The 144,179-nt window shown below is 38.8% G+C and overlaps 2 protein-coding genes and 2 long non-coding RNA genes across 9 annotated transcripts; 3 read left to right on the plus strand and 1 right to left on the minus strand.

Moving 5' to 3' along the window:
* Positions 1-8,966: 8,966 nt before the first annotated feature.
* On the plus strand, positions 8,967-62,061 carry LOC111255295 (nose resistant to fluoxetine protein 6-like). Of its 6 annotated transcripts, XM_086990967.1 has the most exons (12): positions 8,967-9,104; positions 9,191-10,378; positions 32,450-32,572; positions 47,285-47,488; positions 47,934-48,030; positions 51,794-51,885; positions 52,936-53,150; positions 56,525-56,911; positions 57,427-57,652; positions 58,097-58,216; positions 59,064-59,314; positions 59,647-62,061. In XM_086990967.1, the coding sequence occupies exons 2-12, from the start codon at positions 9,889-9,891 to the stop codon at positions 59,899-59,901; spliced, it is 2,460 nt and encodes an 819-aa protein (XP_086847093.1). In that variant the 5' UTR covers positions 8,967-9,104; positions 9,191-9,888; the 3' UTR covers positions 59,902-62,061. The 6 variants fall into 6 exon arrangements, with proteins under 6 accessions (XP_086847093.1, XP_022672833.1, XP_022672835.1 ...); XM_022817098.2 differs by lacking the exon at positions 8,967-9,104 and having other exon boundaries at positions 9,153-10,378; XM_022817100.2 differs by lacking the exons at positions 8,967-9,104; positions 9,191-10,378 and adding an exon at positions 13,289-13,376.
* A 7,501-nt stretch (positions 62,062-69,562) lies between these two features.
* On the plus strand, positions 69,563-75,991 carry LOC147758257 (uncharacterized). Its single transcript, XR_015318970.1, has 3 exons — positions 69,563-69,911; positions 70,486-70,796; positions 71,955-75,991. It is a non-coding gene; the product is annotated as an uncharacterized LOC147758257 (long non-coding RNA).
* A 23,004-nt stretch (positions 75,992-98,995) lies between these two features.
* On the minus strand, positions 98,996-100,806 carry LOC111255267 (uncharacterized). The gene is made up of 3 exons (XR_002675395.2): positions 100,671-100,806; positions 100,048-100,555; positions 98,996-99,771 (listed from the first exon to the last, which is right to left on the minus strand). It is a non-coding gene; the product is annotated as an uncharacterized LOC111255267 (long non-coding RNA).
* A 3,017-nt stretch (positions 100,807-103,823) lies between these two features.
* On the plus strand, positions 103,824-105,802 carry LOC111253223 (uncharacterized). Its single transcript, XM_022812343.2, has 3 exons — positions 103,824-104,248; positions 104,839-105,140; positions 105,511-105,802. The coding sequence occupies exons 1-3, from the start codon at positions 104,043-104,045 to the stop codon at positions 105,690-105,692; spliced, it is 690 nt and encodes a 229-aa protein (XP_022668078.1). The 5' UTR covers positions 103,824-104,042; the 3' UTR covers positions 105,693-105,802.
* Positions 105,803-144,179: the final 38,377 nt, after the last annotated feature.

The raw sequence follows: 144,179 nt of genomic DNA on the forward strand, positions 1-144,179 counted from the left end.
CGTTTCTAATAAAACCTTAATAAACAGCCAAATATACACATTTTTTCCCTACATGGATCATATTATATGCTTATTATATAGCGTAGCAACTGAAAAATAAAATTGAAAACCAACTGAAAAAAATAAAAGAAAATAAAAAAAATAGATAAAGGCAGCATGTTCTACCCAAAAAAGTTGCACAAGCAGGACAAAAGCTGATCCAGCAGCTTCTTCAGGTTCTAAGTTACGTGGGCTCGGTTACATCGTCGAATAGAGTCGCTGGATATTACTCTGTAAATGTAGACCATATGGGCAAAACAGTGCAGTAAACTATTGCTCCGACTGGCGATTTTTAAAAAAACTCGATATTCCTACGATCTCTACTGATCGCATACGCTCCCTCTCCCTCTGAAACAGAAGTAATCTATCAATAGAGGCAATAGCCCGTTTACAGGGGTCGGACATCTGCTCGCACTTCTTATAAATAGAGCGGCTGAAATGTCATTTTTCAATGGCTATATCCGTGCGTATTATAACTGAATCTGTGTCAATTCCGTTATAGTCATGATGCTTTACATCGGGCTCTACGGACCACAGTTTGTATAATAGAACGTATTTATTTGCACACGAACTTGAATTTATCGTATAATTAAGATAATTTCTCACCGACAAAATACACAGTCCATATTTTATGTTATGTACAGTTGCGTTACTAAGCATGCAAATAATTTGTATGTAATATATCTGTAAGTCATACAGTATTTACTAACGATGCGCTTGAAATAAAAAAAAAAACGTCTTAATATAATATCTATGAATTTTTTATTTGTCTGCTTGATCTTAATTTGTTGATTCCAAAAATGTCTAATATCGCACCACATAATGCTGTCAGACGTGCATAGGAACCTTAACTGCGACGATACCGGTCAAGCAATACCGCTATTATACTAATTTGATCCGCTAATTCATACAATTAAAGCTATAACCACGTGAAACATTGGATATATCGGATGGAATGTGCCGCAAGTGAACTTCTATACAGCGCATAGGCGGATAGAATGGGAATCCGGCAAAATCTCTATTCTTGTGTGCTTTTTATCACCTGCAAATAAAGTTTGCTTAACTGAAAAACTGATCTGGATTTTGATTTTCCTAAAGGCAAACCTTAGTCGACTAAAAACCAATATAGTTAAAACGAAATTAAAAACGTATTGATTCTATGGAAAACCTTATATTGAAAGAAAAATAGTATAATTACTGTTTTCTATTAAGCTAGGATTCTACTAGCGAACGGCTAAATCGCTGCGTGAAATTAATTTTTTTCCAAAGATGAAATGACCCACGTTACTGCAAGATAAATCCTGATCCACCATTCTATACAAAAGCATCGTTGGTAAGGCGTCCGAACAGTTGTATACGAGTACCATGCAAAAGAAAACTGCAGTCCACCGCTTGCGTTCTCTGTGCAACATTTTTGGCTTGGTGGTATCTGATTATCTTACAGATTATCCGAACCTCAACGTAACTTCAGGGCTACTTAATAAGGTCAAACACATCTCACAAAATGTTTAAAGACTTCTGAATCTTCGATTCTTAATTCCGGACCCGAAATAAGCTGATCGTTTTCATCGAATATGGCGTATACTCGACATGCGCGGTACAGCCGACAGTCTACCGTAATCCAAACGTTAGTATTATCGTTCTGCATCCTTGATCTGTCGATAAGCATCCTTGATAATTGCGCGATATTGGCATAGTTTGCCAATTGGACATTGTGGACATATTTAGGTAATGTAAGATTCCTAGAGTATGACATCGAGGACGCCCTTTAAGGAGAAGGATCGAAAAGTGAAGAGCGGAAACATCAGGAGTGTCTATATGCATTCGCAACTCAGCGATCTTCTGCGATATGCGCTTGTGCACAGTTACCGTACAATCTACATAGATTTCGATATAATAACATTACGGTCCCTCGACAAAATGTTCGCGTGGTAAAATTTTGTGGTAAAGGAATCTAGTATTCAGCTATCAAGTGCTTGGCTTTCAAAAGTCTAACGCATTCACGCTTGAGCCGATCATGAAATTTGCTGATCATTGTAACGGGGCAGAATGGCAATAACGGTCCAAACCTTTCAAAGGGACTCTCATTAATCGGGGATGCAATCCAAATCAGTCTGTTCATGATGATAACACTATTGTCGAACCTCTTCGAGTTCGTTGGCGAAATTGAGAACGACTTTTCAATTTCAGTAACCTTACTAACGCATTCCGCTTTTCCCATGTCCAGGAAGTGTATAAAAATTATCTATGGAACAAAATGTTACAACAAAATAGACCCAATTAAAGACAGCAATATTGTTAATGTTTGTTCTGAAAATAACTGCCCGCGAATGTCTGAGCTTGCTCAAAGATCCAACAGAGACTCTTTTTAACAGCCGTGTTGCTAGTCGAGATGCCTGTTCGACAGGTCAATGGCAATGCTACCTTGTTTCTGTTCTAATTAGTTTTGTATCAAAATGAGGTTAAAGTGTTTCTGCCTGCCGATAGGAAATGTTTGGGAAGTCATACATAAGTGTCATGTTGAAAACAGCCGCCTCGGAGGTAGCTTGTGAAATACAGAAAAATTAACGTAACCTTACAGAGTTACTCGTTTTTCCATCATAGGGTTGCATGCCTTCGAGAACGCTCTGCAGTGTATGGCATTGCTCAGTTTGCGTTTTGGACATATATTTTATTTTGCAGTTTAACAGAACTATCGGTGCCAGTTATTTAGAAGAAGTAAATCCTCTGCAGGGCTCATATACCCTGTATATTACATGAAATTTAACTTGATTATATGTTGGAAACGTTTGGAATTTAATGGCAGTCATATACAAGGCACTTATTAGCAAAAACATTTAGTTTAATCGTTTTTATTAACATGCGTTAATTAGCGCTGGGCATACGAATAAGGTCCGTAGATTTATTAGATAGATTATTTCTTCTGAGAAACGTTTTCATCAGAAATGTCTATACTATACAGTTTTTGTCAAGCTTATCATATCTTCAATAACCTGCTAATGTCGCAAAAATACAATTTTCATACAAAATACAGAATAAAAAATTTAAAAAGTTGGTATAATGTCCCTTTACTTGATGTAACTATTTCTTCATATCTTACTACGGAAATATCCTACTGCTTGTAACCAGTGGCGAATATAAATAAAATGATTTATGGTAGTTAAATATAACTCGTTCTAACTACAGAACTTCTACACATGAATATAGATGGCTCTCTAAATTAAACAAAAATAACTAATAAAAACGAATGCTAGGTGAAATACATAACAACTCAGACCTTCCTGGGACCTTTTAGTAGGCTTCATACGGACCCTAATTAGATAAGAGCTTTGCTGAGTCGATTGAGCTTCCGAGTTATTGACATATAGCTCACGTGATATTTTTATTATTCGTTGAAAATAATGCGGTAGGACAGTGTCCAGATATTTGCATTGAGTTGTCGAAATTGTATTCATCATTTTTAGCTTCATGGCTTTAAGGCCACATACCCCGAGTCGGCATCGGGGCGGAGTATAATTTTTGCAGAAATTCACTATTTTTTTTTATAATTTCGTTATGTTAAAGGCACAAAGTCTGCCCAGACCTAAAGAGAATGTGTCCTGTTTATGGTCGAGATGCGTTATCGGTAGAAAATGCCTGAAAATAATTTTGTCACTTTCGTTCTAAAAATTTGGACGTGAAAAAAGCTCTTTGCCAGTTATTAAAAAGTTTACGAAATTGCTGCTAACAGGTGAGAAACCATAATATCGCCAAGGAGCTAAATACACATTAGCAGACAGTTTTAAAGCATTCAAGGGAAGCTCGTTACAAAGAAAAAAAGTTCGATGTTTAAATTGTACATGAATCGATGCAAAATAATTTACTAAACTTAGTAAAGTAGTTAATTACGAATCACATACATAAAGAGTGGATCACATACACTATACAAGGTTTGCAAACAAAAAATAATCTATAATCTATGGCAAAGCCGAGAGTCGCGCCATAAAGGGCGATCGCGCAGCAGCGTTGTTGTCGTCTGGCAAAGCGATTGATTCGGACCTTTGCTGCTAACAACCAACAAGATTACAATGAGTAATTGAGAAAAATCGATCGGTGCGCAGTCATGTTTTCCATCACAATAATCTCGGACCACGTATATCTTTAGCTACCCGATAATAGTTGTCAGACAAAACTCGCATGTCAAGTTGTATTGCACTTGCCGTATAGCCCACCCTCAGATCATCATCTGTTTCGGTCGCTGTAGCACTCCTTCGATGGTGTTAATATAGGATCAAGGCGTTATAATGTTTCGCTCAGAAACCATAGAATTTCTACAGTGACGGATTATGGTGCTACCAGAAAAACGAGAAGAATAAAATGGAACATAACTACTTTAATAGTATCATTTTGAAGTACAAAAAAGTATTTGCATCAATTACGGTTTAAAAACGGTCAGTGCCTTTTCAGCGACTTAATATGCGCTCCGTGTCTCTTAAAAGCAAACAGACAGCCAGAGGGGTCCGTGGCCTTTCACGTTAGAATACCCAATCACGGTTAGGTGTGCCTTGGGCATCGGAGATGCTTTAGGCAAGTAAGTCTACGCGACCTTTTTCAAGCCATACGCAAAAGCTTATATTTGGATACCGACTATCTCCAGTTATCACCGCTTTGATGCTCATATATTCACCACACCACAATAAGCGCCACATTACGAAGCACATGCGAAAAGTTCTAACTCAGCTGTTTCAACATATTCTTCAAAAATTAGTCAGCGTGCCTAGTTAGCGGTATATTATAAATAGCTCGCAGTATTAATACACGCTTGAACACAGAGATTTGTTTATGTCGTATTGGTTGTCATAATATGTCGATATAATAATAACCCTATGGCATTTGTTATGTAAACAAACACAAAAAATTTTAGGCTTTAATTAATCATTGACCTTTCTTTCGACACTTATTCCCGCATACCAGAAAAATTGCCAGTCATTGAAGCTAGGCACTGAAGAAGACAATAAAATAGTGTCATTGAATTTATCGAAAACACCGGATAGAGAAAAAAAAAAAACAAAGATGGATTTTCGTCTAAACATTCAGTTTATAGTTAATCGCATAGCTTCAAAGCATATATATAGCCCATGTTTGAGACTTTTTAATTCGAAAATCTTATATCTAATTTGGATTGTTTTGCTAAACACAGTCAATAGCGCAGTGTCAATATAAAAAATTGCGTGGACGTCTTCTTTCTTAGTAAAGAATTCCAAGTTCCGTTTTAGTTCTCAGATGAGCGTCTCATTTAATTCGTTATGATTACATACGTTACTAAGTAACAGCCGTCCAAAATATAGGGATGTCGCTTCTGTTTAATACACGAGTGTGAAAAATGTAAACCCGTGCACAGAAAGATCCGCTTCCTTTTTTCATAACAGCTCTATGTACTACCTTTTCAGCGAGCACAGCACAAAATATAACAGAAGGTTGTGAAGAGATAAGTAGCTTTTGCTGGGAAATATTCAATATGGTCCGATTTTACTACCTCGTTTATTCTATTCGAGTATTCAACTCTCCTATTAAGATTTTTCGATCGACACTAAATGCCCTTAGACGTTGTATTTTTAAAGTGTGTTCCCATAACAGGCTAGATTCGGCACACAGATAATGAAAACAAATATAAATGTTTATTTAGCTAAATAGGAAGCATTGATTTGGTAGTAAAAAAATACTTTGGTTCTTAAATAGATACGTATTTACCAGGTTCTTGCTTCTCTGGGATTATCTAAATCCGATAAAAATTCTAGTTGAGTCTATGTTCGGTTCATAAAATAACAGTCAGCCAATATCTCTTCTGATATCATTAGTGGGGAAGGTACGAGTCAGTGTACAGGTCCCTGAGAAAGAACCTGGCAAAACTGTGATTTCGACAAAACGCAACTTCCGGCTGACTGGCATCGTTATATAGGTTTGATACCAAAGTAGTCACAAAACAGATTTATTATTAAACAGAAGCTAGAGTCAATAATGAAAAATATATGTTTTTGAAAGTACAATTATTTAATGATAGCGTCGAACCGCATCGATCTTCTGAAATGCTAGGGCACGATTCGGAGATCCTCTTCAAGAAGGGAACAAGCTACTAAAATGCGAGTTTACATTTTATCTAGATCAAGCCTGCAGTTGACAAATCTGACGTTTAAAAAATAGATTATCGTGTTCTTCACAATACCCTTTACTGGAGTAATATGGAAGAATGGCCAGGCATTGCTTGGTCGAACGGTGTCAGCACCGAAAAATAAACTGGTTATAATGAAGAGGTCCGTGGAATGGACTTCCGGTTACTTCTTATGAACGCACGTTGGTGACGGTAGACAAATACAATTGATAATACTCATGTTAGTAAATACTCTGTATCCCCATATTACAGCCAGGGTATTGCATACTACCGTTTTCATAGTCGATAACGTTTCGGCTAATACGGTTCAATAGATCCCTTTCTTCGAGACGTTGAAAGAAGCTCGTCCAGCTAAAAGCTTAGCGAACTAAATAGCCACCTCAACAGGTAGCGTTAAAGATCTAAATCAAAGTACATTAAAAGCGATCGGATTCGTTATAAGGCAAAATTTGTGATAAGTCACTAAGAAAAATATACCGGTAAACGTTTTCAGGTTTCGCGTGTAATGAAATAATAATTTTATGTTGTTTTGCTAACGTTGTATCCCTTGTAACTTCCGGAACACCTACAATGGCGCATAGTAGCGACGATATCACTTAGAAACATCACATGTGTCTATTTATGCGCGACGCTGACCACAAGCTTGATATTCAGGCTCGAAGCGTCAAAATTTTGTTACTCAGTACCAAGTTATCCTTGTGCGGCTTGACGATCATCTCGTATGGTTCACATGCTCGTGTCTTTCGTGTCACATGTCGTACCTTTCGTTGCGATCGTACTCGAAAACACCTTTTTCCAGTCATTGAGAATTAATGGACTCTTTGATATCGTTAACACGACAGAGATCCCTGTGTCGCCACTTGCATGCGGGAGTTCCGTGTTCACATGCAAATACAGAGACGGGCTTCTGCGGTCGATTCAAATATCATTGGATATACGATGGTCCGGGAGGTTGATGTATAGAGGTATTCTACCCGTAAAGTCACACTTGAAGGTTTCGTTAGGTAAAATAGTCATTATATTTATAAAAAAAAAACCTATCCATCAATATTAAAAGGTAAACTATCAGTGCACGAGTGACAACAGGGCGATTTTGTAAGAAGTCCTCGCCTTCGTCATTATTTTTTATTATTCACTATTTAGTACGATCGAACTTGATTCGAAACTTAAAACAATAGCAACCTAGAAGTACATTTTTTCTGTTTAGCCATGTAATCAATGAAGACGCTGAATCCTGAGCCTGACTGAAAAAGCAAGCTTCCATAAATATCTATCAAATATAGAATGAATGTCTTCTAGAATAAACGAAAAATGAGATTATCTTGAAATTTTAAGATATTCATCGACACCATATAAGCATTTATTTCATATGATTATAAGGGATGCTCGATTTAGTTAGACCTTTCTATTTCTTAAACGAATATTACATAGGGGATATATGTTCTATAACCGAATCCGTATCAGTTTAAGTATCGCACATAGTACAGGTTAGGATGAGTCTCGCCATCGAATAAGATTACCAGGGAGCTGTGAACGAGGTCATGTAATGAACAGCCAAATTAATTATATATAAAGCTACATAGGACATTGTTATTTTCACTAAACGAAAAACGACAATATTCCTATTCTCACTAATGGCCTAATGTTTGCTTCTTGTTGTAATGTATTCGGATATTTTTATTATTCAAAATAGCATTTATACAGTATATTAAAAAATCACATTGACGCTGACCTAGTTAAACAGTTATCGATATAATTACCATCCTTTTCGTTGGACGTCCTCAAAAGTCGTACATGGCCATTGTATTACTAACACAGAATGTCCAGTTTGCTAGAATTACAATATGAAGCGAACAAAGCAGTCCAAACGATGTTATTAATATTCTTTTTTTGCGATAAGTTATAGTTGTGATAAGCCCCTCCGGCGGCATTTCGGTCAATGCCTAACCAGTCGTCAATAAATGCGATGCAAATAGCATATTCTTATTTTTTTGCTAAAATTTGCCAACTATGTGTTACTCAATATACAAATATAAGAATAATGAGAAGAGGATAAGATAGATCTAAACAAAGAAAATATAGTGTAGCGTTGACTGGAAAAGCTCATTAAGGGATGAAGTGCGTATAAGTTGTTTTGATAAAGATAAAAATCTTGCTTGCAGCGATTCAATTCGGCCAGTTTTATTTCTGTTGCCGTCATCCTTGAGGTATAGATCAGAGAAAGGGACGTGTCCGAAAATACCACGGATGATTCATTCGAGAATTTTCGCTATATTAACATGGCTTTAGCTTCATATAAGAAGTTATATTTTTTATAGCTTTTTTTTTCCTTTCATAGAGAACAGATCCTCTATTAAGTTACTTCTTTACAGAGTTCTGAGTAACCTAGCTTTTAAATATTCTCTGGAGATTCAAATATTTGAACCTGACTACCTGTGATTATGGGCGGGCGCTCTCGGGTTATATAAGATAATATATATTTATTAATATTACTATAATATAATATTTGTTAAGCTGACGTGATGCATTATTTCAAGTATCTCTTTGTTGAAACAAAACGAGATTCCAGCCTACTTCTAATAAGTGTACTTGTGTTTTTTCGGTTTACGTCTGGCGACCCTTTTTTACATCCTAGACATGCTTGGATTCCCAATATAACATAGCTCCTTCCGTGCTTCGGTCAGGTTTCGTCAGTGTTTTTTATTTGTTAGCTCAGAAACAAGCACAAACACCCGCTTCCAGAATAACTAGGGCAATCGCGCTCACAAAAATCCGATTTCTCTCGCAATTTCTGAGTCTGTTTCATTTTTTACTATTATTTTTACTGTTTGTTCATTTTTGTCATCAGGTTTTATCTTACAGTCCACCTGTAACTCTGTCCTTTCCTCAGAGAAACTCCTCCCCCGACTATCTCCAAGTAAGTCCCTCATTTTTTCGTGTTTAATATTTTGCATTGATGGTTTTCACGATAGCTAGCAACATTCTCCGTTGTCTTTTTCTCAGCCGCTGGATGCTGCTAGATCGCCTTATCAGCTGTTCCCTCACCACTTGGAGCTCGCCTGGCAACCCGCTGTCCGCGCTGTCTGGAGTCAGAACCACTGCTAGAAAGCAGACGTGGGCCAATCGCGATGTGTGCGTAGCACGCCGCAATACATTTACCTTGGGTCTTCTATTATTATTATTCGCCCGTGTCTGTTCAGACGAAGTCTGATTGCTCTTTGCATTGTGATGCTCATATTGTGTGTCCGTGTGTAATTCTTTAATTTTTTTTCTTTGAGCTGCTGTCACTTGTATTACTTTTTCCTGAAACTATCATCTACTTGGTGAAAGCCTATCTGGAATAAATGGATCGTACTTTATTTATCTGTATTAGCAAATTCAACAATTTAGTCTGATTTGTAAGCAGCAGAATTCTGTAAGTCAGTAACTGCAGAGAATGTTTAATAGAGTCTAAAATACTGTGACAACAAGGGTCCGATATCGTAGAAGACCGTATCGTCTACATGGCGTTCTGCCGAAAACCGTTGGCCGAGGATAGTTGAAAAATTGTCTAAACGACACCGCGTATATTAACTGCCTGTGATACCGTAATCGGTTTGTTCAGCCTCCCAGGAGTGCAAGTTCGGTAGAGAGCGCCGAACCGTGTATTGAAGTGCGCTAAAGTGCTTACGTGTGTATCAGTGTACCTTTGTTTATTCGCAATGATGCCGTGGATTCTATGGTGTGTGTTACTTTGTGATCTACTCGTCGGAACCTTTACTCAGAAAGACCATCATCGTGACCAGCATCATCACAACTATGAACGTCACATATACAGCAAAGCGGACCATAACAATGATCAGGGCTATATTGAAAACAAGAATCAGGGTTACGCAGAAGTTCGTGACCTTAAAGTAGGTGATCCTAGGAAACCTAGCGAAGCTCAGGCTGAAAATGAGAGTGCCACTCATGGCGATAACGATGAGGAGGCAGCTGGATTTATTGAGGAAGAAACCACCACACTCGCGCCAGGAGCTACGACCGTTGCAGACATCGAAGCATGGCTAGGAGAACAAGTCGAGACACAGTTCAGGAAAAGCCTACCCGTATTGGCCCGTTTCAACGGAGATCCGAACGTCACCATCGACTGTACCGCAGCTCTCATTAAGTTTATGCTTTCACTGAAGAAATTGCAGCCATGGGCCATACGAAGTAAGTACTTACAAATTTTCACCTTGCTTGCTAAAGGTGCAGGATAAAGCAGGAAAAAATTGTCTGAATAGAATTTCTAATAAGCCATAGTCAATAGATTATATATATATGGATACTTTTAGCATTTTTCAGAGCATTCGCTCTGAATTCCCATTTAATGTATGTATTCTCCCTATAAGATGTATTAGATACCTACGAGTAAAAGAATATATTGAAAAAACCGTTCATCAAATACTGCACATATTTGAATCCGGTGTACTAAATCATTAGAGCTATTTTATAGCTCTGCGAATTAATTCGAGCACTGGTTCAGAACTGTACTCTTACAAAGTTTTTACAGGAGCCTTAATCTATCTAGGTCATAAAATTTGTTTCTATGATAACCTTGAGAGAGCGCTGACTGATAAGAGAAATCTATGAAGATTAAGGATAACAAGACCGTGGTGGGTGATTACTATCACACGAATATCTACCATTTTATATTTTCTAGAGTTCTGTTGAATAGTCGATTCTGGTCAAAATTGCAAATTGTAAAAATTTCTTTATTGTTTGTCTACTGAAATCGGGTCAAGTCCGTTGTTTGCCAGTGAACTTCAGTTCATAAATATAAGTTTAAGGAATGTGACCTTTATAATGATAATTCTCTAGAAGTCCCATCTCCTGCATAATGTTTATACTCCTTCATGGGATAAGAAACTGATTAGTCTCTTTACAATGCGTAACGATCTTGCTGCTCTCATTATCTGCGTTGACTTCATTCAAGCCTTTTTAAAGAGGCCTTTTTATAAAATTAGAAATCAGAAAAGCGATTTTTTTTTTTTTTTTTATATAGGATTGTGTTGATGATGGTCGCATGACGCTCCAGCTGTTTTCGTAGATGGATGCCTTCTCACGGAAAACACTTCTATTAGTCAACGTCTATTGAAATGCAAAATAAACCGTGCTGTAGGCGGCGTTGCCCCTTGCGGGGGTACCGACGCCTGAAGTGTCCAGAAACTTGCATTTTTTTTTATTGTACATAGATTTTATATGATTGCGAAATATATTGATACCTATATAGTTTCCATTATGCTAAAAAAACACGTTTTCCTATGACAGATGTCATGCTACCAAATAAGTCTTGGGCAAAGTTGATCGAGTGCCAATGGTCACTTTCCCATTTGTTCTCACTCAGGACAGACAGGAATGGTCCAGTCGCTACCGATGTGCGCTTCGACATAAAGACTATAGCTGTAGCACGCAGCTGACGTAAATATCGACTATATATTATAATAGACTACATTATACAATAGACCTTAGGTCCCCGTCAAGCCTGTCAAATCAACTGTACCTATTGATCGTCTGTTCTTCCTCACAGGAACAATGTCAATAATTGACTATCCAGCATTAATAATAATATAATAACTAATAATGACATCAACAGACTAGGTGATATGTTTAAGTCTCATACGTTAAGCGCAAGTGCGGCTCATTTGTCTTTATCCTCTTTAAATCGATCTCTACAACGGGGTGGTTTGAATATGAGTTTTTTTTAATATAAAGCTACTACAAATTAAAGTTATTCGGCTCTCGTGTTATTTTCATGGACACAGTTATTTTACTACGAGCAGCTCGTTTTGAGATAATAGAATACTTAAAGTATTGACTTCGTAACGGTTCACTGTTATGATGGCCTCTTATACGAAAGTGGGCGTGTGTTAAATCAACTAATAACATAGTAACTAGATGATTTAGCAGCATACATTCTGACCGCAGTCTCGCAGCCTTTTATTAAAGCTATTATTTATTATTATTTTTTTTGTTCAAATCATTGTAGAGCTAGAATCCCACCTTTCGATGACTGAATATGCTATCCGATAGCACATGACTTTGCCATTCGCATTTCACACTGCCTGTTTCCCGGGGTGTATGGACACCCTCGGGGGTATTGCTAGTCAAAACTGTACAAGCTACCATCCAAGATTCATATATTTATCGGATACTTTACAACATTTTAAGGATTCAAGAAGAATACTGTGTAAATGTAGCGCTTCTGCATAAACATGGGGCTATATGCAGTATTTTTTTTTCTATTATTTGGAAAAAATTTAGTTGCGAAATGTATCTTATCAAACTTTCGACATTTCTGAGGCAAAATCGATCTAGAGATTTGGCTACAAGAAATGGGGCTATTTAGCTCACCTGCGTATTCTTTTGCATTTCGTAGAACGTTTGCTGAACCGTGGAAAAATGAAATATCCAGTGTAGTTCTCTATCAGGCTGTGACTATTTCACAGATACATTTTTAAAATGGGCTAACATAGATGAATTGCATTTCATAAAAGTCACTATGCAAAGTTGTATAACATCACTACTTTAAGAGCTATCTGGGCAGGTGCGAAGTAGACTTCATAGGTAACAGTATTTGCGGCATACATTAAATAGAACCTCCTCAGCGGAGAAACTGGAAAATTTTTCATCTCTTTACAGTGCTGTCGGTTAGCAAATTTACAGAGGTATTCTTCAAAGTAAAAAGGATATGCTTCTTATTAAAAAGTGTATATATAATTATAGGTACTTCTTGACTAAGTTAGAATCTCGACTTTTGAGTGCGTTACTATGACTTTCATACAAGTGTTCCCCCAACTTTGACTTAACAGCAATTTAGCAACGCTTTCATTCAAACATTAAAATATTATGCAAGAAAGCAATTAAATAGTTTTACTAAAGGTTAGCTAGTACACAGATGCTTTGCTAAACTTTTAATTTCGTCATCCGTTTCAAATCGCGCCAAAATTCAAACCTACTTTATGTCAGTAAAGCTAAAGCCAATTTAATATTCCTTTGTTTTTTTGCTGCTGTCAGTGTAGTTTTACTGTCGGTTGTTGCTGCCACGATGACCGCTTGTGCATTTTGTGGGATATACGGCAGCTAGTTTATGGGAGGGAAAGGAAGTTATTGCTAATAATGATTACTTTTATTTCTAAAATCGCCTTTCGTTTGCCCATATCTCCCCAAGGTACGTACACTGTATTTGCGCATCTGTGAGTGTTACTATCATTCGTTAGAAGCTTTTGGTGAAAACTTATGAAGTTAGTGCTGCCGGCGCTGTTGTACAATTTGCATTGTCTTAAATGTTTGGGTTGCGGTTTCCTCGCCGAAATTATATCGTTGCTATTTGCGATTTCCGCAATGACTACGAACATAATAGCGATCTATGGTATTATAGAAAAACCATGTAACGCCAACTTTCTCGGCTGATCTTTAACCTATTCGTGCACATCTACAGACTAAGCAAATGCTTAAATTTTTCTTCTTTTTCATCATTAAAATACTCTCTACGAAAACATCAAGCACACTTAGCGATAAAGAGGAATGTAAACGTCGTATTAGGCTCTTCAGGGCATTGAATTTCTTTTCTGCCGAATAATGCTCGAGGTTCCTTGTTTGCTCTGCAAGGCTGTAATTATCGTTTTTGTTTTGGTAACGATATGTTTCTAAGGGTTTAAATACCAGTATTCAGTATGTCGGGCGCATAAAACTGAATTCGTCATGCCAACTTCCCGGCTATGAGCGGTGGAAGGAAACCAGAAAATTGCTCCCTTTGCTGTCAACGTTCCTAGTTAAGAGATAGATGCATAGACTCACCTAAAATGATCTTACTTCAAAAGTGGCCTCCAAGCATCCTCATCAAGACGGACAGTCGACTGGGTGCGTTTTTTTTTTATAATACCATGTTTAATGACGGATAGCATTTAAGCAGTAATCTTAACTGCAAAATTATCGTCGCACGTGCCACAGCATTTTTCCTGTTATCCTAGATGAACAGAAAATGTCGAGCAGCTTGATTTTTGCTACCCGATATACCGATCCGCAAGATCCGCTTTCGAAGTAGCGTATTCCGATTTGAACAAAACGATGTCAGTGGCCGCGTGTAGCAGTGAAGGATTCTCCAGTGATAACTACAGCTGGATCTTAAGCAAAAGGAAAACCTAAGGAGATGAATTAGTGCAAGAAAAGTGGCTATAACTACCTTCTTAACAATGTACAACAATTCCAATCGGTGAAGGTCTTTCAGTTTACTATGATAACTGCGCAGTAGACTCCTAAATGTATCGAACAAGTCTATATAGTCATGTGCGTTTTTAATCGTCATCACGTGTAACCAAAAGGTTTTACGGGCGGGTGAGTCCCGCGGGCCTTCAGAACCACTATTAAGGTAGAGTACGTTTAATGAATTCACATCTTGTTAAGCTTCTATTACGCAGGGATATACACAATAATATCTAAACAAATTTTTCACTGGCTTTGTGAGGCAATCAACGTTGTAGCACACAAATCTGTATTCAATACATAAACGCGTGTCTCGCTACGTGAGAGAGATACTTATTGTGTGCTATTAAATTACCGTTTCTAAACCCAATTTCATTCAATCATGAATGACTCACATATGTTTATCTTGATATGTGAGCACTTTCCAATGACAAGTTGCATTTCCGAGGGTATAGTATCGAACGAGATATAATGAACGTGAACACAACTTGGTTCTCGCCCATGCGCTGCTGGCTAAACACCTGTATTAAAAACTTTGCTCCCTAGGTAGGGAAACACCAATGTACTTGATCTTTGTGGTAGTTCGTTCGTATTACGATATTCTTCGGCTGGCCCACTCTGGCTTTTCGAGCTACTGACCTATTTAGCTAATTCGCTTAAATAGCATTCTATTGATTAGATAAAGAGAACCAGAGCAGAAAGATACAAATGTATGTATTGTTTATTGTCTTTCTTGTTCCCTTATGTCTAGAATTAATTCATTCATTCGAACAGCACAGGTCATCAGTGGTGTGTTCTTCGGTTGCTGACTGCACGCTTATAGAAAATGATGTGTTCTATGACGAATTTGTGGACGTCAAAGTTATGTTATATTCGTTGTTTATTGTTCGTTCCATTCTACTGGAACTAGGGATTTGCCATGGACCACAATGTAATGACACACCTTATATGGTTTCGATCATTGGATACACTATAACGTGAAGGAAAAAATTAGTGTAATAATAAAAATCCGCCTATATCCGAAATATATTTCAATAGAAAATTGGTTTTCAATGATCGGTCCCATTCACACAATTTTTTTTTTTGGTACCTGACATTTATATGAATAGTCTCTAGTAAAATTGAGGATCTTTTACCAAATGTGTGTTCATATATAACACAGAGGTTATGCCATCTCCTCAGATTATTTGAGGTTATTTTCTTGCGAGGAAGCAAGTTCTTCTATTCAATTAGACATTGGAACTTCGCTCACCAAAGAAAAAGTAGCGAAGCGTTCTATTGAGACATTAGCTACGAAGGAATAATACATATAATGGCATAATAATGAGTAGTAAACATGGTAACGTGAATCCCTAAAAGACTCAGAGATACGCGGTGATCTAGGTCTAAATCATGCGTAGATATATTTTGTCTCGGTCTCACAAAGCTTAATCAGAAGCTATACTTAATAAAAAAAAACTTACAAAATCCTAGGCGCTGTTCTACATTTAGTTGGATGCATACATATAGTCGGTAGTTAACCGTACCCCTCAAATCTGGAGGTGTTCTACATCTGTAAAATCGCATCGTGTCTTTTCCAGCAACCCCATTTTTCATAATCAATTAGATATCGATTGGTAAGTGCTCAAGTTTTCAACAGATGGTTACGCAACGGGCCCACTCTTATTTATATCAAGTTCTACTCCCGTCTTATGAACGAATTTGATTGCCGAAAAAATTCTGAAAGCCTGAGGCATTTTTCAGTTTCTATAAGGTTTGAAATATTGAGGATAAAGCGGCTCAAACACCATACACATCTTTTTTTTCTTAATAGCAAAAACCAAATCAATAAAAGGGCCAGTCGTTTATTGATATGCTATTTTAGATAAACGACTGACAAAAGTGTTTTAAGTATCCGTTCTGTCGAAGTCCCCAACTTTAACTGTGCAATTATTGCTCACTATTAAATTAACTTATTTTCTAATTGGCGTTTTGTGGCTTAACTAGACGAAAACTTCGAGAATTATAGTCCAACGTTTGAGCTCTCCAGGGTACGCAGATTATGCTTGCCTATCGTGATCTAGAGTTATTTAGTGGATTTGAGTCGTCTCGATATTATGAAGTCAAGCAACATACAACTTCAAATCTTTATCCTTCTCTTTAGTGCTATAACTAGAAATAGATTCCTAAATAAATGCACATATTAAAGTATCGCACATGTTATCTACCGGATCGTATCTTGGAAGGAGACTGCTCAACAGTATGAGTCCAACTTGGCCTCTGCCTTAGAAGTGGCCACATTGTTCGGCTGCGGAGTTATGTATTCGAGTTACTGCCGCGTCCAGTGGTATGCTTATACAGAGCTTTTGAAGGGACAAGCATAGGAATATAAAAGGGACTTAAGCATAAAAGTGAACTGGACAGAAATGCTTTCGAGGGTGAAAATCTCTTCGCTTAAGCTATATATTATTATACGGAACCTATGCAACATAGATATTTCGAACACTAGTTAGTCCGATGCATGTGCCAAAGCGCACATAAACAAAGCATTATGCTGTACCTTTTGTATTTATTTATCATATTTTTCTTTTCGTTAAATTCAACTTCTTCTTACATGATTCAGATGGATGGGATATGGCGCAAACGGGTTTAAGCTTTTTTTTTTGTATGAAAAAGCTTCTTCGTCTGAAAAAATTACAAAAAAATACTTCACAGCCATCTGTAGAAGTATAACTACGTCTACACACAGTATAGCTTCTTAGTGCTTATTGATAACCGCTTAGCATGAGCTCTATGCTATTTCTATCTGCGTAGACACAATATCTCGAGACAACAACTCTTCGGATTCGGAAGATAGAAGTCCTCGTGTAATAGGCACGAATTATTACCGGAAAAATTTTAATTTAGAGTTTAACAATAAGTAACTCCACAGTATTTCAAGTAGCTAATTAAACTTGTACAGTTTTGATAGATGTTTCCAAGGAATATATTGTTGTAGATTGCTTCATAACCACTGTCTAATAGGGAAGGTCTAAACTCAAACAAGATACTAACTCAACTAATACAATGGAAAGGTGTGTTTTCTCTAGAACAAAAGCTTGTTGGAATGTGTTGCCAATGAATTTTATCATCGTCTGACCGCTCTTAGGCTCCTCTGTAAATTACTACTACATATTTTTTTATATTTTCATTTGAAGCAATCATTTTTATGCAACCATGTGCATTCCTAAATAATGTCTATTGAAGTTAAGACGACTTAACTTTTGCACAAGTTCCAACTTTACGTGACGGTAACATGAATATCGGTGCTCTATGATTTCATAGCCAAAAAAAGTGCACGTGCTAAGTTGTTCAAGGTCGTCCTCAAGTTTTGAAAAAAGTCTTCATAAAATCGCTTTGATATCGCAACACCTATTAACTTTATTTCTCCAAGCATTATTCTGCCCAGCCGTTCAGCATTTGCAGACGAATTTGCGAAACATATTTGCGAGCCCTGGCCCTTTCATCGCTGAAATCGTCCGCAAGTCAATGACTTCTTCACACTGTCGGTATCACATGCACCTAGCTGGCATGTGCTTGTCTGTTGTTATTTTCACAAGATACAAAAGCTACAAGAGATGCCATATAAGTGGGTCTTGAAACTGCGAACGGCAGCGGAAACCCAATACATCCACGGAAGCATTAAAGCGGCTTTTGCTAGGTGTAGTCGGAGCGAATCATTCGAGTATAACCTTTGTAATAGATACAGATAATACCAACATTGGTATACCGTAGTGAAAATTTGTAAAGCAACAATAATTTAAAAGCAAGTTAGATGACATGTCGTAACATCTGAATCAAACAGTCCTAATATTTGAATTACGTCATAAATGTTTAGTTGTTCTGCAAGAGTCTGTTGGACACGATTGATTTAAACATTTTATACCATAACAGAATATCTACGCTATTGCACGTACGGTCTCCTAGCTCCGATAGAACCATAATATGTAAATCGTTTCTGTTGATCCATGTCATTCTAGGTCAGTGTGGCAATCTTTACCAAAGTATTTGTAATACATAGCCGTCGTTTATACTGATCTACGAGCGTTACAAAGAAACTCATTATATGACTACGCTATTAGGGTTATTGTGATTTACAGAGGCAGAAGGAGTCGCCATAGCGTTGTTAACCTTCTGTGGATTTTGTTGTGTAGCATTAGTTCTTGTACAACGATTAGGCAGGCCGAACACGTTTGCCAAGACGTACGTCTCCTATAGTTTGACACTTATCTTGCTGAAGGGTTATGTATTATCTAAAATCACACTAACTATAATTGGTAGAATAGAATGTAACGCCATTATATAAAAGTGAAACAAAATTAAAACTATACATCAGGATATTCTAACCATAAGCGTATAAACGATATATATTAATTTTATTGTGTCCATCGTACGGAGAGCTCTCATCGAGCATGCCCCACCCCACATAATCCGTCTCACTACCCATGATGTAAAAACTTTGCTTCAATAGCCACTGCGTTTCCGATCGTATAACAGTTGCGAGACGCTTTGCGAAAACACCTTTGCGATCTTTCTGACCGACACTTCGATAGAATCAATGTTATAGATCATAGATCTGGTGAGCTCATTATTAGGGTCGACAAACGACGAACTCCAACTAGAAGATGATCGATCAGCTATCAAACAAAATCAGCTTAAGTGAAAATAGGACATAGTATTTCATAGACGACGATTAACACGCTCCGATACGCCCACTAAGATGACTGTCACGCGTCTAATATGTAATAATATAATTTGTTATTTACTCACGTTTACCAGGCTTCGTAATTAATTACTTCAATTACCGTATTGATGTAGCAGACGACTCTATTCGTCTTACTTCGCTAAAATTGATACGGTGTCTTTTGATCGTTAGTAGTTACTTTGTTTTGCATGGCAAACCATAACCTTATTCGAGGATAAGATACGTTACCTTGAAAAGCCTAAGCTGGGCTAATTTTAGGTCAAATCTTTTCTAGCGACAGATCGTTTAGTAACGTGGGCGACATGCTATAGCAACATGAACGTTTCTTGTTCACTAGAATGGGCTATCTATAAAAACTAACATGGCTAAATCTTGTTTAATCTAGTAGTCAGCGTAAACAATCAAATTTAGGTTCGATTATCGCTCTGCTTATTTACAAAACTTTGAACCTGTATAGCAGCTAAACCTAGAACTTATCGTGGTGATACGAATGATTTTCAAATGGATTTGTGACTAAGGCCATTCGATTCGTATAATCAGACTTCAGAGCAACCCGGCACATCCGTTTGTTAGACAAAAACAAAATCAGAGTCCCTGACGGCGGAAAACCAAGTCATATAGTCGACCAGTTCTGCGTGATACGAAGACAAGAAACTAAAGTAACAACGTTTTTCGTAGTGGCGAGCTGTCAGCTAAGCGAGACATGGGAACAATTAGTCTCGCGATGAGCCGGATTAGAAACAGGAATGAAAGACGAAGCTGTTGTCCGGTACAAGTAACTTGCTTGTTGTCAAAAGGCTTTAGTAAACCCACCACAAAACTAGGGAAATCTATCTAAGATAACACAAGAAGGAAAAATACGTTGGCGGTTAACAATTTATGAAGATTAATGGCCGCATAAAATTGTAGGCGCATATTAGAAATGCTGAATAAGTTATCGATAATAACAGAAGCGGTTTAATTCGAATTGTTGGCAGGACGTTAGTAGACTGTTCTTTCACGGGAGTTTGACGCTCCTTCAGGTGCACGAACAGATTTTCTTAACAGCCCACCTGCAGAACACTTCTGTGGTACGCATTCGAGCTCTACCTAACGGTTTCGGGGCATTTATCAAGTTCTGCTAGCCGAGTTCCGAGTTGTGACGGTTGAAGTTGTGATGGTTGCTTTTAGCGTAAATTCGGCAGTTAATTTGCCATTGTCATACAAGCAAAACCTGTATTATCAGGCCTTTATTTTGCATGATACGTTAACCTCCTTGTTAGAGATAAATATGCATCAGTAGATATTGTTCATATATATAATATTGGCTTCGTAAAAAAACGTCCGTTATTTATACTATAGCTTGATAGATAGTTTATTCCAGTTACTTTTAATATGTCTCCAGCACGTTAGCCTTTCCATCCGTAAAAAAGGTTCTGGATATTGGCGTCCACAATAAATTTAGGATGTGCGTTTTAGAAGTACTAGGTATATTCCTACTATCGGTTAAATGTGCCTTAGTTATGACCTGCAATTGGTTTAGTTGAATCTTATAAACTGAACTTTGGCTTTCATCCAAAATTATTGAATCTTTCAGCTGGTGCTAGTCACGCATAAAATATGTTTTATTTTTATTATCAATAATCAGAAGCAATAATGTTACCATGCAGCATTTTATCGCTAGAAACATTTGTAACCCCTATAACTCCCACTTCGGCACCAATACCACCTGTTTCTATTAATAAATTATTAAATATATAAACTTTACTACGAGCTTCCTCTCTTTTTATCAGAGGAGTCATTTCTAATGATTTTGCCAATAAGATCTTTTTCTTTAAAATACAATGACTTTTTTTTAACCTGGTTAGAATAAGTCAATGGCAGTTGAGATCTGGTCAAGATGAAAAGATCTAGAACCGCCCAGAGTTTTAAATAGAAGCTTTTGAAAACAGTGAGATTTAGTGGGCAACAAGCTAGCCTTACTCGTAAAGAGTAAGAATGCTTACTCTTTCTAGAAGAATAAATAAAAACTATTCTGGACTATAAGCTCTCAATGTTACAGCTACCATATTCCCCCCCCCCCCCCCCGCGTAATAACCGAAGGGGTCAAAGTCAGAATGTCAAGTAGGTATACAAACGACGATCATGAAATTAGCCGGGTCAACCTGTTATAAAACATTCCGTAGCTATATTTGCTTTGTTTCTTAGGATCGCAGCTATAAATAGTACTTATTATTAAAAAAAAAAAGCAACAACTTTGGATTATCAAACTCGTCAGACAACTTCACTTGTGACTTGTGGAAATAGAAATTCATAAACTATAATCACGATGTTATATTTACTTCCTCAATGAGCAAAGAACGTCCGCTCAGATATAGTTCACGTTACTTTCATATGCGCAGTAAAAACAGTCCTTACCGTACTGTACACACTATGTAGGGGGGGGGGTAGGGAGGGGTAGGGGGGGGAGCAGAGGGGGGCTTGCAACGTTTGATTAGCGTCTGGAAGTTCTCCGCATGATTCACCTTTCGTGATTTAGTGGAAATCTTTGAAATATTTTAAATAATTATAGCATTCGAGTTTCTGTTATTATAAAAGCATCCGAATTTTTTATCTGTATATTTTTTTGGATTCATGATGCTTTTCGACGGCAAGGAAATCTGAACTTCTTTCGCGGGCTTTGCATTGCATAGCATACAAAGCGTGTTACATGGAAGTTTATGCTACTTATTTTAGTTAGATTAGAAATGGTGTCTACAGTCATTTACTACGTGTATTCCCTCCAGCAAGATGATAGAGGTAGAGGCGCATGGCGTGCAAAATAACACATATTATCCAATATCAATCTTCCTCAAGAGGTTTTCAATTCTTCAATGAATATTGTGTAGCACAACCAACCGCGCAGAGTTGTTAACGTTTTTTTTTTACCTCATAGCGTCGTTAATCGTTTACGCTAAGTACTTGAATGCTATGCATTTGCTGGCTATATTCCTTGAACAACAATAAGCTCTCGGCAATATTCAGAGAGAAGCAGGGTCGAGGGTTTTAAAGCGGATCTGTAGAGCTAGTCAGAAGATAAAGTTGCAACTAATTATAAACCTGACCGTAACTTCTCCGTGGCTGATGGTCAGGCAAGTCATTAGGAGAGGGTTAGAGAGGCCAAAGGAGTAAGGTTAGTCAAAACTTTCCAATGGTGTTCTATCGCGGGCAGTCGCGCAACTTTTTACATCGTTTCTGCAAATCTACCAGGTACAAAAATACCAAAATAAGAAATATTTGATCAAAGTCTACAAGCACGATTATGCTTCGTCGAGCACTGTTTCTTTTTAACTATGTGCGGATGAAGTAGCGTTCAGAAATGTCTGAACGGCAAAACCGAGCAGTGTTTGTCTGTAAAATAGACAAGTCTTTGAGATATTCCCTACGAATAAAAGTATTTTTATTTTAATTGTTAAGTTTAGTTTAGCGAATGACAAAGATTTCCGAGAAACGATAGGTTAGCTATGTTTGCTTTCTTAAATGATGCTTCAAGGCCTCATTATTGAAGAATAATGTGATTAGTGAAAGGTTATAAACACCTATGATTTTGTAACGGCGCAAAGGCAAGTTTCTCTTCAGCGTACATTTTATGTATTATTTACTCTGCATTTATACCACGTTTGTTTAAGCGCGACATCAAGGACTTGCCCTCATGAGGAAGTAAGCGGGGGTGAATTTAGCTGGGATACTCCCCCAGCCAGCCCATAAAACAACATGGCGCTCAGACAAGCTTTTATTAACTTTAATAAAAATTACTTATTTTCCTTAATTCCCCATTCTGTAATACCTTACTTTCTCTGATTATTAATAGTCTAGCTTTAGTAATCAAAGCTTTGGGTGCTGGCTTGCATCGCTAAAACGATCCTTCTGAGTGGTGCGAGTGGGCTAATTTTTGTGGATCGCTGCAATTTTGTCCCGGAAAGAACTGCGTGAAAGATGGAACCGATTTAGATAGGTGTTTGTTTTTCCATCCCATAGAGCGTAATGTTAATTTGAGCAGTCTGGCCATCTTGGGCGATCTGCTTGATAATCGTTGAAAATTTTTGAAGGTTGAAATGAATTCAAGGTTCATAGTGGAATACTGATGAATTAATTATTAGATGAATTTTTCTCATAGAGATTAGATGAATATTTTCTCCAAGTGGTAGCGGTTATTGAAATAGAAAAACAGGATAGATACAACTGAAAATCAGGATTATGACGCTGATCCAATTGGACAATGGAACTGACTGTACAGGGCCCAGAACTGGGTTAAGTAGGGTTTTAAAGTGACGCTATGTGCACGGCCGAAGATACCTCGTATACGCGCATGTCGTGCGTTCTTAGATGGGAAATCGAGCTTAGTTGTTTCTTCCGTTTAGCAGAACAAATGTGATGCACTTAACGGGCTCGTTAACCTAAACTGAGGAATTGAGTAGATAATGAGATATAATTACTCTAATCAAAGATTTATAGATTCAATGTAACAACGTTTCAGAACTGCAACCTGGCGTTTGTAAAGATGTCGGCCATAATCAGGTTTCGAATCAGGGTTTAGGTTCAGCCCAAATCAAATTAGAAAAAGAAGAAGCTGACCCAGTAAGTCTACGAGAACCGTTCTGTAAAATGACGCATAAAGCAGAGAAACTGCAACGGAATAGATGTCGCTAATATACGGACTGCGTCAGAAAATGGCATTATACTAGTAGGGTAACAGCGCAGGTGCTATAAAGTCTCAAGCGAATTGCAACGGGATAACTGCAAACGTGTAGTACTGTAAGCGAATGATAGTTTGTATAGCGTGTACCAACTCAGCGATGTTGTCCGTCTGACTATGGGGTCGCATTTATAGATCGCCTAGCTGTTCTTTTCTGTTAGCAATTTCTAGAAAATAGATTGTAGGGGTTGCCGTAAACTATATTTTAGCGCGATTTTTAAAGAATTTTTTCTTTCTTTCTTTCTGGCAGTCTAGTATCTATATAGAGGTTTATGTAGAGGAGGTATTTCTTGTTACCAGTCAATTGATCTAGATGAGTTAAGTAGGAATGCTCTACGTTTTCATATATCTGAAATGGATACTTTGGAGTGAAAATGGCAGAAAGCAAATGTAAAATCTGTTTTCCCCGTGCGGCAATGAGCTAAGGATCTGAATAGAAAAAATTTCAAGCGGTTTTTACGCGATATATATAGATCTCATATAGATCAATTGTAAGATTAAGGCTGATATGGCAAACTCTTTAGTGGCACAATAGCCTTCTTTCCAGTATTCATCCGCCGACGTAGCGCAAACGAATAATTGACTGTGTTTATTACATTTGTTGAATGCAGGTGTTTATTTCAAGTATAAATGAATATTTTATATTTTTCATTGCTTGCGTCGATTAGCACTCGTGTAGTAAGTCTATTCTTACGACAAATTTGTACCCTATGGGTCGACAATAAAACCCGTGATGCCTATATGTGATGGCTAGTTAATGCCTCTTATGTCAGGGGGACCAATGCGCACCTCTAATTGTATAGTTTCAGTAGCGAGTTCAAGGTGTGTCCTCCAATGGGGAGTCCATTATCAACTGTATTTTATCATAGCGAACATGGCACGCCGACAGCAAGCGAAGCAAATGTCCCGTATGCAAACCTCTATAAGTCACATAACTAGCCTCGTACCTCGAATCTTCTTGTATGTCAAACTATGGTACGTATGCAATGATATTTCATTTTTGTAAGTACGGAACAGTTTCGTGCATTCACGATCCATGATACGTAACGTTACTATGTAAATGGACGCTACACTAGTTCGAAGCCTAGACTAGTTATTGCCTATGGGGGCAAGAAAGCACATAGAAACCAAATCATGGAAAGTAGGTTTGGTGAAGATGTTATGCAAGTCCTTCACTTAAAAGTATGAGCCATTTACAAAGTTTACCACAACCAGAAATTATTATGCAAATAAAAAAAATTAATACTAAATATAGCTTTATTAAATATACTTTCAACTGATTTAGACATTAATCTACTGCAGATATCCGAGTTACGCCTGTTATCAAGTCAAATTAGGACAGCCATACCAGGCTGCATGACCGATGCCAAAAGGGAGACGAAGTGCAGGACGTAGCATTGTTGTCTGCGATCCCAGTTGCCAGAGTTTCTTTTCCATGCACTAATCGTTACCTCCCTGCCAAAATAGCGCTCTGGCAATTTTAGTTCGTTTTAAGAAATTGAAAAATATACCGCAGTGAGATAATGACACGGTAATTCGTGTCTTAATTTACCGGAGCAACGTAATACTGCTATTGATATGATTCTACTAACATCTTGCTTCATCCGGGTGCTGGCGCCAACTGAATTATCAGTGCCCAGCTTTTACTACAGACTCCGATCCGTGTTGATCTGTACTGCATGATCGCTTTTAGAGACCCTCTTCTCGCTGACCGCTAAAAGCTTAAATAGGACTAAATCATCGAACGAGATATAGCGTTTTAGCAGAGTTGTATTCCGACAAAAATGCTTAAATATACTGCTTTTCGTATACTACGATTACTGACGCGAAATGTACCTAGTTTCCACGATGACCTTTTTTTTTTTTACCTCGGCGACTTGCATACGCTACACGTAGATGTACATCGTCGTAGTAGATGAATTGTTTTGCAATATCGTTGCGAGAAAAGCGATAGTGCCGGCAGTAAATCAGCGCTCCATTATCTCTTACTCCCGATACGAGATCCGTTACCAACGAACATGTTTCCTTCCTTGCCCCTTCCTTGATTTTTCATTCTCCTATAATTTAGTATTGGTTAATCATTATGCTGACACTGCGATAAAGTAAAGTGCCTACTATCATCTACTTATCAGATCTACTTAGGTTTGCTATTGCCATGACAAGCCTATACATGTTGTGTTACACCAAAGGTAAATGGCGCGATTTGGTAGCTTTAACGACGACGTCATGGTATTCAAGGTGCCGCTGACACTGATTGATATTGAGAAACAATAATATCGTGCATTATTTTTCGTTTTGTCTCAAATTGATGCTAAATTCTTCAGCTATACACGATCTACGATTTTTATAAGAATATCTCGATTAGGACGGAAATCGTTCCGAGGTATTTTCATGGAAATGAACTCATAGAGGAGAGTCAGACAGTGGGTTGTCTTCTGAGTAAAAATTCATAACAAAAATTATATCTACCCTTGCAAATTAAGCCGCTGTTGCAACTGATTCAATAACAAGATGAATATTTGTTGTAGATAGTTTTATTACTATTACCAGGTGAATTGGAGGAAAACCAATCAAATTTTAATCGAAATTGCTTATTGACCCCCTGAAGCTATATTCGTAATTGTTAGAGCTTTGTAGCTGTGATCCGATTTACGTGCTGAAGGCGTGCTGAACAAGAGGCCATTTGACGAACGAAGGAAGGCATTTACAATAATTCCCCGTAGTGCTATATATTCCACTAAATAAAAGCTTTCCTCAACTGCGTGCCTTATTTCAATGTACATATAAATCTCCGATGTATACATTTTTTATCGGGTTAGATGATTATTTTAGAGAAAAAAAGGGAACAGAGAATCCATTCTCATGCCGACTAATAATAAATACTTAAACTATATATAAATAAATACTCCTAAGCTGCATGAGATTAAGAAGTATCTAATTTTTATAAATGGAAATTAACCATTTTTGGACACCGCGTATATTTACTCTAATTGGAAGCAAATTGTAGACCACTTCCTTATTCACGTACTAGTTTTTACATGTGCTAGATTTTTATCTCTATTATTTTACCAATATCTTACTTCAATAGTTTGTGATAGGGTTAGCCTGTTAGTTGGAGTTCGATTAATTGTCTAAAGATAAAAACTTTGCAGTTACGGAGAGTAGTTCCTGTGTAGTTATGTACACAGCTGTACCACCTTGTTTTTATACTGTACATACCTTAAATGTAAGCACAGTGTTTATTACCAATACTCAAGCAGCATTGTCAACAAAAAATTGTTTCTTATTAGAGCTCTATTTCTCTAAGAGTCTGACATTACGTCGGAAACCGTTTTTACCGTTTATTGTAAACTGAACACGATGATAACCAAACGTAAACGGAATTCTACATATGGAACTCCCTCGCTTAATGCTTCAGTGCGCTATACATAGAATGCATTACAGCCATTAACTGTATACAATGAGCGTCTTCTTGTCCATCTGTTTATCATTCACACGAATATATTTCGTTAGGATAACATTGGTGCAAATTCGCTGCTGAGCTCCATTTGCTTGCCTTCGAAACTTCATAACCTTGCCAGGAGGGCCACAGCAAGATCTCTACCAAGAGACTTACATTTAGAGGAGATGCACCCTTATCAACAAATGCATCAGGAGAACTTCAGCGCTTTCAAAGAAGAACCGATTTGCTTCAATACATCAGTATAGGTGACAAGACTTCGGTGTCAGGATATGACATGTAAAAAAACAAATAGTCCGAATATCGCTTCAAGGGCTGGATTGGATCGAAGAAAAGTCTACAGAAGATCTTGGTCAGCAACCGAGCATTTGCTTTCCCCTGGGGGTGATGGTATAGTTGTGCATTCTAAATGTATGTCAGAGGGTACTACCTTTGTGAAAAATATAGCTGAAACGTTTTGAAGAGATCACTTCATGCTTTTCGTCAGGACAATCTTGAACTCTTGTTCTGCTCGTATCGAGTTGCTTGCAGAAAAACTAAACGCTTTTGTTACCTCTGTCTTTACTGAGTCTAAAGACAGCTAAAGACAGTGATGAAAGGAATTAAAAGATAGAGCGAGGTTCTATTTTTACGACCGACTTCGAAAAGCGTTTTCTGGACTGGAAAAAGCAGTGATACATATGTACTATGTCCGGCGGAGATTACGTCAAAGGGGATAACAGGGATTTGGATGATTGAGGCACGTGAGGTTTGTATAATTAGAAAATGTATTACTTTTTCCACGGCAGATTTTCGAAGTTTCGGCTTTCTGTCGCGGACTATATCGTTAACTATCTCCATAAGAGAAGTTCATTGGCGCTAAGTCTAGAAAATGGCAAGAATATTCTACGGGGCCGCTTCGTCCAACTTATCTGTTTCGAAAATTCTCATCAAGATACACTTTTACATCATGATGATAGTGTGCAGGTACGTTGCTCTGTCGGAAATGAAATTTATTTTCACCGAAGTTCTAATCATTCCGTTTAATTTGAACGTAGCTTCGTTGTTTTAAATAATTTTCTCCGAAACTGCGCATCCTCTTTATATTTTTCCAAGTACCACTCTAAAAATTGTCCAGACCATCGTATTTTTTTGGCCGCACCAAGGTTTGTTTACAAATATGTGAATAATTTACAAATGCCTCACTTTTATCCAATCAATTACCGCAAGTTACGACAGTGTATATATTTTTTTAAACATATATATATATATATATATATATATATGTGCCGTGGCATAGATCCGGTCAAGCACGAAGCTGAATTCTGCTATTTGCTGTTGTCCAGTTCTAGTGGCTCAAACCGTAGAATGGCCTTAGCTAACCGACATGATCTTGCTTAGCGTATAGCAGCATCTCTACCTATATCCAGCCGTACACGCGTATCTCGTTGGTGTCTTGGAAAGTGTTTCAATTGTGGTAAGTTGCACCGATACCAGGTTCGAACCCGGGCATAGACAGACAGACGTCGTTTCGCCTGTTTTATTGGGTCGCCTCTGTGATCGCTGTTATTGTTGTTGGGTAGCGTGCAGTTTCAAACGTTGCCAGGGAAAACTGTCGCGGACGTTGTTGTCAGTGCAACAACGACAATTAGTTATAAGCGCGTCTTTTTAAATGTCAAGCACGCGCGTGTGGTTCGGAGGGACTAGATTCGATGGCCGAATGCAACACCACATTCTAGCAAAAGTGTCGATGCATAAGAAACTGTTTACGTCGACCCAACCAATATTAACTGCGCTGTGCCTGTTCGGGTTAACCCAACTTCATAAGCCCAAAATTGGTTCGATATGACCAAGTGTATCTCTGGCGCCGACATCTGCGTTTGACTTATGCGTTGAGCTTTCAACAATAATGGCAGCCGACAGATCACAAGCTATGATGGCACTGGCAGTATTATGAAAACTTTTTTAGGTAGCCACTACAAGATATTGCTGATTAATAACTTCTTTAGTTAGTACGAGGATATAGCGATTGTGTGACTTGAAGATTATGGGATGGCCTCTGCAATGGTGACCCTATCAGGGCTGTTTGATTATAAATATATTGTTATAAAAAACAATTCAGTTACTGGTCGGAGGTGGGTTCCACGTTTGTAATTAGCGTATGTTTGAATATGTCCATGTTAAATATATGCATACCTACATAACAACACTACGATTTAACTAAGTTCACCAGGTGTGTAATTCTATTTCAGACTCAATATATTTTTTTTTTTGGATATGATTCAAATAAAAACATGTAGCCAGTAGGACAATAATTTTTCGCAGTCCTCTAACGAGTAGAAACGTTTTCGACTGTTTCATTTGTAGAAAATAGTAGTGTTTTGTTATTACTACTGTGAATGCTAAACTACGGGCAGTCGGTCACCGTATTTCCGTGATTTTCTATACTATGGGTAGTAATTAATTTAGCAACAGTTCATTGTGTCTACCAGATACTAATGATGATACGGGTGGCGTAGTGACTGACGCGCGTATTCCTAAGTGTGTCACATATGCGCTTATAGTTGACTTCAGCGGTTATGATGACAGGTGATTATCTGCCATTTGAAGATCTATTCAAGCTAGGCCTTCTAGTGAAGACAACATTCTCTTGGTATGCCGAAGAAATTATTCCAAGCATTTAATATGAAACGAAAACAGCCGGAGGCTTTAGCCAAAGAAATCGGTTGAAAATTACTGCCGCTTATACCGGGGCGATCAACTATTTGTTTGATTATTTCTGTCCTATGATGTTGTAATGAAAACGCCCCTCGCAATAAAAAAATGGCATACAGCTTTAGTGGGCTCATACTACCTGTTCGCTTCTTGCGTCTGTTGTGGGGTCAATGATAGCTAATAAATCGAATATCAGTCAAATAAAAACACTAAATGGGAAAACATGACCAGTACTAAAAACCAGCAGTGGTCTGTACGTGAGAGCTAATCAAGTAGACTGATGCGCGCTTTCCACAACAACTTACACAAATGAATGGCAACGAGTTTAGCAATAGCGCCCCACCACAATAGGCGGTTAGTTACGATATGAGTGCTCTTTTCGGAAACACCGTGACTATTTTTATGGAAAATTTTTTGTTCGTATCATGCATAAGTCTTGGCGGCAGAACATTGCTATTTGCTCAACCCTGAAGGCCACCTATCTTTAGGCCATATTTAGTATTGGTTACGCAGACACAAAGAAAAAGCAGCTTCACGATATAAATTTCCTCAAAAGCCAAATGCTCAGCTACCTCTTTATCACACAATAAATGAAGGACGATTTGTCCTGTCATGCTACACCTGATCAATAGAGTTCAAACAGTCGCACTATAGATAAGGGCGTATCAGAAGGGTCGTTACGATAAGTAGATAAAAATAACACCAAATTACAATGGATCGAAGCTTCTATTCTGCAATGCGGAAAACATCATAGTTTTGGCTAAAACACATATGCGATTCGGGGTTCATATCTGGAACATTTACTCGTTTCTGTTGTAGGTAGATATTGCCTGCATAAAGTATCCAGTTTTGCGAAAATTTCCTAGAGAAACGGTTCATACTGTCAAGAATCGCTGCTAAAGGCCAATAATGCGACGAGCAAAAGAAATCTCTATGAAACATATACGTATCAACACATATGTCACGAAAAGGTATATACTTGTCAAGATAGCACCGGAATGCCCGTACATTGCTGAGATGTAAATTTTTTTCAAGCATCGTTTTTGTAGGCACACGTCCGAAAGTAAACACCAGTAAAAATTATCCTAGGTGTCCGAGTTAAACCTCTGGGGTCGGGGGGGGGCACTGAGCAACTCGCGGCCAGGCAACACAACCGGCAGTACAGATTAAAAATTTAATCTCTGACTCAACTTTGATTATGTCGAGAGAAGAAGATTAACAGTGATAATGACGAGAGTAAAGGACTGAATTGATAACGTGCGCTATTTGATATGCATTAACAGTCAAGCCCAGCACAGAAGATAAACAAAAAAACCGCAAGTATGACTTCTTTAGAATCGAGGCACATGTAAGATGCATGTGAATGGTCTTACGCGATTGCATTTTCTCTTACTTTATGGCTTAACCGAGGGAGGTTTTATTATATTTGATATGACATCTAATTAGTATGGGCTAATCTTACCTAAGGGTTTTCTTACGCAAAGGTATTCTCCTATCTAGCCTACTAATGATAATATTATCGTGATAGTGGAACAGATGGGTCAAGGGAAATCGAATGAAAAACAAGCAGAGCGTCGATTATTTATTTCTATCCGTACGAGTGGCGAATATAAACGCTAAAAAAGGAAGCTAACGATTGTGCGTGCAGAGGTAGAAACATGAAGATTATCTTACGGAATATAAAACTAGACCAAACGAAGACATTCGAATTAAACATTTTAGCGTGCAGTTAGAAATCTTCCGTCACGGTGCAGCGTAAGAAGGCTACACGAAGATGCGTATATTTTGTGGTTATTTCCTTCGTTAATGTTTGGCCCTGGAATATAACAATTTTAGATTGTGTTGTCTTTATATGTGCGTGTTTTAGTTATTACTTTTTACGTAAGATATCGTATTTTACCCAGAACATTTTGTTGATGCCTTATCATAGGGCTTCTTTTTGAAATAATTTAAAATTAATTAAAAAAAGAAAACGAAATTTTCTTTAAAGATGTCCCTCTTCCTGACGATTATAGTACTTAAACTGTATAATTTTGATATGCGTATAATAGCTACTCCTACAGAAATAGTCCTGACGTGGCATTTTTGTTGGGATAGTCTAAAAACTACAATCTATTTTTCGAACTTCTGTTTTTAAGGTCAATAAGTCTCGGCATCTCTATTTTAGACTGGTACGAAGGTTTATATCACACCATGGGTCACCCTAAAGCGTTTTGGACAATAGGCCCAGCACGTGGCATCTTAATCGCACGTCAAGTACCATTCATGCCTATGTAATTTCGTTGAGAAATATATTTAACAGAATATTTTTATAGTCACGAGTAACAGTTACAACTAGCTATTCGATTATCTGTCCCATTTAACACTAGAACACACGAGAAGCAACTAGAACTTAGCGGAGCGGACTATTAGTTGAATGGTATTTTCTCTTCTTCCCTTTTTTTGCAGTGATGGATGCCATGGGCAAGCCATCATCGGGTCTTGCCTCAGGAACGATCGCCGATCTTGGCAACTATGACCAGTGTCTTGCAGTGGAAGCTCCAGATGGTGACCAGGACATCGATTTTACTGGTAAGTCGGGTGGTCAGATTTTACCCGTTGACCGCATGATGTTAAACTACGAAGGTGAGAGAAGTGACAAAAATTTCTGTTGTTATCCTGCAATGCTTAGAAAATAGATAGTCAATAGGGCACTAACTGAGGAATAGTACGAACTAAATCGTATTTTCGACAAGATAAGTTTTAGTTACGTTTTTTTCAATCGTAATAAAATGTTCGATAGAATTGGTTATGTGGTATCACTGAATAAATGAAGCTGCAATATTAACATCTTCACTTCTGGCTATATCAAAGGTTTTTGTACGATTTATCTTTCAAGTGAATGTTTTTTGAGTGATCCTTTCTTCTCTAGGCGTATATAAGGCTCTAGGTTTAGAGCCCCATTATAAGTTCCCTTAAGTGCCTTTAATTATATTCTTACTATTATTTGAACACCAAACTAACTATTTTTAACGTGTTTCATATAGACTTCATGTGGATGACTTAAAACTTTACGTGTTTAAAATCATGGTTAAAAATCTGGAGTTTTTGGTGTTGCCTCACTTTTATATTAGTTGACTCCTAATTGATTGTGTGCAATCGGAATTAACTTCATAAGATCATCGATTTAGCTTTGAAAACTTTTTTTTTTCTCATAAAACGGGTTGCATAACTTTATAAAATTACTTCACCACTTTTAAGTCGGGCACTTTCATCTCGGAAAGCAGATGGACGCTATGCGGCTATTTCAAGTTCTGTGTTTCAAGCCTTGATGCTGAATGTTAGACATAGAATTCAGGCAAGTATCCTCACCTCAAAAAATCTTCACATATTGAGAACTTGAACAGTATTACGAAGAAATTTTTAGGCACTTAAGTTGGAAGCCAGTGAAGTGGCGAATCTTTTATTTTCATCCAGCTATACAAAATGATCTCCTGTGAAAAAAATCGTCAGCTAACATCGTGGTCGTAATTATTAACTTTGTAACCTAGTTTTCTTAATGAACGCAAATTTGACCAACCTTATGAGCCGGTAATGTAAATCAAATGATGAGGTAAATCTGTTTAAGTAAAAGGAAAATACCTCCACTTGAGTAGAGCTCAAATCTAACACATATTATCCATAAATTAAATAGATTTGACCGGCAAACTCCAGTCCTTTCCAGTAATTGACTCTAAACTGTATCTTCGATAAGCGGTCTTGGTGCCACTGCATATGATTGCCTCAAAGATACGACATAACTGGATGGTCTAATGTGAGCAATCTGGAGATCATTAGGTTAGAATTGGTAATCCCGCTCCTGCCACATCACACATGCGTTATATAAATTTCTTTTAGGTCTTCGCATGGTCATTATTATTATTATGACGGATAAATATTACCACCTTTCACTAATAACAGGTGCACGACCGGCGGCTGACATTCAAGCAGAGTTGGACAGTGGCTCCACCTGTCGCCTTGAGGCTATACCATACCGTATGCCACCTATGTACGATTACGTGACGCCCTATACATTTTTAAGTTTCTTGTTCGTTTTCACTAATTTTCGTCGAAAACACCTTAATTGCTTTCAATGCGCGTCATCATCTTCTCTTACTAAAGTCCAGTATTAACAGTTAATTACATTTGACACGACTTAACCAAGCCTTCATTACTTCATTAAGCATCTGCATTTGGCTAAGAAAAAGGGAACGACGAAAAGTAAAAATAGGACGATCACGGCCTCATCTGGCTTCCATTTTGCTGTCAGTAATTAAATGGGGCGACCTTAAGCTATACATAAATTCATACAGCAGTGAACAAAATCTGCAGACCATAAGCAAAGGCGGACAGTACATTAAGCCTGCTGGGCACAGTTACGTGCATTAGAATTGATCTAGAAGTTGAGTGGTCACTAACAAAGTGTCTTTATAGAATTTCGATTACATAAACATGGCGTGTATCTTCAAAGTGAGCGGTTAATATCCGTCATTGGACATGTTTAATGTACACTTTAACATACAAAAACTGCTGAACGTATCGCTTCGGTGAGGATACTTTGCATAGCATTTCCTGTGGTGGGCCTTCTTGTTTCCCGCACTGTTGCTTCGACTATAGATGGTTTACGACTGGTCACGTTCACTATCGTGCCATTCTAACAAAGACGTTCGAAGTAGGCGAACTATACGGAGCTGCGATTTTCGTCGAAGGACGTATCATTAATTATTCGTTATTCATATGAAGTAAGGGGCAAAATGAATAAAAAAAAAAACAACAAAAAAAACAAAAGAGGTGTGAATGAATGAAATGTTCTGTATAGACAACTTTGAACCGGCTCTACGTAATTGACTAAAATGTTTTCATTGTGTATTTAGCAGATTATTTTCGATATCTTGTCATTTTTTTCGATCAGCGAAAATTCTGACTTGATAATATTATAACCAAGATGGTAGTACATATCCAGCAGTTGCTGCTATGTGGGCTTAGATGGTCTTATTAGGAAATCGTTGTAGACGCGTCGTGTGGCTCTCTAAATGTCAGAACACTTGAAATTAGCCCATGAACACGTAGTTCGGTTCGGTTCGGTAGCTCTTTTATTCGATAAGCAGCAGAGTTATTGCTCATTAGGAATAAGCTCTATTGAATTCAGTGTTTGAACAACTTCCCGAACGTTAGATTTTCGCATTTAATTTAAAATATCTAAATAGATTTACGGTCTAGGCCGGAGTAGACAAATCTCGAACTATATGTTGAATTACATGTAATGAATATAGATTTAGTTGTAACTTTTTCGTCATCGATGGCGCATCCTTTTTCCGGTTGTTTTGCCCCTGTCTCTAAAACACTGTAAATTGCGGATCTGACATATAAGCGTTACGCATGTATAGTACGATACCTACAATGAAATACAGTGATAGGAAGTGATAATTTCAATTGCTCCTTTCTGCATCGTCTATTTGGGAAGGTTTGACGCGGACGAATGAAAAATGATTACCTACCCATTTACGGCAGATAGCCTGTAACACAGAACCACTTTGACAGTTTGGTCTGCTGTAGTTCGCTCTATTTTTCGCATGACGTGCAGCGCTCGCGTGCCCTTGGGACTCGGTCGTGCCGAGTAGATTTCGCGCGTCGCATCTTTGGTGACGTAGTCAGCAAATATCGAAGTGGCTCAACGTCTGCACGCTATAAAAAAGTGATCATACAGAAAGTGTTTGTGCATATGTCCAGCCATGAAAATTGTGACCAAACAGCAGACATGAAAACATAGCGTTCTTGTCCGTCAAGTAAAAGCTAGCTCAAAGGCATCGTGTACAATATTTGAACATATATCATAATGCTTATGTGCGTGTGCTAATGTAATTTGTGGCGCTGCTTCTGTACGCGATAGGGACTTTGAAGCATTTCTGTGAGGCGTACCTAAGTGACCTTTAACACCGTCATAGATTACAATTTTTTTTGTTTTTGTTATTACTAATATGGCGATTAATGTCTCTAGCGTATATGATTGAAACTATTTCGAGCTGGACACAAGTTAATGTTTACGTTATCGTTCTTTGATTGTTTAGCATTTTACCGCATTTATGTCGTTCCTCTTGGACATACCCTATTATTCGGCATGTATATATATATATATATATATATATATATATATATATATATATATATATATATATAAACAGTTACAAAAAGCGTAGGGAATTATGGTTTATGTTTAGTACGTTCACGACAAAGGGTGATTACGGTCATAAATTCACCGCTATTCCTAAGAGGGGGTAATATTTGAGCGTTATTGTAGTATATGGCATGTCGCCATCAAGTCAATATTAAATAAGCTCGTATGATTGTAGGAACCTTAAATATTCAGCTCAAGTAATGCCCAGTACTATATGTAAAAAAAAAATCTCCACGGTCGCTTACACAGCAAGAATATCATATGGAACAAGATGTAATGTAGAGATCATAGTTTAAAATAACTATTCAGACCTCCTGCTGTGGTATTAATTTGTCTTCTCCGTAGAAAGGCAGTTTGCATCATATAAAAGCATCAAAGTTGTGCTAATATCTGATAGGTCGCACTACTTTTTGAATATCCAGGCTTAGTTAACTTTTATATTGTAGACGCCGTGATGTTTCTATGGGATAACAAAGGCGATAGATTGTATGAAAGTTACTCACTAGAGCTGTGACTTTACCCGTTCGCATTTTGAAGCAAGTTCAAAATATTGCCTCAAATAAAATGTAGGATTGCATATTCGATCCGTTCAAAACCTATCGTGTTATTGCTTGGTAAAATAGCTCGAAAAATAGCGATTTCTCACCCCTCGAGCGCCTAAAGAAGTCAAATGACAAACTGGGAGATAATTTATTATACTATAAGCACGAAATAAATCATGTCCGCGCCCTGTTTCGAGCTTGAGCCACCTTAGGCTTAGCACATAGTAAGCAAACACGTCACCATTGCATCATCACCAAGACATATATATCAGCATTCGTGCCGAAGCCTGCATAAAACCTTTTATAAACACAGTTACTATGTACGTACTAACTATCCAAAGATAGAACCGGATCAGTGGAGCAATGGCAGCAAATAACCAAAAACGCTCGTTAATTGCTGAGAGGCGACCTCGAAACTAGATTACCGTATTAGAAAATTCTACAGCACATACCACAGTTCTAACTTACCCACTACTAAAATCGTTTCCTTAGATAGTTTTTAAAATAGAACTTATTTCACGCGTCCGCTATGGCATCAAGATTTATTAGTTCGTACGGAAGGGGTTTCATGCTGTATAGTGTAAAGACAGGTACACCTAATTAATCAAGAACTTTTCAGTAAGGCGCTCGTCTTAAAAGCCGCATGCGATCCGTTAGCGGCATACGCCTAGAGCTTTTGAACTGCCAGAACTTACGAAACATCATTTGTTGTTATGTTGCACTTGGAAACAGTCCGCTCGTGCAGTACTGAGCGATACAGATAATAGACATAGAATACAAATGGGCCTACCCTATTTTTAAGCCTTAGCCCAGATTTAATGTAAGGGGAGCATACCGATGTTGTAAATAGGCAAACGTATTCGTAATCAAATATATATATATATATATATATATATATATATATATATATATATATATATATATATAACTTCCTTCCTGTAGTTCAAGTTCACTGTATTGAAATTTAGTGAAGAAATTATCACACGGTATCTTTTACCAAAGCAAGTGGTGAATCCTTTACTCATATACTATCCATTGTCAATCGGTGAGACATGTTCAGCTCAAATACCATTTTAACGGCATGAAGCAAACTGCAAGATATGATATTTCGACATGTTGCGTTGATAAGTCTTATAATAGATGAGTTTCCTTATTGTCATGGCGGTAATGCGGGCGGCAGCCGTGTTTTGCCACCCAAAGTGAAAGATAGTCACCAAAGTGAGGCTGGCATGACTTCGATGGGTTTTTTTTAGCATCACGTAAACGCTACCAGCAATTCCTTGTTTGAAGCCATTGATCCGCTAACGGCACGGCAAGTTGGGCCACCGCACACTCTGGGCCAAGCTGATTACTATTGTGTACTTTGGGACTTTTAAGTGAAACTGTTTTTGGCTAGCGAAATTCACAAAGAGCTTGCATCGCTTCGCTGCCCCAAGGGGCTGCTGTGGCATAGATTACCCACGAACCTTTGAACAAATCCTGTGCACTCTTAGTTAGTTATGCTGTATAGCGGCCGCGACTGAGGTGCACACACGCTAGTGAACATGATTTAGTTATTCCGGCTTTCGGGTACCATAGATTGAATTTTCAGCAGCCCCACTTTCATTCCCCTTTGTCCCCACCATCGCAGTCAGCTTCGATGTAATACCAGCCGGCTTCGATGATTGCGCCTACAAACAGCAGTAACGCCAACGATTATTTTAGTAGTTGTAGTAATAGTATGAGGACAACAATAGCGACAATCTAAAAATACTCTAACTAGAAGAAAAGGCTGCTACATCTACAAGAAGCTGCAGACAGCCACGGTCTACAAGGTAGCCTCAATAAAAGGTAATGGTTATGTAATGCTGAGCTTCGATAGCCAACAGTCCCGCTCATTTTCTAGCCGTCTTTCGGTTGAATAAGTGAATATAAATATATAATAGGGACGGCGAATTAGGTTAGCACTGCGTTTTCCCGTAATAAAAACTCAAATGGTAGCATTGCACAGTTAATTAAACTAGATTGGCTAAAATTGAATATAACAAGATGTAAAATAAAGATTCTGGTGCCTACGAAGGCGACGCTCGCGCGGGCTAGCGGACTAGAACAGCTGACGTGTACTGGTCTGCAACGTGTGGTGCCTGCCCACAGTGCGCCTTCAATTTTCTGACTAGGACAAAATGGCCTTCTGGAATTAACGGCCGACAGTAAAGTGTCTTTACTTCATAATAACAGAAACAGTAATCCGTTTCTGGGGGCAGACAATTTTGTCGTTTACTGGGTAATAGTTCTTGCTCTCATTGATCAAATTATTCTGAACATGAGTCGGGGTCACTCTGATCCTGGGTGCTCTTGATTAGAGCAGTCTAAGTTGTTAAAAAGTGTAGGCGATATGGTAGTTAACGTGTGATTGGGTGGTACGCACCAAACAATGACAAATTTCGTGAGCCAAACTTACGCAAAAGATGCCACCTATCGCATACGTTGTCTTTAGTAGAGGATCACCTACTACGAATAATATATTATTGCAGTTTAACACTGGTTATTGGCGTTTATGTGGTTATATACTCTTTAGCCCCTACGTAAGTACGAGGTCACATGCCATTCGGTGATGATCGGCAGAAAAAAATGCTAATGTTATCCGGCCTGCGGTACATACAACCAACAAATGCGCTGTTCAGGGCGGCCCACGTGAAATATATACATTATTGGTCGAGTCAATTAAACGAAACATTTCAACGCAAAAATCGTGATTTAAAAGATTTAAATGACGTTGACTTTTGCAGGCAGATGCCTCGATCCTCATTGGAGAAGATAATCCGTATTCGATTCAATGTCATCGATTTCCAAGCACCTCATAATTGTTTTTACAACTTTTTTTCATAGTATATAGTAAACAAATCGATAGAGTTCCGCTATATATCGGAATAAATAACTTGTACTTAGGATTTTATTGACAGAGAGCAATGACTTAGGCTATCTTGTGTTCGCTTTAGCAAGCTGCCGATGCCCGTATAAGAACAACTATGTCCATAGTGGGATATGTCTATTCGATTTGTGTCTGATGCTCAATGCTGGTTTGTTTCGTCAGTGCCGAAACGTCTGTGGCCGAAACTTGTTTGCTTGTGTATAATATAATGTCTGAATATGGTTTTTCAAGCTATCGTTGTGGTCAATAGCTAAGCATGCTGGAAAATTAGCGCGATGGAAAACGTGCACGTACCTTATGTTGGGCTTATTGAGAGTACGAAACGTTGTTAGAAATACGCCTATAAAAGACGAATTATTTGTCTAGTCATTGAAATTTCTTTTACCGCTTGTACGGTGGTCAGAACGCGAGATGACGTACCTGTGTGATTTGTTTGATCACCAAAAACATGTTTCAGATTTCACACTTTGGTGCGGCTTGGACTGCATGTTTAACTTTTGCATGATTTCCTTTGGCATCGAATATTTTTACCCTGATATCGTTTTTTTAGCTTCTTGCAATAGGGGGACGTTGCAAAGGGCTAGGGCATTTGAAAGTGAACATTGCTGCATAAAACGAAAAAACACCCTTTAGGCTTTACGTACCTCTTTCATGGTCTGAGGCACAGAAAACCTAGGGAACCTTACAGAACTTCTGGAAGTTACCGGTCAGCCCTCGAGTATCAATCGTGAACCGGATAACGCGATGCATCTGAGTTCGCTTAATAGTTCGAGCATGGTCAATCTAATTTACCCCACAGCCGACACTCCAATACTGTTATATAGGAGGCGCACTTTATATATATAATAACGTTCACCTGTTCTCAGCCGTAGTCGACAGCATACTTATTAAGATGAGTGAAATCTTAATTGATTTCACTCATCATAATTCAAAAATGTGCTATATCTTAAGGATCGTTCATGGCTCAGGTGATTAGATCACCTGAACGTCTGTCTACATTTAAACCTTAGTGAAAGCGTCAAGGCAGAAACGCCAAACGGCTATGGACTCGACTAGAACGTGATTTTTTTTCACATTTAAAAATCACCCGCTATAATATGGCGAGAAATATACCTTAGATGCAAACAAGCTCGTTTGGTCTGCACACGTACGAGTAGTTAAGTACAGACAGATTGCGCAAACCTTACCGGCGAGCAAAGTAATGATTGCGGCTATATGTAAAATCATGGGGCCGCTTGTATCATAGTAGCCAATCGACCCTGGTGGTTCACCACTCATTTCAGTTCGAGTAATATTCCGTGCAATGCAAATGCCCACGCGTTCGGTCAGGGTTAGATCGTATGCTGGTAATAGTTGATTTGAAGCTATTGATTTCAGTTTATCCGTTACTTCAAAGACGTAATCACAGCAGAGCGCGTCGTTCATGCATTTGTTAAACTGACATAGCAAAGTGTCAAAAAAATGTATATAATTCTTAAAAATGCACATAATTGCACAGATTATCGGTTTAGAACGGGCTAAGGATCCACTGGCCGAATCGGAATCGAACATCTACCCACGATATATTTCTTCTCCTTTATTGCAATAAAAGGCACGCTGGTCGCTGAGCGTAAATCTCATCCTCATCGCAGTTCAGTGTTATTTACAGTGGCTTTAACAATAAAGAAAACACTCCTAATGGAAGCTTAAATTTGCCTCAGAAATTGACGGATCTTATCGCGGCACTCAAATGACTGAGCCATCGCTCAGAGAACTTAGCATAACGTTCATGACGGTCTCGTACTCGAGACACAATGACACCCCTTACCAGCTAACTATTGTTTGGGTTTGCGATTTATAGAAGGCATTTTGGCCGAATCGGAGTAACACCTCGCATTTTCCCGATCGAAGCATCTCAGGCAAAATCACAACGATGTTGACGGGCAGTCATTGGTGTAGCGTCAGATTTATGCTGTCGTTGTTGGAAATTGGTCCTTGTTCTATCCTTTACCTAATGCCTACCGCCCCCTAGCTCTCGCTGTCCCTACTGCATGGTGACCCGGAGTGTACTATCCTGAAACATTCGGTCTTCCAGACGGAGGATAAGCAGCGCCCCCTAAACTCTAAAATTTTCTAAGGATGTTATTCATGACAAACTAAAGAACGACGGCAGTCACAGAGGCAGTGAACATTGCAGAATCTTGTATTGACGTGAGGCCAATATACATATAAATGCATATAGTCGTTTCGCTTCATGGCCATCTACAAGTCCACGACCACAGTGACGCCGTAGCAATGATCATAATGAATAAGGAGATTCGTGAACAGCTTTTAGAATATGGCCACCGCTTGTTTATTTACCTGGATTCTAATAAATGCCGAACGTGTTGGCCGAACGATCACAGCAGCCGGACTAAAACGACAGACACGCCGCCTCTGTAGTCGGCGACTATAAAAGGCTAGGCCATTTGTCAACAACAAAAATGAACAAATATCCTGGAAAACAACGCCTGGTTATGTTGTTTTTATTAGTCGTTTCGTTCGCGGTCAGCAAATGCTAGTGAAGCTTCTGCACCTTCTGGCCGCTGCTCGTAGATGAACATGATTGGCCATTCGGAGCTAGGCAAGGTGGTGGGTAATAAATGGGAGCTCCGGTGGGCGTCATTAATTGAGGCTTAATTGTTACTGAGAGGCGGTAGGTGGAAGGCAAGCAAAAAGGATGGGCCATGGACGGCAAATGTTGTTAGCGTACCAGGAGGTGTTAAGTGTTGTTTTGAAGATCTTTCGCATATTCTAGTATGTGATTCTCGAATTCTAATCTAACAAACGGTTTCGCTTGTCATTTTACGAGGCAGTACCACTAGCAGAACTATACTAGAGCATCAATAGAATTTCTTCGACTAAAGGAAGTATTGTACCATATTAAGTCCAGTGGCTTGGCACGTTCCTTTTCCAACATTCTTTAAACCCCCTAGAATATGCACGAGTCAATCCGTTAGCGCGCGTCTTATTACTTAAATTTTAAGTATTTAATTTTTAACTATCAGGCAATCCGGATGACGCTTCGGAATTTCTTTATCGGCTCGTAAACTTTTTTCTCTTTTATACACAAATGATTTTAGTTTTGCTTTAAATTATACCGGGAGAACGATCAGCGGGAAAGCAGCCAGTTTACTATGTCTGCCTCTTCATATCCTTCCACTGCCAATAGATAAACAAAAAACATTAATTAGAGTGAAGTTCCTACTTCTAAGTAAGTCAAATACGCTTCAGAACGAAAGCGGTTCAGCATACCATCACTGAAAACGTAATTATCCTCTACCTCATAATTACACCAATAACACTTCAGACATATGCCTACCCTATTTAGCTTTTTGCTATTCGCGGTAGAAGCTCGCTCATGTTGTTGCAGTCATACTGACATATAGGGGCCATGGTATTGATATGCCGCTGTTACTGTTATGAATAGCAGTCACACCAAAATATTGTCGTAGGGGGGTGAATAATAGATGCCAGAATTCTTATAATAATAATTATACTGGCTGTAGCAGTGGTGAAATCATGGATATGGCCTAGGCGAGGGCGGTCTGCCCATATTGATGTGATGTACGCTTGATTTGGTAACTCATCTGTCCTGACAAAGACGCGGCTCAATTCAAAATGCTGCGTTAGCCGGTGGAAAAGGTATGACACGAATACCGTTATACGTATCCTTTTGCTTCTTTTTTTTATCGCCAGCAGGAGCGACAGCAAGCGATTGAGCGATGAACATAGTTTCCCTGTGTCTTTCTGGTTTGTCACACTTTCCAAGGCCAATAGAGGATAGGGAATGTGGGCAATCACGTAGCAGACATACTCCCACAGGAGACAGCACTTTTGGAAGCTCCACTGAAGTTGGCATTTCGAGTTTCCAAACTGGTCGGCGCCAAATTATTCTGGTATACTGTCGACAAGGTGAAGGGACTGTTTCATCTTTATTTTGTGCGAAATAGCCCTTCACTAGACAGACTATAGATGAACCAGCTGATGTACGTATTATTGTAAGATATTATTATATGAATCACCAATGCGTCTTATGTTTGACTCGGTCTACTAGCTTATTATGTATATATATATAGAAATTATGCTCAATAGCAACTCCATAGGCGGTTACTGATCAAAACCGTAATGACACTTGTGGAAATACAATTGACTAGAGCTGAAATTACACGTTGATGCAGTACCTTCCAAACCAAATAGAATAGGACTAGTAACACATCTAAAAGCCATTTGAAGGCAGCGAAACACGTTTCTTTAAACAAACTTTTGGCACTTCGAGTCCCGCAAGCACCTAAGTATACATTGATACACTTATTTAATTGTATGTATTACATTGTAACACATATATATTCTTATAATTATACTGTAACACGGAAACGGAACGTGGACTTTGTCAGTATAACGGTATTCGACTGCTTCGAGGTTCCAGTGTAAAATTTCTGCTAAATCAACTCTAATATTTTTTTATGCATACGTTTCGTTTGTCTACGTTAATTTTTGCTTCTATTATTAATTTATATTTTGGCTTTTATGTGCGTACTTTTTATGTATTTTCACAAGAGAACTCGTTGTTCTTCTATTGATTCCATACTGTGCTAAAAGACCTATAAGTTAAGCCTAAATGAGCTTTTGTTAAAATATGGATAATTTTACGTTAGATGTAGCGCGACGACGTTTCGTAGGACACTTTAACATTTGATTCCGACTTACCGGATATACTTTTTCGAGCGGGGTTCAGAAGCATTGTCAACTTGTGTTGTATTTGGTGCTAGACAGATTTTGCCATTGTCCAGCGACTTAAATCACCTGATCTTAATCGATTCCTCGAGAAAAATAGGCCTTACAAACTAGAGAGGCAAACTCCACAGAGGCGGTTATTTATTGGAGAAGCACTCTCAAATCTTGAATCATTGTGCGTAATATGAGATGGATCGATATGGCTTTCTGCCAAATTTAAAGCTTTCGGAGATTTAAAGGACCTTGATTAAGTACTCGTAATAAATCGCTCACGTTCTAGAAAGGAAACATTATTGTGCGTCGAGGATTTTATTTCAGTGACGAAAACACAATCTTTTTATATTGATTTATTCGCTAAGATACGAACATGGATCAAATTGTCCTTTGGTGTTTGGCCTATTCACGCCTGAGCTGCCTCACAACTTCAGCTTCGAATTTTTTTTGCGGACTAAAGTTAAAGAACTTTTACTTCTCTCTAAACGCGACCAAAACTGATATCAAAAACTGCAGTAGTAATCTACCGTTTGAATTTAGAAAGCGTTTCAGTAATTAAATTACATAAATATATTTAATAGGAGTGAATTAAAAGAAAAGCACGGCACTAATATTTGAATAAATACGTGTGTACATGTCATCGTATGCAATCACATATTGTACAGACACCTATTCATCAATTGCATGATACTTTTCGCTATTAAATTATACCGTAATCGTCAGTTATGATCTAACTGATCTGTCCTATTTAAGTCGTTGTCCTGTCACAAAGTAGGCTAAACAAAACGCTCGCGCGGATCGACGCGAATAGTACCGCTTCCACTTTGCAAAGACCTTGACTAGAGGTCACTTTGCCTTGTAGGCCTAAATGGCCTAGTTTTTCGTTCCATTCCAAACAAATTGAAAAGTGTCAAGTGTATGACATTGCAAATCTATACCGGGTTAATAGTTTTGTAATTATGTAGTGCCTTAATGCGCAATTATTTTTTACTATTTAGATGTATTGTTTTTTTTTTAGAAAATTTCAAAATCGATTCTAATTCTATTCAGTTTAAAAAATTCTAAACCATTGAGTAGAGGGAGTATTTTGATTGTTATGACGCGCTCATAAAAGCTCGTCTTCCAGATTTATTGTGTCCTCTTCGAAAATATTAGCTAATCCATCTGGAATCGTGATTAGCTGTCTTGACGCTTCCATGCTTTAGGTTTATCTGATATAAACTGTCAAAAACTAATTATTATCGCATAAACTGATATTTAGGCTTCAATTGTAGAGTTTAACCTAAAAATACACACGTTGACAAATTTTCCTATTTGTATATGTGTCTGTGTGTGTAAAACCGTGTTTGATGAAGACAACGTAAACAGACTACACTTAATATTTAATCATCTATTATATCTTTTATGCATACGTGTTAGGGTTTGGGCTCTGTGATACAATCCTAGCGCGTTAGAAGCTTAATTTGTAGCTGTTTTTCGAGTTCCTCGACACTGAATTTTGTGAAAGGCAATCTTTTGTCCCAAGTCAATTCTGCTAGAGTTTTTGCTCGTCTGACCAACATAAACATAGAAAAGATGTCCTCTTTTCAAGAGTGAATAAGATGCCATCCTGCGTCAATGACGGGATAGGATACGGCGCTAATCTTCTTTGGCGGGCTTATTTAAGCTCATCTGATTTTACAATGACGATCACTACAACGGTTCTAAACCGTGAGCATACTGGATAGACTATTTTTTTTTTCAAGTAACTACGATTTTTCAAGTAACCGTATGCATCTCCATTCTGAAGAAGTTCATTAGTATTACCATTGTTGTACCAAAACTGAATTCGGACTGCTAGAGGTAAAATAGTCAAGTTCCAAAAATACACTGCCAATCACCAAACACTGCACGCCAGTGCATGTAATGCAGATCTTTTATTACATACATTAAAGACGAAGTAATAGCTTCAAAGTTCATTATCTTCCAACTATATGTGGTAGCTATTGCAAAACTGGTATAATTTTTAAATAAATTGGGCCTTTTCTCTCTGTCTAGCATTATTCGTGTTTGATGCCTCCTAAGATAGGCCAAATGAGGTCGTATATCGTGCGCCCTTTCGGAGTACGTACACGGTAGCTCAGATTATTGCCTGCCTCATAACCTTCATCCGCTTCTGCATACAATAAAATTGTAATTGATATTTCCATATAAAGAAGTTAATGCAAACTCCAGGTCAATTCATCCCACAATTGCAACTAACTGGAAGAACACCTGAGAAAGCTGTGAAAGCTTGCAACTGGAGCATGTATGCCTAAGGTCACGTGTCGACGAACATCACTCTAGACGCTGAAACAGGAGAATGTATTTTTTCGTTTTTATTTTGTTGTGTTCCGAATTATCTAGCTTTTACCTATAATTGAGCAATTTTTCTCTATGTCTGCCGTCAGTTGTCGCGACCTACCGGAAGAAGTCCCTACATTGCTTGGGTTGTATTTTGGCATGTGAAGTTATTCTCAACGTACTCTTGATTCCGTTAGAAGAAGTCGTTAATCGACGTAGCATAGCCTTGTTCTTAATTACTGTTATCACTTAATACTGTTAATGTTATCTGGTAATTTACAATGTGAAGTTTATTTTTTTGTTAACTTTAACAATACTTAGTCTAACTGATTTCGCTGCGGGCATATTACGGGAACATTATAGGAAACGTTAATTGTACATAGCTGCTTTTGTTGTGAGCTAACAGCCCTAACCGTCTGGCCTGTAAATCGACAGTGCACGCATCGTGCTGAGGATAAGTTGCTACATCATATAGGGTTCAAGGTTACAAAAAAAAGATAAGTGTGGATATATTTCTATAATGTATAGTTTATGCGAATCTGATATGGTTATTTTTCCAATTACAGGTCAATATTGCACCCTTTACCTGAATCCCAGGAACGTGCCATTCCTCAAGAAGATCATTTACCGTTTCCAAGAAAATGGTGAATATGTTGGAAGGGCCGACCCCTTAAAATGGCTTAGTCAGGATTTGTTCCTTGGTATTCGGATAGGAATCTGTATTCCATCGAAGTGTAGCGGCGATGAGATAGAATACATGATCCACACTTGTAAGTAGATCGCCTATTCGAACGATGCCAGATCCTATGCTTTTGTACAACCTTTGAAAATTCATTTGCCTAATTTAACAACAATACTACATCGCTCTTCTGATAAATAGGCTGCTACGGGTCGAGCAAATAATATTTAGGGTGGCTACATATTGCGGCAAGCTTTTCTCCCAAAGATTGAGCGTTGACCTTAAATTGAAATTAACTAAAAACAAAAAGAATACATTTGTCACTGAGCTTCAATTCATAGTGAGTTTTTTCAGCTAGCCTTGCTTGAAAAAGCCGCTCTAAAAGATACGTTAAATACACTATCACTGAAGGGTGTATACGCCGTGTTCGACTGTTGAGGCACTGTTCTCCAAACTAGTTTTTTCTAAATATGGGTTTTTTTTGACGTTTATGAACTATGTGATATTAAAGTCTATGTCAAATGTATACTTTTCAGTATTGGGAAAATACGGGGTAAAGCCGACTGTTACTGGCTGTGAACTATTGCCGCATACGGAAAAAGCACCACTTACTCAAACGCAAGCATGCATGCTGTGAGTATCAATGTTAAATGGTCCTGTTACCGCTATAGATATTGCAAGATAGAAGCGAATGGCGGCTATCTTACAAGTTAATATCTTTTACTGTTACCAGAAAATAAATAAAGATCTATTTAGACCCTATATGTATAGAGGTCCCGATGTAAACAGGTCATATACTAATCATAACCTATTTAGGGTTAAGCTCTTAACCGTCCAGAGGGTTCGATGAGTTACAAAAGTGCAGTGGCAGCTGTGAGCCCCGTTTGTGAGTAGCAATGCTAAGATTATCGAATGTAACCGAAAATTACGATCTAACGAATAACCTTGAAATACAGAAAACCTAAACCTACCGTGTTCTTCGTGATCAGTCCTGATATAGCAGTCTTCAATCGATTTCGTCGCACTATAACAGTTGATTGGATGAACGATGATACCTGGAATCAAGACCACACGCTCATCGTAACGATACTGAATGAAAATAACAATTATTTCATTCATTTCATGGAAGTATATCAATTATTTACATTACCAATATTAAAGGAACCCCTGACCGCTGACCGAAGTTTTGCTACGTAAGAGCAAAGTCTAGTTGGTGGCATAACTTGCTGGTTTATTTATTTTTTTTTTTTTATAATTTAGCCTTATACATCGAACGAGTTGTGCGTGCATATGAATACCCGAAAAAAGAAGGGTCTGCGAAGGCCATAGAAAACCTTTCTTTTATTCGTTCAGACATTGCTGCTACGATTTGTGATGATGTTTTTCGTAAAAACATTGCTTTGAAGAGCGTTGTCGATAAGCTAGAGAGAAGGCGCTCGTCTTGTGACGTCGACGATAAAGTAGTTGAAGTATGACCGAGCGGCCGAGCGTTAAGCGGCGTTCAGGCTCTTACAGCAACAGAGGCAGAAAAATTAGCAACGATTTGGGTGGGGAAGAAGGAGAAAGACTGCACAGCAAGGAGCTGCTATACAGAGCTAACTTTAGCTTCGGCGAAAAGAGGTAAAGGCCAAAAGTGCGAACGTAACTGGGGCTAGTTTAATTTTTGTTGAACACGAATTATCTTCGACAACGCATTATCTCTCTGTCGTCTTGTCGTATCTTCTCGTGATCAGCTAACGATGTGTCGACTAATATAGAAACATTTATGTCGTAAATAGATTGTAGAAGTCAACCCGCATTGACAGGCGAATTAAGCGCGCATAACGGTTACGCGTTTGCTCATTTACAGATACATATGATGACACCCATTTAGCGTGCGTCAAATGTATTCAGGAAGACGAATAGAAGCTTGGCCATCAATGAAAGCTAAGACAAATGATTACAACAGCAGTTTTTTTAAAGGTACCATGGTAAGGATAGATGGCGCTGCATAACTACCGACGCCAATGGCGCGCACCGCTATACCACAGAAATTTGCCACCACTTCGAATGACCAGGTGGTAACTCGTGTGATCTTCATGTGGAGGTTAGACGTTAAGGCGGAGGCGATACCAAAAAAAGCTAGATGCTTATGAATCTATTTCTGTTCATGACTTTCGAGAAAGGCAACTTTACTGCTGGACTATCGGTGACACCCAGGGACGCCTAGTTAGGCCTTTTGTACCGACGCCGGCAAAGGCAGCGCGTAGGACAGGGAAAAAGACTAGGAATCTACAAGCAGCTTAAGTAACTAATGGCCATATGTTTATCGAAAGAAGCTACGTACGAGACAATGACATGGTTATTTCACATGGCTCTACGCGGTATCTGGTAATGGCAGTATTTATCTTGTTCGCAATCGTTGGTGGAGCTTTTGTGACTGATGCCTACCTTAGTGTTATAATTTGTTTATTATAATGTAATAGTGTCACATTATAGCCAGCGCAGAAGGGCCTTGCCAAGGTAGAACGTCTGCACAGCTTTAACACCGCATTGATATGTTTTACTTGGATTTTTCTATTTATGGCTAGGACACTCTAATCCATAGGCTTACGTGGACCAAGAGGATTGCGAATTTCTTTTGTTGGTAATGAGTCTATACCAAGAATTTTCTGAAAGTACACTAAAACCTTACCTAATGGTCATTTCAATACTAATGCAGTTTCATAAATTAATCGAGACATATTATCTGCACGGCACGGCACCACTTGTTCGTTGGTCTAGCCTGACCCAGTTTCTGACTGGGCCGTGAAGTGAAGCAAAAAACGCTGATAATATTTTACAGAGCTCCTCAGCTTGACAAAATCACACATAATTAACATTAGTTATTGTTTATTCTGTATGATTTTTTTTGATTCTAGACGAGAATTCTGAAATTGTTGATGGTTAAAGAACTAATTAATATATATAGACGCCGAAGACACATGACTAGTCCATTAAGACAGCTCTACGTCGGTGCGATATTAATACCTGTGTACGAATATAATTATAAGGGCGTCTTTCGACATATCACAGTTACATATACCGTAAAATAACCTGTTTCAATGATTGACAGCAAAGGCGTTCTATTTTTAAAACCAGCACTTAACGTATATCATATGATTATTGATTACCTGCAGTAATCATTTAAGCAGTGCTTTGAAGGTCGCAAAAGCAATTAAGTTAGCATTAATTAACTTCGCTTGATAAGTTCAGTGGTAGATCGCTCACAACAGTGAGCTATACCACAGGACCATATCGTCACTTCTACAATATCCTGTCGAGCGTCCTTAACCGCAAGCGTTAAACCGGCGTGCCTATTCATGCGTTCAGTAAACACACGAGCATCCCGAAAGCGAACTCCCGAATACCCGTTATCTTCTGGCTAATTCGACGACTGGTTTTCTCTCAAAAGCGTTAACGTTACCCTCCCCACCCTGCTTCGATCAAAGCCACGTACGCGCACCAAAAAGACAATAGGGTAAAACAGTTTCAAGCGTTGTTATTTTACTACATCATGAGAAAAACTGGCCATAGTGACCTTGCTTAACTAGAAGCTAAAAAGTATTTCACGCGATTATTTTTTGCATCAAGCAGCGTTGATGCAATCTTAACGTCTGGGAGGGAAACAGTGCGAGAAAAAAATCTGTGCCACCGTACGCCCGTCAGCGATACGTTATGAGCGCATACGATGATACATTTATTGTATTCTCGCAACCATCTAGGAAAAAGAAGGTCTAAATAATATTAACAACAGAGCAATTTGGGACTTGTTTTTTTTATCACTCGTTAAAATGGTACCTGTGGAAAATATGAGTTTTGACGCATTTAAGCAGCGACGATATGCGGAAGCTCGCAGGCTAGGAAACTTGAACGAGGAAACAACAACAACAACGACGACGTCGTTGACCTTTGCTGGTACGCAAAACTCGCGACGGCGGCTATATTTATAGCAGTATACTAACTATAGTAGATCGTCGCCAGATCCTCACGTTTTATTATAACCTCTAACATAATTTGACGACTAACATTTTTTCCTAACTTTCACTCTATAATTAGCTCTTGGTTTTGTATTTTGTAATAAAATATTGGCGTAATATTCATGTTAAAAAATCATAGTTTTGAAAGCCTTTTAGTTTTTCAAAGTTCGTTTATAGTTAATTTCATCATAGAAAGTGATTCCTTTTTTATGGCCGCATTAGAACAACTAGTGAACAATTAATCTTAAAACAACTCCTGCATAAGTTATATAATATAAAGGCGAATGAAATTCACATGTGTCACCCAATATTAGCAATATCTGCCTTTTATGTTGTTTGACATATTAACATCGAGATACCTAGAAGAATAAGTTTCTACCTTTTTTTTTTCATTTCAGCGCTCTGATTGCATCCTTTACAATCATAATCATTTTTGCATCGCTATCAGAATACTACATGATCCGGAAGAAAGGCCAGAGGGATCGTTCAGGTACTATGCTCATCAGGCGAGGCCCCTTTCTGACATTACCAAAAATCTTCACAAAGATTTTGAAGAACTAAAAAAAGTACCGAAGATGCTTATTATGGGACTATAAGAAAGCTTCTACCACACATTTTCCCAGATTTTGTAATGTTAATTTTTGTAGAGCCAAGCAAGAAGACTAGAAAAGATGGGTTGTAAATTTGGTGGGTATGATTTCGGCAGATAGAGTTCAACGGTCCGGGGAGAACTGCAAACGGCCCCGGGATTTGACGAATCATGTCAGTCCGGTATCGTACAACTGCCCTCCATAGAATAATTTCAATTTTTATGTCCCTTAAACGAATAGCTGTGAAGAGCTTGTTGTATATAGCCCTGTCAAACGAAAAATGGCACAGACCAATTCATTAAGTAATTAATCATTACTAGTACAGAACTTCTGGAACGCGTTGACATTGATTTTACTGGGTCATTTATTATAATTACTATTCATGCACTGTTATGCACAGAGCGGCAAAAAAAAAGCTTCAGTATCATAACGTAGCAGTAGTATCATAACGTACAGTGTGAAGTACTCTGTAACAGTTGCTCTAAAGAACTGTGCAATTTTGTCCGTTAAGTTTTGCCATTGTATTATAGACTATAATAATACCCTATTCATCTATAAAAAGTCACTAAAAAGTCACTGAATTCCGTCACACTTCAGGCCACGGCAATATCGTTCTGAATCGAATCCAGCGATGATGGTAACACGACCTTAGAAATATTTAGTTCCTATCCATACTAAACTATCTCTCTAATACTTGAATTTGACGCTTACTAATAATAGCAAATATCCATCGTATTCCTATTTAACTTCGTATCTTATAGACAAGTTACATATAGATATCTTGGGGTAGGGAATATCGAAGAAGTAAGCAGCATGTCAATAACTTCATTGCTATGTATATTTGCTATAGGTTATATTGGATACTTCATCGCAGAACTCAGTCGAGGTGTCGTAGTAAGTGTATTTGCAGCTCTCATTTATCCATAACTGGTCTTATGAGTTTATTGCAGTGAGTAAGGCATACGCGATATTGCGGTGCTTCTCGGCTGTGGAGAATACTCGCAAGCTGCTCTCGACTAAGGCGGCGATCGATTCAGATGCTTATCGCCTCAGGTTTATTCATGGCCTAAGATTTTTCAGCGCCTCCTGGGTCATCCTCGGTCACACGTACTTTCTTATAATTCCCACGTCGCTGGCCGAATCGCTAAACATCATTAAACTACAGGTATGTTGAAACAGGTTTTACATCGAATGGGACCGTTAGCAAGCTCGATGTACGTCTGCAGCAAGGTGTAGTGGCCGCTAATAATTTACCCAAATGTGAGATCCCACGAGATAACGACTCTATGCATCTCGTCACGAAGCGAAAAAACCCTTTAGGAAACGTATTTTTACAAATAAATGGTACGAATTCGAATAATAAAATATGCCCTCGGCATATTTAGGTGGCTCTCAAAGCGATACGTATTCTGGCAAAAATCTTAGAACCCTAGTGTGTCCGCTCTTTCAGGTCGAATCTAATGGTCGACAGATTCAAGTATTCCATTCGTTTTCTGCATGTACAGCTTAATATAACGTAGCTTAAACGTCTACCCTTTTAGTGACGTTTGTGTAGCGCTCAACAACGCTATACAACAGCATTGTGGCAGATAATAGCAGCATAAAATAAAAATAAGGCGAAATTTTACGTATTTCAATACATTTCCGTACCTCCTTACGATTGTAGCAAATATAACGACTATACATGCACATGTTATACCGGTCAAGAAAAATTGCTGATAATAAAAATATTATTTAACAACTGAATTGGAAATTAATCGGTATTAATGTGCCATGTGTAAATAAATAATAATAAAGAGATGATAGGCTTTGGATTTACACAAAAAATCGATTAGATCTAGTTAACGTTGATTAGGCGTTCATTGCCACAAGAGACACGTATGGGCCATTGATTGCAGGTCAACATTCTGCACGCCGTTGGTCTTTTTCTCAAAGCAAAATGGCTTAACAGTGAATTCTACATCAAAACAAGCATAGTGAGCTTAGAAATAGACAATGGCGTCATTAAATTCTGGCCTGACCGCCCCTCGGCTCGTACATAACCTGCTGTCATGGTTTATATGTGTTCAGCTAAATACTTTATATAAAACTTTTCTCGACGTATTTCTAAGTAGGCAGCGTCCCACTTAAGGTTCTGCTGTTCACAGCTAGAGCGAAACAGGTTCTCACCCGATTTTATTTTTTCTTTTCCGCTAAAATGGAATACTAGGACCGAAATCCTAGGCCATCATCATTGTAATGGCAAAATGAGTTAGATTAACTTCATATTTTGGGTTCAAACGAATACAGTAATAACAATGAAATTAACAGCAATACCAAATCATCAATGGTGGCGATTGCGAACGAGAATATTGCTTGTACTTGCCACTGAATCAGGCTTTCGAACGTGTCATTGAATTTAGTTTGAAATATATATATACACAGAAAGTTCTTTCCTCCAAGAAAGAAACTTCCTCATACAGAGAAGTTGTTAAAACTTAAACAAGTGTTCTCTAGCTAAGTTTCTGGACAGAAGTTCCACATACAAAGAAGTTATTAAAACTCAAACAAGTTCTCGTTGGCCAAGTCTCAGAACAGAGTTTCCTCATACAAAAAGTTGTATATATATATATATATATATATTTAGTGGAATATCGGGTTCAGTTTAGAAGACAGTTGGAATTTTAATTGCATAACAATCGTTGAGACTTACTGATGATCCGATTTACTAAAATATTGCGTAAAGATAATCTCGAGTCACAATTAATGAAGAACAAGAAAACATTCCTGAAAAGGATAAGCAATGAGGAGCAACGCGCCTCAACTTCAGCATTTGAGAATTTCTTTCAGGAGAAGCTGCACATTGACAATATCCGAAGACTATGACTCAAGCAATGTTACTTTTTAAGCTGCCGTCTGCCAATATTATCTTGTCATATTATTAATACACAGTGGTTTATTGTGCCGTAAAAAAGGAATATTACTCAACACCAAAAGCAGGATAACACTTAAAATATACCCAAGGTTAGCAATTTAGCTCTTGAGGAAATGGTGATGTTTTCAAAGGAAATGAATAGCTCTTTAGTGGTAATACAACGGTGTTATCTTGGTTTCCTTAACTATGATTTGATAATTGGTACTAATCTCAATATCCTATAGGTAATATAAATGAAATTATATATATTTCGGGGGGCAGTTCTTGTATTTATTGGTTGATCTAGGGGACTGATCGTTGTCTATGCGCTTGTTGCGCAGTCAAGTGGGTTTTTTTTGTCGATATCGTGGCAAAGGTCGCTTTTGCTATCGGTAAGGGATCTGTTTTAGGAATACAACTACGATAGTCTAGCCCCGTACGAGTTGCGGATTTCATTCGCCTACCAACGACGACGATTTGTAATTGTCTGTTTTGTCGTTGAGTTGCATGGCGCTGAATGGTAAGTCAATTTTTAGCAATACCGAAATGCCATCTGGCGGCTGTTAGCGGCTGCCGTATGCCGAATTGATTACTCAATACTGTGAAAAAAAAAACATGGTTTCAGTAAAGACGGTAGATCGCAAAGTTTCTGCCCGAGTAGAACCAAAATCTAGTCTACATGCTAATAAAATGTGACTTGTGTTAGCTTATTTCATAGTCTAATATAAAGTACGAAGTGCGTACAATACGCTTTAGGTCGGATTTTACAGGATTCCTTAAGCCTACTGAGTTGTTGTGGCTTAAGCGGAAAGAAAGCCAATTGAGCGTACTTTAGTATCTATCCAATAATGTTCACCTCGTGAGACTTCTAGCGGCTATTTGTCTCAAAACCATCCAAATACTGCCCCCGTGCCCGTAAAAAAAATCAGTGACAAAAACCCACGGATACCTTTACATTATCTTATAATTAGAAAAGAACGAAGTTCCTGTCGAAATTGGCGCACAGGAGGTACTGATTGACTAATGAGGTCGAAAGTTCGTTGAAAGTAAGGTAAGGGTCTGAAGAATACACCCCTTTTACAACGTGAGCGACAAAGAAAGACCTTGTAATAAGACTGTGGCTTGCAAGCTTGATTAAGTGTAAGTAATACTTCTGTATATACGTAACTTAGTGGTAAATATTTAGAACTCAACGGTCGTTTAAGCTATCATTTGCATAGAGCTTGCTTTCAAACGTAGCTTCGCGATTCACCATAAGGAAAATACTTTTATGTGACCCTGACACATTGCCTGATATAGGGGAATGTTAACGCATTGCTTAGCAGCGATGATGATGCACCGTCGCTTCATTTAGATTCTAGTAAAGAAAACGCCTGAACAGGATGACCGGAACAGGGAAACAGTTACTTTGCTCGCTGAATTGATACATCATATATATGCACAAAACATATTAGAGAAAAAAACATGACTTTATTATTCTTATTTTAGTGCTCATTAATAAACTGGAGTTATTGTGAACGTATAAAATCTACTCCTTGAATCATAACCTAGGCACTTGCCTACGTTTGCTATTTTGGCCATGTTCGTGTCGTTGTCCTTTAGTTACATATCTAACTACTTACTTTTCCCATTATTTCCAACGACAGGAGGATATCTGGTTTTGTCTCATCGGCAATGCGTTTCCCTGCATCCAAACTTTCCTATTCATGTCCGGTTTTCTTCTGTCCTACAATGTCCTCAAGTATCTATCGTCGTACAAAAAAACCCTAGCAATACCAATTCTCCTGCTGCTGGCGCGACGATATATTCGGCTGACGACACCAATCATATTCTTGGTCGGCCTTTTCCTCGTCCTGCCCCGTTTCATCTCTGGACCAATTTATTCAGAATATAAAGGAATAGTCTTTGGATCGTGCGAGATTAACTGGTGGCGCGTCCTACTTCACATCAACAACTGGGTGCCATTTTTCGATATGTGTTTGGCACATCTGTGGTACGTTAGCGTCGATTGGCAGATTTACTCAACACTATGGGTAAGTACCTGAAGATCGGAGTCGTAAAAGGTCTGTACGATAGGTGTGGTATCCGATCAGATGAATGTTAATATGATTTTGTACAATCCAAGCTATCTTCGGACAATTTTAGATAGAACCAAACAATATTAAATTATTATATATATATATATATATATATATATATATAAGCAAATTATTAAAAATTGGCGGAACGTTACGCAAACAAAAATATACATTGAGATCAGCCGCTTAAACGATGATATTTAATTACCACAAAAATGAGCTCGGAAGATGCCCTCTTAACGAAGAGACGAGATTTACATATGGAAAAAATGGTTCAATATATATATTTTTATATAAAATGTTTATATTTTTATAATCTTTAAATTTTTACATAAAATATATTTTTATTGACGATTATTGTCTATTTCTAGCAAAAATGCATCAGCTTTATGCTTTGCTGTTTGGTGGATTCAAGCGAGCGTTCATTTGCTTGTTTTATTTGCCTGCTTTTGTGGCACAAATTTAAACAGGTGATTCCCATCATTATGTTACGGCGTAAACGAGTGGGTCTTGGCCTGTGCTGCTTTGTGATAATGGCGACGGCCATTTTAGTAGGAGTCCAAACCAAGGCAAATGGCTATCAGCCCACGCCTATCTACTCCGATTTTAACGTTAATCGGACCTTTGACGCCGGAAACGAGGTGTACTTCAAGCCATTTGCGCACGCTGGTTCGTTCTGCGTCGGCATCATCACAGGTAAGTGTACCTGGGTTGCAAACAAAGCATGCCATCTAAATAGAGGCGCCTACGATAATCCGCCTTAACGCCTGAAACGCAGCACAATAGTATATAGGAATTAATTAAGCAGCCATACCTGTCGTTAAAGTTAGCTAAGATGTAACGGGAGATAATTGCTAATGTATACAGTAGTAGCATGGTAGTTTTAGCGGTTATGATTACCACAGACTAAATGAAATTATCTCATTAACAGCATCAGCCTCGATTAGGTATGAGAAATGGCTCAATTAATATATTTAGAGAATCAGTATTTCAACTGGTTCTTAAGGACAAGTTTCTTGTTTAAATCGCCAATTAAGTTTAGTTAATTGAGTTTAACTAAGTTCTTCTATGCCTATAATAAAAAGCGATAGATTTATCTTATAGGAGGTTTAGCTAGAAATGTTTGTGTTCTTGACACAGGTTATCTCGTGCTTGCTTATGGAGCGTACAAATTAACCACGGCAGCACAAGGCACCCTGTGGGCCGCGTCAATAGCCATATGTTTGCTGGTTGTCTTTGGACCGCACAAGTGGTTTGCTGGTAAGGACCGTTCACCGTCATGTCATAGTGCCTAATATGTATACTTTCAGCGAAACTTTTCGTGTAGACAGAACACCGCTTTATTAGAAATAGAAAGCGCTACCATTTTTTCGATACATACTCTATATCCACAATGTCTAATTTTAATCGGCCTTGTTAACCTCTCAACCTGGTGTTTTGAAGAGAGGGGGAGTTACGTAGAGCTAAGATGGAGCGACTCAACATCTTCAGATTTTCGTACCGAATCTTTTATCTCATAAAATAATTATTCAATCCTTTAGCTGCAATGCTGTTAAGGAAAGCACCTTTTTTGGTCAGTTAATCGCAATGGTGACACTGGTTATTCCCAACCGTATATTTATCTATACCGTAAGTCGTCTTATATTATAGTCTGCTATAGAATGATAAGATGCGCTAGTCGAAGTAGCAAATTCAGTACGATAGCGTACCGTAAATCAGCGGCTTAGTTCTTCGCCCCTTGGGGCTTTTGTCATACTTCTTGCCTTTTTTCAATAACAGCAATTGTAAACAGTCGACACGAGAAACGCTTCCCAAAAATCAACGGTATCCAACATGCTAACCGATACTACTCACCGCCAATACATTTCATCTGATGTTTAAACATTCGCCGATTAATATAACCGGTAGAGGGTAATACGTTCGATTAGCCTTCCGTACAGCTGTCGTCGACATTTTGACATGGATCACAGACAAATAAGGTTCTTCAAATTCGATTTTATTGTACCACACTAGCAATAAGCTGCACTGTCTACGCCACGGAGCTGACTCTGCTGACTCATAATCTAAACCAGATTCTTGTGCTTCTATCTCGTGTTGAAATCTTAAGGTGCTCCCCACGAGGGCTGGGATGCAACTATTTACGCAGCGACCCATCGTACAGCATGGTCTGTTGGTCTGGGTTGGCTTACGTTTGCCTGTGCCACAGGCCGTGGAGGCCTGCTCAATGGGCTCCTGGCCTGGAAGGCGTTGATACCGATGAGTCGATTATCATTTTCGGCTTTTATGCTACAAACGGTTGTACTCATATCACGCACGATGGTCGCCAGAGACCGTCTGGTTTTCAGCCACGAATTTATGGTTAGTACATTATTGCTGGGCTGTATAGCTTGGTTGCAATACATGAGAACAAATTATTGCTTGTAAGGAGCTCTCTGAGCCTTAGATTTGATATCGCCAATTGAGCAACTTAACGTGACCCCATCACTGTTTTCTGTTTTGACCTATTATTATAAGTTCTGCTCGTAATATACGGTATCATCGGTAAAAATCATAACCCATGACACTTCGCGAGAAAAGTCTCAAATCGACGTTAATTATACTACTTGTCGAGCTCGTAACGGTTCCTTAGTGCAAATCTAGCTTTCAAAATGGCGTCGATTGTTATGCCTAATAATTGTGTACTATTTCAGATCAAGGATTTCTTCGCTACCTACATGATCACCTATCTATGCTCGTTTTTTATGTACCTCTTAATAGAAGCGCCCATTGGCAATCTGGAGAAAATGCTTTTCATGGGCAACATAACAAAAAAAGAGACGGCGCTCTCTGGGTTTGTGAAAACAGGCTCCAATCAGCAGGTCGAACATGTTGTCACCATTGAGTCGATTCGAAAAAAAACACACCGTGCATCATCATGCAGCGATCTGAAGACTGTGCGATTATGAAGTTACTGCAAATTCAGTAGTAAAAGTGGTTAAATTGATTTAGGCTTAAAGCCGTTTTGTATTCGATCCGGTAACACTTTGTAGTATTCATGTCTTTATCTTCAGCAGAGTAATAGCCCATCACAAAGCACTTCTCTATTGGGAAACGAGAAATATCATGAACAGCGACCAATCAAATAAGCCAAACGGTATCTAATATTTTACAGAGACGCTTATACGATAAGCTTCATTCGAGCCATAATCGGCTCAAAAGATCGTTTAAATTTATCTTATTTGATTGGCAATTGCCATTGTGTATAACTGTATTTAGATCGTTAAAACAGGAACGCTCAAAACTAGTAAGTATAGACAATTCCGATAAGACTACATGTATTTTATTAGTCCTCGTATAACTGCAAACTAAGATATTTTTGGCACTACAAAATTCACGTGTCTGACGTATTTACAGTCAAGAGCAGAACGTTTAAAAACAACAGCAGAGATAGACATTATGCTTATATTTTTGTTATTGGTGGGCCTCAAAAGGGCACAGTTCACCCGCAGAACCGAGAAAACTTTAAATGCGGATCGGTTAACCCGAAATATATATATGCTTAATGCTAAAGGTAACTAAGAACCAGAGATATTTGTGTAGTTTCACGTAGAGCCAAGTCATGGCAAAAATTAGCCTTCCAGTAGAATCTACAAAAATGTAAAATTCAGAGTCGCGTATTTACAAGACGATGTGTAAAGTTGAATATACATATAGCCCAAAAAGAGCGTGTTGTATATATGAAACCAAGCATCGAAAACTCCGACCCTTATCTATTTAACCAGACTGATGTGCTATTGCTGGCACGCTGTAGGACCTCTCGAAAACCGTTAATGTACAAATCTGCCGAGGGTAAGGTACCCGTGAGAATTCAAATTAAGTTTAGACCTCGTGTGCGCCAAACGAAGGATGTGTATATGGAAAAAATTGAATATAATGGCAAGTCATGTTATGTTCATTTGCCCCCATTGCGCGAAAGCAGGCACGTTACGTCCTTCAATAAAATGCACAACTGTATAGTTTACAATACCACTATCTTCAAGGTACCGTACCCAGCGTCCCAGTTCAACTTCTCTGCTTCTCTCAACTTATTCCTTTCTGTTTAAACTCTGCTGCGATCTTCGCTGCGAAAGGCCGCGTATTTACCACTGGGCTGGCCCTTGAATACGCTAAAAAATTCCTTGAACGATGTGGGTCTATTTTTACTCTGAGTATGTGATTACAAAAAATATTCACATTCGTAAGCAAAGTAGATTTCCATAGTTAAATAGCCTGTACCCATAATGGGTTTTGGCATGGCGTGTTCTCTAATTAGTCGTCGACCTTGTCATAATCCATATTGTTGCATCCATAGTATTCGCCTAAAGTACGTGCCACGGCTGAAGCTGACACGCGTGCATCTTTGACAGAAAGGCACGAACACTACTCAAATTAGATGACACGCCCAAGTACAGGCACGATTGCTTTTTTACACTTTGGTTATAAAAGCTAGCCGCCGCCGCCGCTCATTGCACTTAGTCAGGTAAGGCCATAATTTTATGGCCATTTTACCTACATTTGTGAATATTTGCGCCGTTTTTGCAGAAATCTACTCAGCATTAGGAAGCAAAGAAACAAACTAGTACCTTATGCAAGTAGATAATCTAATAAGAACCAGAACGGAACCGTAAACGAAAACCGAAGTAATAAGTATTGTAATACGAATATCGATGACGAAAGTAGGCAGTTATACCGCTTATCGGTGCTTTGTGGCTGGTCCACGTAAATACGTGTACGGCGATATACCGTTTCGATTAATGAATAAAGGTCAGCAGAACGTCACTGAATTCAGTCAAATGAAAACGCTCGAGTTGTGATCAAAAAGCAAGTCAAAATGTTGACAAACAGTAATCATATGCAGGAATAATTGTGCGTCACTTTTTTCTTTCTATAACAGTACTAGCTACGAACAAAGTTTGGACTACCAGTAAGTTCTTGTCTCATGAACGAAATAAAAAACAATCAACAAGTAAGTGACAAGTTAGCTAAATACTGTGAAAATGTATATTATGTTTATTAACAAATCAAAACGAATTTACTTTATCTTCTAGGAATCAAGAACGTAATAAAAGATAACTAGAAAAACGTTAGAGGCTTTTGAGTTCGCATGTAGTTTGAAGGTTTGCAACGTTTTTAAAAATTTAGTTAAGATTCATTCAGTTCTGTGAAAATTTGTATTTCTATAGGTTGTTCATCTAAAATAACCTGATTTGAAAAAAAAAGCTAACAATAACGGGAAAATTTGCACTTGTACATTTTATAGGGATAAAGTATTTCTTTTTCTCGAATAATATCATGTATTGGTAAAAAAAAAACAACTCCAAGAGCATAACGTCCTGTTCAGACATTTGATGATTGAGATTCACGTATACATAATGTGTGTGCGTAAGTCACGTTGCCTTTACAGGCTGCACTATCTACGATAGTCAAAGTTCATTCGTTGAAACCATGAAAATTATGGTTCCTCTAATACTAAATAAATGTGTTACATTAGAGGTACCCTTACCGAGTTTCAAGCTCATCGAAGGGTACAATGAGTAAAATAGATTTCAAATTTGTGTATTTTATCGTAATGAATCTTGTTGGTATTTCACTAATTGTTTCAGTCTGTCAAGGCGGTGTTATGCCCTTATCCATTGCCATAAATTTTCTGATCCCAACATTGCATAGTTAAAGAATGTACTTTAGGTGCATAATAGTTCTATTGGGACGTATTAAATGCAAGCCCTTATCGATATTTATTGTTGAAAATTCTGGGCCTCTGGGTTAATAAATAAATAACTTGGTACATGAAAACGAGTTCTATTCTAAGATCAATCAAATGACATCTAGCAAGGATATTGCCAAAAAAGCGTCGCAGTGTACGTATATGCTACCTTATTTGGTTACATGCATTGCGTAATATATCTCATTGGCAAGGTTTAAACTAGCAATCTCTGATTTTTGCAGTCAAAAAGTTAGTCGTTCAACAGCGGCAACAGATACCACGGTGCCAAAACAAAAGACTGAAACTGGCTATAAATATACATGCGAGTCGTTCTTAATTTTGTAAATGAGCGCTGAAGGAATTAAATTTAGGACATAGAATCTGTATCTCACACTGGTCTACCAAATTTTTTAATCTTTGGGAAAAAGAATTGAGCCGGTCTTGAAGCAGTCTATTTGTAGTACTGATGCTATTAAGATATTCTCACTGTTATTATTATTAGCTAAGTTATCTTGCTATTCCCTGCGCAAATAAGGGAACAATTGAAGCATTATATTTTTCGATCGAAGCATGTTTATTAACGTACTTCGATTGTCGTTTAAGATTATAATTGACTTAGCTCGGTTACACACTCGTTTCGGATATATAATATCAAAGAAAAATAATTTACACAACTTTAAATAATTTATATACATATATATATATATATAATATATATATATATAAGTTTATTAACTGCTAGAATAAATCAACAATTATGTGCCATGCAATCGCATTTGTGAGACAAAATGTAATGGCTGGGAGAATACGCTTATAACAAAACCTGGAAATACGGACATACATTTGTTGTGATTACGGTGTATTGAAAGATGTCGACAAATTTAAAGATTTAGTAAGTAAGCATGAACTTAAAAGAAAGCTAATGCTAACAAGGGGCGGTTTTATTTACAACTTTACTATATAACATTATTACAGCTATACTTACTATATATTATTCCAGCGCTGTGTTTTCAATAAAATCGCCATTTAACTATTCTCTAAACAAACAGCCACTTATTTCGCACTATTCGACCTATTCATAACAAAATGTCTACTCTCTAAACAAAAGCGAAAAAACAGAGCTTTTTTTACCGTTAGGACAAAGAGTTACAAATTAAATAAAGTTCAAAATCTTAATCGTATAGATCTCTCGTTCGTATGCAGAGGGAAACCATTTAGATTTGTCCCAGCCTCTTTTTTTGAGTGGGTAAGTTACACAGTAAACCCAGAAATGCTTGGAAGGATGCACATGTGTAGCAACTGGAACTTGGAACTTTTCTAAGGATACGCTCTGCATGTGGTAGAAGCGACGTCAATCGAAGGAACGTAATTTGCTGCCTAGGCGTTTCGTAATTTGCGAAATGTAATTTACTGTGGATATAGTAATTTCGAATGAGGAGGAAAACACATTCTTATCCAAACTGGTGATACACACTTCTTTAGTTTTTATTTTAATAAAGAATAAAAAAATATCTTTAATTTTATAAATAGAAACAATTGCCATGCTCTCTAGAAGATTTACTCGAGTTGTGCAAAATAGGAAATACTTCATTAATATTATTACGTCTGTTAGCTGGTTAGGTAAAGGCAGTTTCAGAACCCATAAAATACAGCCAGTTAATAGCTCTAAATGAGCACCAATCTTCCACACGTTTCTTTCTCTTTTTTTTTTTCAAATTTCCCCATTTTAGAGCTAATGTCGAAGTATGTTTTAACTTTAGGATCAAGAAACTGGCGTTTGAAGTCAACAACTTCAGTGAAGACCTGACTCCTCTGTGAGTGCTATAGAATTAGAAACACCTATTACAATTGTTTATATTATCTGCGCAACGAAACATTGGACGTACATTAAGCAGCAATTATAGAGGAGATATATATTTTGCGTTTACGACGTAGTCTTTCGATTTTTTTGTAGGCATTTCAAGCAAAGTTTAACTACCGTTTCAACCCGGACTGACATCGTTTTTTACTTAATATGGAATAGACGCTTTAAACTTGTCTTTTTAACCTCCCTAAAAATATTAAGAAAAATCCTGAATGTAAAAATTTGTCGGTTTTTAAGTCTGCATTATCGACGCAAACAAATAAAAAAAAATATATTTTTCAAATATTATATTTTGTTTTTTTTTTTTGTATAGAAAAGGCATAGAAAAGTTATAACTAGCTTTTTCAATGAATCAATAAAATAGTTCGAAATAACGTTTTATGAAATTTATCTACAAAACGTGAATTACAAAATGAGTTGTTTTTATGTCATTAGTGGATACTTTTCAATCCATAGATGTTGTTTACCGAAGCGTGCATTCTTTGTACATTGTTGATTCTTACACAACCGTTATCAGCAGCTTTTTCCTGATCAGACTTTTCCACACATTAATTGGTGACGTCTGTAATTGATTTTGCTGGTGTTTTGTGCGCGAACAGCGCACAGAAGTATCCCTAAACAGTCAATTTCATAGTTCAATGATACAAAAATATCTACACTGTTAACATGCGCATGGCCAATTAGTGCAGAATAATTCTGCTCACAGACGTAGATGAAAACATCAGAACAGTTTTATATTCATATGCTAGTATTCTTTACCCAGGATTTTAGGTTATGACTTTTCGAACACTAAACCAAAAAAATCCAGATACATATTTCTGTGAGTAGACACAGAGAAGTTAGAATAACACTGGTCCTCGACTCTAATCCATCAGATTGCATACAAATACTCTTGTAATTCTAACAGTTTCGGCGATGAAGCACATTTACTATTATTCTTATTGTTTTAGCGTAGATAAAGTTTTTCTAAACGTACCCAGGTAGCACCAGGGCTCAGCTTTCCCTACAACTCTAAACTAAAAAAACCAAAAAGTTCAAGTGTCTTTTGCGCAAGTACAATAGCACACGGCGCTGGGTGTCTCTTAGGTCATCGCCCATTGGTCGACTTCGTAAGCCTATCAAATTGGACGTGTATGATTGTCACAGGGTAATTTTATTGCAACCATCCCTCCCGGAACCCATATGGGAAGAAATGTGTCCGAAGAACCTGACGCAAGTAATGTGATTATATTCTATTAACATATTCATTATGACATGAGTTTTCTATCTAACGCAAAAACCAGTCATATAAACAGTCATTGCTGCTGAGCAGTCGATAGATCTTAAATCAAAAGTATTTAGGTACTATAACACAGGCATCAATAAACGAATTTTGTACGCGCGCATAAGCTGTGGATACAAGTTAATCTATTGTAATAAGATGATTTGTCTATCTTTATCTGAAAAATTGCAGACTAGATTTCCTTTTGCAGCAACAGACTTTACAAAATATGATTGAGTAACAAACTAGCAAAATGATAGTACTTTGTACAACTATCAAATATTTCCTCACCCTGTTGACACTCATATTGTGTATGTATGCACATTGGCAGATTTGAGTTAGAGAGCCTCGGGCTCTGCATCCGGGTACCTATCATATGAAAGTTAGAATTATCATGCATCGATATTACATATACACACCAGGGAGTGACTGTATACATATGGTCACTCACTGGTTCAGGATAAATTTATTTAGCCTTGTCCAGGCAATCACGGCACAACCAAATTTGCCTAAAGCAGGAAGTTAGATGCGTTGACCATGAAACACAAAGTAAGATCAAGCTTAATACCTTTTCTGAAAAAAGATAGGCTGGAATAGAAATTAGCCTCATGGCTAGATGAACTAGTCTTAACTGTATTGGAACAAAGTCAAATTGAACACTGATTTAAAATTTTCGAACGTGTCCTTAATTCGTATCATTGGTAAATTTGACAGTTTCGATCAGCTCACTGTTTACACGCGAATAGCTTCGTTGGTTAATTTCCACTCTGGCTCTTTTGCTCAATCACAATGCTTTTCTTCTAACTCCCTCTTTTGCGCACCCAAAACAAGTGTCGATCTCTTGAAGTTCAAAACCCAAAAACAGCGCTTTTAGGCCCAAGCAAGAATCAATAAATCAACGTTTACCTTTGGTCGACTGAAGGGCACTCTTATGGCGTCGTTCTCGATTGCTTATTTTTCTACTGACAGGCCAAATTTCAAGTGAATCGAAGACATGCTTCATACTCTGCGACTTGTTTTAAGTGGGTAATCCTTGACTGTGTTTTAATTTATTTGGAAATCGATAATAGACTTCTAAGAGGTATGCATTACATTCTATATTCAGAATAAAATTTCATGATCGTCCGTAGTGTCGTTGCTGCAAAAAACCTTTTGAAACTACAATGAAAAAATGCGTGATGTACAAGTGGCACTAACGGGCTTGTGTTGGGCGAGAGAACCTTGTGAACAATCCCCGTTAGAGGCGACCCGTAACAGCAAAAAGAAAAACAACTTATTTTGGATGACGGCTGAGTCATCTTAGGAAGTTTGCATACGAATTAATTAGTCTACATTGGATCATATCGGTCCATTTTGATACAGAGTTTGCACAAGTCATAAAGTTATTAGTTTCCTCAGATGTTTTTTGCTAAACCTTTAACACTTTAAGGGAAAAGCTTTAGCTAATCGAAAAGATTCAGGAAAAACGTCTAATGTCCCAACAATTGCTTTAGAAAGCTATATTAAGAGGATGAAAAAACGGTGGCATGCTTATTTTGAATCACGCAATTATAGCTCTGGAAGCGACAATTGACATTCAGTACCCTACAGTGGCAAACTTTCAATACTGTTTTGGCTTAGTACTATTTAAATAACCTTGCATTTTACCTAACAGTTTTTAAAAAACATGCTACCAGACAAAAACATCTGATTTTCAAAGACAGATAATATATCCATCTGAGCACAACGAAGGTTTTTACTTATGTTGCCAGCAAATCAGGTACAATGGAGTGCGTAAGCTTTGGGTGGCGGATCGTTTTAGCCGTACTGCTATTCTAGGTGCAATGTTATACAGAATTTTATTAGGCAGATGTTGGCCTTAATGAATGTAATTCCAATTGACAAAATCTGTTGCTTTCCTTATTCGACCCCTGACGCTCATCGTTCGCGATTTCGTCCGGCGTGTATTGTGTGACTGCCCAAGATAAAAGGGCCATCAAGCAACATCGCTACATATAATCAGAAATAAAAACCTCTCATAGGAAGGGCTATTTCAACAAATAAATTGGTATAAAAACTTCAGTTACATTACGATTGTAGAGCAATTCTACTTAGGTTCATGAAATGACCTAAGAGTTACTCTGTCATATAAAACCTATAACTTATTTATTATAACATATACAAATAACTTCAAGCAATTGAATGTATTCACTGGACAATTTTCAAGGTATTTCGAAAAAAAAAACCCTGTTTATAGATATAGATATCGATTTGAGAGTTAATTAATGATGGGGAAGGAAGAGCAAAAGTTAGTTCGTAGTAAAATTACACTGGATATATATTTTGTTGCTTAAGGCATACCTACCGCAAGCTCAATATTCTCATGCTTGCTTTTAAAAATACGATAAATATTCACTATAGGGGATATAGATTAGCGAGCAACAAGCAAAAACCCAGTTCAACCGTTCCAGGACCCCTTCTTTTTCTAACAAACAAATCGAAGTTTCTAGAATTTCTCATGGCTGATATTGTTAGCAATGAAAGGAACTATGGAAACTGACTCCGACTGTAAACCGGCGAGCTCAGCGTCGACAAACCATATTAGCAGGATGAGCATCTACATAAGTCCAAGGACAAACAATAGACCGATTTGGTAAGACTGTTTCTTGGAGAGCTCCGTCAGATCGCTGGCTCGCTTTCCCGATCATGTGGCCATCTCTGTAACTGTTGTCCATTTGAAATTACCCACTATACTTTCAAGTTACTTTCGGTCATGCCTCAATGTGTCTCCAACGTAAATAGAGCGAATCAAATGATACGTGGAGCGGAACCAATTTATTTACTTGGCCCGTACGCGTGGGTATTCCCAATGCTTTTGCTGGCTTTAACTGTCGCCAAAAGATGTCAACCATTTTACTGAAAGACAAAAAAAATGCCCCTATCTCATTATACAAAACGATGCTAGCATCCCATTTAAAAGTCTTCTGATGTGGTCCAGAGGATTTTGTCCCTCTTGTACAATAGACGACCAGCAGGGGTTGTTGACGTATCGGCCTATGTTAAATAATATTTAGTTACTCGTGCAAATGTAGATAATGAACTAAAGTTACACAACCGTTTATTTATTAAATAAAATGAATTATACATATCAATGAAAACAGTTAGAGTATCATTAGGTTTATTTGATACCTTTATACAACGAAAGGCGTTTGAGAGTAACCAATTAGCTGGGACCAATTACTGTGATCGTAAGCCTAATTTTTTACCAAGGTGTAGTTCTATTTACACAATTCATCCATCTGTCACGAAAATAACAATGCCAATGAATTGAACAGATGCAGAAAACAAATTAATGAGCTTTGCTGAATCGAATGAATAAAAAATGTAGGGATTTCTATAAAATATATTTATTAGAATAGTTTGAAAATATGTGCGTAAAGCACAAAACGGTCGAAATTTGTTTATTCCAGTATCGAGATATGTTAGTGGCGAAATAGAGCAAAGACAAAATACGGAAAATTACGACAGCCATTGTGAAATGGGCGACATTATGGATCTGGTTTTTGTCAATAGTTGTAATAGAATGTTGAACACGCCACCTAGTTATGTCATGAAATTGTGTTTCGTACTCGCACGAGGGTCCAGTCGTACCCATTCAGATGGGCTTGTCACGTGCAATGGCTTCTGCAAGCATCAAAATGCACCTTTCTCATTTCGAAAAACACCATTAAACAACTGTCTGACAGAGCTAATCCGTGCCTAAAGCAGGTTCATCTCGGACGTACGGTTACCCTTTGATGCAGCGCACCATGCACCAAAGTGAGCCACGTGTCATTTGTTTTCAATCTCCGTATACATTAAAAAAAATGTTGTACGGAAAAGTTTTCACGCTTGACAACTTGCAGGGTATTTTTTTCTTGAACATATACCGCTAGAACTGTTAAATTGATACGAACCGACAGAAAAACAAAGGAAGGATAGTACATGTAGAAGAAAAATACCAACTAGTGTGTGTAGTGTGTATTTCCCCCAAATCCAAACAATTAGATTCATGTCTAGTCTTCAGAATGAAATGCGGATGCCTTCTCATTGGCTGAAAGGTCCAGTTCAAGTACCGTGATGCTTCCAGGTGATCTTATCCTTCTTACTTTCTGCGTAGTTCTACGGTAGCATTGAAATATAACTTGTAATGACAGTAGAGATATCATCGACAGCTTGTGACAACTCGTTTATACGCCAATAACTTCTGGGAGTAATACTACTTTTAACTTTGTTTTTACTGATAGTGAATAAGCGATTACAAGCAACAATGTATATGTTGTTGCTTGGTTCTAATAATAAAATACCATAACGCTAACTCTATTTGCGTACCGCGTTTAAATCCGCCGAAAAGTTGATTACGCGGTGATCGCCATCAACATGAGCTCATGAATCGACAAAAGCTTATTTACAATGCAACGTTGCTGCAGGGCAACATTACACACTTTTTAATATTACTACTTATCCAACAGATTATTTTTCTCCTTTACGCTTCTAAGCCCTTCATTAAGTTCCGCACGTTTTTTGTTCTACAACTGGACACCAGTTAAGTCGTATGCCGACTTCGCAACACCGATGCGTATGCGAATAGGCCTGTGTGTTGCTTGAGCAACATACATTTCCAGAAAAGGAAATTCATGTTTGTTACTTTTGACATTTCGTAGGGTATAGGCGCAGATAGACGCCTAAATATGTCCCATGACCCGGGTCCCCTCCGCGGGCGGGCAATGTGGTCCCCGAAGACACTGGCAATGTCGCTACGCTATTCAAACATTTTGAAAGCTCGTACACTCAATGAAGCCGGATAGTTTCCAACGCCGCTACGAAAGAGGATGTATGGCTCAATGACGTTGGGCTAATACCCGAGCGCCGCTGAAAATCTTCGTGGGATTAAGTGCCACTGCAGTGTTACTCCAGACAAAGTAGCGCTGCTTTTTTTTCGAGGAAATTATTTGTTCCATCGTTGATTCGCTTGGTAAGGGCCTTTGAATGCCTTTTTAACATTTAGGCGTCACCAGCAAGATGTACGCCAATGATTGCAACATGTGTAGGAAGATCAAAACCAATAAAAACATATTGAACGTTTAAAAAATCTTGGAGGGTGCCATGTACAAGATCGAATCGAGATATCAGTCTAGAAATGCGCTACCGTGAAAAAATACTCCAGGCAGGACGGTACACTGTTTAGATTAGCAAGTTATTGAAAAACTAGCTATCTAGAAAAAAAAAAAAACTGAGAGTCTCCTTTGGTGAAAATTAATGGCCACATCATGAATGCTGTTTGGTTCATATTAAGAAAATGAGTTATTAAAATGTAATTTCGTCTTATGAACTAAGGCTATTTACCAAAAAACTGAATGCATCTTGTGATCATTATTGTCCTTAGGCGAGACTAATTTGAATAGGCTGACTCAAATATGTGCGATACAATTAAGGATCCATAACAAGAGTTGCGAAACAAAACGTGTCACTCATGATTATGAGCTTCTTAAAGGTTTTTCTTCAAACGTGTGACGGTAACTTGGAGTTTCAGCCAACGCTTTTGTGACTTTATCAGTTTATTTAATTAACTTTCGCGCGTGATGTTGGATTCCGTTGCTTTGACTATTAGCTTGAGAAAAAGGTCCCGCGATTTTTCTGGTCCATTTTTCTCCTGTTTACTACGTCTAGAAACGATATACATAACACAGAGGAAGAGCAGAAAAGCTTAGCTCTACGTACTTTTCATTATAGTTTAAAACAATTCTAGCCTGATAAAATTAGACGTAGAATAAGTGACCGAGAACACAGTTTGATAGTCGAAACATATTGTAAATTTATAATGAAACGAAGAATGCCTTGCCGAGCAAATACAAATTAAACATATTGGAAACCGTACCGGTTATATGTACTTGAATTCGCTACCAATTGAATTTTGATAACAATAATTTCTTCTACTACAACGTTTTCTTTATTCATAAACTACCTGCTAAATAATTCAGTAATTTTATATAACATAGGTGGAGGGTCACAGTATCGCTTAGCTACAACCCTTTAGCCAGGCGTGCATGTGGTAGGGCGTGTCAATAATTTCAATCTAAAGCCTAATTATTAACGAATCGGTTGCTTCTTTCTGTTGTTGTTCTTCTGCCAGCTTGCGTGCTCACGTTTACGACCACTGACCGTGTTTAACTTGTTTGAAGATGTTCAGTTTTATAAGAGCTGATAGTTCGCCCAGTTGTAAAAGGCTAAAGAGAACCACCCAAAGGCGTGACCCCACGGATGGATATAGATAAAATCTTTCATCAGATGTAGAAAAACTCAAGAGACTTTATAGACGCAGGCGGCCTTTCAACGAAGCCTGCCCGAACGGACCAACCGCGGGCAATAAGTGTCTCTTCTCGGCGAAGCAACGATTGCCAAGTTACCTTTGTCGATATCTGCCATCGCTGCGAAGCTAGAAAAGTAACAGCAATAAGAAGTGTAGCTGGAACACGTACGAAAGAAAAAGTCAGGCAGGCGACGTTACCATGTGACAGACTTTGACATGCAACTCATGTCTGTAGCTAAGGCTCTGTCCAAAAGGGTAATTTCTCATAGAAGAACAGATAGACCAAAGGAGAACTAATTTGGTGTGATTTGCAGCCAATATGCCGGTCCTGGGAACGATTCCAGGCCAGAGCTCATCTGACCCATGTTTGAGCCCACTGCGATGTTTCTGATAGAAGTTAGCTGTTATGACAAACTTCAAAAAAACCGAATGACTATTGGCTGCTGGGATCTTTATAATCCTGAGCTATAAGATCCAGTATACCACATAGGTAGTCGTAAGCTAAATAGGCTGGAGTTTAATCAATTGTTTTTCGTCAGATATGTTGTACTTCAACGTTTTCGGGGACTGCAAGGAACGGCATTCTGACTATGTCATATCGTTGCTAGTATAGCTATTGCAATGCTGTATTTTCAAAAAATAACGTTACACCTAGAAAGAAGCAGGGTAATTTCGTCGCCATAGACACGCCGCTTACCAATGCATTGGAATATAAATCGGAAATTCATTACTTTGACACCGTGTTATATGAGCTTTCCTGTTACATGTAAGCTGCTACTACACGGCCTCAACCATGATAGGTAACTAAAACAGATAGATCTGCTAATATTTTAGAGCCTTTTAAGGCAACGCTGTTTATATTAATAACATTAGGCATTACAATAAGTAACATAAACGAATGCGGTCCCTATTCAATTGAAAAAGGGAGCGTAAAGTTGTTTCTGCTTTCGTCTTCTTCGCACTTATAATAACAAGTTACTTTTAATAGGATTTCTGCTTCCAGGAGAATTAGGCGTAATTCACAGAAGATTATACGTTTCGGTCACTCCGCATAAGTGGGTTATTATAGAGATCGACTAAAAGCGGCAAATGTAACCGTAAAGGTTTTAGTTGCACGCGCTGCACGTTAATACGTAGAAGAATGTGCACAATATCCTGTCACGATCTGCGCTCATCTCAAGGTGCAAATCGACATATCAGAATATACTTTACACTTTCTAGGTCCCTCCTTCCCTCCTCACTTAGCGTAAAAAAACGGCTAGGCAGCATCGTTCTCTATTATATTTCAACGAACATGTTAAGCAATAATTTTTAAAGCAATATTATTTTTTGTTGTTTGGTTTTGATTAGCTGTAGAAATGTTTTTCTTGGCTATTTTTTTGGCAAATGTGAGGTCACCCACAATTTAAGCTACAGAAGTTTCCCACTACTATAGAATTCGTATTTCAATTTTTAGACATTCTAATTTTAGAGCTTTTTGACCTTACGTCTCTCGCCAACGTCTCAGTGCCACTTCAAACGAAAAATAAATATATGCCAAATCCGTTTTCGTCAATCACTCTTTTTTGCAGGCAAGTTATAATATGGGAAGAGACCTATTTTCTAAAAAAAAAGGTTTCAAACACACGCTACGGTGAAGCAAAAAGCAAACAACCGAGAAAGATAATGAAGTTAGTGGAAACTGATAAGTGAGCACCGAAAATAGTAACAAAGACGCGTATTAGGCTATGTCATGGGAAATTAGACTGTTATTTATTAGCCCCATTAGTCTAAGCAGAGCGTTGTTGCAAAAGTAACAACAGTCAACGAGAGGGCTTTGAATAGATATTTCTATTGATTGTCTCTAAAATAATATCTAAATGCAACAGAAGAACAGCAAAACGGATCATATCTAAGCAGCCACTTCCGTTGGAGATAAGCATTTCTGGATAACATGCAACGACCAATGCACAGAATGAAGATATTATCAGGCTTGATTTATATGCGTGGTTACCAAAAACTAAGCCATCGAGAGTAACTACTATGTCGAAGCTTGGGTTGAGCATGTGTTTGTAATGGATTAGCTGTTTGTTTGAAATGTCCTTAAAAAGGACTGATTGGTGTAAATACGTTTTCCTCAAATGAATAACTCAAAAGGCTATAGAGGTAGCACAGCATGCCTCGACTTAACGACTGTGAGACGTGGATCATGAAGAATATAAATCGTGTGGTCAGTATAATTAGTTAACGATTGCCGTTAGCATTGTATAACGGAGGCTAGCTCTTTGATTGTAACAAATCCTAGCCCTCTAGTTGCTTGAAGTTGAACTCCAAAGCCTTTAGCAGCATCATCCGTTTTTAAAACGCAAATAACGTAAAATTAGAGCAACTCTGACAATGCCCGTTATGTGTACGTGCTTCAAACTAACAAGTGTATTAGTTTCATTCTATGCGCTCTCGAGAAGCTGAGACTGAATCCAGTTTTATCCAACGCGTAAAACATCAAGTTCGATTTGGCCAGTCTTTACGCTTTGAAATACTACAAGCTACATTTGCTTCCGCTGGTGAGAATCTGGGTTAAACTTTTTTTCGTCTGAAACAGCAGACTGGAATGCCTCGATTTACAAGGCCGTCCTAATTAAGTTCCATGAAATGGCCATTAGTTACGACACGGCCAAATTAAGGGACTGGTCGACACTGTGTTTATACATACATAAGCCTTGGTTGTATAGTTTAATTGAATTAAACGGGGATGCGAACGCCCATTTGCCTGATCAGCAACGTTGGCGGAATAAGGGGTCACTCCAATGGCGAAACTAATGGACACAATGAAAAGGTTAAGAGGATACACCTTATATCGCTGACAAGAAGAAAGCGCCAACGCCGAGCAACAGCTGCATTCAGGTAGCTACCCAAGGCGAAACCATCTCGGCCTAATTTAGCGGTAAAGGTCTGGCATCAGATTGAACCTGCACGAAAAAAGGCAGCTTTGCTGCTAGCCGCTCTCGACCGACGCGTCCGAGGCTTGTTTTCAACAAACACATACAACTCACACACCGCAAACAATCTAGTCACGAGGGCCATCATATATATACGGGACCACAAGGAACTTAAGCTAGAGCGATCATCTGTTAATCAACCTAGACGCGGTAACTCATAGGCGCACGTCGTATTAATGTTAGGACTAGCAGTGCCTTAAGAAATCCCTTGATGGACAAACAAACCATTTTCCTAAGTAAGTACAAGTGGAAGGTACACAGCTTTTGTAAGAAAAAAAAGCTATCGCTCGATCGATTGTACTAGCGTATGAGAAGTATAGTTATCCTACATGGTGGTGAGGTACATATGGTGAAGTAGTGGATTTGCTAAGTTACTGAGAATAACAACAATTACTCACTATACTTCACACACGCACGTATTGCCGCGTTATGTGCGCCATTAATGTCTAAGGATTATGCTACTATTTACGACTCTGTCGACGTGACATTTAAGTCACTGTCGACTGACACTTCTAAGCATTTTACAGTAAGGCAGTATTTATTATTTCGTTGATGTACTTTATATTAAGGAGGCTACTGTTAAGTTTTAGATCAGCAGTTCGAGCCAATTAAAAGTTCCTGCGGGTAAAAGTTATATAGTAAAGATGGTTTTTAGCCCGAACAAAGGCAAATATTGACCAAAATTTCTCGAGTTTTCATTTCGGAAGGACCATTTATTTGGGGCAATATGCAGCACGATGGTATAATGAGCGATCCAAAAAGATAATTCATTGTTACGCAGTTAAATGAAGTCGATATTATTAATATAGGCAAAAGACGCTTAGGTTTCTCATGCGCTTGTTGCGTACCAAAATTGTTACAACGTTTGACAGAAGTCCGAAGTCATCGCTGGCTGATGTATTAATATCATATAAACGTTTGAGCTCGAAACGAACTTGAACATAAATTTTGTGTTTTTTTTTTTGTTTTTTTCATCTCAACTGAAACGATCAATTTTACTGTCTGCAAGATTATTTGGATGTCCCGCAGACTCGACATACTATCGTATCATTAGGCTTAGGTCTAAGTTGATACATCGAAAATGGATGGCTTTACACGGACGTTTAAATACAATACAACTATACTATCGGTCCAGCCTGTTACAGTTACGATCACGATTTTCTTTAGATAACCAACGGGCTCGTTGAAGTTAGTTTCGAAGAGTCATATCGAAGCTACTTACTGCTGGATAAACAATACGTATCAGCATATGGCAACTGATGTGATACAGGGACGCGCACACATGTCTTAATGTCTGCCTGCTAGCTTGCAGCGTTTATCCTACTAATACACAGGACGACACAGAGGAATTCAGCCTTTCAAATTAAATCCCGGTGCACCGCGATAAAGCCGCTGGGTACGGCCACCGTCTTTGTCAAGTAGCGCTAATGGCCAATAGGCGCATATCAAAGAAATTTCCCGAAAGTACCAATCGAAGCAGGCCACTTCCTGCGCCTTGAGGCAAGCTACCATCAAAGAAAAATCGTCAGAGGGCTGGTATAGTTTATCTCTTAGAAATGAACACTTCCGCCTCGGTATACCTGCCCCTCAATGGCGCTGTCGTCAGTTCGGGTTGAGCGAACGGTGTAAAACTCGTCCAATTGGCTAGCAGTGGCTGACGTACGAAAAAAACAGCAGTTCCGCCAAGATATTCAGTCCCATGTATGTAAGCGTGCTGTACCTGTGATACGTCACGTAGAAACACGTACGTCCAGAGGCGTCGCCTACTGATGTGTGAGGATGTAAAGGCCTTTTGAGTAGCCCCTTGCTGACAAAAGCTGTTTAGCTCTTGTAAACGTTGCGTTCTGCATGAAGGAGGAGTGAGACTCAGAGACTGAATAGCAGGGCACAATCTGTGAAAAAGCCTGCAAAAAATAGTGATAGGATTCTAGCTATAAATATATATATAGCAGCTCTCTACTATTTGCCATTTACTCAGGAGTTTTGTGTTGAGTGGAACGAGTTGCTCTGAAAGTGAGCCTTAGCTGAAGAACCGAATGAAAACACACTCCGAAATACATTTGACGTAAGAAGTAAGCCTAGGCTATAATGGATTAAACCAGCCTATGGTAAAACAATGTCGCCTAAGAATAATGCTTTATTTAGATAAATTCGTTACTACACAGAAGGTTATTAGTCAATTGAACGATTTCATTTATCCGGCGAAAAAGGGATTTTGCAAGCCATATTTTTCACTGATATTAAAAATAAAGATTTATGAAGAGCACATGTGCACATATGAGTAGTAAACTCGATAGTATTAACGATTCGTCACTTCGGCCATATCGAACATTGCTCATTGACTATCAACTCTTGAGTCAGCTGCGCAGCATCTTCAAACAAGTTCAGCAAGCAAGCCGTATCAGCTCATTGAAAATCGTGAAGCACCCACGAAATTCGTTCGTCCTATGAATACTTCGTCATTGTTAGTGCTCAGTAGAACTGGGGATCAAACAACGCTGGTAATACTGCGAGATTGGACGGCCCAGGGTGCCTGCCAGCAGCTGTTGTTCTGCTAAAGTGGGTCACCCGAAGGCACCGCTGCTAGCTCCCGGCTTTTTTCCCGTCACCGCTACCGCCGGAAGAGGTAAAAGTCACGTTCCACTAAGTCCAGTTCCGAGTCAGGGCGAGTGGCAGACTGGAAAGCGATCAGACTTCGTACTGTCCTTTCACGGTTTTATATTAAGCGTCATTGCCTACGTGCACTAAATTCAAAGTAGATAAGTATTCGAAAAGGAGCACTTAACCAGCCGTCGGTCGCTTCGAGGGTGCTCTCGCATTATATAATATGCGGAAGAATCCGGCGGAACAATGGCGCACGAGCGAGGCCCGTAAACAACTACGATACAGAAGTCGGACTATATTGTACGCTACTTCGTATTGGAGCAGAAAAGGTAATATCGCGTGAACGAAGTTTCTGCAAAAGCGCGTCGTCGCCCGCATAAAAAATAATTTATGCTTCAACATGTTTTCTTCTTAATTCACTTCATTAACATTCTCTTAAGGAGCTGATACTAAGAATGTCTGTGAAGGACGAAGCTGCGACACGGATCGATTAGTTATCCTACACTACGACTGTCTACATAAAGCAGAGTTAGTTATCGAATGAGTCGAATAAAAAGGACCTATTGGCCTCTAACTAATTTTCGATACAACTTGAAGTTGTTTTTTAAATAGAAGTTTTATAGTTAGCCTTAAGTGTGCTTGATAGTAAAAACCCGGTTTTTTCCTACAAGGCATAAGCCGCATATGATTGAAAGCTTAAAATACAGGTTTATACGCATCTAAGGTATCCATTCCAGTATAAAGTTCAGTGCATAAATTGCACCATATGTATATTCTTTTCCACTTTTGAACCTCAGTTGCGTAATTTCACCTATACCGTTTGTTAATTCTGTTAAGAGATACTTGTCGGATGTTCGTACTGGGGTACGCAATGCGTGCGTGATTTCTGCCCCATAGAAGTCATAGGTTACGGAAGAGTCACGAACGAAATAATATTGAGAAATCGAGCTACATAGCTTTCCGAAAGCACAAAAATGCAAGACATTATTAGAAGGAAATAAATCTTCAATAGTAATTTAATGTGCCAAGGTCACATTACTATGGATCACCAGGGTAACGCCACTAGTTTATATAGATTGTCAAGCGGTCCTCTGTTCGGCGACTTACTTTCGTTAAATTTTAGTCGATTCCTAACGGAATGTCAGCGTTTTATCATTCTCTCTGCTGGTAAGTCTCTAGCTTTTGCACTTCATTCATTTGTTCGACTTTTTTGAACTCCTCGGAGGTGCCTCAGTTAAAAAGGCGCGTCTGCGAGTCGCACAAAGTGCAAACTGAACCTACCGTCGCGTACAGAAAAAAAATAGTTACATGTCACATCCTGTCTATTACCCTTTTTTTCATTCAAACGTGTGAGTCGCTAGTCTATTTCTTTTTTTTTTTTTTTTTTGAAACGATGTTTCCGATAACGCTTGAGTCTTCCATTTTCAGTATAGTACAACCAAACAGTTCTATCTCGAGAAGTCGCAGGACTAGCCGATGCCGAGGACACTCGAGCGGAGTTTTACAGGCAAGCTTTAAGAATGCGTGCTCAACATTCGCGTTCAGGCGGAACAAAAGAGGAGCAAAAAACGACGTGACATTAAGGTGCAAGGGCTGTCTCTCGTTCTGCGGATTCAGCCACTCGAGCAGACGCAGTATCGACTAAAGAGGTCGTCTACAGCAAAGTCGAGTAGGAACACGGCTTATGGCGGCCGTTGAAGTACATCGGCTTTGCCGGTAAACGACTGCAAGAACGAACAAGCGTGTACAGAGATGTTATAACGAAAGGTTGCTATTTGTAGGATTCTGCGTCGTAAGGAATGTACGAACTTGTTTTCAATTGTCGTATATGCAAAGAGACTGCAAATAATGACCAGTGGGAAGTACTATTGAGGACGTTCAAAATGTTCGAAAGATAGGAAAGTATGGGTATTGAAGTAAACAATCAAAGTGGCGCATAATGATTTTAATCACTGAGGATTACAAACGTAGACAAAGTAAAGTATTATTTATACGTAAATATATATATATATATTTACGGTATTCACCTTAAAACATAACTAGTTATATTATACATTAGAACTCGAAAAGCTATCAACTCTAGATAGAATAAATCTTGGTAAGTAGTTCAATCTTGTAATTAAATTAATTCTTAAGATTTTTACATTTGGCACTTAGACTATAGGTGTTGCTTCAGGTGATAAAATAATAGAGCATTTACTTCTCAGGATTTCCAGAATGCTATTTTCTTTTTTAACTATAGCGTTCGCTGTCAATGGTTTTACTTTGCACATTGATTTACACAAGAATATCCAAAGTATTTTATATCAAGCGAATTCTGACTGTTTGCGTCAAGCATAAAAATGAAGTACAGCAGTAAATGTGCACTGTGGACTTGGCGCAATTTCGAAACCGTTCCTTATTCTTAGAAACGAATCAATCGAGAACTTAGATAGGTATCCAATGATTGTACTGCACAACTGCGAATATCCAGAACTCGCGTGTCTTCTACCACGTATCTACGTGATGATCAATCCTATCAAAGGCACTTTTCTATTTAAAGTAAATGCAGTCAGACGTCCTACGAAGCAGTCATGACACAGTCCAGGGTTATTTCAGCAAGAGGTAGGACGATAAACAACAAAGCCTTCTTCGACTTGTGGGATTAAGGTCTTCTCAAGTATGCAACCTATGATAAATTTTCAAACAAACTGTGACAATGCTTCGCCGGGAAAAATCATTTCATCATTATAAGACAGTCAAAGGTTCCTTGAAAAAGAGATAGCAGTTTTATAGTGTTTCAAGATTGCGCTTTTATGAAATTAAATTTAATCAAATTTGAAGGTTTCTCGAAAACCTATAGTTACAAACGTGTATGTATATATATATATATATATATATATATAGAGCATTTGGATAATACAGACAAAATAGGATGACGAAACAATGAAGCAGTCACAGCCTTAGCTAAGGAAGACGTTAAGGTATTTTAACTAATTGCTTGCATAACAAAAAGTCACAGCGAATGAATCCAGTAAGTTTCGATAGACACTTGCTAACTTGGTCAATTTTACAATAATGATTTTTGAGAAAATGATTGTTGTATGCTTCTTCAATCTGCGGTCAGGCGCATCTAATCAAATCGTAGAAGTGACCTGGTTAATATAAATTTAACAATACTTTATGTATATCTCATTTAGGTATTAATAGCTAATAAAGAAGTAAAAGCACTTAAAGACATTACGAAGTGAAACTATACATCGATGGTCAATATTTTTAGTTCCCTTTGTTGGAAGGGCTGTGAAACTATTTATGGACAAATAGACATTCATCAGTCATTCTTTTTTTGGCCTTCCTAGTATAATTTGACTTAATACTATAGCGTAATAATAGTTAACGTTTGCACTCCGGTCAGCCACATGTTCAATTTATATAGTTCCATATAACTTTTCGTAGATCGGCCTTGTCTGCACGACCAACGTGTGTTAGAATAAATCCTAGCAGGCCAGATAACGTTATCGACCTCCACATCTCCATAGATCCATATACATGCACACACGCATTTCGCGTTATACGTCCGCCGTAATAAGGTGGCAGATGCTCATCAATGCAGCGGCGACCGCAAAGACAGTTTCCCAGCCAGGAGATGATCTTGTCTAGCGCAGCATAAATACCCTCTTACACTGATTTCATCCTACGTTTGTTTTACTACTCGCTCTACATAAAAACGAGTCAGTCGCCCTTAGGGCAAGTTGGCCTCTACCATCATTGAGACGGCCGTGTTAAGTTATGGCCCACTCAACTAGGCCACTGTTATGTATTGTAGGTAGGAAATGCGGCATAGGATGCCGCAGTCGGCGGGATAAAGCTTACTATAGTCGGAGCCGCATGACTTCGTTAGTGATGCCACCATGAAAGCAGCTGCTGCTGTAGGGTCTATGGCAGCTGCAGCCGAGGGCGGGCGCACAGCTCCCGCGGGAAATGTTAAATTACGAGCAAACACACATCTCCGCAAAAAATAGTGGAGTGCTGCCGCCGGTTGCCGCCCAGGACTGTGAGCCGACTGAGACCCGTCTGGCCAAGAGTCAAGAGCTGCTTGGAGCTTGTGGCAAGAACGAACAGCTCGGATCGTTACAAAATAATCGACGCCTTCATCCGACTGCTCGGTCAATATCTGTACACCAGATGTACATGTAGATATAGATGGGACAAAAGAAAACACAATTTAATAGATGTACGTAGAGGGAAACCTTGGTGTACAACGCGGAGTACAGCATCTGATGTGGTCGATATAAAGCGTCGGCAACAACATTTGTATCACAAACTGCACGCGTGCACGTCCTAATCTGAAATGGTCTCTCTGCTTATTACTCTACTTCATTACATGGTAGGAAAGGTGGGGGAAGAAAGCTGCAATAACTCGATATGAATTGTCTTCGTAGATACTCTGGCGCAGAATAGAATGTAGCTTCGTTCTTGTCCAAGCAAATCCAAAATACGTTCCAGTGAACAGACGTGTATTCAGATAGGAAATCGTTAAGTGTGACAGAGATGTACCGGCAGTCAAGGCCTATCTGTTCCTTGTTTTAACGCTTAACAACACAGACACTTCAAGCTACAATTCCTTATCTAGTCCCATCTCATGTTCTTAACCAGTGGAAAATAGTACGATTTCCATTTAGAAAATACAACATTGTTTTCGCTGATACCTAACATATTTCGGCGAAAAAATAACGTAGATGCCCGGCACACGAGTGGCTAAACTCTTTGATATATTCCTAAAGCGAAATTCGTGTCGATCGACGATCTGGCCCGTTTCTTCTATTGAAATGCATTCGTATACAACCGATTTTGAACTTTAATACTGCTCTAATATTTTCCGAACGAAGACATTCATTGAACCTAAAAAGGCTAATCCGACCTTGTTTCTTGGTTTCGGTACCGTGAGTTCCTAAATAAGCCTCGATGAATTTCAGAATCTTCAACCTTCCAGTCTTTGCACTGCAGCTTCGGTATATTTATCATCCAATACAGTTATGCAATAGATAGAGGCGTTAAATAATTGTCTACACTAACTTAAGTTGCTTTTTCTTGCATAAGTGGTACGCATAACTACAGCTTTTTTTGCGCACAAAGGAAAAACGGTATCCCAGCAGGAAATGGTATAACTAACATGAAATAAGTCGTTATAAGTACTTTCAATGATTCTTGCAGCATTTCAAGCTAGAAAAAACAACTCATCAGCGAAACCAATGATTCCATTTACCTTGCACTTCTTTGTTTTTTTTTATGTCTACGTTAGGCTTAGTGCGTTGTTGTCGACATCGTAAGTGTTGCATGCGGAACTAATTGGCAACTGCATGTAAGGGACCCAATAAGTTAATTCGATTTCGGTTTGATGGCTACTCAATACTTAAATGAGTTTTCCTTAACGGCTTATATGAGCTAATTTAAGCAGGACAACTTGAAAGTACGTTTGTCATTGCGGAACTTTCTCAAAAACTATTCTGATTGATGATGTACATTTCTTGCCATTAGGAGTTCTAAAATGCAATGGCAAAGGCTTTAAATTGCAAATAATCATCGCTAACTTAACGCACAGAATGCTATTTCAACATCAGGTTACGATCGATGAACGACGAAATTACGATCATGGAATTCTCGAGAGACCGACGCAGGAATTTTCGCAGATCTTTTTTTTGGGTTTTGCCGTCAACAATACGGTGCCTTGCGGGAGATTTGGCATAACACGCGGCGCACTGGATCCTTAAAAAAACAAGGATTGGTTAGTTATAGTTTGTATCTGTACCTCTTTTTGCTCATTTTCCGAATAGTTGGTATTACTTGACTCATGATACTCTTAATATAGGCTAACGAAGCGGGTTTTTATATTTTTACACATGTCATATGTGATTCTATGGTATGTTAGTTTCTGAAGTGGCTCCTCATTTTACGACTTCCGCGCCACCTGTCCGCGATTTAAGACGTTCCCACTATAAAAGACTACCGCATTCGTCTGGAGTCCTATTAGCCCTAAAAAAAACTAGATTCATAGGGGCAAAGTGACGAGATTCTTCTTCAAATCTTTGGTTTCGCATCCCAAGTGAAGGCACACTGATAGTTTAGCTAACGGATATTTGTTCATGTTTTGCAAGTTTATTTATAGTAATATATCAGCAGATTTTCCTAATGATGAGCCATGCTCTGGATCACTGTATGTGTAGGCTACGGATTTCCCGCATAAGAACCCCCATCAAAGTTTACGTTTAACACGCAATCCATACAAATATGAATACATTCTCCGTAAGCGCAGGAAATATTTAGAACTGAAACTTCTGAAACTGTCCAAAAATGCAGGAATGAAAAATATAAGTGTGTCTTGTGGGCGGTCAAAATTGTCGCATCTGCTCACTTGCATGACTTCTCATGGTAACTTATGTGAGAGGAATATTTCAAAATATATCGTTTAGTTAAATCACAAAGCCGTAATAATAAAATATCAAACGCTGTGGCCCAAATAACTTTGCTTCCAACCCAAATGACTATTTCCATTAGTACATCTCAGTGTTCTTACCTCATCTGTCTTTGAGTTCCATCTAAACAAACGGTAACGTGGGTGATACATCTTTGATGGACCCCTTTGATGAAAGAATTTATTCAAGGGCTTAATGCCATGTGGTATTCGAACGAATAAAACCGGCGCAAGTTCCCCAATTCGTTTCTTCGAATTCTTTTTTGTAACATTTTCGAATATGAATTATCTCTGGGAGACATTGTCGCACTGCCACGACTTTATATTTGTGCAATTTTTTTTTTTCTTACCAAAAACCGTTTCGTACTGCGTAAACGAGATATCTAAGTCATCATAAACGCTTGACACATGCCGTCAAAGAGACAAGACGATGATGACAACATGCTCATGTTATTGTGGAGTTCCAAGACTTTATGCTTTTTTTTTTCAGCAGACCAACTTGTCCTACGCTCGCAATTTTTTTTATCTGCCGGAATTTTTTTCCTGATGATATTGAGTGTTTCAACCATATAACGGTAGATAGACTTGTCATTGCTCAACAAGACGATAGTTGATATAGTTACATCGTATTAGAATATCGTACCATGCGGCCTACAGTCGCGCTGCGGGCGCCAGAGTTTAATACTTTGTTAGGTCAGTCTCCTGCCGCTTTTGGCGCTAACATATCAGTGCTTCTCGAAGTATTATCAAAACCAACCAAGGCATCGCCCGATTTATAACGCCCTGGCTGCTGCTGCCGCCTAGAATATTGGTGCCATTAACGGTAAATAAATACGACCAAGGAAATTTTTCCTGTCGTATACGCAATCTCCCAACAAGCAAACGACCGTCTGGCCATTATTATTGTTATGCATTACTATTTTCTAAAAAAGAAGCGATATAGGAGAAGATCAGGTAAATACTCCCTAAGGAAATATACAGGTTCTTTTCTGAGAGGGCTAAAAGCTAATGCATTACATAAAGCTGATTTCACTACTAAGGTATCCGTCTAATACTGTGTGACTCTCACTCACTAAACCGTGAACCCTATGCTCAGGTGTTTGTATATATAGATACATTGTCATATCATTCATATATATAGATATATATATATATATATATATATATGAATGATATGGCAATGTAACAAATAATAATAATAATAAAGATAACTTGCTAAAATCTTCAAGCGAAAAGGACCTATTATACTTTTTCCAAATTTAGACGTTAAGTGCAGATGAGATAAGGCAGGCTTCCGTTATTTGTGTCGTTTTTCAATGAATAACCTTGATTAGATAGCAGTAAAATCAAATGAAATTATCGTAGAAAGCTAATTTTGCCAAATGCTGCGAACGCCTGCCCAACACATTGGCATTCAAACCACGGTCGTAGGCCATAAACTAAGGACATAACTACACATAAGGCCGTGCTGATTTTCTTCCTGATTTAGCGCGCCCTGAACAAGAAGTTTAAGATGACAGGCGGGCAAGAGCCAAATGTTAATTCGTAACACCCACAACATTGACGACGGCATTCGCAGATGCGAGCGCATGGCTTTGTGAAAGAACAGAGAACATTCTTTGGTGTGCAAGACGAAATCGCTGACCTTTACCCAGATGCCCAAAAATGGATCAAACCCTTGGTGTTTGGGTACCTTATAAACCCAACTGTCGGAACAGAGCACATGGCAGTGCTGTCAACTTCGAAAGAAAAGTAGATCTGCGCACTTTACACATAGTGGTAATCGTGAATGCAAGGTGTATTCTTAAAATAGCAGAAAAATGAGTTATGGATTTAGATAGGGAGAGCCTCCTAGAGCTACGTTTCTATATATCCAAGGAGCAAGGTCAAAAATGGACCAAAGCATATTTATTGGAAAGTGTAATTAAGCCATAAAGTCCGATATGTAGCCTCATAACCATAGTGAAAATGCTAGTGACATATTTTTTTTTAAATAGGCCCCATAGAGACATTTAAATAAGGTAACCGATTTTCGTGCTTGCCGTCTTCATGTTTGATCTCAGAAACATAGATACTTGCGTAGGTCACGGTCGTACGCTATCCTTGGCTTATACTTTCATTACGTCACATTAGCGCAAGTACTTGTTTTTGCGTTACGAGCATTTCTGTTGACATATATATATATTTTTAGTCTCAAATTATTTTTATTTTACTTCAGTCCTTAGAAAGCTAGCAGCAATCCAACCAGACTTTACTATGCAGCAAGGTCAGCTTTAAATTCTAATTCGATTCTGTTACGGTTTTCTTTATCTAAGGACTATGTTTAAGAAGGAAATGATATACGTATCGAAAGCATCGAAAACATCAACGATGAAGATCAATCACGTTCGTGTTAACCGTAAAATATATGTGAGTAATATATCATAACATCAAGAATGTCCATTTATTCGTACATCATTCGAGTTGAAGCATCCAGGGATTTAGAAGTTTAGGAAGCTTGAAAGTTTACAGACGGTTTACGATAGTTTTAGTGTTGCGAATTTCCAAGCGAGGGCGCTGATATATATCATAATTCTTTCCGCTTCTATTACATGCGGAAATAGGTGCACCCAGACCAGGAACTAAGGCAGGTTTACCTTATATCTCCCCTGATAGAATAACGAAGTGTCTCAGCGATGATAGGTTTTCTACGCGTTTTTTGCTAGACAAGGTCGAGTTTCGGGTCCTGTTACTTCTTGAATGTTTGTATGCACTTACTGTGGTACGCTAATGCACGTCGAACCTATAGTAACGTCCGAAGAAAAGATCTTCTTTATACTATTACATATTCGGGTTCCTCAACGCCTAAGTGGTCTAGATGATGGTATAACTTCGCTTAAGTAGACAACTTTATAGGTCCGTTGTGAATCGTAACGCAGCCTCTCACTTCTGTCTGGGAGTAGTCCTACTTGCAAAGGCAATATAGTGTTGAAACGTCAAACCTGCTTATTTAGATATTTGAACGGGTTATGCGGGTGGGTGCTATTTTAATAATGTAAATTTCGGCAGTAAAGAAAAGTATTGATCACACTTTGATCGGCTATTGATATTATACGGCTATAAGTATTGATTTACCTAGTAGCAGTTACATGTTTGCCATAGCGCTGCTTCGTTGCACTATTACAAAAATATGCTTGGAGCGTGAATAGTCAAAGGATAAGTATTTAAAAATAATTACTAAAATGTGCGTTTTTTTTTTGTATAGTATCGTGTTAATGTACACGTGTCCCGTAGAGCTAGAGTATGTACTGGAATCCTATAATGATGTTGTTACTAAGTGTGTTTGGTTTAGTTGCTAACTATAATAAACATCAAGAGTTTAAAGCTTTATATGAGAACTTATTCTTCGTTTGCGTTTTTCTCGTTCCGTTGTTAGAGTAAACCACTCAAATGCTGATGGATTAATCGAGTATAGCCTCTTTAGGCCTACGTGGCTTAATACATCGAAAACAAGTGTTTCAAACAGTGACCGAATACCCTGGTACAATTTTTCCACGAACCTTAAGACTTCTTTACTACCCACCTACGTCAGGTACACGCGTATGCATAGAGATACGAACTTCACAGAACTAAGGACGTCAACGTACAATATTAGATACGTTCTTAAAGGATTCAAAAGATCTCATTGCCATTTATTTGTTTCTTACTTGAACCAAAGAAGAAAACAAAGAGTCTGATCTCGCCGGTAGGGCTGCTAGAGTTCGGTTAAAAATCGCCGATCTTGCTCATATAGAGAAGTAAAGAAGCATGTTTAGCATATGCGATCGAGGCACGATTCGGACACGTATTACCCTAGATCCATTCTACAAGTTTTTTAGTGAATACTCTGAATTATTTCCTGCCTGCTGCGCATACTGCCAGCCACCATGGATCCTGCTCTCACTACGTACATGAAGAAGTTCCCTTTAATGAAGGGCACAACACTATAGTGGATATATTAGAATCGGAACAGCTTGTGAGAGGAGTTGAGGCGAAGAAACCTCCTATGCGAAACGAGTGCGGTCCCCTTCAGAAAGCGAGCAAAGAAGCAGGAGCAATTTTCATATCCATGATCCCTAGGGAAACATTTCAGCTGTCGCGGCCAGGCGGTTGTGTACAACTATTCGCGAGAAAAAAACTAGCGGCCGTTGGCTAGCTTGGAGAACGCTTCTATAGACGTTCGAAAGGGTGCAATTTGTTTGCCATATCGCTGCGATTTCGATGGTATCGGCTTACTAGCGACAAAGGCGAAAAGTCTGCGGCTTTTACTAGCTCTATTGCTAACTTAGAGTATGAAAATTTTGGGCCTATAAAAGGGCCTATAAAAAAGATTATGATATTATTGTGATATTATGAACCCTCTTCTTTCAAAGCGCACACTGTACACACAAATCGTACTCATGTTTTAATTGTTTGTTTTACTCGCTGGCCTTTTTTAGGGAGCTTAAGGCATGTAGTTCGCATACGATCAGCGCTAGCAGACTCTGAGCTTATCGTATGAGGGTCCGGTATACGACTGAACCTCCACAGTTGGGTTTGATTTCACCTAGACCGCTATCATTCAATTTTCAGTTCCATATTAAGATTTCATTCCGAATTAGTTCAGACAGTCATTCAACAGTATTACGCGTTGATGAGAAGGAGTGGCTAGCGCCATCAAATCATCTGGTCCGGGCTCATCCTAGTCAGGTTTTTCACCTCACTAGACGGGCGAGTTCCCTACACAAGAGAATACCCCGCTGTTCATCTCCTAAACTTTACCCGAAGGCATTACCTAAAACGCCCCTTATATATTTTAGACGCATCTTGATCAGACAATATTTTTCTTCAAAGACCTCCCCCTCATTTCCAACCCTTGCGCGACCGAGGTACGTAGTTACACAGTTTCGCATTCCGTCACCAGAGAACGCAGCATGTCTACGTTTCTGAAATGCATCTTGAATTGAACAAGCGCCACCAGCGCGTGAAGAATTGAGTCTTCCGTCCGATCTACGCATAGCACAAAGCTGCCCGAAGAAGCCTTGCTTATCGTATGAAGGTAACTTTAAGGAACTCAATGGCTTATAAGCATCTGCGTTAGGTAATAGGTTAGTTTTCCTCCAGGTCGTGTAATCCAGACTTCAATATTAGGGATGCTGCGTTCGCGGTGAGTCTGGGTATAGGATACTATTCATTGTGCCATACGCCAATAATTTTTCCCTCGGCATTTTCTGCTTAGTTACACTTTAATATTCGTTTTTTTCCTCTATCTTTAAATTTGAAGGTGTGAGAAACCCTAACAGTGCCAGCGATTCCTCGACCACCATTTTGAGACTTGTTCTTTTTCTCTCTCTAGGTCTGCGAATGTTCAGCAGAATACTGGCTATTTCTGCAAGTACTTTGATCGTCACAGCCTCTATTATATGGTATACTCCTAACATTGAGCGATCTAGCTGCATTCTAAAGTATATTACCGTTTAGCTGGGCTAGTCCTTTTATTATATAGGATATTTCTTCCTGTCTTCCTGCCAGTGAGTAATATGGCTTCCGACTGTGTAGCAGCCAATGATCACCCATGCTTTTCAATTCATATCGCTATTCCTGTGAACGTTTGATTCGTTATACTCTGCAGTTCTTCTGATGTTTTTGCCCTTATATTGACAGCAATGTTATCCGCGTAGGCAATACTTTATACTTTCAGGGAGAGATCTTTTAAACGTAAAAACCTGTTATACGCCATGATCCGCCTTCCTTTCAAGCAAGTAAGCACCCTTTGTTCAAGCAAGTAAGCACCGTGCGTCAGGAGAGGTTGTTAAAAGCATTTTCAACATCTAAAAGAATTTTTAGGAATAGCTCTTTTGAGTCTGTTATGGAAACCCTTATTTTTTCAGCTCTTTTGAGGACTTCATCGATTGCAAGTAATACAGATTTATGTTTCGTAAATTAATTTTTCTGACACGAGGCCTCCTCTACAGCGAAATGGCGACCTGGACGCCCTTTACAAGTGTTCCCCGTAGATATATAGGCGTATGACACATTTTTTAAAAAAACACCGTCTCTTTTCCTTTCTTTTAGGGAACAGGGCCAACTAGGGAAATGCGTGGCCACTACATTTATAGTGTCCGGTAATTCTTTGAAAAGCGTCCTTTTGACTATGGCTAGGATTCTACCTGGACCAAAAACCTTGCCTGTCTTAATTCATTCTTGTGTAACGGGTGGGTTGTTTTTACTCGGATTTTGGTTGTCAAACTCCGTTCTATCTAAGAGATAACGCAATGAGAATAAGGAATTAATCACCGTCTTCTTCATTTTCAAGTCAGACTATCTTTTCGTTTCGGTTTATTTTTCCACTGATGAGTGTGATCTACAGGCCTTCCTATATTTCGTTTAAAAACATCTTCCAATAAATCGACTTATTCGAATTAATCTCCCTTTCAAGCATCTTTTTTTTTTTGGCCTGTATTCTCAGATTTGTATGTAGTATTCTTGTGTTTGCTCAGAATCTCACACGATTGCTTTCATTGCGCCATAGTGTAATCTTCTAACTTTACCGATAAATTTCAGTTTTTTCATTTTGTTATCATTATATATATTCTCGGTGCAAATATCTTACTATAAGTCTCTACCAGGTATCAATGTAAATCCTTCCCATTTTGTGGAGCGTCGCATTTCTGTACCCAGCGATTTATGGCTACCAATATTTCTTCCCTTCCCAGATTTGCCAGGCTCGCAGCAGATGCCGTTACCCTATTTACGTGTCGGGAATAAAACTATAAAAATCTACGGCGTTGTCATCACACTTAGGTTTTGTTCTTTTTCAAGCACCTTCCAAATGCCTATATTGTATACTTGGACTAATTCATTGGCCTTACCTTTTAAAGGCATAGATACTTTTTTATTTTTTTGCCAAGTTATTTACCTTACTAACAAGCTTTCATAGTTTAGATATAACATTGAAAAAATATATATTTTTTAAAAGCCGATTTTAAACGTCGATATGGTACAACCAACCTGAGCAAATCATGTCAGGTACAAAGTTGCTTGACAGTCTGTAAACGAAATGCTACTTAGGAAAACCTCTTACCTAGGTAGTATTTCGTCTATTTATCTATGCCTACCTAATACTGACATACTGAATATACATCCACTATTTAATTCTAGCTTAATGAAGTGTTCCAGATCGGTTGTGAACAATCGAAAGCTAATGAGAACGCCAGATCCTTCAGTGACGGTATATTGTCACCACGAAATAATTCACTGTTAATTTATGGCAATAAGGAGACATATTAGCTATCGTCGAAGTAATAGGCTAGCTAAATGTATGAAATAGAACGAAAATGCAATATTGTGAGTGCCGTTATCCGTGTTTCGTATCAAAGCTGACACTTAATATAATGACTCGGGGTAAATACGACGACTAAGAAATTCACGGATCAATATAAGGCATTAATTAAGACTGTTTTAAGGGTTCGAAACCTTACGGTGCGGTTTATTTAGATAGCATGCTTTAAGGTAGAAACGCATGTTTTAGTTGCTATGCTACAAATGCTGCTATGTTCTTAGCAGTCATAGGCGGATAAACAGCCCACCGGCCTTATCAGTCAATAAATGAATCAAAAGAAACGCTTCAGTCTTTCATTTGAATAACCAGATATCGGCACTAAGGCAGTCCAAATATGAACAGCAGGATAGGGTCAGGCACAGGCAAAAATGGAAAACGAAGCGGTGCCTGTCTCATTCTTCGTATGAACTATACATCTATAGATCTAAAAGCCATTGTGCACGCGATTAGTCCTTAGAGCGGCAGTTGCAACTGAGGATCATCGCACAATCTTTTGGCACTCAATGCGCCAACATAGCCATGGCGTAGTAGGCTTCTAACTTTCACACTAACGGTGGTCGCAAATGCTGGTCACTCGTAGAGGCGCCGTACCCGTATTCTGTCGTGCACTGCGCATAGCAGCATGCATCATTTCTGTTTCCTTGCACAGCTCTTCTCTGGCACGCCGTTACCACTGTTTACCTCGAGTGCAAGAGCTCCATCGTCACAGAGGAACTTATCATATCTCATCATAGCCACAGAGCATAGGTAGAGTTTCCTTCCAGGCTAGAACAAGTAACACTTAGAAAACTGAGCTATTCAGCGTTCCGGAACCGCTATCGGCATCGACGACAGCTGGATAGGAGTCGCATCTTATCTATGTGTGCTGTTGGTAGGCTATATATAATACTGGTCGAAAGCAGGTATTAGTTAGTCGACCGACAGACAGAAAACGCGTAAGAGATAAATACGAAGTAATAGTTAGAACTTAGCGTAACTAGTGACCGTGAGATGCCGAAGTTATTGCATTATGCTGCTGCTCCTGCTTTGTGGAAATGGTACCTTTTGCCAGGAATCTGTCGGGGACAGCATTGACACTACCGAAACTCGATATTCTAACGTCGAAGTCATAGGTACTAACCGACCGTACCCAGGCAACCAAAGCATCTACTCGGATAGCGTCACGGGTTATCGAGCCTCGGGTGTTGGAAGTTAACGATAATACAGTAAACGACATTAAATCGAGGTTTCTGTCCAGTCTATTGCCATACCTTTCCGCTTACTGCCACTTCGACGAATCTATAGACCGCCATCGTCGTTTATGCGTGTTCTTTTACTGGCTTTATAATTAAGCTAGTCTGTGTCTGATTTCGTCCACAGCGAATCTAATAGTCCGTTCCCCGCATGATGCCGGTGTTGCAGTGTCTTGCCATTTCCCAGAGTGCTTAAAGTTTATGTTTTTACTCTTTTATATAACCTGCCTACATGCTACCTACCGTTGCCTCAAGATTTGTTCTTCTTGCATCTGATGTCCTATAAAGCCTGCCGTAGTAAATCCTCTTCGTTAGCAAATGCATTCAGCTTTCGCTTGTGTGACTTTTTCGTTTTAGCAGTACTTATGCGATCTCATCGGTGCGCCCGAGCGCTCTGGCTGCGATGTTTCCTCACAGCCTATTTTAAAGCTTGTCATTGCTTCAATTAATCGTCAAGTCCCTAACATGCTAGAATCATTTTCATTTAGTAACATCGTTGGTTTAGTAAATAACATAAATCTGCCTGTGTTAGCGCGAGCAACCTTCAGTCCATTGATAGAGCCCTCCTTTCTTTAGTCTAATGCCTTGTCTTTTATGTACTATCTGCTCGCGTATCTTTCGCTGCCTCCGCTGTTAGTCCTACAATAGCTGCCAGCAGCGCTAGCAAGACCACCTTCTAGCAACAGCGGGCAATGTCATATGCACTCTTCACTTAAAGACCACTTGTCAGAAGACTCGTGTGTGGGAGTTGTCTGTCAACAGTGTCTCAAGCACCGTGGACCTCACGTCTTCTCGCTAGAAGCCCCCAGAACAATGCTCCCTTTCCGCGCGTTTCAACTCTCTACGGCCATGTACCGTTCTTGGTGTAGGGCCCACTACAAAAAAGAATAAGCTGACGCCTGTTGGCTTATTTTCAAGGAAAAAATCGCGGCATGCACTCGACTGCTAAGGCAGCCAAACTGTTTGCGAAGTGAAAACACTCTCTGAGCCTTTGCTGCTGCTGTTGTTACACGATGTTTGTCTGATGCGGCGATAAACAGGAACTTCGAAACGGATGAAAAACACTTTTGTCATGTTGTTTGAGACAAAACAAGGCTAGAGTTGATGATGGACAGCCATTTTCTATGCATTGGGAACTGGTCCTCTGATTTCTGAAAAACGTGTGCAATACGCGCCATGAGCTAGTTTTTTTTTTTTTTTTTTTTTTTATATTTATAATGTTTGACGTTTGTGTACGTTGGTGTCATGTCGAATCAAACGGCTAAATCGGTTGCTGGTGAAACGCTTAATCAATTGACCTTGTACGGCGACTACATTAAAGGAAAGGCTATGGTGAGACCGCTTTCAGCCCTATTGAGAGGTGTTATGAACCCTCATGAGCAGCAGGCACTGCAACAGTATCCAGACGTGAGGATTCTGAATATCTTAGAAAATTACAGAAGTGTATTCAAACATCTATTTTTAAGTTCGGTTGGAATCATAATTATCGCCCCTCTGCCAACTTCTTGTTATCGTTACTTTTTTTTCATTATTATTATGCCGTTTTGGGCAAGCGCAGGCCACCTGCATTAATTAAACGTCCTAGAGTAGAAAGCGTGCGAGCTACCACCGCAGTTTATACGTGCCTTAACGGGTTTGTAGCACTCACACCCATTATAAGAAATCATAGAACGAGATCATTCTCTAAAGTCGTTTTCCTTTTTGCAATTACACTACCTTATTTCTTTTTACTGGAGCAAATTGCACTGTTATTACGCAATCTTAGGAGGCGAGCACGATAGAGTATTGTGCCAGATAAGGGGAAAAAAGGAACCGAATTAGAGCCCTATCTTCGGGAAGGCTCTTTCTTATAAATCGAAGGACAATTAGATGGGCGTTCGCTCGTTGAGGAAGTTCACAGTTGGCTCCACACTTACCTGATGCCGTTTTCGGTGGAAGCGAGGAAGGTTTCATGACAAAGAGCCTAAAATGGGAGCTGGATCAAGCTATAGCAGGCGAGCTAAGGGCAGGGCCATCCAACTAATAGAAGGCCCACTCTACAATAGTTAGTCTATTGGTAATGTCTCTACAGATATTTAAACATCATATTGTAATCTTACTTTAATCTAAAAGACGTACACGGATAACGTGTGGAGGTATCGTATGTACAGCAAACAGAGGTTTGTGACACTGAAGATAAGTTTTACGCTAATGGACTTTATTTACTATCATCCAAGTTATTACATTATTATCGATTAGAAAACGTTAATTATCGATTTGCACCAGACCCCTATAAACTAAATGGCATGTTTACATAACTGTACATATCTTGAACAGATGATGTAATGGGAGGCAACAAATATTTGCCTTCGAAGCGAAAAAAGGAAGACCAAGTTGTGCTTCCTGTCCAAACCCGTGATAATGTAATTACCGTAGGTAATGAGCAATCTTTAATAAATTATTGATTCGTTAGCTCAATGACTCACCTGCTGTAAGCGCCAGTGTATTATATACGCTTAACCGTTGTCACAGTAATCTTTGGAAATTTTTGTTAAGAGACATTTTGAGAGATGTTCTGGAGGCAAACTGAGTTCTTGGGTTGACGAATACACTATGAATAATATGAAAGACCAGCAATGAAAAAGGCCCATTTAATCTGTGCTGCGAACGATTAAGTGCAGTCATTGCTAGGTAAACAAAAGGCCGCTTTGCTATTATGTAAAAATCTGGCCGCTCTGACCGTTTATTTCAGCCGCACGAAGCAAATAATGATTCTTCACATACAAAATTAATTTAATTTCAATGTACTTAGCTATGACTACGTCCTTAAACGATGCTTACAAATCTCATTAGTTACTAGGATTTCAAAAGATACCAGAGGCAGCGAAACACATATAGCCTTCTCGCATTTTCAGTGTAGAGCCTCTAAATTGAAAAGGTTCGTAAAAATCAGTTCTGCCTTCGTCATGGCCACACCGCATTGACTGCGTTGAGGCCAAAGAGAGTAATAGGCGAAACGGGAAATTAGGCCACTCGATATACTGGGTTATCTGAATAACGTAACATTGCCCTTGGTGCAAGGCCATTGCTGAGAATTGAGAAGAGATTAAAAAAATCAATCAAGAGGAAATTCATTTCAATTAAAGTAAAGGTCTGCGTCTAAGGCTAGAAGTCCGACAACTACGGCAGAAACGGTAAACAACTTAACTGATACGATATCCATTTAATGATGCTAATCTCTATTCAGTTAATTGATTGAAATGTGGAGAAAAATAAAGTAAGTATTTTTATAATTAATTTTTAGTAGGTAATATGGTTTTACATTGATTGTATTAAAAAAATGCGAAAAATAGTTTTTGGCTAACAATACTAATAATAAATAATGATAATAATATTAATAACAATACTTTTTCCCATGAGTATTACCAACCCATACCCCGATTCGCGGCGTGCTGCCCAACTTGCATCATTTTCGCTTTATCGAGTCATGATTTTGCAATATGTTGTCTTAGGGAAGCTTTTGATTTCGGCTCTGAAGCGATCTGGAATAGCCTTTCCCTAACCTACCTATCGAATTTAAGAGACTTTTGCCCTAGACCACGATCATTGTGAATTTAGTGGTAGAAACGCACAGCGTTCAATATACGTAATAATATCAATGCAACATTATATGCTTCCAGCAAAGTTTCAGTGATGCCCTTGCAAAACAAACGTATTACGATTAATATATCCATGTATAGTAACGCCAGAATTTTTCTTTAATAAAATTTATAACAAAACCAATAAAGTCGTTCCAAAACAGAATTCCATAAAGCCTATAAATAAATGTATTCTTTGCCTATAAACAACTACCATAGGTACACCAAATTCAAACAGAAGTGCAAAAAGCATCAATTTAATTTCCCTAGACGACTCGAGGTACAGAACTTGCTGCAATTATAAATCTGCCCTAATACATCTATGTTGGGGGATCACTGTCCGAATCCAAGGGATCGATATGCTATTTTACCTTTCGACTGCTTTGACATTATGCTTTTCATAGCGCCTGTTTGCTTTTCGTGCTATGAAATCGTATAGTTGTCATCCATCCGATCGTAGCAGAAACGCCAGACGGACAACTGATATATAGCTTTAGAATACTCGAACTTCGCAACACGCGTATTGGTGTTTTTGTGCGCAAGTGTGTTGGTCGCTTTTATAAACACTCTTCGATCTTCCATTGATCGTGAGTCTTTTTTTCGTCCAAGTGATCGGTGTAAGTGTAACAAGGTGACATGCATGAAGTTCCGCTGCGATAGGTAAATTCAACCCACACGTGATCCGACTTGTATGAAAGAAAACCGGCTGGTCTAGGAAACACAAGATCGCTTAACGAAACTGGCATCAGTCGAGCAAGTGATGCTTGAGAAGTTAGGGAAATGTCTTTCCCGGGGCTGACATTTATTTACGCTGAGTGTGCCTCGTGTTAAAATCATATTTTTAGTATCTAAAGGAAAACGACGGGGCGAAGCCGGTCAGTGTTATTAAAATACGCCAAACGGAATGTCCTTCAATAAGCAGATTTTAGACAAATGCTTAAATCAAAGGATATATTTGGTTTTCAGCTTGGCTGAACTTTGACACTACAGATTCTTGAAGAAATAAAGCAGAAATAAACGAGTCGCGTCAAGCGGTTCATCATTCGTTTGACCTGTATTCATAGGCTAGAGTGAGGCATCCGACCCCCAAGCACTGGTACAGTGCAGAGATCCGTTCGTTATGGTTAGTTGGCAGCACCAGCCAGTCTGTTATGGATTTTGCACCGGCAATTTATATGGGAGTTTACGGGCTCCTTTTGCAAATATTGTATCACGCACGCGACAGGCAGTTTATCGCTACGAGTAAAAAACAGGACACCTTGATCTTGGGACGCTCGTTGCCACAGGGCCTTGAGGATTGGGAGACACACTACGGCACTTACCGAGCACCTGGCCGTGGGGCCGCACCCGATGAAGGGATTATTTAGACGACGGTGACTGTGAAACAGGGTGTCTTACTACGACAACCTAGTCGATAAGCCCGCAAGCAGACCAGAGGCGCTCTATACAGATTTTCTAGTTCGCCTTCGTGTGTTGAATAACTAACGTTGAGAGTACTGAATAGAAATCAAATAGCTAAAAGTATAGCTTGTAACCTTGAAGCTGTGTTGTTTTTTGTTATTTCCTGAAGCAGGTATTCATTATATGTGGTTACATATCCCTGGTCCCCCCCCCCCCCCCATATAAAATAATAGTGTTTCTGTTGATTTTCCTTCGCTTGTGAAAGTATTAAGCTACCGTCAAACCAAAAAGCCACAATAAGACTAGTATAAATTGGTTTTGCATTGAGCACATTTTACACCATGTACATTCGTATATCAGGATCTGTCGCCTTGGAAAAATTGTCCGCTTAATAGATGAAGCTATTATGAAAGCACTCTTATTTACACAAAAGGGGATATGTGGTACATATATCAAGTATTGCATACCAAATATTATATAGAATTAATTAGAAATTTCAGATATTAATATTAGCAAACTTTGTCAAAAATCATACGGGGGAAAAATTTCGTGCAATTTGTATTAACGGATTTTTCTCAGGGTCAAATTTCGGAAAACGCATCTATCGGAGCAGTCAACTTTGTTTTTGCACTTTGTCGAACTTTTATTGAACAAGAAAAAGAGCTAAATAACTATTTTTTTTTTCCGCAACAGGTTCAGGTGTCTCAAAGCCAGATTCTTAAATAAAGATCGAAAGCAAGTGACGTTTTATAAAATTCAGTTGTTATATGGGCCACAGCATTTTGAGTGTATATAAAACCGCTGTCGATGCTAATTTTATAAATTAAAGAGAATAAAGTAGCCTAAGAGCTTAAGTTATATATGTCGAGCTGAACTAAGGCATTTTAGTTTCTCTAAAAGATATTTTGGTACAATACATTTCTTGAGTAGGACAATATTGTCCACATATGCAGGACATTGCGGGTGGATCAGACTTTAACATGGATAATAATTCGTACGAGAATCATGCATAATTATATATGCATAGTTAGGTTTCAGTCCAGTCAGATTAGCTCTGGAGAGCGGTGTGTTTTTCTTTCGTCACCAATAAAAATTTTTTTTATTATCGTTTATGTTTTTCCTTACAAAGAATGACCGTCGCCTGAACCGAGGGGAAAAATCACACGGAAATTATAGTATTTTTAGTAAAGCAATTCCTAAATCTGACTCGTTGCGAAGCCCTCGAAACAATTTACCTCAAAACAATATTTGGCTGTCAAGAAAGAAAACAATACAGCATAAAAATATGCACCCATCAATCTGCTTGTGGGATTGAACCCGGCCTTTCCAGGCGATTGCACACCACACAATGGCATTTGTAGCAGTGTGTCCTAAATGTCCTACACAGATTGACCTTTTATTGGTTTGGATGTAGATGTAAAACGTCTCATGATTGGTATGCCTTTACTTTTAAGGCTAGAACATAACAGCAGTATATGGAGATACGACAGCTTTTACAGCATCCATAGCAACAAGGTTTGCCATAACTGATAACAAAATGCTGTTTACTGGAAACGTCTCTAACGCATGTCTCTTTCGAAGGCGGTCTCACCTTGCCATTGGTTGATCTATAAGAAGCCCTGGCAGAAGGACATCATTTGACGTTACTGCGAAGAACGTGCTCTCCTTGACGAAGACGATTGGAAATATGCACTAAGCAGGCAAAAAGAAGTCAGTATCTAGTAATGTAATAATCAGACTTTGCTTTACGCCTGTTGCAAGTAAGCGAAGCAACCAAGGCAGACTCGTTGTTGATTGGCCCGCCTTGAAAGCAGTTTAGGTGTTACGATACCGCGTCTGGCATCGAATACATAAGTACATATCAGATTGTTTGTATATACAATAGTTCAGCCTGAGTTACTCCAAGGACGGCTGATGACGCGCACACGTACGTAAGCATAGGAGGGCATACTTTGCGGCTAACTCCTCTCTGGACATGCTATAGACGTACCTCGAGCATTTTCGCATTGTCATCACAACTGCAAACAGACCAAATATCGTCAGTATATTGTCTCTTTTATACTACAAAATAAACGATCACATTTACAAACGCATCATACAAACGCATTCTTCGAGAGAAAATAATTCAGTAGGGGGGCAAAGGTGAATTTTCTCTCTCGTTTAATCAAAAATCTACTGTAATCTATTCCCTTTGATTATAAACGTTTGATCTGAACACCTACAGTCACCACATAAATACAGGGTAGGAAACAAAAGCGACCTTAGCGAACAAAGCAGTATCGAAGCAGGCTTACTTTCGTTAACTTAACTTTCAGCCGATCTTTTTTCGACCTTCCCCGATTGTCCAAGCCGCCACAACTGATATCAAAATCTACGCAGATACGTCACTTGATGATCTACGTTTTTCAAAACATAGTACCGTATCTTTGTCGATTCTACGACAAAATAGGTTATGGCCTATTTGAAACGAACTGGAAGAATCAATTCTTGAACTAAACTTGATGAACACGAGCCGTAGCAACACCCTTCGACGGCCGGCTACAACATAGACCCATTTCGTGCCGGGGTCCTTTGTTTTCGATTGCTTCGGCAGATGGTCTCTCACAGAAAGCATACGCAGTGACTCCAATTTGGAATGAACCCTCTACATCTATCAGCGTATATGTGCTGTATAATATTTTTTCCCTCATAGGCGAGGAGTGTAGACATTATAATCCTCACAGGAGAGCTCTCAGCTGGACTCGAGGAACCTCATTCCTGTCCGTTTGAAATTTAATTTCGTTTCCGATAGTGTATTGTGTTCTGCAAACAGCGTAAAGAATAGCCTAATAGAATTTAAATTGGGCCCGTAAGCCGACCAACCGAGAACAATATGGGCTAATATCAGGGATTCGGAAGATTCCCCTATAGAACTTACCAGTTTTACTAACGGAGAGTATGAAGACCAGATAGGGAGATGAGCTAAGGGTTAATATCTGTATGGCAGCAGTCGAAACCTTTCGTCGCCTTCGACACGGGACAGCTCGTTTAGGAAAATTTGAACTAGCCAGGGTAGCCGCGCCAGCAGCGTCAAAACGAGACTGAGCTGAATAGATCCCAAATAGAATACATAATTATCCGTGAAGGCTCTCTTCTACCAGAAAGTCATGATTTCGGTATATGCGCCCCCTGAGCTCCATCTGTTTGGGCGGCCCACGGTTATCTCTCACTAAAGCGAGCTCGTATTCAATGTCGAATAGACAAATAGCCGTGAAATTAATAAAAACCGTGGAACAGCTTAAATATAATCATAATAGCTTACTGTGTAGAAAAAAATCCTCACTGACGTCGTCAAGCTTACACGCCGAAATATTCGTAATTTATGTATAGAACTGGTTGCTGTTAATGATCCTTTTAACGCCGTAATTTCACCGTCATTCCTACACACAGACGAAGGTGTAGTTTGTTCGGTACTTTTGCGTTGAATTAGCGCGTCGTTCCATCGATCGTTGGACGCGGCATAGTTGAAATATGAACAGGTTACAAAGTGGACCAAAAAACAGCGATATATTGGTACTATCAAGCTCGTTTCCGATACTGAGGTCAGTTACTAAAGACTTCTCGCTTTTTGAATATGCGATGTGGAAGCCAGCGCGCTAAGACGTTGGCGCTGTGTCGTAAGCACGGGCTTCTTCAGCCCTTTATTTTAGGTTTCTATTTTTGAAGTCGATCGTTCCCATTGCAAAGACGACAATTCACATATGGCAAATTAGCTTATGAAAAACCTACGATTAGAGCAGGGTACGAAAGGTCGATTAGAGCAGGTCGAAAAGGCCAGACCCTTACACACACGCAATTTAATTCTGTTATTTTTATTAAGCCAAATTGACGTTTACGAGTTCACAGTTGATTTGGACCAACAGCATTTTGATGATATGATATAAGCTGCTGCTATAAGCCGACAGGTTCTAGTGCAGAGTTACATCACAGACCACGTGGTCATCTTACTACGATGAGTGAACAGACGTGCTAAACGGGTAAACATGGCTTGACTTGAGGCACTCTATTATGAACATGAACGTTTTTAACAGATAGAACTTTCGGGATGCATAAAACTCTCGCAATTACATGTAGTTGTAAAAACGTTCGTACATGTAAAAATTTGTCTAGATATACCATTTTTAAGTGTTCTTAAATTCTCTCTGTGTATTTTGCCATTCGCGTCATTGTATCATGTTCTATTTTGTCGACAAATACCCGCATGCAGTAAATGTCTACTCAATCTAAGCATATGCATGTGCAGGTAGATATGACCTCACGACTAGGTCGGTATATGGCGAATTACTGCTTCGAGGCTCTCTGTAACTTGGAAAGCCTCGAACCTGGACGGTCCCTGTTCTACAGTTATTTAGCCTAACAGAGCCTTTCGTCCGAAACTGTGTTCTCATTGTATCAAATAGACGGTTGCCTCTAGAACGGAATAAATGTGTTTATTTCGAAACTTGAACCCTACGTCCCTAACATAAGGCACCTGTAGTTGAATCATTCAACGACAAGCTTATCTAATAATAAATACTATGCTTAGAGATGTGGGTACTTAGCAAATAGCACTTGTTCCGCTTGTTCCAGCAGTTTCACCGCTGCTGGGTACGGTGACCGAATCATGTCTTACGCGAAGTCGAGTATTTGCAAAGGCACGTTTAGGCCATTTTGCTGCACGCAGACGCTATAGTCATCTTGCAATGGAGCGTTTCGGTGTCCAGTGTCGTCTTCCGAAGTCAGCGTCGGACCACGGACCCGGTAGTCCATTACCGTTTCGTCCTGCTGTTCCATAGGCTTGTTTGTTTGTTCGTCTGCTTGTCCTCGGTCGTCTTTTTTTGCTGTTTATGTGATTGGAATCGAGAGGAAAGATTGCATTTCCATATCTCTACATCCACACATGCGATGTGTATAATAGAGACGAATGCGTCGTAATGCTACACGTCTGCAAAGAACAAAGAAAACGATTCTTGGAAGAACAGACGCCATCATTTAGCAGCATCCCAATGGAGTACGATACAGATACCATAAAGTCGGCTACATGGCGGACTAGCGACAGAAAGTTGACAGGCTGGGGGTGCAATCGTACATGACAAGATGAGTACGCCATTGCAGAGACAGGACTATACGTTTTATGTGAAGCACGTACAGCAGTGACATCGAGCTTGTCAAGCTGGTGTCTGATATCAGAACAAAATTTCTCTTCTCTCTTTCGGCCTTTTTGATGGTATCTATGTGGCCGCTATTAACCAAAACAGCAGATCGAATGCTCACTATTCATCGTTTTAAAACTATCTGGAAATAAAGGTTAGTAACTTGATCAAGCAACTTCTCGACCTAAAGATTAATTTGTAAATCATCGTAAGATGAGTATTTATAAGGAAGATGCGTTTATGACTACTTGAGAGAAAACTACCTTAAATAAACGAGCCATACACAATAGTATTCCAACTTGCTCTAAAGAATCAGTGCGCCTGATAACATCATACTAAAAAATTAGACAGGGAACTGCCACAAATTACGTTTTTTTGCTTTAGAACGATTCCGCCGTGAGCCACCTGACGCTTAAGATGAACCCGTGCAAGATTACACTTTAACTAATGTAAGCCAACGAATAAGCATAGCTCCCAGTTTAAATGCAGCTTCATTATATTAAAAGGAGAACTTGAATAGTAGGGCTGCGGAATGTGTGACGCAACCTATCAAGGTCTCATTGAGATTAGCTCTTTGGATCTACAACCCTCTTTATGTGAGTTTTATTAAAATGTTTAAAACATTCCAATTACGAGGCAAGAACGTGCGCAAATCAGTGCAAATACATGAGGAAACAAACACGATCCTTTACAATGAAACTCCGCTGTTCTCCTAAGGACAGAAACTGCATCGCCCCCACTGAACAGTTGTTGAAAGTACCCTCAAATACTTCGCATCGTAGCGATTGGGCCAGACAACCAAAAGCCATAAGATGAGTCATCGATGCAATTTATTACTAATATATACTATTTTTAACATATGGTTGCTTAAATGAAAGCGCCGTGGCAAGTATCTTTTAATTCGTTGCTATTTAGGTGTAGTCAACGAAGTGGTTTTGAAATCAGTTGTTTTTAACATAAAGTTGTACCTTCGTTTGGCCTTAGGATTGGGCCAATTATCAGTACGAAGGCATTTGAGGTTTGAGGTCGGCGAAGTCAGGTCTGCGGACAACTTAGGCATTGGAACGGAGTGTGTGGTTGATGGTGCACGCGGTATACTTCGAGTCGCCGACGTTAAAATGTCAGGGCAACATGGCGGAGGCGGTGATTCGGTCGCTGAAACCCCAGTAGCCCCAGAAAGTGGAGTATACCCTCCGGAGGAGCCATCAAGTAAGGATGAAGGCGTGAAGGATGTTAGGCAGAAAGAGGATCAAGCGATTTCAACGGCCATAGAGAACAGACGGGTTCAGCGCATCTCATCTGACTTGCGCGGAGTAGTCAGATGGTGAGTTGGCTGGGTGTTCCGTGTTTTTGACTCCGTTTGAAATTATCTTGACTAGGCTAACTGTTGTGTTCGGCCATTAATTGTGAAATTGGCTCTTACTGGCGAGTGATTCTTTATTAATTGTCATTTAATAACTGAGTTATTTTAGGAAAAAGCGTAGAATTTCTATTCACTTGCATTTGAAATAAGTAGTCGCAGAGAGCCGAAAGCCAACCCATGAACGTGGCAATTTCATGATTGTTGACGCCATAATGCACTGTCACTTTGTTTAGTCATAGGATTTGCTCGTTGAAATTCGGCACTAGCTTGAGCTCCGAAAAGGTATTTAGATAACCCTAGAGAGTCAGCTAGAAAGCCACTGTAACATGAAAATTGACTACGTAAATTAACGCAGAATGATTAGAAATGCTCTAAGTAAATTGTTTTTAAGTCAGTGATGAAAACATTCATTCTGAATTGTGTACTGTTGCCACGTATATGCACGTACGTACGAGGTTGGCTTTCTCGAAAAGCTAGTTTTTCAGTACCTTACAGACATACAATACTCATTTATGATTACAGATAACATAAATCTTAGCTAATTTGAGTAGGTACAATTCTCGACTTTGCTACGGATTCATCGAACGGGAGGATACTAAATGTGAATTGTTCGTCCATCGCAACTCTGTTGTGATGGCACCGGGTGAACCGGTGTTTCTTCGAGCTGAGTCCGAAGTCCTTTTCGACTTGTGGACACTTTCCGATGGCCGTCTTGAAGCTCAGGCCGTGCGTGCCATTAATGGAGAGCCTATTTCTCTGCGAGGCACCCGAACAACAGGGCCACCCCGTAGCTTTCATTATGCTGTTCATGCCGCCAGAATTTATGACATTTTGTGTCAGCCCAATGTTTACGGTCAGTGTCGTTTCGACTGAGTTAAGAAAACACAAGAGCATTTGATCTTACGTTGTTTTTTTAGACGCCTATTATCTACCAGCCTATTATAACATCATATGCAAAGAAAAGAAAGCAACCATAAATTAGCATTAACTATATTCGTCTCAGCTAATCAACGAGGGATATTGCTAGAGATTCTATCTATAAGCCTATCGATTTCCCGTCTCTTCACGTTGGTTGATTAACGCTTTCGCTTCCTTTTTGCGCAGTCTTTTTTTTGTAATTTGCAATCTTGCAAGCCATTGCTTAAAAAGTGCCTAAAAAAACCTGCCTAAAAATTTCGTATCTGTCAATTCTACGGAAATGCTTTCTCAAACCTATTCTGCAGGATGCTGTGTGCCATCGTACTGTCCGTGTTGTGCTAGGCCGATTTGGCACGGAGCTGGAGGTGCCGCAGGCGCTAACGGAGGCCGTTCGAGACGCGGCCTCGCAGACGCGTCTGGGTCCAACGGCGGCCAGAATAGAAGATCTGTGCAGTACGTGGGCCAGCCACTGGACAAGTGGGCATAAACTGACGGGTAGAGGGCAGAGAAGAAGCAAAAAGTCCTTTCATACTCTACCCCCTACTTTGACTAAATACACGCGTGTTCAGCACCCATAAGTGTCTTCTGGTTTATTCATTTCGTTACACACAGGCATACAAACAGCAAGCATGTGTGGATTGTTAGGAAGCACTTTGTAGCTTGCGCAGTCGGTATCTATTAGATATTAACTCAATTAAAATTTTAACCTCTAGTATTACCACTCTTATTTATTAAATCTGACGCTTTCCAGTGACCGAGGACGGGGCGCAGCGTTTTGTAATTTGCAATATCATGATACAAGATACGTATCGTATTTTTAATAATTATACCGTAATTACCATACGCATAAAAAAAGTACATTGTCCAACGGTAGGTTGTGTACCTATTGCCTTCCAGGCCAAAGTTGGAAGCGGAGACGTTCTGATTTGATAGCTACATTGCTGGCTTTACGTCGTCCCGGCGGACACCTTCTGGACACCCTGTTTCTCACAGGTTTCGACAGTAGCGCATTACATTGAATATGGACGAATTGTAATTGATGGGTATTTTTTCCACTATACTACTGAAATACTAATAGTATGATGAAGCCTTACTTGACATGATTGGGTGTAACTATTCTTTGAAAGGTTAAAAAAAGATCTACAAAAGTTTAGACTAAAGACTAGTTTAGTAAGGAGCTCGTAAACGATGGATAAGAGCACTCAACCGCTCAGTTAATGAAGAAGTTACGAAGAATTCGTCTGCAATAATGGAACGAATTGAAAGTTGTGTATCTTGGGACGGTCTTAGAGGGTTAGTGAGTCGAGGGGGGGGGGGGGGATGTATCTACATCATCTCTGCCTAGTATATTTGACTACCTGACGTTCTGGAAATTAAATGATATATGTTTTTCTTCTAGTTCTAGAGTTGACGCAACAATTTTGATGGTGCCTGCCATAGGATTGTTCCATATTGTCACTGCACTTCACATACTATCCTTCCGTCGAAAGCCATGACTAAGTTTTTCGCTAAGCTCGTGGAGCCTTTCAAGGTAGTAGAGAAAACTTCATTTGACGCAGCCGATAAGAGAATGACTTTATAGGAACGTAATCCTGCAAATGATCTATTGGACAGCCCAATTTCTTACACGTGTTGGGTTGTCGTTGTTTTTTCAATTATTTTTCACTTTTTTTTTTTCAATTATTATTTGCACTACTGTCAGATAGTAAATGGTTGAACGTTGCATTTCAAAAAGCGATAGACTTAATATAATCTATCGCTTAAGTTGACATCGAAAAAAAGTTGTGATCTGCTAAATCGGCATGTTTAATGAACCGGTTACCAAAGACGGTGATATCAAACGTAGGATTAAAAAGTCAGCTATGAACATTAGGTAGATTGAGTACAGCTCTTCTAGCTATCTTAGTGACGCACACTTCTAGTTTTGTGCTCTAATATCGGCATACGTTACCGAGGTAATAATACCTCGGTAACATATGCCCTTGTTCACTGAGGCAATACGGCTACGTAGGCAGGTGAAGAACAATCAAAGCTTCAAAGGTATATTGTTACCTTCAGACTCGAACAAACACCGTTTACCAAAGTGAATGTTACCACTATGCCATTCCTGTGATACCGTCTACTGTACTTGATTTTTGTAGTTGATTACAAAGGAAATCAGCTTAGCGGCTGGTTACCTCAAAGGTAACATAAGGGATTTTTAATACCGTATTTTAGAAACGTGCACGCTTAACTACACAGCTTAAATTTCCGCTAACGATTCTGTACGTCAATAGAATTAACATCTCTGGCTTCCCCATTCTTTTTTTTTTTTTTTTTTATAAAACACACCTATCCAAAAGCCATTTTTCAAACGTTTTCATCATCTATAAAAACTATGGTCCATTATAATCCCTGTAAATGAATGAAAAATATATGTTAAGCATTTGCCTTGTAAGCTAAGTTTAGCACAGTATTTAAAAGACGATGTGGACCTTTTCTAGGCAGCTGACAATATATATAGATAATATATATATATATAATATATATGATAAGAAGAAGAAGCGAAGTATCATTTATGATGTTCTAGAACAGCCTACTTTGTAATTGGTCAAGATTCATTTGATTCAGTAAACATATAACAAAATTAGGAAAAAATCATTGTTATTTTGTTATAAGTAACATGTTCACATTTTCCCTTACGAATTAATCGTTTTATCTAAATTATATAGATTTGCTGCCATGAGACCGACAAGCGCCAGTGGACCATGATTTTGAGCGGTGCAGTCAGATAGGACAGGTCAGAGAAAGGCAAACGAGCATTTGTCCCGAATTCCTAAGGTCGCTGAATCAAACCAAGAAATGCTAAATAGAGATTTTTTCGCTTTTGCTGACAGCGTAGTTCTTTTTCTCACATCGAATTATAAAAGGGGATCACGGCTACATAGGGCCACTGTACTCGGCAATAGTCTGCACTTGTCTGAGATGTATTGATGATTGTTTTGCTTTGCTTTGCTGTTTTGTACCTATTGCTTAATTTAATGTGACATTGTCTTTGGGCCAATAGAAATGGTAATTTTCAAGGGTATTCATAAAAACAATACGCATTAAAACAAATAGAATTTATGTTTGGTTAATATATGTTACACGTCTTACCATTTCAGACAACGTCCTTGCATAAGTTACGCACGCACATAAAGTACTATTCGAATTTGGCTAATTTTTTGGTAGTTCGTTTTGACGGCCCGGACGTGTAAAGAGGCAAAAATAATCTTCCAACAACAATACTCTGTACCGATTGTTTATATTATAAAATATATACTACAATTTTTATATACTACACAAACCGATTTAATTTCGAGAAAAACGTCCGCTTTATATAACTACAATGGTTCTCTTAATAATCGTTAGTGATCTTCTAGCGACTTGAACGGAGGAGCTGGGTTTCCAGTAAATACGGAAGAGTTTCTTCGTGTTAAAACAACTGGTCTCCACAAATCCATCCCCATAACGTTCGTATATGACAGAGTTGCAAATGTACTAGCTTTATATGCAGTGTATTTTCATGATAGATTACGAGGAAATATCGCCTAAAATATAATACCGCCTGCCCATTGATTTATTTTCTACAGCATGGCTTGTGTGAACATATTTCAGACGGTGTGCGTTCTTCTGATACGAGTTATTAATTCCGCTTGACTTCATTCTAGTTATATTGTTTGATAAATTATACGTTTTCTTCGCTTATATTTTATTGCTCCGCATGGAGAGAAACGATCCGCCAGCAATCATACCCCACCACGCTTTGTGCCTAGCCCATATTGACGAATGCTTACTGGCTCACCCGAGTGTTTATTCAGTGAAAACGAATGGAGTGCACAAGGTCGAAAGAGGTCGCTCTTTCTTGGACCCTATATATATATATATATATATATATATATATATATATATATATATATAGGAACGCGTACGCCAATTCTCGTTGCACCATTATCTGCTCTTAACGAGGCTAAACCGTTGCTGTGGCGATGACTAACGGGTTTTACATTAGAAATTCTACATACGTATTACTTTCGGCGTACGTAAACTTTCCACTCGCGCGGTTAAATTCGAAGACCCGGTTTAAGGTTCCAGAAAGATCGAAAAATATATTAATAGAATAGCTTAGAATATCAAAGGGAACAAAAGCAGGCTGATGATAATCAGTGACAAATAGTCGCAGAGAACAATGAGCCAACACAAAAAGGGCACGGTCAAATTACATCAAGCTCGAAACTGTACAACTGAGATTCCGCAAAAGTGATAGGACCTGTAAGTAGCGTGACCAGAGACAAAGACTCTGAAAACGTTACACAGATGCGGTTCAGCGACACGAAGAATGAATGGTACAAACTAAGAACAGCTTGAGGCCAACGAATGAAGGGGGCTATGACGTGGGCGAAAGAATTGGCTGAGCCATAACAAGCAGGAGTACATAAGGACAGACAGGGACTGAAATAGCGAGAAAACAGATAACGAAGAAGCGGACATCTTTCTGCATACGAAGTACGGAGTGCAATCGTAATTTGGTAGAAACAAGATAAACACATCCTTTTGTTTCGCCGAAAACGTCCTACCATGGGCATCAGCAGACTTCCTAAGGACGGGAAGGAAAACAAATAGAGTCGCCAGGAGACCACGCGACAGCTGCTTCCTCTAAAAAAAGAAGAAACATGAACTACGAATAAGTTGTGTATTTAAATTCATCCCTTGTTATCATCCTAAGGGGAAAAGATATGCTTTGCTTTCATTCGGTTATGGAAAGGGGAAAGCCAGAGCCCAAAAGATTACCATTATAATAAACGAAGATGAGTAGACAAAAAGCAGGCATCATAGCGAAAAAAGTTTTCAACCAACGAAAAGCATAAAGGTCGCGATTGTAAAAAGTGAGGAAAGCTTATCGGACGGACTGTATGGCATATTAGGGGCGAGAGGGAACGCTTAAATATGAGGTGCTTTACAAGATGTAAATAGATCTAGAAATAAAATTTACCTCCAGAAGCAAAAAAGCTTAGCAGTGTGTCGATTTGCGCCCTGCAAACTTGGATTTCTAATAGAGAGGTTGCAATAGAGAATACGAACCAGATCAATTGAAGGATGTGGATTTTTCAAGTGAACTAGTAATACATATCGCTGACGATATGTGTGGAATAGGAGTCGAAGAAGGTATTGACTATGGGCTGGCTAGTACCTAACATATTTGCTTGCTAATTTTAGGGAAACGTTATGGCTTGGGCTAGAATCCAGACTTAAACAGACTTTGTTTAAGATCGATAGAATGTCTAATGGCGATATCGGACGTGCAGCTTAAATTACAGAGGCTACTCAGTACCAACAACAATCAAAATAAGCTGCTTCTTAAAGCGAATGTCAATAGTTTTGTTAAAAACACAGATAAAGAAACGTAAGTGTAAATCGAAGAGTCTTGTATTACGGAAAATGAAATTACGGTCAAAGTTGCAGAGGCCGATATACATACACAAATAGAGGAACGAGTCGATGGTTAATTACGCATATTTAAAATCCTCAAATGAGATCGCAAATATTGACATTGATGAAGTTAAAGGACGTGACAGAGGAAGCAGGCACCATTTTATACCCAGCAAAAATAAGATTTAGCTAGTTCGCTTAGGAGAAAGAAAAATGCTGAATGTATATTTAAAAAACGCAGAAGTTAGATAGCGTACTCAGAAAAGCGCGGCGATACCTGAATGACTGGAGTATAGTGAAACACTTGGAAATTTGAGGTTACTGAAGGCACAGAGCTATAGAATGAATACCCGCTAGAACGAAAGCATAAAGAGCTCAGGATCAGATGAGGCTCGGTGCTTAAGGCCCCATAGAGAAGCGCTAAGAGACAAGAACAGAGAGTAAACTGAAAGTGAAAGAAAAAAATAAATGAAAATGTAAAATACAAGGATGTAATTAAGCACCTATGCTGTGAAAGCTTGATCTATAGATGCTAAGAAATTCTGTTACATATTAAAAACTAAGGAGACCCAAACGAGTCACTTTGAAACAAGTAGTTAATGTGCGAAAATTCGATGAATATGTAAAAAAGTGGCTACATAACCCGGAGAGGGTGATAACAAATCTACCGAAAGACATTATACTCATGAGGAACTAAAAGAATCGTCAAAAGAGACATTTGAAGTGAAATTAAACTGCTGAACAGATTGGCTATGAAAACGATAGAAGGGTAGACCTCTGATGCCGAACACATCTTGATCAGACAGCTGGTATTGTGTTGCAAGAATCTGAAAAAACCATTTGTGATGAAGGCAGACCAGTGGCGTTTCTCAAACGTAGAGGAAAGAGTATGTTTGAAATCTTCATTCATTGTTTTTGAGATGCAACACTGGACACCCGAGAGGGTTACCTTCATGCTAAAAACCAGGGACGGATAATTCCAAACTCTACAATAGATGGCCTAAAATAGATATGGTTTATGAAGTATCTCCGGTAATCCTACAGGACCGGCTAGATGAAGACTTAAAAAACAGGACACTTCTCAGCTCATAGCAAAAAGGTTTCCGTCTGCGAAAAAAGATAGCGAACTTCCTATTCGACATAAATTTAAAAGACATAAATTAGAAGACGTACAAAGAATTTTTGTAGCATAATTTTAGATTAAAATTTATCTATCGTGAGCAGTTGTAGGCCTGCTACAATAAGGGAAGGCTGCCAAAAGTATGCATGAAATTATATTTTAGATGCTTATGTTAAAAACAGGGAAAAATGGCTTAGTGTTCTTTGAATAATGTGCCGATGCGTTTTTTTTTTTTCATTGAATTTCGCTAGTAAATAAAGCAGGAAAGGGAAATTAGATGTGTAGATACCGGGACGCGTACAAATATGGAGAAATGGAGGCAAGTAATGGTAAAAATATACACGTCAATGAATGGAAAAAATATAAAGGCACCAAAACCAGGTGAGCATGCAGTTTTTGTAGACGTGTAATAAATTTCTAGTAATAAAAGAGAAGCAAAAGGGTATGGTATTAACGGCCACGTGTGCTTTTGTATGTAATGCACCTCTCGTGACACGTATCGCAAATGTAATACATTACGTTAGATTCAATAAGCAGTATTGCATGTAGAGACAGATGCGCGTTAGTGCTTTTAGGAAAAACGGTCTTAGACGCGTCTAGCTTTTAAGCTCATGAGCAGCAAGCCAGAAGTATTGAACACGACCTAGGATTTTAGAGATAAATGTAAATACTAAATAGCGTAAAACTATTCCCAAACGGAAAGGAGTATAAAGAGCAGAAAATAGCAGAGATAGATGGACCGATTTCATCAAACAAAGAGCATGCTCTAATGCTATACATTAACCATCGGGAAATTTCAATTATTACGAAGCTAAATCAGTATACAAAAGTGACAAATCGATAGAGTTTCTCAACCTAAAATGGTGACACGGTCCCGAAAAGATAATTCACTTTTTAACAGTAAAACTCCAATGTTTTCGACTGCTTGCCACGCAACTACTGCGAAGTACGAAGGCAAGGTACTTTTGAACGAGGACAACATCACGCGCAGCGTCTGCAATGATGAATACGAGACGATGGACTCACACTGAATTAAGCCATAGTATTCTAGATCAACGACCTGTAGATTTACAAGACGCTCTTGGTTTCACGGAGCGAAAGTACCGTGGAATTAAGTCGTTGAGAGAATCCGACAAGAGGCAATTTTAAATGCACGACTAAATTAAGCATATAGCTACGAAATCATATATTCATTCAAATGTACGATAATGATTCCGGCTGAACCCATATATGTACATGAAGTTTCCTATCATAAAATACACCTAAATGAAAAGCGTCGACGTCGTGGACTCCCATAGTTCTGGTGGAGTGTGTTTTTGTGTGTCAATTATATATATATATATATATATATTACATAGCTTATAAGCCATGGGCATACGTAACTGCTACATGTTTGTACGAACAGTATGAAGAATACGCTAACAAGTTGCAAACATAAGGTTTCACATGGCTCGTATTTCTGGCCAGGCTAATACTGGGTTGTTCAGAGTTAATGAATATGTATTGTTGATGCATGTTGAATCCCGAAATCATTTTACATTGACATTTTACATTGCGGCAGGAGTACACTCAAACCGTGAATCATTTTAATACCTTAAACATTTCTTCGACTGTATCAAACGATATATTAGTCCATTAAGAAGAAAATGCATATTACACATCTCAAAGGATTTGTACTCTGATAAAGTTAGGGGAATTCTTATCGGCCCTTATGTTTTATCAGCACATGTCGTCTAGTTGATGTACATTCAGTTAGAAGCCAATAGTTAATGAAGTTACTTAATCAGAATTAGTTACGTCAGCAAAACGCTCATCTAAAGGCTCTTCTTTTACGTGGAATCACTCGTAGAGAGATCACTACCGGCGGCTACGCAGGTTGGCCTTGTCTTGCTGACTCTAGTTGGCAAACTATCCATATCGTACACCGTTACAATAAAATGCGAAGGACATCATTCACATTTTATTAAAATGGTGAAAACTGTAACCCATCCTAGCCTGCAAGATTTGAACAGCTTTAAAGTACCAATAGCAGTAAATACAGGGACGATGAGAAACTTCAGATGAGATTGAGCGCTTTTCGCATTGGCAGCATAGGGTATGTGTAAGCTAGAAACGGCCGTCGTCGGGTTTAGAAAGGGTCTGTCGCGAAATATTAGAGGGCACTTTGGCGAAAATAGAAAAAAAATGTATTATTGCTTTGTATTCGGTAGAGGCGATGCGTATATATGTATTTTAACAGCTATTTCTCTATTGCCTTTAGTTATGCGTTATTTAGTATAACAAGATCCCGCCCATCCTCTTTTAGTAACATCGGAGTTATCTTTTGGACGTTTTCAGCCCAATAAACGATTTTCGGATACTCTAACTAAACTTCATATTATAAATTCGGCAAAATCCTTTGTTCTAAAGAATATTAGCAACAGGCCTGGCAGGAGATATCTCAAAGTTTGCGAATGACCTCAGACCAATTCTCCCACCTAGAAGGCGCGACGCGTCAATCGGAGCCTAACATTCAGATCCATAAACTAGGTTTGCTCTCAGAGACTATTGTCAAGGCACTGTACCGCTTGCGTCGTAAGGAATACATTTTTGTGTTTTCTAAATATGATCGTCAACTAGTCCTGCTCACTCGCGCGCTGGTTCATTCTGGTCAGGCTACTTAAGACCAGTCTTTTTTTTAAAATTTTATTAATATCTCAAACGTTTTTCAAGTTTAACTTATACTGTCAGCTGTGCATAGCAAAACTGTAATTGTCGGCCTATAGTATTGAGGTCGAATTAAATTATGTTACTTATTTCACTGGTAACTACACTTACCCAATTTCATACGGTGCCACTCCTTCTCCCTAGAGGCCTCAAAGCAACTATAGAAAAGTCCACTCCGATTTTAGGAGAACGTCTAACGTGGCCGCAACAAGTAGTCTAACGATACATTTCTCATTATTGAAATTAAAAACGAGAAAATTTACATTTTCTAGGTTGTGCAGTAAATTTTGAATAATCTCGTGCAACAAAAGAGTCACTTCTGCATTTTTCGAAACGCACAAAAACTACTATGCCAATTTATAAAGCCATATTTAATATCAACTGGACAACGAAATATTCTATGGCATCTTTAAAACGAGACTACAATTCTAAAATTTGGACGAATGAACGAAGAAAGCAATTTTACGGTGTCTTATAGACCCTAAGGGAATAACGATTGCCATGAGTCGAACCTATTTGTAAGTGTTTCAAATAGAAACAGTTGACAAAAGGGATCCGCGAAACCTACCACTTTAGAGGGGTGCCTTGTGGGGACTCCCTTGTGGGAAGCCAGCGAGTAGAAAACGTTCACGACCCAAACTAATAGGGAACGCGGGACTAAGAGCAGCGGTTGCGGGAATAATTTATTTAGCAAAGTAGTATTGATAAACTGCCTATCTGGACCCAGATAACGGAAATTGATCTTTCTAACGTCTACAGCCTAGGGGCGAAACTTATTTGCCATCCTCCGAGTCCATTGACACATGGACTCCGTTGCGGCAGATAGAAGCTAAGTACGTCTATGTTCTGTTTCGCCTGTACGAAAGACTTAACACCAGATACGCAACGGATGCATGCAGTGTATAAGTCGTTGTTTACATCAGACTATCGAAAAAGCATTGATCGCATTGAAACAACTATGTTTTATACCTTAAAACAATACTTATTAGACTAAATGCGCGACATTTTGATACATCACCTTCTCTCATTATTGTGCTAACGCTATTGTCTCCTCACTGTAGCACCTCTATGGTTTTCGGGCGATACATTGTTGTTCGCATCCCTCCATTGAAACTACGTTAACAACATTATACTGCCTCTCCGGAAACCGAAACGGGAGATAATCAGATGGCGCAAGATCCGAACTACACGAGGAATGTTGTCAGATGAATCGTCTTAGCTTTCAGTTGACTTAAATTGCCGTTGTGGAAAGCGGTGCCCTTTCTGCTGGGTAATTCCGCTCACTTTTTTTTCAACGACATGTTTATCTCTTTAGTTGTTGACAGTAGAGCCGAATTAATCGTTTTGCCAGATAGCAACGGTTCAAAATGAACAGTTCCTTTCCGATTCTAGCAAACGTGTAGCATCTCATTCGTTAGCATCGATCCGGGCTTTGCCACAAGATTTATTCGCATATGACTGCCATATATAATCCATCTATTTTCACATTGCTTTAGAAATTACCAATTTCTAAAGCAATTTTACGTAAAGTAATTTTTTTTTGCGAGGTTCGCTGATCAAAGCACGACCAATTCTTTTGCATCGATTCCTGTGGCATCCAAATACTGAGCTTCTTTTTTGTAGCCAGCTTCCTGAAGGCGGTTTAAAGCTGTTTGGTGATGGATGTTTAATTCCTTGACGGTTTCATGGCTACTCACGTGTTGCTCTTGTCGCAATAATTTTTTTCGTAGTTGGCCAACCGCTACAAAAACATTTTTTGCATCGAAATTTCTTGAACGAAAACGACAGGACCATTTTTATGCTGTTTTGTCCAATAATGGATCTTGGCAATAAACAGCACATTTTCTTAGGGCCTGGCAGATATTTGCACCTTTGTCGTAATGAAATTATAAAGAAAAAAAAAAATTAAAAAAAGTACGCTTATTTTCAAAGCGCTGTTTTAAGCCTGACTGAAAATAGAATATTTCCATTCAAACTTAATTTTTTTTTTAAAACAATTTTGGACCTTCTACTATCGCCGAGACTCAACTTTGAAATGACCTAAACGCCGACTCGACACGATTTATATCATCTGAAATACGTGACTTTAAACTTTCCCGACGAGTCAGTGTTATGGCATACTCTATATTATGAGCAGGCGTCAATGTTCTGCCTACGTATGCCAGTATGTAATTTCAAGGTGCAATTACATCATACAGTATTTAATAAGATCTACTTTTGTTATATCGCTATTACCTAGTATAACATTTGTTCTATGGGCGAGCAAATCTAATGGGTAGATAAAATGAATAAACATTTTACCTATTCGAGTTTATTCGATACTATAATAAAATATTGAAAAAACTAGAAAACGATACCGTCTAAATGGTACCGATATACTATCGCTTGTGAGAGTTCAGTTTAATTACAGCTGGTATTGACAACCGGATTGAATTTCTGCTAGAAAACGAAAATTAATATTGTTAACAAAGGCACGGTTGTTGAGTGTGCAGAAATTAACGCTGATGTATCTTTATGGTGGTTTTATCACTTTCAGTTTAGAAATGTGTTAATACAGAGATACTGTTTTGCCGACGCTTGATAAAGATGTTTTGACTTTCCTCCGCGGACGTCGCACCCCATGACGACAGATCGAACTGCTGTGTTCATCAATTTCTACGTAATTTTTTTTCCACAAAGTTGCAGAGGTACAGATCAGCCGCGCCCAATGTGAGAAATGAATTAGGAGTGGGCGAAGTTTCATTGTAAAAGTCGAATGCGACCATAAGAAAACACTGCTGAGCAAACACCTTCTGTGATTCGATGCAGGGCACATTCATTCAAATTATAATAGGGGAACTTAAGCATTGGTTAGTGAGCTTTTACAGTTATTGTTTCATCGGTTTTTAACAGCCTAATGTTTCAGACGTAAAATTAAATAAAAATTTGTCTGATTTTTGTCGTGAACAGAACAGTAATTACGGTTAGAGGGCGCTTTCGATAGATCCTTTCTAGCAATTGGAACGCAAGCTCAAAGGTTTAATTCCTGATTTGTTCGTTTCTCTTACGCTACACATCGGCAAGACGCTTTAATGATTTATATCTTAAGGTCCTATTCTAAAAGTAGACTTGTCAATGAAAAATAACAATGAACGGTATCTAATAGCTGAATATTATTGTAAAAAAAAATTGCGCTTTGAAGCAATGTAGGAAGCATTTGATTGGGACGATTAGGCAAGGCCAGGTCAAAATTATTAATTATAACGGGCCCAATACGTGGCATTCGTACAGCGATCTTCGACGAATGACATAAACCCATAACGATGCAATTACGGGTTATAAAGGCAGGCTGTTCCATTTCATATGACGCAACGTGCCAGCAAGACTTTGTATCTGATATAAACAATCTGCTATAAATATCAACTGCCTCAGCCAACATTCGTGCCATCCTATTTCACTCTGCATCGTTACAGCCGTTGACTTGACCTATTCTGATTTTGATTATTCTCACATGCAGCCTTACTTTGGCCCTAAAAGGCTGCCTCCTAATGGAAAGGTAACCATGAGACCTATTTGCCTTAAGTAAAAAAAAGTCGAGTTATTACTATGAACGTCCTTGACTTGAGGCGTAGCCTTTTCAAATTGAAGAACCCTACAGCGCATCCGTAAGGGCTACCATCTCGGTTAGTCATTTGCATAAACTTTCCATAGGAAAAACTATTAGAACGGACTATGTGCTAGTCGCGAGTATAAGCTTGCCTTCAAATGTGTAGCGTAGTTGCCAAAATTATAAGTGCTAAGCGAAGCATCTCTCGAAATATTCTTGTTTTCCTGATAACGTATAAAAACGCATTTTTTTTTTTTCTCATTTATTGTAAATTTATGTAAAAGTTTAGATGCACTCTTTATGATAGGGTGCGTAAAAAAGTATTATCATTTACGGGCTTTTCGGACAGGTCCGTACACGAGTGCAGGCAGTCCTAGAAGCCAATGCTTTGTTTGATATTTTTTACGGATCCTACACATTGAAACTCTATCTATTTAATAGATGTGTGCTACAATGTTTTAGTACTCAGTTGCGAGGACTGACTACAGAAACTGATTACTCTCGAATACGTGATAGAATATTATTGATATCCGGATTTCTATAAAGACAAGAGGAAATTCTGTGTTTAGTGTCAGCTTTATATGAAAAAGCAAACGTTTCATTAAAACGAAACTCGTAATTGTTATAGATGGATCTCGTCAGGTTCGTTTTCTTGCGTTCAATAGCTACGAAACAATGACTCAATCGTGTGGTTGAACACCAAAACAATAGGTGAGCTAATAAATAAAGACATTTTCCTAATATTAGCTCAATTAGTTCCTTTCTAAGCTTCTGAACCTTCGAGTTCTGCGAAAAAATAACGAACAGACGGACAGCTTGTAAAAAGAAAATAAGCTCGAAAAGGCAAATTTTGCGCTTATGATAATAGGAGAAATTTCGAATGGTACATTTTCTCGTAAAAAGACTACGCTACTCAGGAAACAGGATAGCTTCTTGGAGCAATGAAACTAAGATTACGATTATGGTAGAGATAGAGTACATCCAACGCTGATGGTACTAAAGTTAAATATTAAGTTATTATCAAAACATTGTCACATATAGCCCAGATATACGAATATCATTATTTGATTGAAACATGTCTTTGGCATGTTTTAAATTCTAGTTACGCTGGCCAAATAGATCTTGTATCTTCATGTAACGGTAAATCCCTAGCAAGTAGAATGGTGCAAGTGCGACACTGGAGTGTTCTAAAGGTTAGGACACAAACTTAATTAAGCTAATTGAACGCTGTTTTGAAAGGCAACCCAGCAGTTCGATTTCAATCACCCGACGGGTCTGGTGCCCGCGCTTATTGTCATTCTTGATTACGCGGCGAGCAGAATAAACTGTTATATATTGGCTCTTCGTCTTCTGTCGCGCGAAATAAACGGCAAAGCTGTGCGTTATTGAAGCTACCAAAGTTTCCAAAGTTGTACCTTAAGCTAAAACCAGTTAACGAGGGTATTTTTCCAATATAGCTGGTTTTTGCATTTTCTGTGGCTCTTATAGCGTGTCTCTGCTTCACTCCAAACCAGAAACATCAACGTGGTGACGGTACAGCAGTATGAAGCATGAGGTTTTCATTAACGTTTCTCGCGATTCGACAACTTCGCCTATTTGTTTATGGCAGAAACTAACGCCTTCCTTATTTTTGATATTATTAATTGTTTTTTTACTGTAAAACTCTGACAACTATTTCAACGCTGACGCTAATATGTGCCTTGCCTGCTTTGTTTAATGTAGAAAAATAATGTCATAGTAAAAAACATATGCTGATTACTCGACCTAAGTGATTCAGATATGCATATTCGCAAGCTGACATTATTATTAACAATTATACATCCGTGTACTATTTTAGTCGAGAATGCAGTCTTAGTTATGTAAGAGATTCGAGAGGTTACAAACTTACGTACTTTTTCAGAGCTACTCGGTTATCTTACCCTGATTACCCTGTTAACAAATAGTATTCACTTGAAATTAGGTCAAACTGGGGACTTTTTATGTTTGCTAATTTGTTAGCTCAGAAGGGCCATTGTTTTAACAAACTGCTTTATCTGACTGGAAGACACGTTCTATGCTGTCCATGCATGGGCGCCTATTCACACGTTGAGTAAGATCAGAAGACGGCCTCGCCCGATTATAGTCGATTTTTTGTCACTACCTCTAGTTACCCTCGAAATGTCACGAAGTCCTCGAAATTACTTCTGTTTATTCTATTAACGACCTTCCCCGATGAACAGTCTAGACACAGTGGATCTTGCCAGACCTATCTAAGGTTTCTTTGACAAACCTATAAACGCGATTATGCCAGACCCTGCTAATTTCTAGTGACTTATAGCATGACGACGAGCTCTATTGGCAGTCCTCTTAGCAATTTAAGATAGCTTTGCCTTGCCAAATCTTCACTCTTTGCAATGGACGAACTCCCGTTACAACTAAAGTGTCGTTTACGAGAATCGCTTTATCAGTTGGCTGATTTCGAAGAAGAAAAGCAAGAAAGCTATCTAATAAAATTTGACAGTGAAAATTCTATTAATAGACTAGGGTGCATTGTGCGTTCATAGCCTTTAACGCGGTTGAATTATTTGAATATATGTTAATATTTTCACACTGGTTTTAATAAAGTAACTAATTACCTATTTTCATTTTATGTATCATCATTATGTTGTTACCTATCATTCTGCGATCATTCTATCAGCTTTTTAGCCATACGTTGTACATAGCCGTAGTTTACCCGGCTGAGTACCGTAGCCCCCTGGAAATAGTTTTAGTTCTATCCTTGTTACTGCCATATTTAATGCCTATAGATAGGTAACCGTCTTCCTGATAAGCCATGGTCGTCAACCAACCAGCCAATAATCCAACAGAACAATGGAGATTATTTTGTCACACTGCGATACGTTCAACGTTATTATAGCAAGCTCAGGCATGAATGAGAACGTGAGCGTAAAAAGGCATACATCACATTCTTTCAATACGTTCACTTCAGCTGCATTTCACACATAGATCAATTAGAGCCCATACTGAAGGACATTCTCAGGGGGCCCTGACTAAAGTACCAGGACTTTGTAGGCCACAAAAAGATCTTCACCCAGTTACTTACGCAGACGACTCTGCCCTTCTATTAAGGTAGACATCCAACATATTAGTGGACTTTTGTACTAATGAGGTGTGTATGATCCCCAATGCTAACCCAACTATCTAGATATATATTAAATAGCTCAAAAATCATCATTGGTAAAACGGTACGCGCAAAATATTCAACTAGGTAAACATTTTAAAGCTACTTAATCCAAATGCTGTATATGTTTGAACAAACCAGCAACACGTAACATGTCTGTGGGTTTAAATAAAGCGATCTTCAACTAAATTCACTACTTCTATTAAAGTCATGTGAAAGCTAATTCATATCACGTTTTTTTTTTTACTAGAAACAATTCAAGAACCAAAAAACGATATGGGATCCGCCATCGACCTGATCATCACACGCTGTAGCCCCATGTTAAAAAGTTTGATGCTGATCCCCATACTATCAAAAACCAAATCTGTTCCTTCGTTTATTATCTTGGGGTGTAAACAAATTTATAAAGGTATATAGGAAATATACAAAGTGGAGTTCTAGCGTCTTCATCAGATCAGTGTTGGCGCGAATCTAATGATGTTCTCGATATATTCTTTTTGCTCGTAATCGAACCCTACGAGTCGTGCGGTTCGCATGGCTATGCAGACGACAGTTCCCATGGTCTTCAAATAATAGGACATTGCCAGAAATTTCTAATAAACAGTCGCTGCGAAGACGTGACAGTATTCGATCTCAGCAGGGCACGATTCGCCAAATCATTTGGTACTTACATATAGTGGCACATTGCGCTCCAAACTGGGTTTGATATTTGCCTCAGGAGAGTTGTTGTTCTATCAGGCCGAACGAACATATCTAGCGCTAGAAAACTACAAGACGAAGACAATGTCACGCTCAAAAAGCTATTCGAGGGTATCACGTTGTCGGAAAAACCTTGCATAGAGCATTGCAAACCTTACTATCTAGTCAAAAGCCTTGTCCAGAGGCCTGCTCAACAACGGCCTCTGCAAAGCCTTGCAGCACAAACATTTTACCAGCAACGGCTTGCGTTACACGGGTCGGTGTACCGACCTGCAAATCACTCTCGAACAATTTAATCAGAGTGTAGTAAAGGACCATACGAGGAGTCGACGAGAATGACAAGGAAGCATAAAGGGAATTCATCTATGGACTTTAAAAAATCCGTATGCAAGCCTTAAAATAGTGCACTTTGTATTGCACTGCCATAGTTGGTACGCGGAAAATGATTGGCCAATAAATATACTTTATTTCTTTTACAGAATTTTTATAGGGCCTAAACTTTGTAAGTTTTGCCAACTGTCAGACCACTATGTTACATGTCTTTTTTCGCATCCACCTTTGCTTCGACCGTCTAGCGGATCGACGCATAAAGACGACTGCTAGAAGAGGTCACCCCTACAACACAAAAACCTGTAACGTTTCTAAAGTTTACGTTATTGAGTTTTTGCGCAATGGTTGTGGTATCAAACATCCGACACCTTATCACAGCCTTATATATTGGCTCATATTGGTGATACATTATATTGTCAATGGGCGATCAGGGGGCGCCATCTTCTCAATGAAGCAAAGGCATTGTACTATTATTATTATTATTATTCGGATTTTGTGTACTGTTTACAAGAAATACACAATAACTATAGATGGTCGAAAATAGAAATAGCAATGTTAAAGTAAAATATCTGTCTCCTATCAGCTTACAGTGATTGGTCTGGTTAGAAAGCATGATATCTATTTGCTCTTATTTGGCCGATTCACACCTACAGAGTTAGGACAGAAAATTATCATATCACCAAGTCGCTGATTGCCTTCTTAGTGGTATCTTCTTAGTGGTAGAAATAAGCCAAGGGTAAAACATGGTTTTTTTTTCCGCTAACTGTTAAAGTTCGAGTTCGAAAGAGTAACGCATTCGAGCAACTCCATGACACGCATGTTCGTCAAACAGAATCTTCATTTAAAGCGACTTGTATGCGATGACGAGCTGCGTTACCTTCTGAGTGTATCATTTCAGGTTCCTCTCTGCTTATTGTCTTCTCTAAAATAAAAAATCGTGTTTGGCATGGCAAACACTTATTTACGAAATAAACTTCCCGTGCAGGCTCTGTTTTGTTTAATCAGTACCTTCTGACCGCGGAAGAAACAGCACACAAGCCAGCCGTTGAGCTTTTCTGAATACGCCCAGCATGCTCATACCTTAACTTACCCAATTCCTTAAAAGTACTTAGGGCGCTAACGATAACACGATACATAGTTGCATCTAGGATAGTGTTCCTGCTACGTCAAATGCTTATTTTGTGATAAACACCACTGAGCAGAAAGGTGACGTAGCCCGATTAGGGGACATCGCAGAGTAGAACTCAATCCCAATTTACCTTGGGAATTACCGGAATTCCCAATTATCGTAAGGAATGTAGGCAAAGACTGGCAGCACGTCGGACAACCGATTTATAGCTGGGCTAGACATCTACAAGTGGGGTCACACGACTCATTTCACTAGGGAGATCGAGGTAGGAGTTTGCTGCCCATTGGGCTCTCATCCTCTCGTGAACGCAGTAAGAAGACCTCGGCTAATAGTAAAAAGGTGAAAACGCTTCGGTCAGAAGCAGACAAAATTCTTTGTCCTACCCTTCTCCTACCCTGATATCGTTACGATCTAGGCTAGATCATTAATTAACACGAATCTGTGACAGATGCTGAGTGCGGCCAACATAGTTCTAGTGTCACAGCGCAGACTTTCTGATATGCTACAGGCCTTCTGTTGCTGGCCGTTATAGTGAAGAAGAAGCTTTTGCAAATTATGTCCCCAGTCGAAGACTACTTTAAATTCCAAAATGGAATTAAGGATGATTGTATGCGTGGAGAATAATAATCTTTTTGATAAAAAGCAAATGATACGCAAAATGGACAATATGAACATGTCTATATGAGTATGTTGAATGAGTGAAACTTTTTGTTTAATTAAATATGACCATTACAAAGGCTCGGCAGCAAACCACTGTTTCACCAGAAACCAAAGTTTGAGCTAACCGTTTTATCGTAGTCCTGAGATGGCCATTTTTTTAACGTTTTTCGAAAAATCTACGTTTTGACTTTTATACATGAAATAATATCGGCAGATTATTAAGCAAACTCAAAGTAAAAGACCGTGCGGATTGCGTCCTGCATACAAAAAAAAAATTGGACCACCTACAAGCAGGGCACTGAATGTACTCGACACACATACATTGTTGTAGTAACAACTGAAATTCAACATAAGTATGATCTATCTATTCAGTGTTTTAAGGCAATAATTATATAGTGAGTACACACATACGTTACCTTTGTAGAAGTAATTTTTTCGCTGATAAGGAGTCATAGCCCTTAGCATTTCGAAGCTAACATAAGGAAATAATTATACAGATGTATATTATATATAGGGAATTTTTATATAGATGTAAAGCCAAGGCATCTTGCGGATCAGCTTAATTGAGTAACTGTCCCACTAGGGCTGATTGAGTCGAATAGCATCGCTTCTTAGGAGAACATATGCAAGTTAAAAATGTCCACACAAAGGCCAAGTATATAATAGCCAGCAACCTATTTTATAAAAGTCAGGTCATCGGCAAAACAAGTAGCATAGACGGGACTCGATGTGTTTGTTGTCGAAAAATACTGTCGGATAAGTAAGTTCAAACCGGACGTTTGATACGTTTTTTAAAAAATTTCGAAACCGATCGACCATCGTTCCTGCTCTTACCCTTCAACATAGCACTCTAGGCGGTGCTAGAAAAAAAGAAGAGATAAATTAGATATATGTGCCAGCAAGCAATGAAATGTCATCTTTGCTGCAGTATGTAAGACAGTGAAGTTGGTATTCGTGAGTGCGTCAAGTGAAAAATACTGGCTCCTCGGATAAGAGGCAAGGGTAGTGGTGCACCCCACCGAGCCGTCACATTCGAGCCCACATTTGCAAAGCAAAAAAAAACTCCAATGATTCAATTACTTCATCACAGTTTTCGAAGATCATATTATCAGATTTTGTATCATTTCATGGACAGGTCTTCTCAGTACGGCCGCAGAATTCGTTGACAATACGTTATAGCCTTGCAGCAGTTTCAGCTAACAGCTGATCGATACTTTTTCAGTATCATTAGTAATATGTACCTTTATTGATTGGCGTCATCAAGAACATACATATTCCTTAACTTGTCAAGAGTACGCCTAAAGCGACGAAGTTCCGCCGAAAAAGTTCCAGAGATAAGCCATGTACAATCGTTAGAATTTTCTCACTGGAAAAACAGTACCGTAAACATTGTATCAGGTACCGTTAGTTAACGTTATTTTAAAAGTCATTAGAAGCCATTTATGTTAGGCTGGTAGCAAACCAAAGAAGCGACTTAATTTCGGGCTCGAAGGCTCCCTTGACAGCAACTGCTCGCGGGTCATAATACAGTATTAGCGTATACGATGTTGCTTCCTCTATGAAGTTACAGCGGTATTAAACCGGCTTCGAATACGGGACAATTCGATGTTCGCTTTGAGGTTCTCAATAGAATGCTAAATCTATTTTGCTGAACGTCGCTGACGATTAGTAATTAGACTAGAGGTATTTCTCCATCAAAATATATATCTTTTTGCTTTTTTTTTTTATAGTGGTCCACTTTTAACGTCATAACTGCAGAGAAAATGCTTTTTCATATAGAAAGCGTTTAGTGTTACCAATCGGATGAAGGAATAGACTTCTAGGCGTGTCTGAAGGAGACTGCGAACAGAATATCGATTCAGTAGATCTTCATGTCTTCACTCAAACGAGGTCATGTAATTTCAGAAACTTGGCAATAGAACTTAAATTGCAAAAGTAGCTAGCAGTTGCTAGGAGTGACACTAATTTAATGATATCCTTTGTGATATGAGCCAAGGTAACGAGCCCGCGTAGTTTCTAGATGTTTAACCGAATTAACTATATCAGTGACCAAAATTGTTCTAAATGTATTGACTAGACTATTTATAAGAACACGAGGTTATACAATAGACTGCAGTCGGTGGCCAACCACAAGAGTATCTTTTGCTTCAAGTCATCACTACAGAGCTTCAACTTAGCCCCTGGGAAGAGAGAACTCTTTATAGTGGAAATATCAACATTTCTCAGAAGTCGGCTAAGTAAAAATCCAGTAGGACGTTCTGAGCTTACCGTTTTAACCGCTAAAGTTAAAGTTACCACTCTAGCATAAAAGTTCCAATACGTCAAATAAAGTTTTCTTCTAACCCATTTTTACTTTAGTAATCTCACGACTTAATAAATCTTGATCAAGCACGTTGACGGAGCTGAAATACAAATCCTCGATGTCAATACTCGATGTAATGCTCAACCCTTCACTACAATAAGCTATTTTACGGCTGATTTACCTGTGATGAACACATAATGGTCGACCATACTTTTCTTTGGAATGAGCAAGCTATGGCCTTTTGAACTATTAGACGATGGATATCCATCAAGGACGCAACTCTATTTTTGTAGACAGACGTAACTTGTAAAGACCCGATGATCGTAGCGTCAAGCTTTTATCACGTAGATCTATTAATAACTTTACTATCGATAACCTGCTACGCTTTCCAGAATCGTCATCTACTACTTGAAAACAGATGGATTTTTTAGCAAAATTATGAAGCATTTATAGAGGTGATTAACCTGTTCAGGTGTGGCCTTTCATAGTAAAACAGTCCTCGTTACCTAACATAATAACTCACATAAAAAAGAAAAATGATAAATGCACCCTTTACGACCTGTTTTTGTTTCGCTGTAAAAATAAGAATGGCAAGTAAATTTACTATGCAAAAAAATATCGTTGAGTCTACCTTTTTAAAGCTATTCACGTATTTTATCCCTGTGAATAGTTTCGGAAAACACAGCGTAACGAGGACGTTTATCACATTTTAGAAAAAAAAATTATTAAATGCCGCCCAACGTTCCCTTTATTGCTAAATAAAGGGTACAGCTATGGCATTTGTGAGCCAAAATACCCAGTAAATAGCATTTTTCGTAACTTTGCGCTGTTTGATAAATTTTTTTCTACTGACTACCGAATATCCGACTCAGTGTCGCGATAACAAAAAAAAAAAAGATTGATAACGGACGCATGTTGCAGGTTGCTTTAGCAAGAAATGCTTGTATGTTATATCTAACGCCCTTACAAGCTAGATAACCCCACTGCACAGACTCTTGTCATATTGGTAAGCGTTAAATAGGACTTGAACAATAGAATATATGACCTCATACTCGTCAAATAATATCAATCGGATCTTAATATAACATACGGCTTGCCATTAGCCCCTGAAGTATATACTACGATAAGACGCTGCCACACAGCCCCCCTTGCTACAAAGACGCAAAGCAAAATTATTAGCGTTTTGTGATACCTTTTTGAATCTCAAAGCATGAGCATCCTCTAGAAATATAGCGACTCCTGGACACTCAAATGTGGCCCAGGGCCATATCATCCCTTTTGGAATAAAGCTAGATACACAAAACTGCGTTAGTTACTGACGCTGAAAAATGCTAGAAGGGTTCGCAGTTTGGCCTGACTGGCGGGAACAGGTGTCGTACTCAATGACTTTTATGGGCTCCCTGGATTAAAAGAACCAACAGACCCTAAAGGACAATAGTTTCAAAAAAAAAGCCAAATAGAAAGTCAAAAAAGTGAGCTAACAAACAGAACAGGAAGCTCAAGCAAAATTTTCCTAGATAATCATGTTATTTCTGTTAGTGCTCCGCAGGAACCATTATCTAATTCCGCAATAGAAAAAAGTCATGCATAAGGGATCTGATAGGCCCGCTGATCTGCTAGGTTAAAAAAACAGCTGCATTTTGACGAACGCATGTCTAGCAAGGAAGTTGAGATTTCGTCACGCAGAAATCCATGTGAATCTTCGGAGCGTGAAAAGGTTCAAAATTGCTGAGAGGTAAAAGAAGCGTACATTGTATTCTGTATACCTATATAATCTAATATTAAAAACGAATTAACAGAAAGATAATTATGGAAAAAAAATGCCTGTAAAAAAATAATAGTGCTTTCCTATCACATATACGTATGCATCATGCATACGTACGCAGCAAAACGATCTAATTCTATAAATAACTAAATTCCACGAAAAGCAACTGCACTTTATATATATATATATATATATATATACATTACCTAAGGCAATACTGTAACGGCAGGATAAGGTCAATCGAACGTCTTAATATAACGCAAAGTTACTTGTTTCGCTATACCCTAGGCAAATAACCGTTTTTATTATATCAAAAAATGCCGTTTACGATCTATTAAGAGCAATTACACATTATTTGATATTATCCTGCTCTCGTGACCCTCTAGTAGTTATATGCTTTCCAGCTCACGGGCTGTGGCATGTTTGTCATCGCTCCGTGGTGACGTTCCAGCTTCGTTAGATGTAATATTAAACATATTACAGTATTTTTTATGGAAAAGGTTTCCTTAGCGGTTTCATTACGATCTCTATGTTTGTTTAAATTTTATTAGTGAATCCGATATTTCCATAGTTTATAGAATTACAAAATTCAACTGTTGGACTACCAATCTCTGGATCAAGAAGTCGCAGCTCTAGTAAGATGAGGTCCTTTTATTTTGGCCTAGTCATAACGTACCCAGTATGTTTATTGAAACCTGAAAAAGCTACATTTCACGATATCTCTGCTTGTCTAACAGGCTTCTATATAGTGAGCCAGAAAATTGCTCCGCAAGCTATAATGATAAAAACGACTCTTGATGCAAAATGTTCCTATATAACCTACGGCCTACAGAAGGCGTTGAAGGCGCTGCCATTCGCCCCTCTCACAAACAGCAATACCGCGGCCCTGTATTATGCTAAACAACGGAATGAATATCGTTTACTTGATCAGTGCTGTATACAACCCCCGTATAAAAAGGCAAATATTATAAGAAAGAAAGAAAAGGTCGCCAGGAAAAGGTATAACAAGTAGAGCGGTGCTTGCCTGATGAAATCAGTAGTTGAACATAGAAAGTCACCAAGCGCAACGTTTACAAAGACATGAACCAAAACGGGGATATCGTCAGCACAGTCGAGGACGCAGGCGATAGTCAGAAGCCGTTATTCTTTTAAAGAAGTCTGAGATTTTCCAGCAGTAGTGCTAAAGCTATTTGAATGCGCGTATTCAATTTCAAGATAAAGCGCTTTGAAGATGGGTGAAAACTGTGTAAAAATTCACTATATGATACGATTTTATTGTAATAAAAGCGCAGGTGCTGGCCAGGCCTAGTGGAATGTATTGCTTGTGGTCAAGATGCATCATTGGCAGAAACGGCCTAAAAATAGTCCTATTGCTTTCGTTCGGAAAGTTTCGGAGTAGAACATGCTCCTCGCAGAGGTCAACAAAACACAGAAAAATGAATGAAATTATCACGAAAGTCGAGCAAAACGAGAGTAGACACGACATCGCCAATAGACTAGATGTCTACCACAGCAAAATTTAAAACTATTCATAAAAAAAAGGTTCAATGTCTAGGGGCCACACGGAGTAACGCAGACAAATATGCTCGACCGTATTTGCATCTCCAACGTAACGATATCGAGCCATTTCTACAGCAATCGACAACGAATGCAGAGTGGATCATATAGAGCAATAATGTTTTATCCAACATTGACGTTATGGCAAAGCCCCCAGTCTGATGCTGAGGAAGATGATGCTATATCTTTGGCGGACGGGATTGTCCATCATGAGTTAGCGTCGTCCGGCAAAAGGATTGATTTACAATCTTATTGTCGAAAGTTAACAAGGGTGCAATAGCCATCGAAAAAATTGAGATTTTAGAACGTCCGCCGCACAGTCTCAATTTTGACTCACTTTGTCACACATTGAATAAGCTGCTAGGTACGCAGTGGTCAGATTTCAGCTAACGAGCGTGGCCGAGTAAAGGTGAACAAAAAAAAAAAACTCAAAAATGACTTCTTGAAGAAAGATCTACTCTTCCCTGTGGACGAACTTTACGCGGGCGTGCAAAAAAAATATGAATTAAAAAAAATTATTAGAAAAACGTGCAATTGAATAAAACATGCGTTACAGTCTGAGGGAGTACAGCACCGATCGGAAACCGCTAATGTGTCAAAAGCGAAGCACTAGGTTTTAAGTAACGTTTGTCTGAAACGTTAGATTATAAGACGGGAACACAGTGCCTTTTTTCTTTCGCAGTTCCTGTATTGATTCTGGATGTGGTTGTTTATGCCCTCGGTCATTCTAGTTTTTGCACCTGTTTAGTACCTGCGGGATATTATGCTCCACCAGTCGATACGAACAATTGTACAGAGGAAGCAAAACGATAGTTCCGCTGACGTGTTGTCGAATAAATTGGAGCTTATAGAGGCTCTGGAGCCGACACTGTGGGACATAATACTACAGGCATGTTTCACACGGAACGTATCGAAAACAATGAAATACGAAATAGCTGAGGTCAACCGGATCAGCCAATGTGTTTTCCACACGAAACAAGGCACGGTAAGCCTATCCAGTACCAATAGCCGAACGTACGATTGCCTGATAGTATGACCCACTTTGTCTAGCCGGTACCGCAATCAGCTCGTACATTTTGTTAGATATGTATACATGCGGTTTGACTTTTGGAACAATTACTTTTTCTATTTAGCTCAAAGCTGCCAAAAAAATGCGTCCGTGCTCTGGCTAGTGCAAATTCCCAAAGGAGCTAAATACATATCGTTCGGGATCGCCTGCTACAGTCACTCACTCGTAGTTTAACGGGGCAGGACTCGTTCAAACAATATGATTATTGTATATATTGAAATCCTAATGTACGGCGTACGTTGCTCGAACTAATACATTCGACTCTCACTAGCTCGTCCGGAGGCGTCCAGTGCTATGTTTCATATTGCACGGGTTCCTTCATTGGCATTGTCTATTGTAGGTGTCGTGCGCTTGTTGAATATGCAACGGCTAAATGTTTAGCAAGCTCAATAGACTGTCAGCATAGGAGCCGGCTATGGTAAAGCTCACGTGTATCAATAGCCCCTTAACGCCCGTTAGCGCAAATGGATATCATTTTTTTTTGTTTTAGATAGCGAAAAAGTCTGTAATCGCTACCCAGCAACCTATTGGATTAGTGTCATCAATAGTTTCTTTGCGCCTCCGCACTTACTTATGGTGGCCTGAAAATCTTTCGAGCGCTATGTATATATGCATTTTGGTCGAAATCTAGCTCCTTGTGACGCTTCTGACAAAAAACGGATCACCAAATAAATCAACCAACCTCGTTGCATTGTAAGTTCTCGAGACGAAGCGCTTTCATTCCCTAATCTCTCTTTTTACACACAATCTTTTGGCCAGCATCGTTCCTCAACAGAGTTAACTACAATAACTTCGTTTAAATTCCGCTATTTTCACTAGTAATTCCAATTTGTTAGCTGGCGCTTATCTTAAGTTATTGCTGCAACTTTAGGCTAAGCTTCTTGTTTTGCGTGGGCCTTTCATCTTCGCTTCCTTCACCGTACAAGGTTTCATCATCGATCGCTGCTCCGCCAGCATGGAAAGTTAAAATGTGATTCTGATCTGTCGTCGTGCGACGCTCTTTCTTATCATAACAGAAGCCCACAGCCTCTCTTGATTCCTCAGATATATTATAAATCCACACAAATACACGTATGTACGGACACAGGCTGAGTGCCCATTTGGCTTCCGACCTCTAATCCAGCTGCTTATACTGAATTTAAATGTAAAAGATGAATCTCAATCGTTATTTCTATCAATTCACCTCGTTATTGTTGCCTCCTCTATTCTTACCGCGTCAATTTTAATTTAACACCAACGACTCGTAGATGTTACCAAAGCTCCTATCATCAGTTCACCTCTCAGCTATAACCGACACGAAAGATTAAACCCTTTGCCTCTAATAGGTGCTATAACGATGACGATTTCTAAAATGGCTTGTTTTCATTTTGCTTGCACACGAGATCGTCTTGGCATTTACTATTATATTCAGAGAATTCCATTATGTAAACTGTAAGTGACTCACTCTCAAGGTTTCTCGCTGCTCACGGATTTCGTTTTCAGTTACCAGCCATTTATTTCCAGTTTGACTAGGTTATAGGGTTAGAGACTACAGGCGTGTAAGCGAAATTGAATTGGCTATCGAGTGAGAAAGATTCACTTCTTTTCTAACTTGAGCTTGAGTTCGTTTGCCTGGCATCCTGTAGAGGTTATTACTCCCACAAACAGTAGGTTAACATACCTCAACCTTCATCTTATCATAAATGGCTAACGTCTGGCGTTCAACTATTGCGCGCCATGCCTAAACCAAACTTGGCGCATCCGCGAAATCAAGTAAGCTTTCGACCTTTCAATTATTATAGCTTCTGAAAACAGGAATAAAAACAACTATTTAAAGGGATTACTATTTTGGCTAGAAATAATGTGTACTAAAATTATTTTACTTTGGGTGAATCTGTACTATGTTAGGTGCCCCCGGCTTCAGTCCGTAAGACACACACTTAACGGCACGTCTCCTTTAATTGTGTTACAAGATATTTTGCTTAGTTGAAACGAGTGTTGTCAAGAGCTGATTAAAAAAAATCTCAAGTTAATTTTAGTTAAACGGGCAGAGAAATGCGATTCTCTAATGATAGAAGGGATGAACTTCTAAAGGCTCTAGCATCTTGTAAGTTGCCTAACCTATTCCAGGTGTTGTCCATATAACAATTCGACGTCGGACGACCATGTATCAATACTGGAATCGTGGTATTCAACTGGGCATGCCCATTTTTGTATGCTGTACAATACAAGTAATAAGCAGATCAGTTCCGGTCTCTTTGAGTCTGATACCGCCCAATAGGGACAGAGGGATCAATATTAAACTGATCCCAATAACTGCCTTAATTTGCCGAGAAAACAAGTAATTTGTGCCACAAAAACATGTGTAGTAACATAACTTGTATATACTAAGTTCCTTGGGAAAATCAATTGATTTACCATCAAAGCAAAGTAGACCTTTATTGAAGTTCCTAAGAAGCCCGATTGATGTGTTTGCTATTGATCGTAAGTAATGTAAGGAAAAGTTCAGTTTTAATATACTGCTTTTTTTTTTTCGATTTATCTATTTTTTTTTTTCGATTTAGAGTGGACAAGTTTAGTATATAAAGAGCTCTGTGTTCAGGGTACGCGGCTAGTACACAACCGATATTTTATTGATAAGAACAAGTGGTAACTAATGCCAGGTTTATTAATGAAATCTTTAGCTGTCGTTCACAGATTACACAAGTCGTTCAAGGGCACGGAGCTAGTTGATTGTCGGACAAAACTGTGGCATTAGAACAAGTGTTATAATCTCCATGGGTCTGTCATACCGATACAAGCGCATATTGCTGAGATGATGCATTTCAGCTATCCGGAGCCATAAAATTGTTGGACTGCCTAAAAAATTAGGTTGTTTCTGGTAGAGAAAATGTTCACTATTAGATATAGTAAGCTAGGACATTGTTAGTGGCGGTTTTTTTGTATATTTATTTATTTATTTTTTTTTTTATATTTTTACCTTTTGTATTGACGAGCTCGTCTAGCCAGGTTTTGAGGCCAGACACCGGCAGCTGTCCGCCTACAAATTCTATTCGTCAGCCATCGAAAAAAACTAGTACTCCATTGCTGCGAAATCCCGAGACGCAAAAAAGTTCTTTTTAAGCCTATAAAACAGCTCTAACGACATTTGCATTCTGGCATTGTCATGAAGATGAGTGACTATGCTTGGCTGATTAGATGTTTTCTATTAGCTAGTTTTGTCTACCCGACGCAACGAAGTCACATACAGATTCTTGTCCACTGTTCTGTTTTTGGCAAGCATCTTCGTGTGTATATGCCTCTTCCGGTCTTACCTGACATAAGACATCTAACTGTGGGCTTAGGCGTACCTCTAGAGCTACCGATTCATTTCTACGCTTCAGCTTAACGTAGAGACATAACTTCCTGTCCCCCTAAGATTCGGATGTAAACACTTTATATTACAACTAGGCGTATTTTGGTGTAGGACGAGATGCTCAGAGACAACGAAAAGTCAGGTTTCTTTGGGTCTTTCACTTAATTTATGGGCATTTAGACTTCTAGGATGTCTTGCGACAGTTCTATGACTGCGCTTCATCTTCTCCGCCAATTCATGGATCCAGTCCTTTTAGGTATGCAGGCCACATAGCACACGGTATGAATATGCCTAACTGCTACGGTACAGCAGCTCTTTGACATCGGCAAAAGATCAAATAAAGTAGGTGCCAAAAATGGACATCTACCCCCGGAGCTTGTACTCAAGGCGACTGTGGAACTGTCTGCATAAGCAATAGAGGCTATGACACTCGCTCGTCTTATATCGAAAATTTGTGATCACATCATGGCTCATGATGTTATAGTGGCTATAAATGAATAAATAGCTACAATAACTGATTATTGCCCTCGAAGGCACTCCACCAGCAACTTCGAGTGACTAATACTCTAGCCTATCGGGCATCCACACTTGATACAGATAAAAATGAAAAACCTTCATCCGTTCATACATAACTACCCTATGACGCGGCATGGTTCCGAAAGATACCTATTTCAAATCATGTATGTTAAAAAAGCAGACTATTAGAAACATAAGCCTAGTTACATAGTAGGACTACTTCTACAAAAAGCTAAAGAATTCCTTTTATCGTGTCCTTCGGGTCGTTTTTGCAAGTTAGTCTCGAATAAATTTTGCGGATCGTCTACACTATTACCCGTTTTTTTCTTTGTAAATCTTTTGAATAGCTGACAGTTCTGGCGGTCTGCCAAAGTTGAGCAATACGAACCCAAAAATGACAATAACACAGCGTAGGGTTTTGAGTATAGCGAAGCTATGGCAGATTTCGTCGTCTGGTTCCTACTCTAGTGAGGAAATCTTACGAACTTAACGAGCTCAACCGACCTTTACTCACAAAACGATAGTTCACGAAATACGCTTTAGAACAAAGGGACTACTATTAAAAAAGTCAGCGAAGCTAGCGCCACCGAAATTAGGTCAGTCATTAATTTTTTTTTTTTCTAATGCTACCCCACAAAAAGCAGAGATCTTCAGAGAAGATTGTTTAATAAGTTCTCTTATCGGAGGTGCAGAAGTGCGAACATTCATTAAACAACTTCGGAGTTTATAGCTTTTACCTAACAGTTATGATAGGTGTCGATTGTCTAGCTTCATACTTGGATGAGGAATTTAATAATGGACCAATTATTTTTTGATAAATAGATGATGAATGGCGTTTATGCACGTATAGACGGAAGGGAGATTGCTTGCAGTTCTCTTTTAAAGTCTTCGTCTATTTTGCCAGACTCAAGATAAGTACAACTTACCTCCCTACTAAGCTATTATAATACAGGGCAAGTAGCAGCAACGTCTTTCGCATAATATTGCTACCGCGTACAGAGAGGTAGAATATATGCACCGTGTGCTTGGAGTTACTTGCTGCTGCTAGGCATAAATATTTCATCTAGATTTGTATTTTAACTTACTAGTACAATAGGATAAAAGAACTAGCAAGGGTCCAAATTATACATTATCTGTGTGTAACATCTTCTCAGAGTTTATTACTGGCTTTCGTAATTCAAACTTTCCAACTCATAAGACAAATGAGAAATACTAATCGCAACTCAGCACTCAAGACGTGAGCTTATTAAACTCAGGTGGGCTCCCATGAGCCGCGATAGGCCAAATCGTAGGTTTCCGCTTTTTTTCGTTACCAACGGTACCAATTAAGCACCTTCGTGCGCATCGACAAATTGACTTGATTTTCTTTCGAATAGACAGCCTCGACTTCTTCATCGACTTTTTGATATAATACCCATACCCCACTTAGTATTGAGGATTCAACACTCTACCATCGGTGGCTGGTGGCAGTAGAGCGTGAGGTTGCCGAATGCCCCAAAACCAACTCGATATTTCAAGCTCCGCGATGTCAACATGGTCTCAGGTTATTGATTTCAATAGAGTTGCGCCCTGTTTTGCATTCCCACACAAAAACGCAACGATGTTCCAATAGAAACATAACTGTACCATAGACTCAATTTAAATTCAATAACTCAATTTTCAAACTATATTTATCTTAACACTAACATGTATACCAAACGTAGCAACAACGGAATTTTCAAGCTAGCTAGATATCTTCTACTTCTGTTACTATATTATATCATGCGATGGATGTATATACATGTATACATATCATACGGTAAATCTTACTAATTATCCATAACCACAATAATTACGTGTACGTTTTACTATAAAGCATTGCAAAACTATAATAATATGGTAGACAACTGGCGTACTGGCGAGACGTATACATTGCGGGGTTTACAAGGGGTCCGATTTCGGCGCTAGGTTAAAATTTCTTAAAAACGCGCACATTATATCAAAGTGGCATTCAATAGAAGCCATCTGATTCTCGCGCAGAGCCTCTAAAACTCATTTATCTTTAAGATTAAGCACTGAAATCAGACTCTATAAGGCAAATCTGCACTTTGTTTGCTTCTTCACTAACTTCCTGTCATTTTGGCAGAAAGGCTTTGTTGCGTTCAGGACAAAGAAGCTATTTATTATGTCCAGCGGCCGGTACGATTTCAAAAGTTCTAACTAGCTAACAATAACGGCAGAAAAAGAAAATGTTAAAGTTAATCAATGTCTGTTGTTGTACAGAGTTGGGTTTGATTGTGGCAAAATAGGGCCGCCGGCCAAGAATAGGGTTCCTCAAAAATATAGTTCGCCGGTACTACTGTAATATGGGCTATGGTGAAAATAGAAAACCATCGCTCCGGCTCTAGGAAGGCTGTAAGTAAAGCAAGGAATCTGCAAATAGAATGGCGTAATGGACCATACTATGATTTTCAGAGGCTATAACTAGTGTCGCATATTTTTATTACCTTAAAAAACAAAACTTTTGCGATTTGTGCACATGCGGCCCAAAGGGAGCAAAGTCTATTCTTACGTTCTTTATAGAATTTTCAATTCGCTTGGTGCTGAGATTATTTTCAATGCATTATTCCTTAGATAAATACAGCGAAGCTTGATTCTACCGCAAACTGAGTCTGGCTTTCAGAGGATATTCGGGTGACGATGACAACCAAAATATAAGCAAGACTGAATGCGCACAGAAAATGCTGGCGAGTTTGTGTACCCCTCGCCAGGGGTTGTCACAATGTCTGCGGTTAATCAAAAAGCCTTCCTTTAGGAGAAGTTATCTAAAACTCGTGTATACGCGAGCAAGGGGCATAAAGCAATAAAAGGTCAACTTTAAGGGTCCTGGTACATCCAGCCCCTGTCCCATTCACCATATTGTTTGCTTTGTTAGTGGTAGCGCCAATGTATATTTGTTCCTATAGGCTATAGCGCGGTTATACGACTCCTGTTTCATTGTTGGCTGAACAGCCAATATAGCCACAAACAACACAGCCAAAAACTTCTTAAGGACCTGAACAATCTAGGCACAAGTGCCGCTGGTGTTTGTGTGTGCCAGCTTTGAGTGGCAAAAGGATGCCTCCGACCCATCGACACTGTGCGTCGAGCAAAGACAGAGCGGGCAGGCATTACCTTGTTCTTACCCCTTTTATAGTTCTCCAAACGAACAAGCCCGTCTGGCGATATTCCAGTACGTCTCGTTTCCTATTTTGATATTGTGTCGCGCTCTATGTTATATATGTACATATATGCTCCGTTGTAATGTCTGATGGCGACAAGCAATATCCGTTGGTGGCGAGCTCTCAGTTAAATGTCCATGGCAGCATGACACAAGTAGCTCAGTCGAGGCTCTTTCTGAGGGGCATACGACTATCGCTCGGTCTAATAAACGAGCCTCCCTCCACTCGCTGTCTTCGTTTCATCGCCGTCTCCTCCCAAAAAACGTCAAGCCAGAGTTCATTCGGCTGGCCTTGCTAATACAATAAGAAGGCCCACTTGCCTCAGTCTACTTATTCTGTTTATCGGGGAACATGGATGCGGAAAGCACGCATATGGCACGATCCGCTTATTGTGGACGCCACGCATCCAGAAAACAACATACAGCATTAAAACGCTAAATCCGTTTTATGTTAAATATACGCCTTAGGGTTAGTCACTGAAAGTGAGAATAAAATATAGAGGAGCATTTAGGATGAAAAAATAGAATAGAAAAAAAGGTTACGATTTTACCTAGGAATCGAGTCATTGATTCTGCCTTATCTTGTATAGCTCAAGCGTTTTTTTGTTTAATTTGTAAATTGACGTTATGTAAAAATGATAATAAAATGATTTAACGGTAAATCTTTCATATTAAATCCTGCACTCCTTCTGCTTAATGCTTACATCCTAGCTTAAGGAGTAAGATCAATGGGAGACGCATTCGAACCCTTCGCCTCATTTTTCGACGACCAACCACATCGATTACCCTAAATGACACTCAGTGCTGTCTTAACTTTGATTTGTGCCACTCGCTTAAGCAAAGAACTACTGGAGTCTTTGAGCCTGTCAAGTGGTGTATCATGTTTATAGCTGAGTGGTAATTGCCAATAGAAACAGAGGCACCGAATCACTGATGTTGCCTGTTGTTAGACCTGTCTGGCAGCCTGAAGAGGTGCGGCAAAGTGGCACTAGATGAAGATACAGGTATGCTTGTACGCAGGTGTAGTTCTCGACTTGTGGAACATCGGTTCGATGCTCCTTATGGTTGAATAGATGCAACCTGAGCGTAGCACAACGTCGTCCGAGGGCCCTAGAAACCGAACAAATACCGTCTATCTATTAGACATCGAAGCTTCGAGAATGCTTACCTGAACGCCAACAAATGGCCTGGCCTCTCTTCAAGCGTCATTCACGGTCCGAGTTCTGTATCGGTTGATCAGGTAGAACCAAATACATTTATAAGGATATATACACGCAAAGTGTTCCAAAAACATATTCACTGTTTAATGGGTCGTAATCTCATTAGCAGGGTGTAGTTAGTTGGGAATAAAAGGAAGACCAAACTTTGCTTTTAAACAAAGAAAATATATTTCGAAATGCTATTCAAAGTTGAAATAATTCAAGGAGTTTCAGGTAGACTTGCCCATTACCCAAGTGATTTACAATTAATCAGATAAAAGGTAAGTAATGTAACTGTCCGGGTCATTCATATAAAACGTTCCGAGAGACCAAGTATGTTGGTCAAAAATCTCAAAAAAAAAAAGGCAGTCAAACCGTGAACTTGGCGTAAAACTTGGCAGGCGTTTTAGAACGTTATAAGTAGAAAAGTTACATTCTAGCAATGGTACATACAATCAATGAGATGATCTGGACCAAAAAAGAAAGACTATTTTTTAACTAGTTAATGGAAAAGTGTGAATAAAATGTACATTTTTAGGGCTTAGAACGACAAAGTTATATTCAATATAATTAGCATAATTAATCGACCCAATTGCGCATACACGCCAGATGCGAATCTACATACTAGACAACGACAGCATATAAATTTATCAAAGATATGAATATATATATATATAACAGCACACAAGCTAATTACAATTACTTAAATTTGCTGCAAGGAAAACTTTGGTGAAGATAGACAATTTTATTTTCGACAAAATGGAGCATCTGTACACTTTTATCGGAATATAAGAATAAAGATGAAAATCTTTTTAGAAGGGGTCCTATAACATATCCTGTCCGTTTCAGACAGGATAGAACAGAATTTTGGAGGGTCTCTCAAACATAAGATCTAGAGGCAAGAATCAATGATAGCTAGAAATTTAGAAACCACAATTGAAAAAAATGCGCTATAACGCCGAATAAGGCGTTTGTCGAAGTTTATGAATTGGTAACCTATAATTACCAACTATGTATTGACCAGAACGGTAATAATTTTAACGGTAATAACTGAAGGAAGAGTAAGACATCTTGCGTACGTACTGTAGTAATTTAGACGTAGAATGTTACAATTAAACAACCTGTATGTAAATTTTTAGGATAGCGTGTCTCCGTGACTTTCTTTAGATACTCAAGGGAGTTTTATTATATATAAATCGGATTTTTCTTAGTCTTCTTAAGCCTTGGCCCTTAACTAATTTACTTCGAACTAAGACATGGTTTATTTGTCTACCATTATATAGTCGACGCCTTTATGTAGCATTAACGCATCAGTGAAGAACTATTGTACTTAGGAATTCGCAGATTAATTGATCATTTTTTAGATATCGACGCGTAAGTAATGTCGGAGTGCTTATAAAGCGCACGTCACAGGTGGCAAGACTGCTCTCGCTTAGCAGCCTTTTTGCGTTTCTGAGAAGACTCGACGAATCACTAAACGCTAAGCGCGTGGTAGTATGGAAAATAGAGCGAAACGACTTCATGGTCCTTTAGAGGGTGATCAACACCCCCCGCAAGATGCACTGCACAGCCACCATAAAAATGCTCATACGGACCGAAACGTGAAACGATCCAGCTTGTAACTAATTGCTTCTTGATCCTCTATGAGGGGAGGACGCAAGGAGGACGTTGAAGGAGGACGCAACAGCGATACGAAACCGTGGCACGTTCCTGTTCCTTGAAAAATATGGAACTGGATTGAGACTATAATGTCAGCTGCAGCATTCACAGAGATTTTAAGCAGGTAGACTTGGAAGCTTAGCTCGTATTCAGCTATATCGTCCAAACTTCAAACAATTATGCTTAATTTACACAAAATCGTTCTTTCGAAGTTGGTAGCTTACTTGCACCTCTGTTCTGGGAACTCAAACAATAAAGCTAATTTTTGCCTTTAGGCCTGAAATAAGGCATACCTCATTTCAGATTAGATATAATATATCATGCAAATATGAGCAATAATTGTATCTTCCAGCTGTCCTTTACTCACGCGAAGGGACGTTTCGTTTGACTTTGACATCTGCACTGTGACATTTTCTATTAATACTATGGCACATGTATACATATGTTATCATATATACCTAATATATAGTGAAGGGTAATTTTATTGTTGGAACTTCAGAGACAGCAAACAAACAAACAAACAAACAAACAATCTATTACAGTTCAGCTGCTACTTGTGTTTGGCACATAAATAACACGTCTGGCAATAGGCTATAAGAAATTCAATGGCTGTATCAAGTATTTCGTCTGATCAATTCTATAATACATTACATGAAACACTTTGTTGGCTTCCGTTTGTGTGTGTGTTCCTGTATAACAGTTATTTTCTCCAAGATGTAGTCTTCATTAGCCTCTTGGACGCGTTGGCAGGTAGAGCTGAACAGCCAGATTACGCCAGCCTATTCGCTGCTGGAACGATACATAGCACGCGTCTTAACCGTAAAGCCTAATGGGTTGCAGTTGCTTGTGGGTCGTGTGTCGGATTGGTCCCTAGGGATGATGATTGCGGACGAACGTAACTACCACGTCGCTCCAGCAATGCAATAGCCAAGGTCGGTCAGAGCCAGTACAACAGCAGACCCCCGCCTGCCATTAGTGCCCGTTTAGACACTCACCGGTCGTTGAACAGGAAGCAAGATTGACCAAGTTGCCTGCAAAAAAATAGAGAACGACAACGAGTTTGTTTCGTTTCAGCGAACGTTAGCTTGGGCCTGCGAGACACGATCAATGAGGCATCATTTATTTGTCTAGAGTCCTTTTTAGAACTTTGTTGGCCTTGGAAGCTTTGTTTCCTGTTAAATCCGTGATACAGCTAAAACAACAATAGTAGTGGATAATTCCGGGGTTATAATAAACCTCTCAAAGATCTCTACTTGCGATAGCCGTTCGTACCATTGTTTTGAAGTTCGCACACCTTATTGATCTTAGCCATTATGTTTCTTTTCAATTATATTTCTGTTTCGTGCGAATTTCTACAAAACGATATGCTATAAAAGTATTACAGGGTATGGTATTACAGAAGTATATGTTGAAAGTGCAATTGTCTAGGGTTTAACTATCGTATTCAACTAAGCGATGATTCCATATTGTATCCCTTGTATATATCATATGTTTGGGTTTATGCAACTCTCTAGTCAAATATCTTTGTATGGGAAATTGTGAAAGATTGTTGAAAGACTTTTGCCTCACCCTTTGTACGCAATATAACAAATGTATGATTACGCGTTAGCTTTCGCTATCCTTTAATATTTTTTTTGTATGAAACTTAGTTTGTATATAGTTTCGGCACCGCGCCGTCTATTACATATTGATCTATAATGTTGTGGGATGATTATATTTGAGCTTCTGGATATACTTTTAAGTGCGTTTCGTGTAGAACATTTTTTAAAAAAGAAAAAAAAAAAAAGTTTTAGTCACAACAGCTATATTTTGAGTGCATTGCTGAATATTATATTGTTTTAGAAGTAAATATAGAGGCACGAACGAATATGAAAGAAGTTGTATAATTAGTGTTATTAGCAGTTGCAATGCATAATATTAGCCTACTTGTTTTGCAGAATATAGTGCGGCATATGATGTTTAGAATTGGTACCTGAATCTTTCTATCCTGAAAAATGGCCTAATTAACCCTTTACTTCACCAAAGGACACATTAACTGGCTTAGCCCAATGCACTTGACCCTAAAATGATACCCAAACGAACATTCTAGCTAGAAATTCGTAGAAACATTTCGTAGCTGAACCCGTGCAGTCACACAACTACTGCTACCGCCGGGAAGGTCTATGGGATGATTCGAAGGATGTTGGATTCTAAGGATAGTCTAAGGATGATTAACTCATCACTTGCAAAGCAGTAAACTGGTGTTTCATATAGGTCCATTTGGTATGAAACGTGACATAATGAACTACTAATTTTCCCTCAGACTTGCTTCTTTCATTCTCACTTCAAGTGTGCATCACCGTTGGCTACGAACTTCTGCAACTTGGATGGTAGTTTATTTCTTTCGTTGCTGTAGAAGTTTGGAGTGCAAGGGTCTAAGAACCGCTATTTCGAAATCATGTTGCAATATGAATTTTCTTGTTAATAGGCCGTCCAGGGAACAAGGTCATGCAAATTTAATGGATAACAATCGTAGCTCGTGTATTGTTACTACCATGATTCTTGCGACGTGAAGTCTAGCGTGGTCATGCAGTCTCATATAAAACGTTTATTATGCGGTTTGGCGTAAAATTATTAATCCGTATTCTCAATGAAAAAAAATTTCAACAGCTTAAAGTGTGTTATTCTAGAAAAAGGTTTCCCATTGGAGGTGTACTATGGGTGAGCCTTTTCGCCCGCGGTTTTTCCCTAGAGGAACATTTTCGCCGATAGAGTTGCAAGATACGATGAAAGCTGATGATGCAGACATTTCGGAAGAATAACATGCTACTCGCTTCGGGTCCTTCCTTGGAATACGCTTTTCTTGAAAAGGATAGATTTCTCCACGGAACTTACATTTGCCACTCCTAGCTTGTGAAAGGAAACGGGTTCGGGGGGTGAAAGATGCATTGAATTTAAATAAGATTTGCCTGAAGTTAAGAATGCTATTATTATGATGCGTCGGTAGTAGTTAATGACAAAAACTTATGTTCGTAATAATAACATACCCCAAATTATATCAATGACTAAGTTGTATTGAAGCAGATGTTGCATGTAGATCTACATGAACATATGATACGTACAAAAAGCACAGATTACATAAACGCAGTCCAGGCGAAAACTGAAATACATAGAATTACGTATGATACACTGGTAAATGATAGAATGTTAATAGATTAATCACTTCATAGAAGCTGACATCGTTGAACTCGTCGTGGGTGTATATGAACGGAGGCGTCCGATTGTCAACAGTATCGGAATGAGACTCTCGTTGATAACAACTACATTCGGAGCGGTCCTTTCATTCATGTAAGTGAAAGTACGCGGGATTCGCTGAGGGAGTGGCGATATATGTCAGAAAGCGACTATATAATGAATGAATGAATCGTTTGGTCTCTAGAGACGGTGGCAATTTTCAGAGATACTAACAAGTTTCACTTATTACCCCAGTTTGACATTGTCGAAGTTCGACACCCCCTAAGTTACTTGCCTCTGTGATGAAGGTATGCATGCTCCGG

Source organism: Varroa destructor, unplaced genomic scaffold, assembly GCF_002443255.2.
Source record: "Varroa destructor unplaced genomic scaffold, Vdes_3.0 BEIS01000001.1, whole genome shotgun sequence".
Classification (NCBI taxonomy): Eukaryota; Metazoa; Arthropoda; class Arachnida; order Mesostigmata; family Varroidae; genus Varroa; species Varroa destructor.

Bases quoted from the DNA above. Each gene is read 5' to 3' on its own strand.
- LOC111255295 (XM_086990967.1), top strand. From the start codon at position 9,889: ATGATGCCGTGGATTCTATGGTGTGTGTTACTTTGTGATCTACTCGTC. The intron at 47,489-47,933 runs GTAAGTAGATCG...TATACTTTTCAG, and splicing joins AGAATACATGATCCACACTT to TATTGGGAAAATACGGGGTA. The intron at 56,912-57,426 runs GTAAGTACCTGA...AAATTTAAACAG, and splicing joins AGATTTACTCAACACTATGG to GTGATTCCCATCATTATGTT.
- LOC111253223 (XM_022812343.2), top strand. From the start codon at position 104,043: ATGTCAGGGCAACATGGCGGAGGCGGTGATTCGGTCGCTGAAACCCCA. The intron at 104,249-104,838 runs GTGAGTTGGCTG...TAATTTGAGTAG, and splicing joins TTGCGCGGAGTAGTCAGATG to GTACAATTCTCGACTTTGCT. The intron at 105,141-105,510 runs GTCAGTGTCGTT...CCTATTCTGCAG, and splicing joins GTGTCAGCCCAATGTTTACG to GATGCTGTGTGCCATCGTAC.